The 130,032-nt window shown below is 47.0% G+C and overlaps 6 protein-coding genes across 14 annotated transcripts in view; 4 read left to right on the plus strand and 2 right to left on the minus strand.

The window, feature by feature from the left end:
• AKAP1 (A-kinase anchoring protein 1) overlaps positions 1 to 9,073 on the minus strand; it is an 18,157-nt gene extending 9,084 nt beyond the window's left edge. Inside the window, exons 1-2 of one of the 3 annotated variants that reach the window (XM_021533026.2) lie at positions 5,785 to 6,018; positions 2,910 to 3,299 (exon numbers count right to left, since the gene is read on the minus strand). The gene's annotated coding sequence lies outside the window, so the exon portion shown is untranslated. Of the gene's footprint in view, positions 1 to 2,909; positions 3,300 to 5,784; positions 6,019 to 8,476; positions 8,584 to 8,963 lie in introns of those variants that run through there. The other 2 variants (XM_021533025.2, XM_021533028.3) reach the window with 2 other exon arrangements.
• Positions 9,074 to 13,053: 3,980 nt separating this feature from the next.
• Positions 13,054 to 87,101, minus strand: NF1 (neurofibromin 1). Of its 7 annotated transcripts, XM_021533029.3 has the most exons (59): positions 86,991 to 87,101; positions 79,302 to 79,445; positions 77,729 to 77,812; positions 75,938 to 76,128; positions 73,127 to 73,233; positions 72,800 to 72,867; positions 72,491 to 72,566; positions 71,820 to 71,977; positions 71,155 to 71,328; positions 70,863 to 70,985; positions 70,493 to 70,567; positions 69,990 to 70,121; positions 67,774 to 67,908; positions 67,123 to 67,236; positions 66,726 to 66,805; positions 66,044 to 66,167; positions 65,280 to 65,423; positions 64,644 to 64,890; positions 64,267 to 64,340; positions 64,077 to 64,160; positions 63,519 to 63,959; positions 62,990 to 63,129; positions 62,433 to 62,555; positions 62,069 to 62,152; positions 61,604 to 61,720; positions 60,511 to 60,692; positions 60,222 to 60,433; positions 59,476 to 59,637; positions 58,713 to 58,816; positions 57,981 to 58,116; positions 54,944 to 55,006; positions 52,979 to 53,137; positions 52,131 to 52,228; positions 51,847 to 51,993; positions 51,238 to 51,384; positions 50,811 to 50,921; positions 33,669 to 34,101; positions 33,091 to 33,431; positions 32,156 to 32,358; positions 31,682 to 31,875; positions 31,196 to 31,336; positions 30,687 to 30,966; positions 29,363 to 29,577; positions 29,143 to 29,204; positions 28,901 to 29,015; positions 27,978 to 28,079; positions 26,957 to 27,097; positions 26,491 to 26,617; positions 25,817 to 25,948; positions 25,145 to 25,280; positions 24,238 to 24,395; positions 23,276 to 23,398; positions 22,469 to 22,596; positions 21,901 to 22,001; positions 21,294 to 21,436; positions 21,141 to 21,187; positions 20,304 to 20,520; positions 19,217 to 19,267; positions 13,054 to 17,677 (listed from the first exon to the last, which is right to left on the minus strand). In XM_021533029.3, the coding sequence occupies exons 1-59, from the start codon at positions 87,048 to 87,050 to the stop codon at positions 17,535 to 17,537; spliced, it is 8,553 nt and encodes a 2,850-aa protein (XP_021388704.1). In that variant the 5' UTR covers positions 87,051 to 87,101; the 3' UTR covers positions 13,054 to 17,534. The 7 variants fall into 7 exon arrangements, with proteins under 7 accessions (XP_021388704.1, XP_077643726.1, XP_077643723.1 ...); XM_077787600.1 differs by lacking the exon at positions 65,280 to 65,423; XM_077787597.1 differs by lacking the exon at positions 54,944 to 55,006.
• Positions 35,262 to 38,131, plus strand: EVI2A (ecotropic viral integration site 2A). The gene is made up of 2 exons (XM_021533039.2): positions 35,262 to 35,408; positions 37,357 to 38,131. The coding sequence occupies exons 1-2, from the start codon at positions 35,305 to 35,307 to the stop codon at positions 38,129 to 38,131; spliced, it is 879 nt and encodes a 292-aa protein (XP_021388714.2). The 5' UTR covers positions 35,262 to 35,304.
• On the plus strand, positions 40,313 to 42,798 carry EVI2B (ecotropic viral integration site 2B). The gene is made up of 2 exons (XM_077787628.1): positions 40,313 to 40,408; positions 41,392 to 42,798. The coding sequence occupies exon 2, from the start codon at positions 41,423 to 41,425 to the stop codon at positions 42,239 to 42,241; it is 819 nt and encodes a 272-aa protein (XP_077643754.1). The 5' UTR covers positions 40,313 to 40,408; positions 41,392 to 41,422; the 3' UTR covers positions 42,242 to 42,798.
• Positions 43,682 to 47,632, plus strand: OMG (oligodendrocyte myelin glycoprotein). Its single transcript, XM_021533038.3, has 2 exons — positions 43,682 to 43,984; positions 44,712 to 47,632. The coding sequence occupies exon 2, from the start codon at positions 44,718 to 44,720 to the stop codon at positions 46,002 to 46,004; it is 1,287 nt and encodes a 428-aa protein (XP_021388713.1). The 5' UTR covers positions 43,682 to 43,984; positions 44,712 to 44,717; the 3' UTR covers positions 46,005 to 47,632.
• An 11,460-nt stretch (positions 87,102 to 98,561) lies between the features above and the next one.
• Positions 98,562 to 106,992, plus strand: WSB1 (WD repeat and SOCS box containing 1). The gene is made up of 9 exons (XM_021533040.3): positions 98,562 to 98,675; positions 99,650 to 99,818; positions 100,714 to 100,982; positions 101,845 to 101,976; positions 102,328 to 102,428; positions 104,533 to 104,705; positions 104,984 to 105,097; positions 105,276 to 105,383; positions 105,871 to 106,992. The coding sequence occupies exons 1-9, from the start codon at positions 98,636 to 98,638 to the stop codon at positions 106,028 to 106,030; spliced, it is 1,266 nt and encodes a 421-aa protein (XP_021388715.1). The 5' UTR covers positions 98,562 to 98,635; the 3' UTR covers positions 106,031 to 106,992.
• Positions 106,993 to 130,032: the final 23,040 nt, after the last annotated feature.

A 130,032-nucleotide genomic window follows, 5' to 3' on the forward strand; every position in this document is an offset into this window, starting at 1 on the left:
ATCATTATACTCAATTATTCCACCCTTCCTCACCTCTGCACTTAATTTCCCCTTGCTTCCTCTGCCTCACACCCTTGCAGGTCAGTCCTGCCCCCAGAAGAGCCTCCAGCACGGGCTGGGCTCACAGCCCAGCTGGACCACAGCATTCCATGGCACAGGCTTGGCACACGGCAGGGCTCCCCAGCTCTCCCTGAGAAAGGCAGCACCCCATTCCCAAAGGCTCCGGACTCTGACAACACACACTTCTATAAAGCCTTAGGAATGCAGCTCCAAAGTTTATTCTACATCCAAATTCACTACACTGACAGCTGCCACTCCCCTGACTTAAAAGCTGACAGCTCTCCCTCTTCCTCTGCAAGGCCTCTGACCTCTTTCCCACCTAGACACCCAAGTGTGCTTCTTCACTAGCAAGCCTCAGCTGAGTCACACAAGGTGGGGCTGCCATGCCTTCCCTTTTCCTTAAGGAATGTCTGCAACTGGAATGCAAAGCTTAACTGTTACCACATCCCAAACAGCCTTGCTGCAGAGCACTTACAGTTTATATTTTCATTGCACAGGAATTAAAGCAAAACACCACGTGTTTGAGGGTGCTTACACAGACAGGCTTTAATCCAAACAGCCCTCAAGACTCTTGCCAGTAAGGAACAAAAATAAAGATTGTTTTCAGGAGATAGCAAAGTCTTAGCAATGGGAGCCACCCACTGGAAAAGAACATTATCTGGTTCCTCTTTAGAAGCATAATATTTCTATGACAAGAGAGGACAACCAAGGCAGTTTGCCCCAGTGTGTCTCAACCAAAAAAATCCCTTCTGTTATCAGGACTAACATCCTAACTACAGCTCCCAGTGCAATACTCCTTCAGGCCACAATCTCCACAAGGAGCTGATGACATTCTAGACAAAACCATCCCTCCCTCGGGCTCAAATTTATTGTCAGAGCCTCAGATAATTTCATATTCACCCCAGATTTCTCACCTCCTCCAGCCACACGCTCCATTCCACAGGAGCATCCACACAACTTCACCCACACTAGCTCAGACTCTGCCTTGCTTCCTGCAGGGCCCAGACACTGAGGCACACAAAAGAATGAAAGAATGGTAAAGGCAGAAACTAGAAAATTCCTTGTTCATCCCAAATTAAAGGTCAGCTGCAGACACGATTTAAATTCACCAATATTCCCAGTACACCACAAATGAGGCATTCATGTCGTTCTACACGGAGACTTGTGTGTTCATCGGACATTTGTATCTGATTAAATAAACTAAGTAACTAAGAAGTAACTAAGTCCCAGTTACCCCCAGCCGGCTGTGCGCAGTCAGGGAGCAGGGCTCACTGTTGAGGGTCAATTCTCTCTTAATGGCAACATCTGGGATCTTAGAATTAAAAAACCAACAAACCTATGCAATACTGTAGCAGTTCTGTGTTTGAAGCTGGCAAATGGAAAGGGAGAAGCCTGTACATTCCCAAGACAAAAGGTTCCCCTTAATGCTGCCCAGAACAATGGCACATTGTGAGCTGTGAGTGCTCATCTGCTGCGTGCCCAAGTTGTTGTAATTAATGCAGAACTACCCTACAACTGTCTCTCAGGCATACTACAAACCCAAATTAAAGTAGCTCACATAAGTCCATTCCCAGCAAGCATTCCCAATTAAACAGACAGCCCTATTATTATCTGACTCCCTACTAAGTTGCACCAACTGTCCAAACCATAGTCCCACACAGCTCTGCAGCACAGGGAGACAGTCACAGGACGCCTCAGAGGGACAAGCCTGTCCTAAAATCTGGCAGACAAAACAGTTCTGTGAGTCATTCTGAACATTATCATCACTTAGGATATAGATCTTCACTCCTCTATGGTACCTGGATGAGTGGGGACTGCTAGAGTAGCTGACAGCTCCTTGCAATGCTCATTTGATTTCATGTTTTTGATTTATTATTTAAACCAGAGCTGTATTACTACCAGGATCACGTTAAATGGGAATTCTGCATCCTCCCATCAGTTAGGGCAGGCTGAAAGGCAGTGGCTCTGCACAACATGCCAGCAGACATCCCGGAGTGCTGGGTTGGCCGGGGAACAGCTCAACAACAACAAACATCCCCTCGCGCTGACCTGGCAGGAAGGCTCTGGCACATCTTGCCACGCTGCTCACAGCCTGGCTGCGTGTGATGCCTGAGGACAGCAGATCAAACCTGCCCATCCCAAGGGCTGTCCTCCAGGAGAGCTCCCACAGCCACTTCCCAAGCTGTCCCAGAGCAACCAAGCCATCTCCCTGCCGCCGATCTGACAGTCAGCTCAGGACTGCAGTGGCAACGGGATCATTTTAACACACTGGGGGAAGAAAGCCTGGGATTTTCCTGCCAGCAGCAGGACAGAAAATGGCAACTTGTCAAATCACATGCCCTCAAGCACTGCCAAGCAGGAGGGAGCCCAGCCCAGCAGGGCCTGCACTATCCCTCTCCAGGCAGGAGGAGCCAGCTGGGAAATGCAGCAGCTTTCCAGAGGCTTTGGACAGGAGATGAGGAGCTTGCAGGAGCCACAGCCCCCAGAAAACGCTGGATCTACAGCACCATTCCCAAGAGGCAGGGCCCCAACAGTCCTGCACCATAAATAGTGCAGAGCTCATGCACTGTATGTGCTCACCCCAGCACCAGCCACTTCCACTTCCCTCTGGCACGTCGGGAATCCGGTCTAAATGTCACACCTATCATGGGGTTGGAGAACTGCAGCTAGGGCATGAGACTTCTCTAACCTGCTAAATAATTCCCACAACACGTCAGGATGGGATCACGGCTCCAAGGGGAGAGTAGGGGTCAGTCAGCTCTCCAAGTCTGTGGCCTGACTTGATTTATGGAAAACTGCTGGTAAAGAGCAAGGAGATGAAGACAAGAAAGAATGCACACATTACCTACCTGAGAAAAAAGCCAAGGACATTTACTCTACTCGTTTACATTAGGGTCCCAGAGCAGTTCTAAGCCACCTTGTTTCCTGGCCAGGACACAGGGCCCTCAGCACTCACAGCCTTATAAGGTCAGAAATGTTTGCAGCACGAGGTTCCCGGGAGTGCCAGACAATTCATTCTCCAGGTCCAAGAGGAGTTCAGCAAGCACTTGCTCAGAATTTCAGGGTTTTCTACACACAAGGAGGTCTGTTCTGAAGGCCAGCTGCTTCAAGTCTCCACCAAGAGAGAGGCCAGGATGACTCCCAAGTGACTGAGCCCCCATGTTCTGCAGGGACGTACCCTCAGCCGGTCCGGGCTCCTCCTCTGCCCCTGCACGTGAGAGGTTTCCAAACCCTGAAAGCTGTGGAAATCAAGGCTGGAATTAAAGCCCGTCCTAAAGGATCACAGAGCAAATTGGAAATGCAGCTTCAACAGCAAGGCCAGGATGCCTCCTGACAAACCCTGTAGTTAGTGAAGCAGCACTTGGGAAATAAATACTATCTGGGTGAAAGAGAACTGGACAGGCTGGCATGGCTCAAACTAAATGGGGCCACGTGGGCTCTTAAATTTTTCCATGCTAAAAATAACTGGTAGCACATGCTCTGCCTTATAGGAGGCATAAGAACAGGAGTTAACAAAAACCTAAGGAACTGGGGGCCCCACTGTTAAGATTAAAATAAGAAAAATTGCGGCACTGAAAGAGACGTAAGGACTTACATAACCCACCCTTGGCATGAGGCATATTTTCATCGAAAGCTGAACTGGCACGTGGCACTGCATTATCTAACTGCAGCTTCTTTGTGCTTCATACAAGATGAAGGAGGCAGAACATCCACAACGGAGGGACCTCCTGCCACGTCCTGCTGCAGCACGTGCTCCCAGCTGTTCTAGCTGCAGAGCACAGGGGGTTTTCTCCCATGCACGTCAGCAACAGCCCTGGACCTGAGCTTACAGGAGGGAGCTGTGAAGCCACAGCAGGCTGCCAGCCCTTGCATCACACACTCTAGATCACCAGGGTGTCACTTGGCCACCAGATTCCACCACCAGCCTGGAGTGCCCCCACCAAACCCAACACCACCCAGAGCAGGAGCTTAGGCAGCTCAGGTGACTCAGGAGCTACAAACACCCAGAGACAGGTAGGAGCCAGGCCAGCAAGATCTCAAACTGGGTGGCACTTCTTTTAAAAGAAGCCAACAGGGAAGTCTCTCTGTACTTAACTAATTAAAGGCAAGTGCTCTGCAGCAATTTCTGCTTCAAACAGTAGCACTGAAACTAGAACAGCAAGAGATACCCCTTAAGCAACACCACCTTTTCATAGCCCAGTAAACATGGGCTACGAGCCCAAGAAACAGGCTCCTCTCTGAATGAAAACCACCAGTGAAGCCACTCCACAACCTTAGAATATTTAAGAACCAGCAGTCTCCTATTTGCAAAAGGATAAATTGTGACTTCAGTAAAAGGCTGAAAAAGCTGGTTGATGTAGAATTAAACTAGTGCTCTGGAACAAGAAACACCATTAACACCAGGCTGTCTTTTATCTCCGAGATAAAAACTGCTTTCAGTGTAATCAGCATCAGTGCTGCTCCTACAAGAGCTCAGTCCCCCCTCACAGCTGGAGCTGCCACACTGATTGTTGGTTCTGTGTGTTTTCTCCCACTCAGCAGCCCAACCCTGACCCAGCACTGCTCCCACAGCAGCCTTTGGACCAACGCAGGACTCAGAACAGTTCCTGTTTATTTTCATACAACAAAAGCATCAGCTTGGCCAGCCTGTAGGGTTTTTTAATAGATGTTTTGGAAATTACGAAAAAGTTCACAGGGACACAGACATCGACCCCCAGCAACCCTCAGCACTGATCTCATTGACTCAGGCACGGCCTTGAGTGCTCCTACTCTGCAGGAATGAACCGTTTGTCATTAACATTAACCCTATCAGGTTATCAAGCTCTGTACTGCTCTTGATATCTTGTTACCTCCCTGCTCCAGTTGTTTCATTATTTATAGTTTTCTCACCCAAGTTAGTGTCTCCCTGTGAATCCTCTACTGCAGAGGGAGACAAGAGAGCTTTTTCTTCACTTTCTCAGAAAAGTCTTTCAGACAGTTCAGCAAGCTTCAAAAACTGCTTCTGCACCACTTTACCTGTACCCCCACAGGTTATAAAGATAACAGCTGCTTTACTGCACTATCAACACATTACAAAAGTCTGGATTTGGGAAAAGCTTTATCTTTCATTCTCTCTCTGCATTTTCACTCATGTTAGAGAACAGAACAAGTTATTTTTCAGAGTTTTGAATAAACACATCCAATAATCAGCCTTTTGTGTTTGCTTCTACATAAGGAAGCCAATGCAGCCCTTGCTATGGGTAACACAGTGTAGTGGCCGCTACATGTACAGTTTATAAGTGAAAATTTAAAAGCAGCCACCTGAGTCAGACGCCTGGCATCTCTATCAATTTCCAAAAAACAGAGACTAAACTAACGAAGGGCTTCCAATATACTCTGCACAGGAGACAAAAAACAAGCTTGAATTTTCAAGGAGACAGAATGGGGAGGTTTACAGCAAACACACTGATAGGGCTGCAGGAGCCAAGAGCAGCAAAGACCAAACAGGTCCCCAGGTATCTGGGGAGCAGCAGCAGCTCCGCTCACAGGATGTTTGCTGGGCACAGCCACGAGACCTTGACAAACAGCTTCCCAAAACAAGAGCTGGACTAGGCTTAGGAAAAGCAAAAAGCACTGGAGTCTGGTTGGAAGCCTCGTGGCCAAGGCTCAGTTTGAGGAGAAATGGCAGAAGCGCTCAGAGAGGGAGGACAGCAAACATCAGTGAGGAGGATGGCCTGTACTCACCTGTGCTGGGAGGGAACAGCAAAGGCTTCACTGGGAGCCACTCATGTGAATGAGCATGAGGACACTTGTGTGCGCCAACAAGGGCTGTGAGGAGTGGAACACACACTCCAACCTGACCAGAGAGAGTTCCCAATTCCCAGATTCATCCCCAGGCAAAGCTAAGGCCTCTGATACCAGAGGCACATGAAAATCATGAACTTTTGCCAGGAACCACTGCTATTTATACCCAGAGTCAAAAACCAGCCACAGCACATGGCAAGTTTCTCATCCTCAGTGCCAGGTGGCAGCAGAGGTCAAAAGCAACCCCGACCAGGACTGATCTGCAGCAGTGATTTGTTTGCTTAAGTATGATTTTAAATGGTCTTTTATGAAATACTCATCTCTGCTAGTAGCAATTACAGGGCCCAAAAATCCAGTTAGCTTCCAGATGACAAAATGCAGGACCAGAATCCACATAGTGGACAATAAAAAAAATGTACAGGGAACCACCTGAAGACAACATTTGAAAAAGCAGTTTGGGACATGCAAATATCTCCCCTTCTAGCAATCCCCATGAGAAACAAATGCAACAGCTTCAATTTCCAGGAAATATTAAACACCTGATGAATAAAATAGCTTTTTCTGAATATCTGAGCATGGCTGCCTGAAGTTGATCATCACTTCATGAAGTCTAACCAGCCATTTGCATTAAGAGCTCCACAGAAGCACTGCAGTTAGAAATCAGTATTCTAAAAAGGCTAATCATTAGATCTGAAACATGAAACAATTTTAAGTAATTAATGCTGCAATTAATGTTTTTTATTAGCTCTAGATGTTGCTAGGGGAAACTGGGATACCAGCCCCAATCCTATTACAGGCTCCCTGGACGCTAGAAATACCTTAAATCATTTTTTCACATGAGTTAAGTGCACATGAACAAGGAGAGGCACAGATAAGTGGGCTATGTTGCTTTAAAAGCATTATGCTCTTCAGATAACTGCTCCTGCAGAAGTGCACTTGCTCTCCATCCCCCTGCAGCCAGCCTGCAATGTTTTCAAAGTGAAGAGAGAGTCTCAGCCATCACAAATCAAACTGCTGCTGGCTCTGAGAGCTTTGGCTGCACTCCTGCAGCAAACTCCCTTCACTTTTAACTCCACAGGCAATCTGCACCTCTGGGAACAGACAAAATGTGGTGGATCTGAGCTGCAGGTCCTGTCACCTCATGTCCTGGGCAGTGAGGAAATTCCTCTTCCCTCATTTCAGGCGTTGTGAAGTGTCTAGGTTAAAGCCAAGGCTTCCTAGGCAGTCCATAATTTCCAGTATTAGTATCTCAAAGCATCTCCAGCATTCAAGACAGAATCTGGTTCCTAGGATGGGTTTCTAAACCAAGGCTGAATAAGGAGAGCACTCCCAAGTACAGAACAGCTACTAACACACAACAACTGAGATCCTGCAGCGCCATCCACACAGACCCTGCAGCCCCAACATATCTTTAGCTTCATGTCTGAGAGCAAACAGCCTGTTGGAGAAAACACTGCTACAACTGTGCTGAAAAACTCTCCTGTGTACACCCCCATAAGAGCTTTTAAAAGTCCTTCAAGAGCTCAATGAGACACTTAAGCAGGAGCTGAAGGACTGTCAGGTGAGCAAGACCAGGACTGGAATCAATGCATGAATGGATTCCAGTGGATTCCATCCTACTTCAAGCACTGCTCAAGCTCCACAGGCTTCTCCCTCCTCACACTTGAGAGCTGTCATTTCCTCCAGTGCATTTGCACTGTGCAGCACATACAGGCACACCAGGGAATGGAGAATGAGATACACACAACGAGGCTGTGCTGCCCTTTTCCAGAATCTCAGGTCCATGGGCATCACTAGACAGGTACAGCAGGTCAGCAGGTGCCTGCAGTCCTTCACCCCTTACACAAGCAGCCCATTAACGAATGAGGAGGTTAAATGACCAGAACTGGGTCACGGTGATCGCAGCAGAGGAGCCAGCTCAGTTCAGTGCTCCCGGAGAGCTCCGGTGCACTCCCGGAGAGCTCCGGTGCCCGGGAGCCGCGCTGCGCTCCCGGAGAGCTCCGGTGCACTCCCACACCGCACGTGTGGGAGCTCCGCTCGCTCCGGGGCTGTGCTCGGTAGATCATTCACAGCCACCAGCAAAGCTACCCCAGCGCTACACCTTCGGCAGCAACCAGCACTTCCCTGCACCTGAGACAAAGTCCACAGGGCCCGATAACGCTCGGCAGGTGCAGCACAACCCTGAAACACAGGAAGGCCCGATTTCTGCCATCCCACAGCCCCTGACTTTTCCCAACAGATGGGCTGTAGCCAAAGGCAGCTTTTGGTGCCATTTCCTGCTATTATGGATAACATCCATGAAGAGGATGCCTTTGCTGAGATGCCTGTCCATTCTGTGGTCATTGCCTCATGGAATTACTGGACTGCAGTAAAGAACTCGGCCAGGCACAGATCAAGTTGCCCATTTCTGAAGTAGGAGTAACTTAGATCTGCCTTGCTTCAATCAGGAGGAAAAGAAAGAGAGAGCAAACAACAATATTCTCCCAGGAAAGCAAGACCACGACATCACTTCCTCAGCAGCAATATAATTTAATTCCATTGCTCCCACCTGTACTCCCTGCTGGCTTAGGAACAAAAGGAGTCACTACAGCACATCAGAAGTTTTGCAAATAACACTTTTTACGGCCATTACCATAACACAGGCAGGCTCGCCAGACCAGACAGCCCAAGGTGCTTTAATCTTCACCGCGGCTCCGCGCCGCCCGGGCCATCTCCGGCCTCGCTCCAGCAGCCGCGGCCGCAGCGCTCTCGTCAGAACGGGCGAACCGACCCGGCCCGGCCGCTGCCGCCCGGGACACCGCGGGCGGAGCACCGGGCGGAGCACCGGGCGGAGCACCGAGCGGAGCACCGAGCCGAGCACCGAGCCGCGAGCAGGGCCCGGGGCAGCCCCGCGCCCCGACACAGGCGGCCGGCCCCAGCCCACGGCCCCGGGTCCCGGCGGGGAAGAGCGCTGACCTTGGGCGGCGCGGGAGCGCTCCCGCCACGGCCCGCGCGGCGGGACCGGGACCGGGCCCGGCACGGCCGGCAGCGCCCTCCGCGCGCCCCGCGGCGCCGCCGCTGACAGCCGCGGGCCGCGCCGCTCCGCCAGCGCGCGGGCGGCGGCCCAGGGCGGTACTTACGGGAGTCCCGGCGCGGCGGCGCAGCCCGGAGCGGTGCCGGGCCCGGTCCGGAGCGGTGCCGGTGCCGCCACACGTGCCCCGGCCGGGCCGCCCGGCTCGGACATGCAGCGACAGCGCCCCGCCCCGCCCGGCCCCTCTCGCGAGAGCGCGCGGCCCCGCGAGACTGCGCGCGCGCGGCCCCGCCCCGCGCCTGAGGGAGCCGCGGCGGCGCCGGGAGCGCGCCGGGCGGGATCCATCGTTCTGGGGCCGGGATCGATCGTTCTAGGGCCGGGAGCGCTCCGGGGCCGGGATCCATCGTTCTGGGGCCGGGATCCATCATTCTGGGGCCGGGATCCATCGTTCTGGGGCCGGGATCCATCGTTCTAGGGCCGGGATCCATCGTTCTGGGGCCGCGATCCATCGTTCTGGGGCCGGGAGCGCTCCGGGGCCGGGATCCATCGTTCTGGGGCCGGGAGCGCTCCGGGCCGGGATTCATCGTTCTGGGGCCGGGATCCATCATTCTGGGGCCGGGATCCATCGTTCTGGGGCCGGGAGCGCGCCGGGCCGGGATCCATCGTTCTGGGGCCGGGATGGATCGTTCTAGGGCCGGGATGGATCGTTCTAGGGCCGGGATCCATCGTTCTGGGGCCGGGAGCGCTCCGGGGCCGGTGCGGGGCGGGCCCGGCCCGGCCCGGATCGTTCCCGCGGCCGAGGCCCGGGCAGGGTCCGCCCTTGCCGCCTTCCTGCCCTGCTCCCCCTCCGGACGGGTGCGCACAGGCCCTGTGTGCTGCCGTGTCCTCATCCCAGGCTCGCCCGGCCGCTGCCCCGATGGTTGTTCCCGCGGTCCCCGGAGCCCCGCTCCCTGCCTGGCCCCGGGGGTCCTGCCGGGTGCCCCGGTCGGGCCTTGGCACCTCCACAAGTGGCTGGGAATGGCTCCTGTCGCTGCTGCTGGAGGCCGCTGCAGCGCCTCCGCCTGCCCGGCTCTGTTCGGCCGGGGCCTTCGGGCTCGGCCCCGATCCACCGCGCCTCATTGCCTGCTAACAGCCAGACACGCAAGCAGGTGAATCTGAGCTTTAGACAGTTTTATGCAAAGGTTTGGCTGGTGGTGACACATTAGTGAGCAAATATTAGCTAGAAGCTACAGCAATGTATTGGAACTGCAATGAGAAATGCAAATCTGTGTTCAGGCGGAGTTATTGCTCAGCTGCAGCAGCACCAAGTAGGAATTAATAGAGACTTTTCATGTTATTGTGTAAGACTTGTGACATTTCCCCCCAGGGCTTTTGGCATCTTTGCACAGGATCCAGTGTGTAACTGATTTCTCTGTCCCAAGGAAGCTCTGAGGTTTTTGCGGGATGCACAGTAGAGAAGCATGGCTGGTCAGTGCTAGCACTGCCACGCTCAGTGGGCTGTGTGACAGCTGATTCCAGGACAGCTCTGGGCAAGGCACTTGGAGGAGACTGGGAAATCATCGATGCTCTTCTAAGGTGGTTGGGAGTTTCCAGAGGAGGGTGGTGAGAGAGGGAAAGGTCTCAGGGCAGGAGCAACGCAAGTAGCAGCCAGGTCTTGGGAAGAGTCTGTGCTGACCTTTGTGGGGCATCACTGGAAATTCTGTGTTCCTGTGACACCCGGAGGGGTTTGGCATCCACCCTGGGTCTACGTGGGAAGAGTTGTTTGGGAATGATGTGTCCTCTCCAAATAATCCAGCAGGGTTGTGTGGGAGCACACGGAGTGGCAGCAGCCAGGTGTGGGTGCTGCTCCTTCCCGTGCAGCCAGGTGGGTCAGAAGGCACAGGATACTGTGCTGCTTCAGGGCTTCTGAGGAGACTGCTGCGTTTGTCACTGGTCCTGTTTGTGTGGGGACAAGTGGCTCAGGATTTCCCAGTGGAACAACTTCAGCTGCTTTTTCATCTTTTAGAACTTCAGCAGCAAAGTCAGAGGGAAGCAGTAGGCCAGGGAGCGGTGGTTCATGCTTTGGGGCAGGAACAGGGAGCAGCCAAGCTAGAGTGAGTTTTAAACCAGAGCAGTTCCTGGGGGTAGCCAGCGGTAGCTGCAGCAGTGCAGGAAAGCACTTCAAGCCTCCCAGCTTGAAAGCCTGAGCTTCCCGTTCATCTGGCAGCCACCCCCAGTCAGCCTCCTCCCTTTGCAGCACCCTGGGCTCATCCTGCAGAGCCGCTGCTGTTCCCAGAGCTCACCTGGCTTCGAGCAGCACGCTGTGCACCAGCCAAGGCTGCACAAACCTGCAGGCACGGGGGAGTTCAATGCTGTGCTGACCAGGCTGGCTGAAGTCAAACCTGCCCGTTGCTGCAGACACGTGCCTGCAGCAGGCGGTTGGTTTGTGAGAGTGTAAATGAGTAACTTGGAGAAACCACAGTCATGAGCAGGATTGTCCTTCCTAAATCACTGATTTCTGTAAGTATTTTTCTGTGAAAAGTTCCTGATTTGCCTCTACCTTTTTGTTCAGAGCAGTCAGAAATTAATACTAAATACCCACTTAAAAACTACAAATTGTGTCACACATGAAGTGGAAAAATCCATTGGTGTTGAGACTTTGCCCTTTTGATGTTCCTAATCTGAGGATCTCAGAAGTTTGTCCGTTAAGAATTCCCAACCGACGGCCACCCTTGGCTGTTAGCATTGGGCAATTCCAGCGTTTACAGTGCCTGGTGGTCAAATGTTCAGGGATTTGTCAAGGTCACAATCAGAGCTGGTATCAGACACACATGGGGACCACATGCTGAAACCTCTTGTGGTTTCGTTCCCCGTGTCCTCACAGCCTGAGGAGGAGGAGGAGGAGGAGGGCTGCATGAGCAGCTCTTCAGCATTTGCACTGTCTTGCTGCACAGCCAGCTCTCCTGGGCAGACCTTGCTCTCCCAGTAACTAACTGGGGGTGGAAGCAGCAGAACAGATATTTCCAGTTTGTCTGAAGGACAATATGCTGTGAGGAAAAAAAAAAAAAACCACTATTTAATACTTCAAGGGGGATATTCTTGAGCATATAGTTACTCCCGGCTATTTATAGCAATGTTATTTAAACATCCCAAAAGATCCCATTGTCAGAGGTTTTTTTCATGATTGCTTTGAAGAATAAACCCATACTTATTTGAACAAGTCACATCATGAGAGTTGTTTTTGTACCCTTTCCACCCACACAATCCTGGGAGTGATTTTCATTTGAGAGCTTGTTAACCAGAGGAGCAGCCAGCTGAAGAGCCCCTGTTGCAAGGCACAAAGGATTCACACCTGAACATCCTAACTCGGGTAGTGGGACAGGCACTCCTGCTCTGAGGGGACCCAGCGCTGCACAGCTGCAGGAGGTTGGCTTTGGCAGTTCTGTGACACAGGTGGCTCATCCTCACCTTAGAGCTGAGTTCAGGTGTTCTGTCTCCTGTCCTTAGAGGGCTTAAGGAGAGGACAGACACGTAAAACACATTTGGTAATGGCATAAGTGACCAAGTGCTATGAGAGGACCTAAGGGAACGGGTATCTCACCTGGGACAGTGCTTGGGGCACCTTCACCAACAGCTCTGAGCCATCCTGGGCTCAGCCATGAAGTATTTTCTTTTCCACCTTGTGCAGTTTTTAGCTCCAGAACAGAATTAATTCCCCAAGTTAAAGTAAGTTCTGCATTTTTACTTCATTTTCCTTTGTAAAATATTTCAGCATCAGCTGGGCAGGAATTTTGAAGCTATTTCCTTAGACAGAATTGCCTGCTTCAACAGTGCAATTTTCCCCCTAAACACAGTTTTTCCAACTGCATCCGTAACTAAAATAAAACTCTCATTCCTTCCCTGTGGCTGCAGTGTATTTGTGATCTCAAGTAGCAGGGAGGCTCCACTGTTCAAAAGAGGAACTTCAGGAATGTTTTTGACAGCAGTGATTGAGCAGGTGCTGCTCAGGAGCTGGCTCCTGCCTGGATCCCACTCCAGCTCCAACTCAGAACTAAGGAACATTTCCTCTGAAGTAAAGAAAATGAAGTTTAACAGTTCACACACTGCTGCTCTTCCACTCGTGCAGCCCCAGCTGGCACCAAGAGCACAACAGGAATCACCTGTCCAGGTGTCTGCAGGTCTGTTCAGCATGCAGGAACAATAAGATGTCTCAGAAGTCGTCAATGCAGTCACACTTTAATGTGTCTTTACATCCTTTTACGATTCACAGAGTCAGAATATAAGTACTTATACACTTTTAATGGGGAAGTAATGTATCCCCCTAAAAGAAAAATAGATGTGATTAATCATTTGTCAGAGAAGTTGCCTGACAGCTGAAACCTCAAGCTTCTAGGCAAAAAAAGCTCAAATAGACAATTTATACTGAATTGTTCTTTAAAGACCAAGCAGCTGTTTTATTACAATATTAAATTTACATTTTAAAAAGAAATATTCTGATTTATTATTCAGTTATGATAATCCTATTGAAGTGACATGAAATTCATGACAATGGGCTTTCTTCTTCCTCACTCACCGCAGGCAATCTCAGCTCTATGCAGGATCCCACACCCAGAGCAGCACCAGTCTGGGAAGATAAACCCCAGACACTGGATTTTAACTGGAATCTTAATTTTCCCCAGAAAAAGTGGGGTGTTGGGCTCTGTAACTCGGCTGGATCCCTTGGTTCAGCCCCAAAGAACCCACCCAAACTTGTTCCAACAGAGAGAAGACATCAGCATCCACCACCTTCACCCTGCAGCCCCCGGAATGACCTTCGAACAACAGGGAGCAGGTTCAATTTACATTTTACTTCAAAAAAAAGGGGGAAGTACATACATGAGGGGAGAATGGGGTGAACAATAATCTGAAACCAGGTTTCCACCACTCTGACCCACAGCTCCCACCGGCCTGTGGCTGGGGCCAGCGGGCTCTCCAGGCTCACACCCTGTGTTTGACAGCACGACCAGGACCGGGATCACAGAAACCCTGGGAAAGCCAAGGCCGGATGGAAGCAGTGAGATCACACACAGGGTGAGTGTGTCGGACACAGCTTCTGCTTTAAATGATGGAATGCACCAGCAGGAGGGAGGAGTAGTTAACAGTTACTAACACTAGAATAATCAAATTTGTATGTTATACATATACAGCAACTAACTGCTTTACAAAAAAAGCAAAATAATACAATATATTGTCACATGTATTTACAGTGTAGTAAATATACTTTTCTGTCAAATTTTACACAAAAACTATTTACAGGTGAATATACTGCATAAAAAAAAAAAGGTGGGACCAACACTCTTGAGTGACTGTCTGTGGTTTGTTGCATAACAATAGGACGTGCTTTGTGACTTCGGAAAAAATTAACCTTAGAATGAAACAGAAAAAGCCCTAAAACCTACAACCCAGGCCAGAGCCAGCCCCGCACGTACCGGGGGCTCAGCCCACGAGACTCAGTGAAATGTTCCCTGTCCTGGGAAACCTCATGCACGGTAAAGCAGAAACATTGGCATCATTACAGGTAGGTTATGCACTATTCAAATACTACTGAGTTAACTTCAAGTCAGGGAAAGTACAAACACAAACAGAATGTTAATTGTCTTTACAGTACTGAGCTGTGGTCAGTGTGGGGCAGGGAACGGGCTCTGAGCCAGGGGGTCACACACGCTCCCTGGGAGGGTGTTACATGGTCCACGTGTTCCAATGGGATTTTTCTGAATTTTAAGTTTTCATGTCAGAGCACAGGGACTCTGGGGCTACAGCTCCAGCCCTGCAGCAGAGCCTGGAGCAGCAGCCATGCCAGTGGCCCGCGGGCTGCCCGGAGCGCAGTGGCACCGGGGACCCTGGGATGGGGCTCCTGCAGGTCAGGTCAGGGCTCACACCCACACTGTCACCAGCAACAACCTGCTGGTCACCAGAGCGCAGAGCAGCAGGTGGAGAAAGGATGGAGCAGCCCGGGATGGGAGCAGAGCTCCCAGGGCTGGAATGGGATGGAGAGTGCTCAAACAAGGAAAGAACAAAGGAACGAGGATGTGAGAAAGAAAAAGAGGCAAATCCCAGCAGCGGCTGCTGGAGGGAGCAGGAGAGCGATGTAGTGACAGTAAGGCACTCAACAACTAATTACTGATGGGAGTTTAATCATTACAACAAAGGCCATGGTTCCCTGGGAGCCAAGCACAAGCTTTCCAAGCACCAGTACTAGGAAACAACATTCCTGTCTATCAGGGCACACATGATCCCAAATTAAACCTTGTCCATCAGCAGTCCTTACACCTCAATTCACCCATTACCTGACACAGGTGTCTGATACCTCTGCCCTGCCAGAGTCCAGGCCCTCTCACCAAACCTCTCATACAGGGAAAACTCCAACCAATTCCTTCCAGGAAAGAGGAAATTCAGTTTTGTTCACTGACTTTATGAAGAGACCATTCTTTTTCAGCTGGGACTGAAAGCCTGGAGTAGTTGTCACAGGGAAGGTGACGTTCATCCCTGTCCCCTCTGCTCCCACATCTCTGTGCTGCAGGAACACAGCAGTTCTGATGGAGGGTCACTTCTGACATGGACAAGGCAGAACAGTGAAGGGCTTGCTCTCTGCCCAAACAAAATCAGTCGGGTAGTTCCTCTGGAATGACTGTTCCTGTTTGCAGGAGACCTGCTCATATGAGAAACAACTGAAAACAGCACACCACCTTTACAAGAGATTGTTTTCCTCCTACATACAAATCCTCAGGCTTCTACAATTCCTCATCCACAGCAAAACGGGAAGGGCTGGAACCAGCTTGACTGGGCACATCCCAGTGCAAACCCGTGACAACAGGGGTGGCTCCTCCTCACAATTTGAGTTGTGAGATGACAATGGTTTCTTCTACCCTGGGGACCCCAAACCCAAGGCTTGAGCCCCTGCCCTGTCCCTGAGCCCAGCTCAGCCTCATGGCCCTGCTTAGACCCCAACTCTGTCACCAGTGACCACGTTCCTGCCCTGGCGCCTGCACCACCTGAGTGAGGTGTTAATTGCACCAGTTCATCTTTCTAGCTTGTTTATTCCATGACTGCTAATTCTAAGTTTTTCTCTTGTTTTGGCAAACTATTTGCATATGAAGTTTGTGTTCATAGTTTTTCCAGGTCTGTAAACAAATTAAAGAAATTGTTATTTTATGAATCAATACAATAAAGGTATTTTTATTTACATAAATGTTACAACATTACTGTGTGAATACATGGGAATTATGTGCTATAGCAATAAATTGGAACCCTTAATTGTACCATTCTCTAATAATTTAGCTGTGGAATTTGATATACTGAAAGCCACTAACAATTGCACTGGAGGACTGGCTTTTACCTAATGGATATACTTTTTTTTTCCTTTAAAGCCACTGAAGGATTGTTAATTCCTACTAGAGCAGAGGGATCTGAAACTGGGAAGCGGATCTGATTCGGATCAGGATCTGTGTGAGCCCCAGGGACGCAGCCCCTGCCAGCTCCAGCTCGCCCCAACTCAGGCACCCCGCACGTGCCCGCGGGGCACTGGCGCCCGCAGCGGGGCCAGCAGCGGGACCAGCAGCGGCTCCTCCCTCGCCAGCCAGCGGCACGTGCCCGTCCCCAGCCACAGCCCCAAGAGCAGCAGCAGCCTCAGGTTTGTGAGCCCCGCAGGAGCCCGAACCCACCCCCGGGAGGGGACTGCACCGCCACCAGACGTCCCTGGGATTGGGCACAGTGTCAGTTAATTTAAACTCAGGTACCTTGAGCAGACGTGGCTCTTTCTGTCTGTGCTTGGGCAGCACAGGGGCAGCTTTGCCACACACTACCCCCAGAGCCAGGAAGGAATCCATCCCATTTTCCCTCCATTCCCCACTGGATATTCTGCCAGGAGCTCTTGAAGGTGTGCATTGTTGGGAAAGGCAGAACTAAAGCAGGTGCTACAATGACAGCTCGAAGCTCAGTTCCAGGGATTTTCCCCTGTACAACTTCCTCAGGGAAGATAAAGTACAGCCCCCCCCCCAAAAAAAAAAAAACCTTAGGGAAAAAAAGCCAGTTTGTCCAGTCTGGTCCATGTACAGTCCAACTGTGTGAAGCTTGGTCTGGGGAATGAGGGACTCCTGCAGCCTCCTTTTCCTCTCCCCTTTATTGCTAATTACCTGAAATTTAACCTAATCCACCACTTCTGTTAAGCTCCTTGTACTGCAGCTATCATGAACTTCTTCTCAGTGTGGTAAAAAAAAAGCACACAGCTAAAATCTTATAGGTTTGGATTAAAACCAGGGTTAGAGAAACTTCCCCGGCTCAGGAAGCCACTACTACCTTGAGGCGTGCAAACAGGGTTAAGGATCAACACTTCCCTTAGCAGGAACACCTGAGGCCAGAGCAGACACGGCAGGGCTGGGGAATGGCTTTGGATTCGAACAGGACACGGCTCTGCAGCGCTACAGAACTCCAACCTCCCCCGGGGCACACGCGTGGTTCTGAACACCGGCTGGAACCGAGCACGGGGAATGAAGGCGTTAACTCAGGCAGTGGGTCAGGAGTTGATCATCTGGCAACGCGGCTGACTGACGGGATGGGAACTGTACAGGTCAAGTGCAGCATCACACCCTGTGGAGGGCCCTTCGCGAGGGGCCGCGCGTGTCAGTCAGGTCCAAACATAAAAAATAAAATTAAAAAGCAACAATCACACGATCTTTTTGATGCTGTGACGCTTGAAGCTGCCGGCGCTTCGCTGCTTCTGCACTTGGCTGGCGGAGCCGTGGCGCATCCTCCCGCTGTTGGCGTGGCCGGCGGTGGGCGAGAGCTCCACGTTCTCCTTGTCGATCCCTGCGGAGACACAAGCGCTGCTGAGCGCCGCTGCCCCGGGCTCAGCCGCGGGGATCCCGGAGGGGCGGGACCCCGTGAAGGCCTGACCCTGCCCACCACCCCAGGAAGAGTTTAGAAAGAATCAAATACAATTTGTGGCAGGTAAGGGCTGCAGAGCTGCTCGCTCCTGCTCTCCAGCCTGTGGGGCCAGTAGAGGGCAAAGGGAGAGTAAAACCAAGAAAACTTGGCTGTCCTGCTGGAAACAAGTCTGCTTAAGTGAAGGAAGAAAACGCCAAACAAACCACCAAACTGACTCTTAATGAGTGAAGAAACAGTTTCCTAAGGAGTGTCTTGACAGGACACAGGCACAGAGAAACTGAGGCCAGGACTCCTTATGAGAACTGTGCTGAGTTCAGCCCCAGCAGTGGCCAGAAGAGGCTTGTGGGGGTCAGGATGAGAATGGCACCAGACAGGTTTGTGCCCACAAACTTAGACCCTTCTGAGAAGCAAAACTCTGTTATGCTTTGCTAAAAGTCTCCCATCAAACAAACCTCAAAACTGAAGTGCTTTAGTGAAGAACCCCAGGCCTGCACAACACCACCACCCAATGCCTGGTGTTGGAGCCCTCAGCAGTGGTTTCAGGCACTGTCACTGCAGACCCAACAGCCCAGAGCTGGGCTTAGTGCAGACTGCTCCTGAGCAATTGTTGCTCTTTATGCTGACACTGCTGTGAGCTAACCCCTGCAGCAGCCTCTCCATGCAGCTGCCACACTGAGTCTGTCTGGTGAGTGCTCACCAACACCTCACACCCATGGGACAGGTGCACCACCAGCAATGAAGAGCAGGACAGGTGGTTTTATGCAAGAGGATACAACTACAATCAGCAGCAAAAAATAGGATGTCTGACAGCAAATAGAAAAGTTAGAACAAAGTTCTGTTATAGTAAGTGACATATCCACAATTATGTGCAAGAAATTAATTGGTGTTGGCATTAGTGATAACAAAGAACACCCTACACACTCAGCACAGGAACAATGAGGGCTCCAGCCAGAGGCTGCACCTTCCTCTCCTTGTGTGAGTGGCAGCACAAAACTCTCAAACTATGCTGAGGACAGGCATGAGCAAAAAACTCTCTTCTGCAGCTTTCTCTTACTTCTTCACACAAAGCAGAAATGCAGAAGTATGCAGCTCCTGATTTACTGCCCCACTGTCTCCTGCAGTTTCTCTTTGCAGTTTTGTGTCTCTTTGCCTGTGTGTCCCTGCAGTCAGGGCTGAGTCCCGGTGAATCTAAAGAGCTCACACCAAACAGTTCATTTTAGCTTCACGCGTGCAGCGGAGTATTTCCATATTAAGCATTCATCTTGTTACCAGATTTATTCTCAAGGCTGTGGGTGACTTTGTCTGCTCTACCACCAGATATTATTGGCATCCCCCAAGAAATGCACCAGCTTAGCACTTGTTGAAGCCATTCCCATGTCAGAAACTGCTCCTCATGCCACAGCCCGGCCCTAACACAGCTCAAGCAGCATTTCGTGCAAATATGATGAAAGAAGAGAGTACCTGGATGAGGCAGCTGCATGAAAACTGCAGACTTAGAGCAAGGCAGAGAAGCTTCACAGACACAGAATGAAAGAAATAAACGTAAGTGAATAATGTCCATGAGACAGGGAAGGGGAGAGAAAGGAACAGAGATGGTGACAGACAAACTGTTTATAAACAATGATCCTGCATAGTTGTTTCCAGATGCAAGAAATGAATTTTTCATGTATCTGTAACTTAGTATTTATAGCCATAATTAAAAAAACTCACTTGGCTGAAAATGTTTCATTTAACTGAGTGCTGCTGAACACGTGGCCTTCACACTGGTGTTCTACATTCAATTTCCAAGCAAACAGTGCTCAGAGTGCCAGCAGTGTGTTGTTTCAGACTCACTATTAACCTGAACAAGTTCCCTAGTTCCCAGCTCTGTTTGTGGAGACTCTTAACCAGCCTTTGACAAAAGCCATCTGTTTGCACAGCACTTGGAAGGAATGTTTGACAAGTTGGATTAATTCCTTCCTCTCAGCTTGTAAAGGAAGAGGGAATGGAAAGTGGGGCAGAAGGAAGGAGGACATTTACAGAGCAAAATGCTTCTTTCCCTTGCAGAGAGCCCAATCCTGCACCATCACCTCATCCTTGGAAACGAACTGCTGGAGCTGCCACCGATGCTGTGTTCCAAACGGAAAGATGCTGCCCAGAATGTCCTTCCACACTGACAGCAAGGTATGTTCCCAAAGAAACCCCTGTTCTCAAACCATTCCAACAGCCCTGCCTTACTCCTGCTGCTCCTCTGCACCCTGAACAAACCATCCAATGCCTGTGAGCCAGGGATCCCCTGTAGGGCACATGTTCCACATATAGGTGCTGCTGTTCTGATGCCCTTAATTCTCTTCCCTTCACATGGAGTGACCTGGGAGACAATTTTTGTGCTGGATAAAATCCAGGATCTGAATCAACAGGGTAACAGCTCAGGAACAATTTAATATTCGTTTGAGTCCACAGTGCACCAATGTTTGACACACAAACACATCCAAAGAGCCAATGAGGCTCCTAAACCAGGAAATTCCCCCATTTCCCCCACCCAGATGGTACCAGAACAGGCACTGACCTGGGGAGTGCTGGGAAGTGGCAAGTGAGGTCATGGAGTTGGAGAGGTTGAGGTTTGCAGTGATGCTGAGCTGGCTCTGCACCGCTGGAGGATACGGAGAGGTGGGGGTCAGGAGAGATTCTTCACTGGTTTCCTCATCAATTCCAGGCAAATATGTGTCAATCAAGGCATCAAGGAACTTCACTATGAGCTCAGCATAGTCTGGGATTTGGGTTTGCTGTGGGAGATGGGGGAAAAGAGATTGTTTCCTTTGTACCTTCCTGTCAGTTTGAGTTTTTTTCCAGGGTTCATTCTCAAGTCCCACTGTTTTGCCTGCAAATTTTCAAGAGCATTTGATGTATCTGTAAAAACTGATTTGTGGCCTTGTCCAGACCAATCTAAATGTACACACTACAGATCAGATGTCAGTGTGATCTCAGTGGGTGGGAACCCACGGGCAGGAAAAGGGGCTGCACAGCCCCTGCCCCAGCCCCACACCTGGGCCACCTCCCTTGGGATGGCTGGACACACGGGCAGTGCTCCGCTGGCTCTGCTCCAATACAAAATTTAGCCTCATGGAATCATCACTCTTATCAAATTAACCCCCTACCCTGTTTCATACATGTAATGAACTGACCCTGGGAGCAGGAAAAGCTGCACTCACACCTGGCTGCTTTTACTCCACTTTGGTAACTTATCTATCACAGCACCTGCCGCAGGCCCAGGGCTGTTCTAGCCCTGGTGGTGCCCCTGATGCTCTCTGCTCACTCATAAAAGAAAGATGCTCCTTATGAGCACCTTTGCTGCAGTACCAGCTCCCAGAAAGGCCAAACAGCCCAGACCCCACAGAGCTCTTACCTTGGAGAAGGGGCCAGCAAACCTCCACAGCCCATTAAATCCAAAACCTGCAACAACAAATGGAACAGCACCGTGAAAGCCCAGCTCTCACCTGACAGAGAACACAGTGTTCCCAGCACAGCACATTTTTCAAAAAAAAGGAAAAATATTTACTCTGTAGATAGGACGTTTGGTATTGGGGTGGAGACTCCTCATGGTAGACAACACTCTGCACAATCCCATGAATTGGATTCAACAAGTTTGGATCCTGGCACAGCGATAAAAGGGTATTTATCTTGGAATCCAATAAATTATGCCTGAAGAAAGGAAAAGTGGCTTAGTTTTTGGTCATTAAATAAAATAAACCTGCAGTTCCCAACTGACTTTAGCAACAAGTAGTTCAGGTGGGATTTTCCCTCCCCCTGCAGTGATTCCAGAACACAATTCCCAGCTCTGTTCCACAAGTACTCTAATGATGTGCTCAGATCAGTTTGTGAACACCTGCTCACCTTAATTTCTGACAGCTGGGCTTCCTTTACACATATTCACTCCAGCAAAACTACAGAAGGTGTCTAAAGAAACACCCAAAGAGCACCTGGACTAGGCTTTAAATTGGGTCACAAATTAAAAAATTAAATTAAATTAAAATCACCCAGCATGGACAGACTGCAGCCTATAACCTCCACACAACCAAGTGCCTTGCAGATGCTTGTCCTGAACCAGAGACCTCCAAAGAAAAGCCAGGTATAGAGTTATTGAAACCAGAACTTCAGGTACTCACACAACAGGAAAGACCTTTGGGAAGACAACGCTGGCTTCTGCTAAATACTCATAGAGGATGCGCTGGTCGAACTCGTCTGTGGTGTATTTCACCAGCGTGGCCTGGCAGGGAAGGAGCCATTAGTGCACCTGGGTGGTTACAGCCTTTGCTTAAAGGGTTCTAGATTTCTGACTACCAGAAAGCAGTGTTAGAGAATATTGATTCATGTCTCTGTTGAGAAACAACAGAACCAGTTGGCAACAATTTGTATTTTGCCAATAAATGTATCTCATCAGTTTTTTACACAACTGAGTCTTTCTGAATTGTAGCTGGAGTGGGAACAGCTGGGGTACAGCTGAAGAAAGTGCTATCAGACTGCACCTCTATGACTAGTCAATGACTTTTAAACGGAATTATCCTAGGATTCCAATAATGCTAATTTCTTTTAAACTATAATATATTAATAACCTTTTATTATACAAAATAGTTTGTTATAAACTCAGCCAGGAAAAACTCCAAGGAAAGTTTGTTTTTCTGGGAGATAAAAGGACATCAGAAAATAGCAGACAACACACAGAAGAAAGCTTACAAGAACTGTAAGCAGCAGTGCTTGAATTTTTGGGTCAGTCAGAACTTCTTCATCCAGGAGAACGTTTGACTCGGAAACGGAAACTTTCCGGAGGTGCGGGTGTTGCTGTGGTGATATCCTCTGGGTTTCTGCCAGATAAAAAAGAGCAACTCATCCAGAGCAAAACACACCCAGAACAAGTCAGAATTGGGTTCTGCACACCGGAGTCAGTCATGTGCAAACCCCAGAGCTCACCGGCCCCGTCATGAAGGTCAAAGCAACGACTGCGCTGTGGTGCGGCAGCACTGGACCACCACATGGGATGTGTTATCAGATGGCAAACAAAAACCCCAATTTCCTCTTCAGTGAAATACAGGCCCAGGGGTGTAAGTACCAAATTTAGGGTCAGGCAGATACAAGAGAAGAACCCTGGTCTTGCATTGCAATTGGGGGTGAGGGCACAGGAAGCAGATGGGGGAGAAGATGAAGAGAGGCATTCCAGGCATCAGCTCACGTTCCATCTCCTGCAGGAATTTGCAGCTGGGGCTTATTAACTTATAGAAGGCCAAATGATATTTATTTCATTGCATTCCTCTATGCAGTCCTTTAGAGCTGCCCTGATTCTGCACCTGTAAACTGAGCAGCTCCAGTGCAGCTGCCAGAGATATGAAGGCTGCACTCTGCAGAAGCCATTGCTAAGAAAGGTGCTTCTCCCTTACCTTGGAATAACCTTGGTAAGTACACACTGAATTTAGAAATAGTCCTTTGTATAGATATACAAAGCATTTATAATTAGTATTATTCTTAAAATGTTATCCTGTGTCTCACCCATTTCATAATCATTTTCGGCTACTCTCCTCATTTTGGGAGGCGTTGTGATTCCAGATTCCATGTCTTGCCTTTTAGGAGCCTTTGTGTCCGATATCAAATGGTCAAAACTTTTCCTTGTACCTAAAAACAATTTATCAAGCAATTAAAAACATTAAACCTATATCCATATTCTAACTTTTTCTGATTTTCTGGCCAAGCTACTCCCCTATCTACCATGTGTTGACAGGAATCTGTGGACCTTTTCACCATTTTCAGGGATGGGACAGAAAATATGATCACACCATGCCGCTCTCCATCACAGCTTCCAGAGTGCTTCACAATACACAGGAGGGAGCATGCAATTAGTCAGGGGGGCATGCCATGGACTCCTGGCCCCCACACAGAATACACATGCCAGGACGTGGTTACTGAAAAGGAAGCAGGAAAGGGCTGGAATGAAGGAAATGCCCCTGTTCTTCCACCTGTGTAATGCCAAAGGGCTTCCACAAGTTCTGCAAAGCAACTCGGCTTGTTTCTCTGATACACGAGTTTGTTGTAAACATGATGCATTGAGAAGCCATGAGTACAAATCAGATTGTTTACATACATCTACCATGTTCTGGGACCATCTCCTCCAGCCTCAACCAGAGCACTCAGTGGAGAAGCTAAAAATCCACTTCCTGGGTTTGCTGGAAAGGGCTGGGAGCACAAAACTGGCACTAGGCACCTTCAGGATCTGGAATATCTTTTTTTCTCCACTTCAGCATGCATATTTTGAGCATTGCTCTCACTCCCCCCCTTCGTTAGAGTCCTCTTTAACTGTCCAGTGCCCTGAAATTTGCATTTTGCAGAAACTGCATTTATTCCTCTTCATCAGGAATAAGCCCTTAAAGCCAGAACTAATACAAAACCAATTTTTCTCCAGTAATGCTTCCCAGAGTATTCTGTAGACAGATCAATAAATTAGTTATGTTAATAACCTAGAAGCTTTTTAGTGTTGGCTTGTGAAGGCTGCCCCATGTCCAAGCTCATGGATTTCCGGGTGCGAGGGCTGATCTGTCCCACTGTTGGGTAACTGGCAGCCAGGTGTCTGTCTGACCCCTTGGGGGATGACCAGGGCTGGTGTTCCTTTAGTGTCCTGAAAGTGCAGAGAAATTAAATTAAGAAAATCTTAAAACTGTGCTATTTAGGCAGAGGATTTTCAAGCAGCTGAACTATCCATTCTTAAACCCATCTTTCCTACCTGGTTAATTTCCCCAAAACACATAATAACAAATAGGAATTACTTTGGTTGCAAAGATGTCTCAGCTAGTGAAAACAAACAATCTGATGTGAATGTCATGCTGAAGGGATAAAAAATAACCCAATTAAAAGAACACAACCAGCCCATGGGGCAAGATGAAATATATTTAGTAATCAGCTACTCCAATCTCAATGCTAAAAAGGGAGATCATGAATAAAGTGCTCCCTGTTGAGGGCACAGGCTCTCCTTGGCACTTCCAGCTGATTTCCTGGCTGATCTCTCTGGCTACCCACAGGCTGTAACAAGGTGTCAAGGTTTCCCAGTAGCACAGACAGCTCCATGCACTGGAGCTCTTAAAAGGACAAATGAAATGTTCTTCTAAAATATAAATGAGATTAAATCAGGTCTTGTAGAAAGAGTTTAGCAAAAGGTTTAACAGCCTCCAGAGCAGTTAAGCTCTGGAAATTAAATGTGTATGAATTGCACATCCAAATTTCTCTGTGACTCCTGATCCCAGTGTAAGGAGCAAATTGCTCCGGAGCCAGTGCAGCCCATGGACTCAGTTCTCAGCACAGCACAGCTCGCTTACTACAGGAACCAGGCTTTGCAATGTGGGGAACTGATCTAAAAGTGAGACAACCAACCTGTAGCTAGTGTCACTGTGATGGATGGGGTAGGTATCCATGGGAACGTTTTCCATTGAGACGTCTGTCAGCAAGAGAGACTTTCTGTGCTTGAGGCTGCAGCGGCTCCGCACCTCCTCCGACACCGTCAGCAGGGCTGCAAAGACAGCACAGGCAGGGCAAGGGAAGCTTTCCACCAGCAACACAGTGAACAGTGAAACAATACTCCATCCATCTGCATTTCTTACATGCACCAATGTACATGTACATCAACACCCCTGAGCTGCACTTACACCTTAGGAAATGTACAGATTAAAAGCAGGTCATTTAAGAAGAATTCTGCTTCCCATCCAGTTACAATGACGAGATTTACAAATTTGCCCTCACATGGTCACAATTTCTATGTACAGACCATTGGAAATTTGAAGGCTGTCAGGCATACTGGAGTATTTACACCAAGAAACCTCCAGCCTCCCTGAAGAAGTCCCAAAGCTGCAGAGGACGTGCTCTGCTGGCAAAGCCCTCAGTCTCCACAAAGCCTTCCCAATGTGCCCACCCTGATCGCATTCCTCTCCACCAGTTACAAGTTTTCTTTGTGCTGGTACAATTTTAACAACCTGAACCTGAAGGATTTCCACAATACTCCCGTCCTTTTCAGTCAGCTCAGACTAGAAAGGAGGTTTGGTTCATTACCTGCCAGGTAAGCCACGCTCTGGGTGTTCACCTCAAACTTGTCACAGTTCCTGTGTTTGTTAACCAGAGCAAGGAGTGTGTGCAAAATCCTCACTGTTCTTGCTACAGTGGTAGGGGAAGGATGCCTGTACCCTAAGAAACAAAAAATTACATTTAACTTCTGAATCCATATTTATGAAGCACTAATACTTTGAAAGCATTTTTAAGTATTTTCCAGCATGTTCTCAGACATTCCATCTCAAGGGTAAGAGAGCACAGTGCTACCAGAAATGGCACATTTAAGACTAATTCTTTCTATCCCTCCCCTCAAAACTGCCTAATTTCAAATGTCTGTGCATACATTATATCTGTTATCTCACAAATCAGTCTTCTAAAAAACCCAGTGAACCTGAGCACAGGCAAACAGGGAGAGACATTCTTGGAGAAAGAAGTAAAAGACTACACTCTGCAACCTGTGACAGTTCAGAACTTTCAGCAGCAGCACTACAAACCTTCACAGGAGATATATAAAGGAAATCTGGTGATATCCTTTAATCCAAGAGTGTTTAATTCTGTAACTACTCTATAATCCAAGTTATTCAAAATCCACCACCCATGTGGCCACTTTATCCCTTGACTTGTTTTTATTCCTGAAGTAAGAGTCATCTCAAACAAAGAGCATTACGCACTCTTACCTTTCAGGAGATGTCCCACTAGTGCAAAGTTAAAGTTGGAATTGAAATTCAGCCCAACAAAATGATCCATCTGCTTGCAGTGCCATTCGAGTGGTCTCCTGATCTCCATGAACACTTCTTCTGGGCTCTGACCCACAAAAAATATAAGAGCACCTCAGTTGAAGTTACTCAGGACATGTCAAGTTTGTTGGGTTTTTTGTTTAAGTGACAGAACAGTTCTTTCAGAGGCTACAGGAAAACATCAAACACTTTCTCAAAGATCACATTCGTACATTTCTGTTCCAGTTTCCAACAGAGTAAGGACAAGTTCTCTCCACATCTTTATCTGTGGATACCACCCAAGTGAAACAATTTCTAATGCAAATTCAGGTTTAGTTGCTTAACAAGTGTTCACAAGGACAAAGCTGGGTTTTTCCCCTTTTCTGTCAGCCCTGACTGCTGCCACGAGTGCAGGCTGCGGGCTCACCTTGTCGTTGAACACGCGCAGACTGTCCAGGGTGTGCAGGTTCTGCTCCAGCAGGGCTGTCCCTGCCGAGTACAGGTTCACCTCATCCAGCTGCAGCACAGCCATGGCCACCCAGAACAGAGCCTTGTGCATAGGGGAGTCCTGCAGGGAGAGAAAGAGCCAGCACTGCCCTTTAGAGTCAGTTCCTGCGGGTGAAAGAACAACCAGGATGGAGGGGAGGGTTTGTCCCCCTTGTAGCAGGTTTTGTCCTCAGCCAAATTCCAAAGGACACATGCTCACATGGACCTGTTAATGCATTTCACAGGTGAACAGTAGAAAGAAAATTAATTTCAAGCCCTGTTTGCACCTCCCAAGCCATTCCTCCTCACCTCCATCCCTTCCTTGCTCCGTGTCAGAGCCACACTGCCCTGTACCAGCCTGACCAGAAATGGGTCTGTGGTTCTCCATCTGAACGTGGAGTGCAGCTCTGCACACAGAACTGGGCATGCCCTTCCTCATCAGAATCAGAACCACACGCAGGAGGAACTGGCATTCAGCACATCCTGGGTCCCTTGGGCAGAGCTGTTTCTAGAAGAGTTTTATTCACCACCAGGAGCTGCACGAGGCTCTTGGTTCCTCTGTGGCCCCGGTGTGCTCTGAGGCAGGAGCCTGGCAGTGGCCCTGGCTGGCTGAAGGAGCAGCACCCCAGACCTGGCCATTCCCCCAGCCCTGGCGTGCAGGGCAGCAGCACACACAGCTGCAGGCAGCACTGGAGCCTTGGGGAAGGAACGGGCACAGCCTGGGCACAGCCTTTGCCCAGCTGCCAGCCCCGCTCCGGGAAGCAGAACAGAATATTCCCCAGCATTTCTCAAGCCTTTGCACTGGTCCCACAATCTGCCACACTTCCCTTACGTGCTCCTTCCCAGCATGAATCAGTGTGAACTTCAGAAACCCCAACATTTAACTTGTATTTCTGAGATTACAACCATAATCATAATTTACAAAATACATTCTCTGTTTATTCAAAAAGCCAGTGATTTACCTTGTTAAGAAGAGGCTGCAGCTTGGTTAGGGCTATAACTGTGGCTTCTATTAGAACTTGGCTATTATAATTATCAGGGCCTTTTAAACAGCTCTCAAGTCCCTTTTGAAAAAAGAGAGTAATTAAAAATACAACCATAATTACATTTTGCTGTGTAAAAAGATCAAAGCTCTGTGCAATAAATGTTTTTCTCAATTACTTACAAAGCCTGAGCTCATTTTAAACCAACTCTCAAGAACTTTTCCAAGCAGAGTTTTAGACAGCAGAAATAAATGTATGACTGCACAATGTGTACCCTAACAGGCTGCAGGGGTTGTAAGAGCTGTAGAAAAGCTCTTTTATCATTTAGACACTATTCAATTAAAGTTTATGTCTATAAAACTCTAATGAAATGCTTAAAGGACACATATTTAGTACATTGTTCACCTGCTGTGGAACACAACCTGCTTTAGAATAATGGAACATCATTGTCAGAGCAGGCACCTGCTTCAAAGTTTTCTGATATAAATCAGCACTTTACTATATTTACCTACAACACATGAGGTCATTCACTTCCTTTAAGAAAAAGGAAGCTATGCATCATGTGCATGCTGGTAAATGCCTTAACAGAAAATTTCTCATTTATTCAAATACTGACTGCTGGATCCACCATGTCAGGAGTGTTAAACACAATACTGAGACCTATTGATACTCTAGAAGTCACAGCAGTGGTGGAACTCATTCAATTTAAATTCAGAAGCCACCAAATCCATTAAAATTCAGAAGCCTGGCCTACAGAATGTGTATTTCCAATCAGTTCTATACAAAATATGCTAGAAAAAACATTTATCCTAAAATTATGCCAAGTTCTATATCTGATGGGAAGATAAAGCTAAAAATAGCTACTTAATGAGTCATAAAGGAAAAGAGACAGACTCATATACCTTGCTGAGAATTCGGATTATTTGTTTTATTTGTCCATGAGACACTCGTTTACTTATACAGCCAAAGACAACCAGTGCTCTGGGCTGCAGGGAGGGGTTGTACTGGAATGCAAACCTGTGAAGAAACAGAGCACATTGCATTAAACAACATACATACAACCAAATAAATGTATAACAAAAAGATGAGAACTCTGGGTGTACTGCACAGGCAGGGAGGGCTCAGGGTGAAGTCCATGACTCACTTTTGAGCTAGTTCAGTCCACTGGTCCAGCCACTTGCACGTTGGAATATCCCTCATACAAGCCTAAAGAGAAACAGATTGTTTGAATAGATGTAACATGGAGAAAATGGCAATGTGCAGAAGTTTGGCTCTCAGAAATCAGCTGTTAACTGTCAGCAGGGAGGAGGCACATCCCCAGCCCTGCTGCCTGTCCCCCTGGTCTCAGCCCTGTCCCCACGCACCTCCATGATCTCCAGCAGGGCCTCGGTGACCGTCTCCAGCGAGGTGAGGGCGAAGGTCTCGCGCTCGTAGGAGCCGGGCGAGAAGGACCTGTCGCGGTAGCTGGAGCGGAACGCGATCACCGCCGCCGACTTCACTTTGCTGATCCCAAACAGCAAATAAAACTTGGGCAGAGAGAACTCAGTCAAGCTCAGCCTTAAAACTTGCTTGGTCTCCTCTGTTGAATAAAGTTGCACGTATTAGATTTACACCAGGGAAATTCAAATTCGTATTTTCCTCTCCCAGGGACACCAACAGCCAAGGTCCCTGTGCCCATTCCAACAGCGCTCCCTTTGCTGCTGCCCCGAGTTGGGCACAGCAGCTCTGCTCGCCTGCCCTGACTGCTGAAACCAGCACGAGGAGTGGATTCCAGAGACTGCTACAGAGGAACTTGTTTAAAGATGTGGCTCTCTGTGTTCTCCTCACAGTGATTCAGAAAATGGAAACCCAGAGTGCTCCTGCTCTGAAATACCAGCAGAACTGGAAGTTCAAACTGCAGCAGACTCTGCTTTTGGCTCTGGCACTCACATGAAGAAAGACACTTAAAGCAGAAGAAGATGATGGATGGCTCTACTCAGGCACTGACTATCTTTACAGTTCTGACATTTCAGTTGATTTCAGTGCACTTCAAACCCACTGTGAGCAGGATGCTCAGCAGCCCTGTGCATCAGAGCACAGACACACAGCCACCTCTGTGTGCACACCCACTCTCCCTGCTGATATGTACAGACATAAAATGAGATTTCAGACACTTAAAAAAATATAAGATCATATAAATTTTGAATTTTTCTTCTGCACAAAATTCAGTCTGGTTTTACACTGTGCTTCTGGGCTAAGAAGTGCCAAATTGCTAATAACAATTATTTTAGGACTGCTAAAATACAGCAGTAGATAAAATACCTGTTTTAACACTAACTTCACCATTCCCTTATGTAATTGGCATTTTTGTTACCATGTTATGCAACCCTTCACAAGATGTACATGAACCAATTTTATCAGAGATGTATTTTCTCCTTTGCCTTACCAGAAAAATCACTGGTACTTTCTTCTCTTTTTCTAAAACCCATTATACAAACAATTTACATTATGCACCTGCTCTAAGTAAGATATTTTTTAATTACATACTCATTTCTTGTTGATCATATCCTCATTCTGATTTCTATTCATGCTGAACTACAACCCACTATTTTCTAACTCTCAGAATAGTTTGCAGAGAAAGACAACTCAAATATTTGTTAAACAAATTAAGGATGCAATCAGCTTCATTGAAAATCCAAAAAAGCTCACCACTGAAGTGAAGCTGTGAACAAGTGCAGAGAGAGTGAATGATGTTGATGACGAGCCCATGAGTGGAAGCTCTGAGGGAAAGGGGCCCCGTGGCCACCAGCAGAGTCACCACGTGGAAGAGGTAGGGGAGATGTGCAGCCACGTCCAGGGAGTTGTTGAAGGAGAGCATGAGCATGTACCGAGCCAGAATGGCAATGTCATCCCACATCAGGTGCTGCTCCAGCGTGGGCGTGGGGGACAGACAGGTCTTGTCAATGATTTTACACATCCTCCCAATCACCTGAAAAGAGGGCAACCATTTTGTTCTACTCAAACAGGGAGCACAGCTCAGAATTTCAGTAAAAACCATCAACAATTAACACTGAAATTACTCTACTGCTTGGAACCTATTTTATCATGGGTTTTGCATTGTTGCCTGTCTTGAGTTACCAGAAAGCATCTCAATGTCACATTAGTAAATAAGTTGAAATTATTCTACAAAAGGAAATGAAGGCAAAGAGAGAACTCACTTTGCTTGACACCAGTTTGACATTGCCAGAAGCCAGTGCTACAGCTGTGTCTGCCATCACCTCAGCTTTGATGGAGCCCAAGCCTCCCGTGGCACTGGTTTTGATGAAACTGTCCAGCACTACATCCAGGAGATCTGTTATCTGACAGAGAAAAAGAGTCAGATTAACTTCACTTTTCCACCGTGAACCACCAGCATTCATTTCTTTAGCTGAAGATGCACAACTATCACAAACTGAAGCATCCATTTTAGCGACTTGTTATCCTTTTGGCAAAAAGCCATATGTAAATTTTAGAAGCATAAAGCTGAATTCCATTAGGCTTTAGTACCAGCAATTCTGAAGTAGAAACTATAATTTAGCACTATTTCTATTTCATTTTCCACTTTAAAGTACAACTCTTTAAAAAATGCTGACCCCAGTAAGAAGAAACCTGATTTGAAGTGCAGGAAAACACAAGTCTGTTTACAAACGATGCAGAAGCGGTACCTGTCCCAGGCTGCCCCATATCTTGGCCTGAATGGAAGGGTACATCTGCTTCTCGTTGATGGTCATGGTGATGAGCTTGTCCAGGATGGCAGTGACGCGCTGGCGCTTGGCGTCGTCGTTGTGCTTGCAGAAGCGCACCAGGTTGGACAGCCAGGGGGTCATGTACTCCAGGCACAGGTGCTTCAGCTCAATGCCTGCAACAACACCACTCGTCACACACGGCCAGCACTGGCCTCCCTTCATAAAGAACTCTTCCTCAGCACTTTTCAGTTGTTTTAGTGGCTAAAATAATCACTGTACCAGCTGAGCAAAGAACGCTGGGCCAACAGAGAAGCTTCAAAAAGGCATGGCAAAAGGAGAGAGCAACAGAGCCAGTGAGGAAGCTCTGTTGGCTAAGCTAGATCTAAAATCTTTTTAGAGATTAGAATCTTTTCAAATTCATGGTTGGCACTAACCAGCACTGCAGTTACTTACTGGATTTGCTAAATCCTGAAATACACTCCTCCAAGAACTCCAAGGTGAGGTGTGGCTCATTTGCTGCAAGAGTCTTACTGATAGATACAATAAATAGTGTGTTGTTGGCAGGAATACACAGACCTGAAGTTTCCAGTAACTGGCCCTCAATCTTTAAATTAAAGGTACAGGTTAAGGCACATAGAAGATTATAGGCAGCAGACCTGTAACAAAGCAAACAGCGTGATTTGTAAGAGCTTTCTCGTACTTTTGAACATACACATATTATACACCACAATACTGACATTTCAAAAATCAATTCAATGCTGCTGTAGTAGAAATTACATCTAAATTCCCCAACATTTTCCCCTGGACTGGTTACAATTCGGAGCAAAAAATAATTTCCTTGGAGAAATAGGAGAGATTATTCCTCTACTTGCTCTGAATAATTTCTGATAAGGTTACAGAGTATGTTTGAAGAGCTTTTTCTATTGGGCTTCTCAGAAAAGCTTGGAGTTCTAGGAAATTCTAAATCCCTTCAGGTGTACCTGAGCTGCTGGGAGAGAGCCTGCCCAAAGCCCAGGGGTGGCCCTGGTTAGCACCCAGCCTGGGGGAGCCTGTTCTGACCCCAGTCACAAGCTGCTCTAGGGGGTACAGCTCCCATGTTCTTAAACACGAAGCTCAACACCAGGGAAATCATATGTACCCAATAAACACAGAGTGCAAAGCAAAGCTACTGCTCTTCATACAGAGAAATTAAGTTTCCTTCATGCCTTCACTTCCTCTCTGACAGCATGTGCCCTTCTTCACTCACAGAAACTCAATCTTTAAAAAGATGCAATTTATTAAGAATTGCATTTTATGGAGCTGTGGTGAAAGAAAAATGGTTTTGCTCAGGAGAGGGTTTCTAGCAGTGCAGCAGCCCTGGGAAGCCCCTGAGGAGCAGAGCTGAGTACCGCAGGCTGGGGTCCGAGCTGCCCAGGTTGAGCAGGGCGATGTTGAGCAGCGTCCCGGGCACGTCCTTGGGGCGGATCTTGGTGTGCTGGGGGATGGAGTCGGGCTGGGACAGCTCCCAGCGCGTGCGGATGTGGATGATGGACCTGACGATGGCTTCACACTCCTGGTGCATGAAGGTCAGCGGGGTGCCCTGGTTGGCAATGGTCAGGGTGAACTGGTTCTCATCCACCAGGCAGATCTCCTCGATCTCAGAGGCGTAGTAGATGTCATTGAGGAACACGGTCTGGCCCAGCACCCGCGTGCGCTCTGCCGAAGTCACCTGCACCGCTGTCGAGCCAACCTTGGGGACAGAGGAGAAACCTGCTGCAGCACCTCTCGGGAATCACTCAGAGAAAACCCTCACACTTCTACTTCTAGGAAAGATAAATGTACGAAATTTTGTACTTCCTAATGGAGCGTATTAGAAAGCTGTGATTTCTCCTCAAGACAAGGGAGGAGAATTAAGAGATAGTAAAATATATTCCAATCCTCTAAACAAAAACAACAGATCACTAGGAACAGCATTAAAAGCACTTACTTTAATAGAAACTTTGGTGTCTTTATGAGCCAGTTTGAGAGCATTGTGAAACACTTTCAAGTCCTCCTCCAAAGCCAAGGTAGCTGCTGGGAGTTTCTGCTGGTCGTGTTCGATGTGCTCTGCCAGCTTCCCTGGAGAGTCTATGAAAACAAGCCTTTTGCTCCCTTTCAAACCTGTCAAGAGCCTTTCATGGTATTTGGTGTATTCTCTGACCCAAGAGTTACAGTTATAAATAAAAACTGCTGCGACATTTTCATAAGCAAAGCCTGGAAAAACTACAAACCATTTAGAAAGAAAGTCTGTTTTAAAGCGATTACTGGGGCCAGCGTGTGTGAGGTCCACCACGATTTCATATGGCTTTGCATAGTATGGCTTCAGGGTCAGCAGCACGTGGTAGATCAGCAAATCCCCATTGATCTGACCGGTCTTGAACCTGTAAGACAGGACAGACATGTCTGAGGCCCACAGCACAAACCCCTGAGTGGCCAGGCACACCAAGAGAACCCCCAGTCCTGTCCATGAGCCAGACTGAGCCTTGTGGCAGTCCTGAAAACACCCCCAGGTCACTGCAGGGCACTTGTGACAGTCCTGCCAACACCCCCAGGCCACAGCAGGGCTCTTGTGGCAGTCCTGCCAACACCCCCAGGCCACAGCAGGGCTCTTGTGGCAGTCCTGCAAACAGCCCCAGGCCACTGCAGGGCTCTTGTGGCAGTCCTGCCAACACCCTTGGGCCACTGGCCTCGGGCACTGCCTCACGCTCTGGCCACTGGTTTAGTGCCCAGGATGAGGGGGCTTGGATTTAACTCAGCTTCATCCTGAAGTGCCCCACAACCTCTAAGTGCCTCTAACTTTGTAACACCCTTAGAGGTTCAAATTAGATCTATATTTGTATGTGGAAAAATATATTTATCTCAGGAGTCTTAATAATCAAACATCCACACCCCAACTTTTTCAGAGGGTCCAGTGCCACTCCAGTTACTCTGTCCTGCAGTACTCCAATGCTTGGGGGTGTTTCTAAGAATGGTCAGTCCTCTGAGGAGTACAGAGGACTTGCCTACAAAAATACCTCTTCAAAAACATTCACATAATTGAGAATATTTTTTCTCCCTTAAAGGTTCTCTGAATTTTGAGACTGGACAATGCATTTGCCTAAACGACATTTCCAGGGTTCACACAGCAGACTGAATTCTAGTAGGAAGAATTAATTAAAAATAGATTCATCAGCAGCTTGTGAAATTTTAAGGTATTTTTAAATACCTATCACTGTTCTGAGCTATCATTAACTCAACTCTTCCAAGGCAAACAACAGCTACAGAAGAGCTGATAAATTCTCAAAGCACAGGTGTAGCTTTAAGGATTTTGGGACACTTCTCTTGATAGCACCTGAGTGCAGGACAACTCAGGAGATAGAACACAGAACATTCATCTGCACAAGAGATTTTTTCCCCCTGTTACCTCCTGTGGTTTGGAGAGCTAAGTTGGTGTTTTTTCCCCCAGTGTGTCATGGTATAGCTGCTACCCAAAGGAAGTGTGTCATAGCTGTGGTTTTAGTTCCCCACTTAGAGCCACATGTCATTGCAGTTACAAGTTTGCCTAAAAAACACCAGCACTGCCCAAATCTCCCTGCTGTACACTGATGGTTGTTTGCATCCGAGGAGCAAATATATGCACAAAGAAACCTTATTGTCAAAGGACTAAATATCTGAAATATCCATGTTCTGTTGACTACGTCTTGGCAAGGTAAGTACACATTTTCCTTGTCTTATTTTAAGCTGTACTTCAAAGTTTCTTACATTTTGTAGAAAATAATATGAAAAAGTATTTTTACAGAAATTTGAGCAATTAAAAATAGTAACAAACTGCAGAAATAGTATCCCCAACTGAATCAGGGAAGCTGATATACTGTATTTTTCATAATTTTAAATGTTATTCATAGTCAGACTGAGGAATTAACAGTGACAGTCACTACTTGGCTCTGTTGTCCTTGCAGTGCAGATCTCGCTGGGTACTGAGACCCTGTCAATACCCAGACATGAAGGGCTGAACTAAAAAGAAAACCAGCTCTTTAAAGATGAGCTCCTTTGCTCTCGTAGTTTCAGAAGCCCTTCACGACGAGCCTGCTGATGTTTAAGAAAAGCACATCTGCTCTGGAAGCCCACAATGAGCACTGGGCTCAGTGTGCCTGGGGCAGAACTGGAGCTGCACCCTGGCCAGGGACGGGAACGCTGCAGGGTAGCTCTGCTGGCTCTGCCTGTCCTGCTCAAAACAGCTGAAATGTTGAAAAACCCCAAGCTTTGCTGGGTTTGCTTTCCTATTCCTTTTAAAGTATGCTACAAGGAATCATCCAGGTGACTTCCAGCACACACAAACAAAAATCCGACCTGAGCTGAAATTTATGGCTGAAACGGTTTCCAGTTCAAACTGAACAAAGAGGATTAAGCTCAGGATGGAGAATAATTTTATGTTATGGGTGAACTGCAAAGTTACAGACACAGATCTTTTGTTGCTTCCTTGTTGTGTAAGGAGAGATCCCCTTACACACCAGGTGTATCCCTGCCTTCCCTTCATGGGGTCACACACCAGGAACATGCTTCTCTGATTTTTTCATATTTAGACACAAACAAACACACTTTGTTACCTTTACAGGCAACAAACACATTTGTTCAAGAACAAATATAAAATTAACAGTGCTACTTTTTGTCACGCCCTGTAGCATTTCAATGTGCACCAAGCAGAGTGTGTGACACCCAAAGGAAACGCTGTGATCTGTTACCACAGACAGCAGAAAGACTCTGTGGGACACAGCCTTGCCCTGGGAAGGTCAGGAGCAGCCTGGCCCAAGCTCAGCACTGCCTGGGTCACTGCTTGGCTGATTTGTCACTGATAATTTGAGGTTATTATCTTCGTATCTGACCAACCCCACTCTCACATTCCTACCCAGAATTCCAGAAAAATTCAACAGGTACAGATTTGAATGCCACACAAATGTGAAACAGAGCATATGAATGGTTACTCTCATTTCCATAATTATTGGTGGCGTTTCAAAGAAAATGTCACAATCTGTAGAATGTTCGGGAGAAAAATACAAGAAGTACACTTGTGATAAAGAGCTTTTTGCACAAAAAAGCAGAAAAATAAGAGAACAAATATTTTCCTGGGCATTTTAAAGTACTCCAGACAGCTGTGCTAGGAACTACATACAATTCACGTTAAGTTATTGCTGTCACTTACAGGAACATTTTGGGTTCAAGTTTTTGCCTTGCCCATCTGTTTCCCGCAGGGTTCCCCTGCCTGCCCCAGGGGAATTCAGGGAGGTGAGAAGCAGCCAGTGATGTGTAACCTCCACAGGGTCTTTGTGCAAAGCAGAAGTGATGACCGGGTGTAACACAGGCAGCTTCAGAGAGAAGGAACTCCCAGAGTCTGCCCTGACATCACAAAGCCCTCAGGAGGAAACACTTCTCTTTGCTCCATGTTCTTTTTTGGTCTTTGTATGTTTTATAACCTCAAACTGTGAGAAGTTTGAGACAATCTATTCTTTCATAATCTGGCACCTGAACTTATGCTCCTACATCCCCCCAAAAATGAGGCCATGTATTTTTCATCAAGCCTGCTACTCCCTGAGAAGTCCAATCCAAACCTCTAAGAACCAGCATCTGCTAAACTAGCACCACAATTTGTATTTTTGCAGGGGACTCAACAGGAAGATGCAGACAAAGAGATGCAGTAACCCACACCTGGCCTTCCCTGTCATGATAATCTTCTCCCTGTGGCTGCAAACAGGTGCAAACCACACAGGTTACCCTCACCTCAGAGAAGAAACCTGGAGTCCCATCAGCCAAAACCTCAGTGGGAGTCAGAACAGGACAGAAGCAAGCACAAATTCCCCTCTGAGCCTCAATTTCAGCAGCCAAACTATTACTTTTGAAATACAAAGTACCCTGCCATCCTTCTCCTCCACAATGACTCAAAATTTGACTTCCCCTGCCCCAAGTGCAGTTTCCACCACAAGAGGATTAGAGAAAAGCAGCAAACCCAAGAGCCCAGTGACCAAAGAAACCTGTGAAGACAACAAGTCTCTCATACTGATTTGCTTCATTATCATTGCAGTTCTTGTGCTCATCTGCATCTCCCTGTTTCTGTCCACAGTCATAGCAGCCAACAAAATCTCCTATCTCAAACGAGCCCAGCAGGGCAAACGCAGGCCCAGGAGCAATGGTGACCTCCTGGCCACCAACAGCTTATGGCCCACAGCAGCAGGAACATGGCAGAGGATGCCCAAGGAGACAAGTGGAACCGAGCTGATAATGCAGGAGCTGATATCAGGGAGGGATGCTGTGAACCAAAGGAAAACTGAAGATGAAACTACTGAGAAACTCACCAAAGCAGTAAATAATGAACAAGAAAGCAAAGAACCATCCCAGTCACACAAAACCATTTTAACCAATTTTGTAGTTGAGATTTAATTCACACTCGGGTAAAAATTAATCTTTTGCATTTGTTACACCATTAATGTAAGGCAAAAACTTGTATTTCAAGTAACAGCAAGAATTTCCCCCAGGAAAGCTAAATCCAGATTTTAGAGTTTCTCCATTTATGCCAGTGGGAATTGCTGCAGCCACATGTGGATCCAGAAGGTAGTAAAGCTGTGTTAAATAGTTTTCTCTAAGTAGTGTCAAGACTGGTTTTTGTCCTTTGACCAGAAATCAGGGTGACAGGAGCTGAACAGGATAAACCAAAATGACAGAATCTGCCCATGCTCAAAGACCATAGAGGGGGAAAAGGAACAGACTGTCAGTCTGAGCACTACTCTGAACACTAAGATGCTGCACAGGCATAACCAAGTTGCTTTTCAAAGGAAATAATACATTAGTCACAACTGATTCAACCACTAATCCATGATCTAGTCCCTCTCCAGATGTCCTTTTGGATTTTCCATCGACAACTTCTTAAACCAGCTTAATTACTTTTGAAGCAGACTGATTGGAACCATATTTATTGTGTTTCAACATTGACTATGAATAGATGAAGTTTGTAGTATTTGCTAGAACATGAGAACTTGTTCAGCTTGTTACCTTCAATAAACTTGCAATATCAGTTTTTAAATTACGTATGTGATTCTATTTCTTTAAGTCAAAATGTTAGAAAAAAATATGACCAGGCATTTTGGAATGTTTTATTTCTGTAACATTGGCTGGGCTCAGTAAAGGTCTCTGATGACTTGCTGTGATTTCCTGCATCATGGAAACACACTCCACTTTCTTCTGACATCAAACAGAACATGCCAGGAATTCCTTTCAACCACAACAACTTTTAGGTTCTTTATTCTTAGAGACCTGACCTTCCCATAATTCCAGGGAGGTGCCTGTGGCTGCTCTCCCTGCAGCAGAGCTTTGCTCTTTAAGGAAACGTGAGAAGCTCTCCACAGGCTGCTCCTTGGGCTGAAGAAGCTCTGTTGCACTGTGGTTACAAGTGCTGAGACTGCACAGTGCCAAAGCTCCAAACATCCTGTGCAGCTGTAACCAACAGCTGTGACACATAAGATGGTTGTTTGAGTTTGAGAGGACCGGGATGACTGAATCCCCCACCCCAATTCCACTAGATCACCCATTAGCTTGGCTGGCAGGGAAGATACAGCAGCAGCAGAGGCAGGACCACAGCACTGTGACAGGACAGAGACAGAGCTCAAAAAATGCAACTGCCAGGCTCAAAGGTGAGCTGTGTAGTGAGGAAAATAAAGCTGGAAGGAGTCTGCATGCTTAGCCTAGAACTGGGAATCAATTACAGGGGTTGAAGAGAATGGGGAGGAGACAAAGAAATCAGAGGAGGAACACCGAGTTAGTGTGAGATGGGGTCAGGATGTGTGTTTGCTGCAGGAGCAGGCAGAGTGTCAGAGAGAGAAGCAGCGCAGTCAGAGAGCCACAACAGGAAGGGCTGCAGAAGAATCTGTCTGTAGCTACTGGCAGAACACAATTGCAAAGTGCCAGGAGGACATATTTGGTGTGGGTTTCCTTCCACCACGCAGCCTTTCCAGGCAAAAATGCTCACAGAGACCAAAGAGAGCAGCTTGAGTTACACTCCATGGGATGGACAGGGACAGACAGGGGGAAGCAGCTGCTCAGAGCACAGCTCTCCACCAGTGATGGCAGCAGGTCGCAGCACTGTCCACACAGAAAAACAACCAAGCAAGCAGGGACAGGCTGAGGATGAAATCAGATTTTGCCCTCTGCCCCTCGATGCAGCTACACAAGAGAGGATGTGTAAGCAGCCAGCATCCCATGACTCACCAAGGAATCCAGGGTGCTTTCCCACTAATGGCCTGAGAGCACAGCAAACCCACCACTGAATTACATCAGCAACTCAAATCCAGCCCAAACGTGCAGAGTTTTTGATTCACACAGAAGAAGCCATAACTATTTTCTACAAAGACAGGCAAACAGGTATTAGAGAATTTCCACAAAAACACATGTAGGTGCCTGATGTGGCAAGAGCCTTTCTGCAGAAGCCAAAGCGCCTTTTGCCCAGCACGGTGGGCAGAGCAGCAGCTTGCCCGTGGGTCTGTGAGGTAAGAGCCCCGCGAGCTGCTCGGCACGGACGCTTCCTGCGTGGGCAACTTCCTCCCTCCCTGACAAACTTGTGCACGAAAAGAGCCATTTTAGCCCGTCTGACTGAGCACACACAGCCCTCCCGCGCCTCAAACAGCAAAGGCAGACGGCGCCTGCTTCCGAGAAGGTAAATTACAGGTAAGGATCAAATTCAAGTATTGAGCCTACTTTGAGAAAAGGGGAGAAGGATAAAAACTGAATAGAATCATTTTAACCCATTACAAACCTGTCAGAGTTTAGATCACGATGTTCTCTAGTCATTAACTTCCTACTCATGTGTGTTTACACTGCTGCATTTAAAATTTAATTTTGCGTATTTGTAAACCCATAAAGACTCATGCATATTAATTTCCCAGAAATAGCTTCACAGGACTAGCACTATAGTAACTAATGAATTAGCTCAAATTGCATGAAAGTGACTTCAGAAGGAAAAGAGCTGTGTAGGGGATGAATTTTATATAATTTATTTCATATGGAGACATTTGGAGAGCTGAACTCTAATCAGTACAGGAAAAAAAAGTCTGTTTCATTCCAACAACTCAACATTTGCACAATCTGCATGCAAGAATTTATTTATAAAACATTTTACCACTAGAATGCAGTGTTATTATAGCGTAAGTACTTGGAAAACTTCTAAATATTTGCTATGCTGAACAAATATAGGAACGGGAAATAAAAGTTTAGGAGAATTGTAAAGAGCCTTTTACTTCTGTCTCAGCTTATATCACAACAAGCGATTTCTTCATTTCTGACAACCCTGTCTGTCAATGCTGCAGAGTTTGTTCCAGGTCCATAACCAGTTACATGGTTGATAAATGTTATTTTGAAACCTTGTGAGGACTGCTCTGCCAATGCCTTTTTCTGATAAGGTGAAAAAAGATGATAATAAGCCATTACCTTCAAACAAGCCACTTCATTAACATGATCCATAATGCTGAAAATCTGCTGTTATTTGTAAAGTAGTGCCAAATCTGATCATGCAGATGGGAACCGGCTTGAAATGTGAAATATTGGGGAGACCGTTATTTTCAGTCTGATGGTATTAACACAGAACTGTCTGGTGGCAATAAAATGCAGAAACAGTTTACAAGTTACCGTGTTCTACTTCTTCCTTGCAATAGCAGAGGACCCTTGTAAAGAGGCTGCAGGGAAATGGCCAGCAACCAGGTCATGCTGGTTCTGTTCTGTGGGGAAATCTGGAGCTCCCTTTCTGCAGCAGCACCCCAGCACGCTGCCAGGACTGAAAGCCACATGGGCACCACTGCCACGAGCCCAGGAGCAGACAAAGTCCCCCTCCACCAACTGCAAGCAACTGTGCCCAGCTTGTACCAGTCTGACGGAGCCCTGGCTACTACAGAGCCCCAGGCCCTCCCAGGGGAGGAGGAAGCTGGGGATGGCAGCTGGGTGGCAGCGCTGATATTGGGCAGCATTTTGATTGGGATGATGCTGGCAATTATGGTCATTCTCCTGTGGAAATGCTGCCTGAGGCCTCCTCTGGCCGAGTCCCACTGGGCAGGCCAGTCCCCCTTCGTGGATGGGGACACGTCAGATCTCTTCATGGACGCTGAACCCGGCACCAAGCGCTCCTCGGTCTTATTCATGCTGCCTTGGAGACCGAAACAAGGCACCAGCCTGCAGGAGGACCCGGCTGTCCCAGAGACCCCTCCCCAGCACACCACCAGTGCTGAGAGCGGGCAGCCACCTCCTCCGGCCGCGGGCTGCCCCGGAGCCAGCCCGGCCCCAGAGCCAGCCAGCTCTGCAGCCCAGCCCTGTCCTCCCCCAGACTGCCCAGCCGAGTGCTCCGACCTGCCCCCACCCCCTGCCTGGCTCAGGGAACCCGCAGAGGACGCCAGCTCAGACCCCAGCCAGCACTCGGCACTTCACGTGGAAGCAGAGGAGCCACAGCCACCACCTGAGCTACTGACCCAGGAGGTCCATGAAACACCGCCCCAGCCAGAACACCCTTTGTAGACTGCCAAATTCATTTCCAGAATACTCGACATCTTTCTTAAATCAAGTAATTTTCAAGAAAGTGAAAAAAGAAGAAGTTGACACAGGCAAGAAGGGTGAGGCCCCAGCATTTCCTTGACATTTCCCTGGTGTTTCCCAACTTTGGCTTTCACAAGAGAGAACAACCTGCTTCTGCCTGAAGCAAATTTCTGACTACAAAACAAATTGTGCCCAGTCATCACCTGTAACTAGAGATTCCAGAAGGCAGAGCACACAGCTGTGTGTGCCAGCACAACCAGACACACACGTGGAGATGTCACAGACTGCCCAGCGTCAGAGGGACTCGGCTTTGCACTGGGGTTTGCCTCACTGGGCTGTGCAAGTGAATGCAATCACTTCCAGGACATTTTAATAAAGCTTTCTCAAAGATGTTTTGGTCACCTGAGGCCCACCTGAATATTTGCTGAGATACAGCATGCACACAGTTACTAATACAAACTCACTGAATGGCTCATGGATGCTGGATTCCTTTGAGCTCCCGGTGCCCAAGTGCTTTCCATGCTCCTCTCTGGGCCCTGAGCTCCAGCACAGCTCATCTCCCCCACACCAGCCTTGGCTGGCCAGTAGCAGGCTGCTATCAGAAGTAGATTTTTTTTTTTTTTTTACCAGTATTGAACATTTATATAAAGAAGCTGCTAGATGCTGAAGCCAGCTTTCCATGAGAGCTCTGCAAAAATTTCAGTTCTCCTGGGGAGGGAATAGTTTTGTGGATGGAGCACAGAACAAAGATTTGCACACAATAAACTTCAGAATTTTTAAACTATCACTAATAAAGAGTAGTACATTATCCAAATGCAATTCCAGGCTGCTGTGCATACAATGGCCATAGGAAAATACATTTTCAATTTTCTTTACTGTTTACATAAGCTGTATGATTTGGTATGCCTCAAGAAGAATATTACAATTATACAGACTTTTGTAAGGCTCTTTCACATGACACCCTGTTAAAATTAACGGCACTATGAATGAAACATTATAAACACTCTCACTCTCATATTGCTTTGAGAAAATCAAATCAAGATTTCCTGTAGAAATCTGTAAAATCCTACGAGCTGAGCTGACAACACAGTGATAACCTGATCCAAGGAGCAGAAAAGAGTATTTTAAAATTAGGAAAATATATCCTGGCAGCGTAGTTTAAAAAAGCTTAAGCTAGAAAGCCTAAATTCCCATTAGCCTCTGTTACAGGAGGAGAGGTTAACAGAGGTGACAGATCCCGGCAGGTCCCTGGCAGATCCTGGCAGGTCCCTGGCAGGTCCCGGCAGGTCCCTGGCAGATCCCGGCAGGTCCTGGCAGGTCCCTGGCAGGTCCCTGGCAGATCCTGGCAGATCCTGGCAGGTCCTGGCAGGTCCTGGCAGGTCCTGGCAGATCCCGGCAGGTCCTGGCAGGTCCCTGGCAGGTCCCTGGCAGATCCCGGCAGATCCTGGCAGGTCCTGGCAGATCCCGGCAGGTCCTGGCAGGTCCCTGGCAGATCCCTGGCAGGTCCCTGGCAGATCCCGGCAGGTCCTGGCAGGTCCCTGGCAGGGCTCGGGCCGGCTCTGCAGTGCCCACAGGATCAGGTGGTTGCGGAGCCGGGCGCAGCCGTACGATGCAGCTGAGACAAGCACAGCCCCCGGCAGCCGCTGGAGCTGCTCTCCAGAACAAGGCGACCTCTAAGCTCCAATCCATCACAGAAACGATGTGCTGATACTGCAGGACACCACGGTAAGTTTGAGCTTTTTGATTTTACTCACAAAATCCTACTACCAAATCGGAGCTGGAAACGGGAGTGGAATTAGGAGCTGATGACAGATGCTTGCACCAGAAATTTGCTGCAGTGTCAGAGATTTCTTACTAACGGTAACTCGGGTTCTAAAATGCGTTTCCAGCTTTGAGATCGTAATTAACATTGCAAGGAGGAAAAAACGCTACGGTGCATGTAAGCATGAACAATGGAATTTGGGTTTCAAGCTAAATTCCTACAATGTATTTTAACCAATTTACTTAAGCAAACAGCATGCCTGGATGGGGGGGACTGCTACATTACTGCAGAGATTTGTGAAGATCCAGTTGACAGCCATTTTTTCATCCTCTATAAATGAACACATTATTCCAAACATAATATAGGCTTGAAATCACTAAAAACAAGAAGCAGACATTGTATAATGTTTGGAAGAGACTTGCGTTTTCGGAAGAAAGCCCTCATTTGAGCTGGAGGGGGAAAGGGAGATGAAAAAAACAAGTCTCATTCTGCCAGACAACACGACAGGCTGAAGGGATGCTTTGTGAAGTCTCTCTTGAACAATTCTAAAAAGGACCGTGCCACAAAGGGGGTTATTGATATTTTTACTTAATTTCTCCTGCAAGTGGCCATTGCCAAGACAACCCTTATACAGAAATGTAATGTATTACATGGATTTAAAGGGTGTCATTTTGGTATATTTATTTCCAGGCAACAATGGAATACCAGATATTGAATACATCTACCTGTCTGCTGGTCCTACTGGTTTTCATACCCACTGGTTTGGGTATCTGTCCTTCTAGCTGTAAGTGCTCAGGAAACGACAGGAATGTGGACTGTTCAGGCAGAAACTTAACTATACTGCCCCAGGGACTTCAAGACAACCTTACATATTTAAATCTGTCCTTTAACCAGTTTGTAGATCTCGATCATCAGCTAACGAGGTTCACCAATCTGAGGACCCTTGATATTTCACATAATTGGCTCAAGAATGTTCCTGCTCATCTGCCCAAGTCCTTATGGGAATTGTATGCCACAAACAACAACATTAAAGTTCTTCAGAAACTTGATACAGCTTACCAGTGGAATCTTAGAGTGCTCGATGTTTCCAGGAATATGGTGGAAAGAGCTGTCCTGATCAACAACACACTAAGCAGTCTCAAGTTTCTCAATCTCAGCAGCAACAAACTTTGGACAGTTCCAACCAATATGCCCTACAACATAGAGACAGTGGATCTATCCAATAACTTCTTGTCCCAGATACTCCCAGGAACACTGGTGAGACTGCAACACCTCACAAGCCTCTACCTGCACAACAACAAGTTCTCATACATTCCTGACAAAGCTTTTGACCAGCTCTCCCAGCTGCAGGAAATAACTCTGTACAACAACCCCTGGTCCTGCAGCGATAACCAAAACATCCCCTATGTGCTGCAGTGGGTGCAGGGCACAGCTGCCCGCGTTGTGGGGGCTCCCTGCGCCGACCTGCCCTGGCCCTGGGCGAGCGCCGCGCCGCCGGCCCAGCCCACGGCGCTGGACTCCAGCCCCATCATCAAGGGCACCAAGGCAGCGGGCAGGGAGGCCTCTGCCGCGGCGCCCGAGCCCACCAAAGTGACCAAAACGCACAAACAGTTCAAAGCCAAGGAAGCCTCTCCCCTGGCGACCCAAAGCCCCCCGGCTCTGTTCCCCGGCACGGACCGGCCCCTGCCCCGCGCCCCCGACGGCCCCCAGGAGGCCGCGGCCACTCGCACAATCCTCGTCCAGGACTCCACCGCGGGCAACGCCAGCCTGGCCCCTGCCACGGGACCCTCCACCACTCCCATGACTTTAAGCATCACCAGTGGAATGCCAACAAACTACTCCAAGATGCCTCAAAGCACAACCACTACCTTCAGGAAGGAGGAGGCCACGCCGAGCGCGCGCGTGCCCTCCCGCGCCAGCCGCTGGCAGACGGGGCTGCTCTGTCTGGCACTGCTGCACGCCGCGGCCGTGGCCATGGACTAAGGGCTCGCACCCCCCCGAAATTACTGAGCTGATTCCTGTGATAACAGCTGGAGTTAACACAGCCAGCTGAAAAAATGAACGAAAGAAATTCAAACTCCTGACTCTGATCTAAAGTAACGGTTCTTAAAGACGCGCACACTAATGTCTTGATACTAAGCTGCTACTTATTTTCATATGTCTTAATTGAGTACGACTAATCTATTATTTTGTTTTTAAAAATGTGCTTATTTTGTATTTAAATTTTTCATTTTACTTGCACAGAATAAACACATCGGAATTTTAAGTACTGATTTTACGTATGATTATGTCATTGAACAACTGGAAAAAAACAGAAGGCCTGTATCATATCTGCATTGTCTTGCTTGACTTGCCAGTGAGCAATTCCTGTAATATAGCAGCACAGATTCTTTGTAAGTTATGATGACATGCAAAAGAAAGGGAAAAAATAAAGGAACTAAACTGAACTGTTTCACTAATCAGAAGTTATTCCTGAGCAAAATTGCTAGCATGTATATCTATGTTTGCTTCATATGTATTAGAGTATTTTAAATATGAAGAACAACAGTTTTGAATTTAGGAATTAAATATGATAATGCCATGATGTCTGCTAAGAGGGTGTAAACTGAGATGGCAACATGGTCCAGCTTCAGCATGGGACAGTGGTAGGGGCCAGTATCCTTCTGCTCTGGCTTGACTTAGAGACTGCAGGCAAGTTATTGCTCTCTCCATAATAAAAAAAAAAGAAAAAAAAAAAAAGAAGAAAAAAAAAAGATAAAAGTAGAGAAAAATGCCAGATGTTCAATGCCATGACACTGTCAAATACAAAGGAGTTATCTACCCAAATTAATGACCTGGAACTCCTTGACTTTATGTCAAGTGACATGCTGAAATGTTAATATGGTGTGCTTAAAAGAATACCACAAATCAGCCAGAGCATAGCAAACCACTATCAGTAAAATGAAATATCAGCTGATTTCAAACACAAGTCATGTCACAAATCAATTAAGCAGTTAGCTGGTGAGTTGTCATTGAAGCATTCCTGACTCTTGTGACTCCAAAGAGAATGAACCCAGTCCATGGCACTGAACATGCCCAAATCCCTGCTTTCTAAGGGCGAGCATGGATGCTCTTCTCCTCGACATCTGCACCGTCAGCCAGTAGAAATAGCTGCACGCATGGTTCTGTCCACTCTAGGAAAATTATCTAAATTATGGCAAAGGTACTTGATATATTACAGATGAAGTTTTGCAAACAGCATGAAATGAAAACTGAAGAACAAGTTAATTGAAAAAGTATTATCCACTTAATATTACAGATCTTATACAATGTTTTCCATTCATTCCAGGCCATTTAATTTCCAGTTATTGTAGCATGAAGGTGCTGCAAAACCCAGAAAACCTCACAACCAAGACCGGAGTCCTCTACCTGTTTCTCCCAAGGTGTCAATGGGGGCTGTAGATCATTCACAACTACTGGTATCAGAGTAATGACAACTTTCCAATTGTGAACAGTATTTCTCTAACCGGAAATGTATTTTAATTTCTAACAGTAAATGTTACACAATGGATTTGTACAGTTATTTCATTGGCATTTAAGTAAAAATAAAGTTATGTTTGTATTGAACTGAACTAGTGACTGTGATTCTTTTCTAATAAGCAGAGTAAAACAAATAAATAGATAGCATTGTATTGTACAAACCTGTTTAAAGCAGACATTTGGCTCCATTGTCATGCCTTATGGGGGGAAATTATGGTTATATTAAATTCATTATTTAGATACTGATATATCTCTAATATTGTTTAGCAATAAGCTGATGATATGATCACAACACTGGGACTATCCTTCCCCTTCCTACTCTTTAGAACTTTAGAAAACCTGAAGAAGTCCCTGCTGCTGCTCTCCTTGGACACTCCCTGGGTTTGCTAAGTGCTGACTGTAGCACAGCACCAAACTATTTCCCATGCTCAGAACTCAGCAATTCCCAGAACTGCATCATTCTCGTGGCCTCATCCCACACAGTGGGAGCAGCTGGGCTTTCAAGGCAGGACTCATCAGAAAATGAGGTGCTGTGGCCAAACTGCTTGATTTGAGGAAATTACAGGAAATACTGCCTGCGTCTTTGCTGCAGAATCAGTACAGGATGCCAAATTCTATTGCATTAAAAAAACCTACAGGGAATTGACTTGTAAGGCTCTGAGAACGTTTCACCCATAATGAGACAATCTGATGACCAGCAACAGGAAAACACTGCTTTCCAGAGGTTATCTGGGGCAAATTGCAAGCCCCCACGTCGAAGGACTTGCTATCCAGCCTAAACTCCTCAGCGTGCTAAGAAAAGCCTGCAGTGGAAATGGGGCTCTGGGGTGCACGGGCAGGACGGGGGAGCTGGATCCCAGACCTGCAGCTGGGTATGAAGTGAGCTGGCACCCCAACACGCCAGGGCTGTGCTCCCTCCCAAACCCTGCCTGAGCTGCTGCAGCACCAGGCTGCCTGCTCGGACTGCTTTCAGAACAGCAGACTGGAATTTAGGCTTCCTGCTATTTTTCTGGAATACGAATGAGTCGATAAGGCAGCAGGGAGGAGGCAGAAGCGTGGGAGTCCAGCACTCGTTGCTGGGCAACTGCACAGCCACTCTGAGCTGAGCCCGGGGGCCTGCGTTTGTAAACATGCCGCGCACTCAGACCTCCAGAAATACAAAATAATCTATTCTCTGAGAAATTGGTATCCAAAACAACTATTTAGCATTTCAGGGCAATATTCAAAATACCCAGAAAAGCTCTGGCACACCTCTAATAGCTGCATACTCGCTCTGGAAAGGGTGAAAATGCTGTGGGGATCGCTGCGGTCTGCAGCAATAACTCAGAGGTTTTATTCCTATTAATTAGTTTGGGATCAGCTTAAAACCTAATGGCAGTAGTTCAGGATCAATATTAATTGATTTATGGATCATTTTTGTAACTGGGTTGAGATTAAAAACACAAGAATAATGGCTCCAGAAGCTGGGTTGTTGCCCAGGAAACAAAATGTGAAGATAGATGACAGAAGGAATTAAATTTCACAGCACAAGAAGGACATAAACTGATCCAGATATATCAGTAAAATGACTCAACAATGCCTTAGCAACCAGATCTTCAACTACAAAAAAACAAAAACCCAAAAAAAAAAAAAAAAAAAAAAAAAAAGGGAAAAAAACCAACCCCAAAAACCCAGCCTGCTACAAGTCCTCAAACAGCCTGGCAGCTCCAATCTAAACAATTTTTCCACATTTCACACCTTGAAAACGCAACACCTGGCTCAGAACCAAAGACAAACACCCCAAATAAGCTCCACTTAGCCACATCCCTATGAGAAGGGATAATGCCAGAGCATCATCCCAGAGAGAAGCCCTTCCTGCTGGCTTGAAAGGCAGCCCTGCCAGGATTCCTCAATTGTGCAGCTGCTGAAGATAAAGGTAATAATTCACCTAGCAGCAAGGCTCATGCTGCAGTACAACAATATTTTCATTAATATCTCATACCTGGATAAAATGTTCAAAAATCTGCTCCTTCCCACCCTCTCTGAAGGCAGGAATGCTTGGCTGACTGGAGACCATGACAGTTTTGCCCAGTCAGGCATCTTTGGATAAATTAATTTTTCTGCTTTTAAAGAAGAGGGAAGTGAGCTAGACCTAGCAAACGTGGTGCAAACTTTTGTCTTGATTTACTTCCAGAAATTCTTTCTCTGCAGATGAAATAACCATTCCTTGCTCTGCAAACAAGGAAACACTGTGTGTCAGGTCTGCACAGAATACATAAGGATGGCTCGGATCATTGCCAGGCACAGTCACTTTTTAAGATGGGTTATCACTACTCTCTGCATTTGTATGCCTAATTTCTTGTCTGAACAGGGCAGGATAACAATGCAGGCATTTTGTTTGACTTGACATGAAATAAGACTGTGTCTAATGGAACAAAATGGAGAAGAAAAATGTGGCAAGCAAACAGAGTTTTTTAAAGAGAATTCAAAAGACTGCCTTTGCTTCTAACTCTGTGCATGTAAGGGGATTAAAACATTAGGGATCTTGCTAAAAAAAAAAAAATTAAAGGGGGGAAAAAAGGCATCCAGGCTGCCCTCAAGCCAACCCCTTCTATCAGCACACCTGCAGGTTTCATGGACTGTTGTGTGGCTTTTGAAGACAGAAAATCAGCACAGATAAGTGATGCTCCTCATCCTGTGCTCTTTCACTGCATCCAAAGAGTCACTGCTGATGACATCCTCCCATGGGTACACTGGAAGTGGCCCCCAGTGCCACTGCCACCATGGGCAGCACAGGCAGCAGGGAGCACTCCCAGCAGGGCTCTGCTCCCAGAGGCACCAGCAATGACCAGACCATGAATACCCCAGGGCTGTGCCAGCACCCCAAAGTGCCTGGTGGCGCCAGGACTGGAGAAATCCCAGCCCTGGCAGCATTCCCCAAGCCAAACCAGCCTCCCCAGTGCTGCCAGCACACCCCCACCAGCAGCACCTCAGCACAGAGAGCAGCTTCAGCAGCTCATCCAATCCTCAGAGCTGCCTCTGACCACACCTGGGGGCGAGCACAGGGATCTCCCCTTCCTTAACACCTCTAGGAATGACTCCTGTCAGGAGTGTAATTACTTGGAAATTATAGTTTTGGTTTAGGAAACAAGTCAAAAATACTGTCAGCAAATATTAACAAATAAGCTATTTTCAAGCTCTGGTTTGTTGCCAAGCTGGTGTCTCTTACATACACTTGATACCTTTAATTGACAGGTTCATTTCAGATTGGGAAGGTGAAAGGTTTCTTACCGCCGAGCGATGTAGTAGAAAACAGGATTGCCAACTTTGGATGTCCCAGCTTGGTAGAAAATATTTAATGTTTTCAGTGCTTTGAACTCCTCTTTTTCATGTACCTGATGTCTAAAAAGCAATACATTGACATCAACTTTCACAACTGCCTTTCAAACAAATTTTAAAAATCCCAAACCCTCTTTACTTCCATCTCTGAACAAAAGTATTAAGTTTACACAATCTTGAGCCTTCCTTGAATCACATGTTACCATAATTTCTCATTCTCAGTTTAGTTTTTTAAATTAAAATCTACTCAGTAACCTAAAAGGTTTGTGTACACTCAGCTTTTTGATAGCAGAGTCTTATAAACTACTGGCATCTCCTCACATGATCAAGTCTAGAAATTAGAAATGCACAATGTGTGTCCCCACCACAGTAATCTTACCTTGTCATAAACTCTTCAAACTTGGAACTAGTGAGATTTAAGCTGGACCAATGTGTATCTGCCACAGGTTTGTGCTCAGGAGGCCCCAGGTAGGCAAGAAGTGTTGCCATCTTGTCAAAAGGTCGTCGTCCAACAGCCTTGTGGTCCCTACAAACAACATGTTCTCTGTCAGGAAACTCCTTCTTTACTCAACAACTCTCACTACCCTTCCTCAACTGGGACAAGCTGGATTTTCTTTTTTAGAGTAATTATGAGACATCTTCAATGATGACTGATATTCTTCTCAGTACTAACAGAAGCAACAGAAGGGAGTATTTCCAAATATTAACAGCTTTTAGCTGAAGGAGGGGAGATTTAGTTTGTATATTAGGAAGAAATCCTTTCCTGTGAGGGTGCTGAGACCCTGGCACAGGTTCCCAGAGAAGCTGTGGCTGTCCCACCCCTGGAAGTGTCCAAGGCCCGGCTGGACAGGGCTTGGATCACCCTGGGACAGTGGAAGATGTCCCTGCCCATGGCAGGGGCTGAGATGGGATGAGCTTTATGGTTCATTCCAAGACTCTGCCAGCTTTCCCCTCAGCACACGCCCTCCTGCCAGGGCTGCAGCCCCACCTGTTGCTGGACAGGTACTGGCCAATTTTCTCCTGGTTGTTCCAGAGCAGGCGGTGCAGCGCCAGCACGTTGCCGTCGCTGATGAAGGACAGGCTGTGGTTGACGGTGTCGCTGGCCGGGCAGTCGGACGCGATGTCGAGGAAAAACCTGCAATTCAGAGCCAGGCACAAACATCAGCGTGGGAGGGCCTGGGCAGGGCTGTCCTGCAGGGCACCGCAGCTCTCCCCACCCACCGCAGCTCTCCCCTGCACACAGCACTCCCACGTGCCGTCCCCAGGCCTTACCTTCGCGCCGCGTCGAAGTTGCTCTTCACGAAGTCATTGAACGGCCGCATGTGCTCCTCTTTCGTAAACAGCACGTGGTTGGCAATACTCTGAAGGATCTAAAGGAAGAAATGTGCAGAGACACGCAGAGGTTTAAAGTATTAGCTGTTACAGTAATTGACACAAATACTTCTGCCGGTGAAATTAAACTGGCAGAAACAGTTCATTTTCACTTGTTGTCTTGAGGTTTTGCAACAAAAAGCCAGTAAGTAATTTAAAATACATTCATTTCCAAAGTCTTTTCTTTCTCATACTTTTAAATACTAAAAACAGTTCACTTTTTTATGATCTTTAAACTAGGAAAATAAATCATCTTTCAAACCACCAGTAAGTTATTAAGTATTTCATCCTGGAATTTAAGAAAAGTAAGTAAAAGCAGTAACACACCCCTAGTTAAAGAAAAATATAATTTCCCAACATTTACAGTAGATAATATACACAGGCCATAGAACTTGTATGCCCTCATTCTTTAGCAGTGGACTGAACTGATAAATGCTGGCTGCTGCAACCCTCACTGCGCCCACAGAACATCAGTCTCTTTGTTAGCTTCCAAATGAGAAGTTCAAGGGAAGGGCTGGAATTCCACTCTCCTATCCATCCTTTTGGCAAAGTGTTCATCCCCATCCTTACACTGCTGAGAGCTCAAACAATGCAACGATGCATAACCATGGCACAGACACTGCACTTTCTAGAAATGTGACTGCTACAAAGGCCTCCACGTTTCCCCCATTTTCTCCTAGTGCTCTAGGAGCAGTACTGCAGCAGGCAGAACACACACCAGGGGCAGGCACAGACGTGTCTGGATTCACCTTTGACATGAGCTTGAGCCCGCGCTCGATGCGGGGCGGGGGTTTCTTGTCCAGGATGCCCGCCTCGTACGGGGACACGATGGCAGGGTTGATGAAGCGCAGGAACATGGCGCTGCCCACGGCCCCGATGCTGTTCTGGGGGAAGCGCTGGCTCACCACCTGTGCACGGACAATTACACACAACAGTCCTGCATTAAGGAACGGGCAGGGGCTCCCAAAAGCCTCGCACGGCAAGCCAAGCCAAAGCATTCTTTCCACACCCATCATGCTCAGCACACTGGAGTGGGACTCTCTTGCATCCCAGAGAACCAGAACAAGAAGGAAAGGAGTGGGGCTCTCGGACAGCAGCTGGCTCTCCTCAGCTGCTGCCCAGCTCCCTTGGCAGGGACACAGCTCCCAGAGCTCCTGGCCACATCTCAGAGCTGACCCCACGCAGGTGCCACAGCCCCAGACTCAGGTGTGCACTGCCCTCTCCCAGCACAGGGAGCACCTTCCACCTACTGGGTCTTGGATCTGTGTTTGTAACTGCACAACTGAGTCACGAGCCTCTCCAGCAATAACTCTGCTCTACAGCTTCAGGAGTAATTTTCCATTTGTGAGGACGAGCTCTTTGCAGAAATACCCTTCAAAACCATCACCTGTCCACAACAGGACAGAAGGAGCCAGAGCTGAGTGGCCAGTGCACTCCTCTGCCTACACATACGCTGTATAAAACCCCTGAGCAGATTTAAAATATTGTCCTTTGCCATCCAGGAAAAAGTAACTGAAGAAATCTCCTCTCTTTTAGGAAATCAACTGTGAGTTACTAAGAGGAGAGTTGTTCTTTGGATGTCTTTGATTTAACTTTGAAAAGTTAAAGACAAAGCTTCCTAACAAAAATAAAGTTCTTAGATATTCAACATGTGGTTCTATAAAACATCAATATCCATATGTGTATATTGTAATGAGTAACAATGGTTATTCAAAAGGAATCAGATTGCTCCTTTCCACAGAACAAAATTGCTATTATCTGTATTATCCTGTATAGTTTAAGATTTAAAAAAAAACGCCTCCAAACAAATCCCAGTTTAATAAAATACTTCAAAACATAACTAATGCAATCTCAAATCATGCTGCTTAAACCAGACAAAGACATTAGTACAAAACACACCAAGAATCACCTTGGTTCAGTAGCAACTCCAGTCAGTTACCTTGTGATGCAATTACTGACATTTTCTTGTAAAATACTGGTTTGTCCACAGCTTTTGCATTTTAAACATGATTACTATTCTGCTCAGTTATAGCAAAAATAAGAAAGTATTAATAAAAGTCTAGATTTCCATTCTGGTTGATTCATACTTTGTATTCTGAGGTCACTGCCAAAGAAAAGAGTAAGTCTGAACTTTTAAAGACAATGCTCTAAAGCAACCCACAGATCTAAACCCTAACACAGCAAGTTACTGAAAATGGAAAATCTGCCTTTTCCAAGGAAATAATACAAGTGCTAAAGTTGGGGTTTTCTCAATCACAAAGGAAAAAAAAGAAAATGTGTCAGAAACAAGTCCCACAAGCCTCTTTCCAGTACCCCACAAATATTAATGGTTCTTTGCCCAGGATGCAAGCTCAGGTTATCTGCCAGAGTGTTAAAGCAGCTCAACAGACCCAGATTTTTCTCAAAACCAAAGAAAACATTTTTCTTCCAGTTTTTTATTTTGAAGATGGTGGCAAGGCTAGAAGAGTCAGAATATTAAATACTAAGCAGTAATGTTAAAAATGTCTCATTTACTCAAATAGGCACACAGAGAATATTTTAAATCTACACTTAATTCCAGTGTTAATTGAAATGAAAGCTATTTTGTGCCAGAATTAGTAGAATGATTTTACAGTGAGGTCAAATAGACTGAAGTGAAGATATTTTGAACAAACAGCAAAAGACTTCTGTTGTGCTTTGAAAGAAATGGCTAATAAAAAGGTCTCCAAACTTACTGATTTTTTGTTTTCCTTTTTTTCTTTTACGGTAGCTTTATTCAGTAGAGAGTGGCAAGTTGCCTACAGAACAGAGATGAGCACAAACAAGTCACAGCACCAACTACATATAGCAACAAAAAACCAATGTTGACTTGTACATAAATTACACAGTAAAATGTAACAAACATAACCAACAGAAAATGAAATATATAAACTAAAGACTGATGACGGAGTTTTTATTCCACAGTTTTATTACATCTTGTTTACAAAGCACTAAATACAAAACAAGCAAATGTTGAATTTCAATCATTTCTACTATTTCTGGCTAGATTAGAAGTCAAACCACATCAGTGTGCTCATGATACACAATCTTGGGCCTTAAATGGTGTATTCAGCTTTTGAATGTATTTTACCATCCCCAAATAATTTTAACAATACAAATAGTAGTGTTATACCATTGAAATACATATTGCTTTTTAAATTAAATTTAGAGTTTTGAATCTTCCAATGTTTCTCTGTGTGTCCTTCAATTTGGTTAGACCTGTGAACCATCAGAGTTACTACCACTGTGAGAGGTAACTCTGCCATAAAACACTCTCTGGACAAAGGAAGAAAGAAGCTACAGTCTTTGTTAATTTATTAGAGATTTCCAAGTCAAGAGATCTGACTTGATGGTGCTTATTTCTGCATTTCACTGGGATGCAAAGGGACCTACCAAGAAGACTCCAATTCTGCCCTACCTCCAGCAGCATCTGAGCAAAGCCCCAGGCCCTCGTGCCCTGCTGCCCAGCCAGAGGTGCAGCAGCACTCCCGGGAGCTGGGACAGGGCTGGGCATTCCTGGGAAGCTCCAGCAGCACCCAGGGCTGGGTCCCAGCCAGCTGCAGCACTCAGCCCCCTGCAGAAGGTCACACTGGCACTGGCAGAAGCTTCCACACGTCCAGGATGGGACAGCACGAACAGCAACCACCCCAACCCAAACCAGCCAGCAAAGCCCTCTGCTAAGCAAGCTGAACTGAAACCTGAGCAGGACCTATTAATATTTAACCAGTGGCACCTCTGCCAACTTTCCCTGTGTACTTCCATGAGTGACTTCTGAAGCACTTGTACACACACTCTACTCTCTGGGGTACTGCAGCTAGAGGAAAATTTCCACCTTGCTTTCACAAGGCAAGCCATGTATGTTTGTGGGGATTTTATGGAAGAGCCAGCACAGATCCTCTGTAGGAGTTACTATGAGCATGCTTGCTCTCACAACACACTCCTGAGCATACATTACCTGTAAGGAGCCAGGTGAATCTGTCCCAGTAGCCAGTTATTGATGTTTCCAAAGGAAAACACTCATTGGGCTCTGTTCCCAAACAGAAACACCAGCCAGCACTGATGCCAGTATCCAGCTAAAGACACCATTTCTGTGAGGTTGCTACAGAGATTAAAACTATCTACTAATCATTTACAGAACACATCTGGTGAGCATTCTTTGCACACAGCTACTTTAAAACTCTAAGCATGAAAAAACCACCACAAAATTCAGTATAATTTACTCTCATTAGTGCTTGGGATAGAACACATTCACCTTTTTAAAAGGGAAGTTATCTTATAAAAATCACCTGTTTGGTTCTTATGATAAAAATGGATTAATGCCCCCAAATCAGATCTTAGTTTTACTTTCTTTCAGATAAAGGCCAGACTCTTCAAAACTCTGAAATCTTAAGTACAGAATGTTTATCACAAATACTGTTAGTCAAATACTTGTACAGAAATCTAGTTGTTACTAGTAACAGTAAAAGTAGTAAATATTGAAGCTAAATATCAGTTAATACCACTTTTATATCTGCCAGTAAATCATCTCTTCCGGGAACAAATTACCCTTAATACCACACACAGTAAAGGCAAGAATAAAGCCAACACACTTGGAAAGGCTTCCATAGAATAATCTCTGGGAATGTCTGCTGGTGAGCATATTTTAAAAATTCCATTTCACAAAGGAATCACCAATGGTTTGCACATAAATAATTGTTACCAATGGACCACTGAAATGGCAATAATCTGACACATCCTGGAAACAGCATATAAACCCAGTTCTGGGATGAGGTGTGGGAGAATGCAACATCCAATAACAGAAGGAACAACCAAAGCTGTGTGTGATATTTTCGGTAACACTCAAATATTTTTCTAGTTGATGTATGTGACACTGTGGCCATGAAGGAGACCAATGTGCCCACTTCATTTCCTGCTTACAAAACCCAAACACATCAAAAAACCCCAAAGTCACTCTGCCACCAACCCAAACACAGCCACTGTCAGGAAGAGAAACCAAAAGCCTTCAGAGGCTCTTACAGAGCTGTCAGTCAGGGACAAGGCTCGGTATCTGCTTCAACGCAAGGGCTCACAGAACAACCCCAGACCACAACAGTGCCAACACACATTCCCTGTTCTCATTCCCCAGCTCTGGGCATTGCAGCAGTTGCCCCAGTGACCCCAGCATCCCCTGTGCAAATGTGACAGGATTTTTACTCATCACTAGTTCACACAGGTCAGAAAATCCATCTGCTTGGCTTTGCTTTAGACCTGAATACAGACTATGGCTGAAAGGGCAGAGTAGCTCTTGCAGAGCACCTCACTGAGACCACAGCTCCAATATTCCACCAGGCACAGTATTTCTGTGACAGCCTCCAACTGGACTGGAAACTGCATTCCCAGTGAGCTCCGAGGGAACTCCTACTCGGATTTTTAGCAGAGCTGAATCCATCAGAAACACACAAGGGGATCCAGCAGGACACTGGGCTCAGCAGCCACGGGACAGAGCAGAGGAGCTGGGGATGGAGGTCAGGGAACCCAAGTACCTTCAGTCACCTCCTGATTGCCAACACAACCCTTAAAACACCACTTAGCCCCAGCGTTCAGACTGGTGTTACTTATCAAAGTAGCACTACTCATCAAATGTCTGAGAAAAGCCTTTAGAGATGTCCCCTGTGTCTAGCACCAAACTCCAAACTGCTGGAATTGCACAAACCAACCCCAAAGCTTAGGGGCAGGCAACCACTGCAGGCATACCTGGTATAAACAATGGCACACACTGCGCAGCTGGGGTGGGAACTCCGAGGAGGAATTAATGATTGCCTGAAAAAACTTGTCTGTCATTTGCAAGAGACTCCGCTGGTTCTCTTCAAGGCTTTCTGTGGGCTCCAGCCTGAAACAGACCCACACATGTATGACCAGCAATCAAACACAATACAAACTGTACTTGCATCCTTGGCAAGAACCTCATTTCCCCTTTTTCTTATGGAAATACTTGTGATCTTTTACACAAAAGTTTCCATCACTGTTTTAAACTACGTAAGGAAACTATGTAAGGTACAAATAAAAGGTCATGTAAAATTCAGTAATGGACAGACAGCTGTAGGTGAGATTCTCTCAGACCACTTCATACAAACACATGCATAACAATTCCAACTGATAACTGCATTATCAGTTCAGGATTTTTTATCTGCAAGGAATTTTGAGGTAGACACAGTTGATGGTTAAAGTATTAATTAGAAGGTCTATCTTTGCATAAGCTACTTAAGGGATGAATACTTTTAACTTTTCTAAGAGTCAGAAATAATTTAAAGCAACAGAGCAAGAGGGCTGCAGAGACAATTAATGTGCCTGGAAAAGTGAGAGGTACAACAGTATGGAAGCGTGAGAAAAATATCTGCCACAAGGAAAAAGGAATCCTATTACAGACAATGAGCGGGAATCACGTTTACAGATAAATACATCTGCTGCTCGCCCTGAATCTCAAACCTTGTTGGATCCACCTCAAAGCTGACGTGCTGCCACTCAGGGGATGTGATCACAGTCCGCAGCAAGGGTTCCAGCAGCTTCTGCAAATATGTAGCACCATAGACCTGTGTGCAGAGGAAACAAGGCCAGATTGACACAGGAATGCTGCAAAACTCTGGAAGCTTTCAACGGCCTGAAAACACTTGATCTGTTTTGGCATAAGCCAAATTCCTGTAAAACTTGGGTTTGTATATTGTAATCTCACCTCTGGAACACAACCAAGTATTTTAATTAATTCCCAATTAGAGAAAAATAACAACCCAGATAACCAGCAGACATTCTTTCTTAGGGGACTGACTCCACACTTCACCTCTGTACACAACTTTTTGAACTGAAATGGGAGCACAAACAAGACCTCAGAATTTACCAGGAACAGTCCCCCAGCTGGCACTGACCCAGAATCACTCATATAACTGAACTAGTAAAAAAAGCAAAAGTTTAGTGCCAGGGACAGACCTACTTTTTAAGGGCCTGAACATAAGCATTCTACAAGATTCACTTCATGAAATGTTAAAACACAAAAAGAAACCTTTGTAAATTTAACAGATGTGAGAGCTGAGACTAACTCAAACTAAGACCCAAAGGCAACTCAGTATGGCTTTTATCTAATCCCATTACTGAAGTGCTTAATGCCACAGACTGGCAGCTTTGTATTTTCATATTAAAAAACTTTTCCTGCTATTCAAGAGATCTGTAGCAGAGAAAAAAAAAAGAGATGATGTACCTTAAAACAGAAAGTCATTATTTTACTGGCTAAACTGTTTCCTCGGAAGAGTGTCTGCATGGAGTCTGCCAACTCGACCTCCTTTGAGAACATATTCCAGAGGAGCTGGTAGAGCAGGTGCCGGGAATCAAAGAGTGTGACCAGGACACGAGCCAGCTCATCCTTAAAGGGTGGAACAAGAGTTAATCTGACTCGAAGGGAGCCAAGGCAAGCATGAAATCCAGTACTATGACAAAATCACCAAGCACTTTGCAATAAAGTTTTATGTCTGCTATGAGCTCTGACAGGTAAATACCAAATTACACAAAAACAATCTCTCTGCAAACGCTTCCTATGCTACTGCATGTCTAAAAATCTGCCTCAGGCTATCTAGTCTTACAAGCTCATAATGGTTATCCAGATAGACAAGCAGCTACTCCACTGTATAACAAAGCCCAACTTATCTTGATAAAATTTAGAAGAGCAAACACAATTCCGTGTGTGTGTGCAACACAGCACACACCACCTGTAATAAATAACCAGCCCAGATGCATTTATTATAATAACTGCATATAAAATCGTTCCTAGATATTAACTAAAATGTAGTTTATCACCAAGATCTGAACTTAGATTCAGGACATTTTTATGAACATACAAAGAAAGGCTAGTTCAGTGGCAGTTCCATTCTCTCTGTACCAGGCTGCCGTTGCACTTTTTATTTCAAGTCTCATTATCTTAACCAAATGTAGGAAATAAAATCAACTTACCCACTGAGAACAAGGCACCACATTGGCTAAAGCCATAGCAATAGGAAGCTCTCCCTGATCACCCATCATTGTAACCAACTCCACCAATCTCTCAAACCGATCTGCCAGCACCGTTTCTGCCAAGGTATCAAATTCTGTCCCCTGCTGCAAGATTTTGGTGAGGACTTCCATAAAGGTGGCTCTGGTCTGGAGGTCTTTATGATAGCCCAAGCCTGAAGGAGAGAAGGCAGCAGCATAAGGAGGATGTAAAAGCAGGGGCAGGCGCTGTGCCGGGCAGGCAGGGCGTTACCTATGGAGTGCATGAGGCCGCTGTCCACGTTGGCGTTGAGCAGGTTGGACATGGCCAGCACGGTGCAGTGCCGCAGCGACGCCAGCCTGCGCGACATGCCGCGCTTGCGCCCGCCCGCCGCCGCGCCGTCCTCCTCCGCCTCGCTGCAGTCGTTCAGCAGGTTCATGAACAGCGTGAAGTACCTGGGGACAGGCCCTCACGGTCACACGCGCCCTGCCAGGCAGCCAAGCTCAACAAACCTCCCGAAACCTCACCCATGGGAGCAATCACACAATAAACCTCCCCAAAACCTCACCCATGGGGGCCAATGCTCAACAAACCTCCCGAAACCTCACCCATGGGAGCCAACACACAACAAACCTCCCAAAACCTCACCCATGGGGGCCAACGCTCTACAAACCTCCTGAAACCTCACCCATGGGGGCCAACGCACAACAAACCTCCTGAAACCTCACCCATGGGAGCCAACACACAACAAACCTCCCAAAACCTCACCCATGGGGGCCAACGCTCTACAAACCTCCCGAAACCTCACCCATGGGGGCCAACGCACAACAAACCTCCCAAAACCTCACCCCCAGCAGCAATCACACAACAAACCTCCCCAAAACCTCACCCCCAGAAGCAATCACACAACAAACCTCCCCAAAACCTCACCCTCACCCCAAGGAGCCTCCTTGCAGCACAGCCCAAACCTTAGCTGCGCTCCAACAACCTCCCTTTGTCCCAAACCTGTGTGCCCATTCCCCCTAACACTGGTGTGCCTCTACTAACAGATGTCTTTAAAGAGAGTTTAAGTTTCATGGATAAAAATAAATAAAATACAGTATCAAATTGAGATAATTCCTGCCGTGACTGAAAAACACATCGGCATTAAACAGAAAAAAAGCCAAATTTTCTAATTATTTTTTAAATGGAAATGTTTTCATAAACCTACAAAGTAGAGATTTTCAAATGGGCCAGAAAAGAGGTAATTCCTGTTGGGATAATAAAATTATTTCTGATGGAAGAAAAGCAGAGTTTGTAATAAAGGTCATATAGGGCTTCTACTCAGAGTGATTGTATAGAGAAACAGTTAAAAGTCACTATTTACTTGAGAAATAATTGAGATTTTGCTTCCATCAACTCAACACCATCTCCTTCTTCAGGCTGGAGTGGAAGCCCAGCAAGAAGAGAGACCACTGCTTCCATACTCGCCTGGTCCAAATCTCTGAAAAATAAAGTTTAACAAATATAAGTCACTTTTGCTTATAGCTCTACCTGCAGATGAAAAATAACATTTTTAATAATAAAAAGTATTATACTAAGGTTCTGTCCATCATGAAAACAGCTCTTATATTTTGTGTTACAGGTTCTAAATTAGAGAAAGCATTAAAAGCAGCCAAGTAATTTAAGACTAAACATTAAATATAATTCTCCTGTTGCTCACCAAAGCTTCCATTTCAATTTTTGTCTTTTCCTTAACATTATTACTGTTATAGCAAGCCCAACATGCCAGCTCATCCATGGATATCAAATGACACCTGGAATGCTGTTACAGGTGAAGAGTGCCTCTTACCTTGTCAAGCATTTCACATCCTCATCTGTTGCTTGATTAGAAGTTCCCATTACCCAGTCTGTCAAATATTCCACCATTTTGTTCCTGTTACACATAAATAGATTGTTTTAGCTTTGTTGGTTTTTTTCCACCTGTGTGTATCACACATTAAATTGTTTCAAGTGTCCAGTATCACCACAAACTAAATAATACTTAAATGCAGCACCAGGCTCATAATTATTCTGAAGAGAAAGACAAAGGAACTCTCCCTGTACCAGGAATATTGGTGTGACAGGGCTTTGGTTTCTTTTTTAACCACCTAACCAAAGAAAACCACACATGCCCACAGTACTCTACCCTGTAAGTTAGGTAATGCCATTCTTACCTAAATTTCATTTCTTGACAAAATGAAAGGTCATCTCTCCTTTCCATCATTACTTCTACTAACTGACAGAGCTTTGTTTTTATTTGAATGGCATGTACTAGATTTCCAAGCACACGCACATACCTGAAATAAAAAGCAAAAAGATTAATTAAATACTTCATGCTACTTCACTTCCTCTGCCCCAAGAAAGCCCTTGCATCAGAACCAAATTTCTTCTGGCCAAAATTTTCTATCAGTGTAATAGTGAACAGAAATCTCCCCTTCAGCTGGTTTTTAACCACTAACATCAATGTACAGAAAAATAACCAGGATCGCCTATGGGAATAGGGCAAAGCTATGGAATGGTCAGCTCTTTCAAAAACAACAGTCACCATTCAGCAATGCACTTTATGCTACACAATTTCCACAATTACTGAAGTTGTCAGTACCATAAGGAGGATCAGAAAGTCAGCTGCTGCTTCTCCACGAACACAAGCAGAGAAGATATAAACTAGAAGACTCCAAGTCACTTCTTAAACATAATGCCTGTGTATAGGAAGGTCAAGAGTGCTCCTTACCTAACCAGATTCAGCATCATTGTCTCAATGCTCGCTTGCCCGAGGTGTTCTGAGCTCCCTTCTGTGTGATTGTCAAGCAAATTCTTCATTATAGCAATGGTTTGCTCTACAAATTGTGTGTTGGTGTCAGTTAACAAGACCTACAGGATGAAAATTTCTGGTTAATTTTTTACATGTAAAACCAGAGAAAGGGTATTTGCCAAATATATGGCAACATTTCAAAAATCTCATGGACAAGCATTTTTCTAGCTACCACCAAGAATTCCAATACATGTCACAATTCAATATGTGAACACTGCCAGCCATAAGGATTCCACATTCTCACAGACTCTGCACTCAAGAGTTCACTACTCAAGGAATGTTAAATAACAGCCCAGAATCACAACCACAATAATCATTAACATGTGCTGTGACAATCACTCTGCTCACAGGGGGTGTGCACAGAACACAAACAGGGATCCATTTCAGTCACCCAGGGGAAAAGCAGGACTGACACAAATGTGAATAGTATCACACAACTGTGACTCACCTGTCCTTGAGAATCAAAGAACTTGCTGATGGTATTCTTCAGTTTGTTGAAGAGCATGGGATAAAGCGCTGGACTGAGCTCCAGCCCCACCAGGTCTTTGATGTTGGTGCGTATCTGCAGCCCCACCTTCTCGTGGTTGCAGACCATCAGGGTGAGCAGGCGGTCGATGAATTTGCTGACCGGGGTCTCCACGCCGCCCTCGGTGGAGACCATGGAGATCATGGAGCCCTTGCGCTCGTTGAGGGGGCCCATGGGCGGGCTGTAGGTGGCCAGCCCCGCGCTGCTGCGGTGCTGCAGGCACACCCCGCCCAGGGCGCACAGGAATCCCGTCATGTTGATCCACTCCTGCAGCGACTCCGTGTCCGACAGGTCGATGGAGCCGCCGCCGCTGACGTGCGACATCCGCCGCTTCACGATCGTCTTGTGCAGGCTCTCGGTCACCTGGGAGACAACACCTGGTCTTTCGCTATGTGAAAACTCAAACGCCTTAAAATAAATAAGCTTAAAGACTTGGTTTGAATTTCTAAATGCTGAACCAATGAAAAAATTCATAGTCACCTGCCCATCTTCCATTTTGGTCTTTGGATAGTTAAGGATTAGTTTTGTAGCTTGTTCCCATTTTGCATGTGTATCTTCCCAGGCCTGAAAGAAGATAAAATATATCAAGATTTAGCTTCAAAACTATGTGCAGCAACAATTTCTTTTTTTAATATGCACACAGAGCATATGAAGTGAGAAGTCAGCTCACCTCTGTGTTGCCTGCAGTGGGGTGCTCAATGCGCCTCAATAACGCCATCACTCTCTTCTGAAGAGCTGCTCTCCCTGCAAAGGGCACAGAACATTTAGCCAAGGTTTTGAAAATCCACCTACATAAAATTTGTGATCTTTGAAAGTAATTATTGAATTAAGAGAACAAGTCTTTAGAAAGATAGCTTCTTGTTACACAATTGTAAAATCCTCCTGAGCTCAGTCACTCAAATTCCTTACAATTTCTAGCAATTCTAATAACTAAGACATTCCAAGCAAAGCCAGAGCAGCATGAAATCAAGAACGTCAGCTCATTTAAAGAACTCAAACCACAGTCTTTTGTCCAGGTACAAAGTTACTTTGATTCATGACTTTTACCTGTTGACATCATGTTGCTCACAGATGCAAACTCCATGAAAGTGTTGTAGTTTGGTAAAAAATTATGCACAGAGACCTCATCTACTCCACATCTGATTTCAGCCTCCTCACAGAGGTGACGGAAGCAGGACATGGCCACCAGGACTGCCTCGATATCTGGGCTCCACAGGAACATGTATAAGGCCACTTCCAGCTTGGTCTGGGCTTGGCGGCAGATCGGGGTTCCACTGCACCCTGCAGTGCTCTCCTGGGAAACATACAATTCCCAGTTGGGCAACATCAACATCGCTTGTGAAAATTCAGCCCTGGCCAAACTGTGCTTGAAACTTAGTTTATTCTTGTAGGAATAAGCCATCCTAAAAAGGATCAGACCTCATATATGCTGTCATGATGCTGTTTGCAATCCTAATCAAAAAATCGCCAACATTTTAACTGAAAAAATTTAACTTTGTAAAAGTCTGAAACATCATTGTCAACCAGCACATTAAATACATACATTATTTAGAATACATGTCTTTTCCTCCTCAGAAAGAATTTATTTTATTTTCAAAAATTACTCTAAAAGTAATTTAATTTCTACTTGCCCACAGGGTTTTTACCAAGTGTTAAAATTAACTATCAACATGTATTACTTACTATGGAAGAATTCCCTTTCGCTTTCCTCAGGGTAGCCCCTGGTGTACATCGCATCATATCCTCATGGTCAAGAGAAATTTGACTAGTTCCACTTCCAGAGACATCATAAAGGAAAAGGAAGTGGCAGGAACTCCTATCTGATTGCTACAGAGGGGAGGAAAAGAATATAGCAACTGATACTTTAAAAGTGTAAAAGGCATAGATCTGAGGAAGGTAAAAAGCTCTTGGACATTCACACAGTACTTTTTCCACTGCTGCTCTCAGGCTGTTATCAAGATCCTCATGTTAATGGTATCCTAGACTGATATTTCCCCATAATAAATACACCATTTGATACTTTAAGAATATCAGGAAGAAGAAAGTCAGAATTCTGTGACTTAGAAGAACCTGAGATCCAAAAGGAAACTTTCTTCGTCCATAAGCATGTGAATTTCACCATTAACCACCTTCCCTTTCTCTCATCTTGGGGACTATTTCCCTGTATTAGGCAAAGAGGCACAAGGCACAGGTTTCTGTGAAACATTCCTTTTCCAGGAAAGTACAGCAACCTGTGCAGCTAAAGGGAAAAAAAAAATCCCAAACCTAACTTTGGTTACCAATTCTAACCAAGGTGCCTCACAAAGCAGAGAAGAAATCAGAGAACAGAACGTGTAGGAGTAAGCTATTAAATCTCTTCCAATCAAAAATAACCTGATAAATGAAGGAAGTGACACAATAGAGAACATGTTAATGATCCTAACAGGGAGATGGCAATGTTCACTTACTTTGTTTTTTAGCAGAAATTTATTCCTACAGATGAGAATCTCTCGCAGCCACTTGAGGATTTCTGTACTGCTGAGCATCTGATGACTTGTAAGCTTCTTGCAGATATAAAAAAGCATCTGTGAACTGCAGCAAAATGAAATTCAGCATCAGCCTTCTGACGGAACGCCAACACTTCTGAAGGTATTACACTACATTTCACATAGAAATAGGCACTCAGCATGAACACCCTGTGCAAACACTACCCTGGGCTTCGAGCAGTACAAGAGAGGTGAGAGTGTGCATGGACAGGCCAAGCTCCCCTGGGACCCTTCCCAGCGCCCGCGGCCTGGAGCAGCTGAAGCCCCGCGGGCAGCCCGGCCTGGAGCTCCAGCTCTGCCCGAGACAGAGACAGCACAGACAGGGCAGCACGAGTTACCTACACTGCTCTGACAACGTGTCAACTCTGCTCTGGAAGGAACACATCTAGGGATGTTCCTTCTTCATATCCCGTCAGGCCTCACACTCTCTGTTAAAACTGCCAAAGGGTCCAAATTAGTGTCAAGGGTGACGGGTTTTTCCCCCGCCCGAAGAGACCATGAACTCCCTGTTGCTGCAAAGCTTTCCCAAAATACTCACAGCTATTTCAAAAGAGAAGACAAACCAAAACAGCTATTTCTCTCATTTATATGTTAATTTACATACCTGATCTCCCAGAATGTTTCTATAGGAGCATCAGGATTCCACAAGTCAATGCTGTCCAACTGGTGCAGAACAAGCAAGGCCTAAAGCCAAAGAGAGTTTCACTTAAAGACAGAACCTTACAGAGTACCTGAGCATAGGCAGAGAAACAGGTGCAGTCACATATTCATTAACTGCTTTAAGGACAACAAAAGATATAAAAAGCATCTTCCATAGAAGAGTAAGAGTTCATTGCTAGTCAGCGTCAACAGCATTTGTTTTTAGTCTTTACTTCATGCACATACTGCAGCCCCAGAGGCTTTCCCTGGTATTTCTGTCCAAAGCCATGCTGCACACACACACAGCCAGACAGACTGCTGTTGAAGGAGAGGCTGTGGCAGCAGCCCCGGGTGCCCCTCACCTCCATGGCCTCCTGGGCGATGTCGGGCATGCTGGACTGCGGCACCAGCTGCACCAGCCCCGTGATCAGCTCGGCCGTGCTGCCCTGCGAGTCGGGGCCCTGCTTCCTGGGGTTCTGCAGGAAACACACAGCACAGGCTCAGCTGCAAAACCTTCCCCTGCTTGACCACACCACTGACAGCTCCTGCAGCACTCCTGCTGCTGAACTAGGGGGATTTGGGGATCTTTCAGAGAATCTGTTCTTTTATTTTTAATCCATAACACGCCTTGCATATCATGTCTCTGACAGAACTGGAGTATTTTTATATTAAACCATCACAGGCCTGAGAAAATGGAAGATCTAAGACAGTACTCATTGAAATGATGACTAATTTCCAACCCCCCTCGTTTTAATTTTCTTCTATTCCCCTCTCCTTCCCCCACCTTCCTCTTCAGAGTCACAGAACTTCATACTCCCTCTCATTGTGTTGCTGATTCTATAAAGTCTCTTACAGTTTCTTTTTCCTTTAAAACCACAGGAGCACCATAACCAGTGAAAAAGATGAGTAGGAAGTGTCCTAGATGACTAGGTGACCATTAATTTTTATTAATTTAGTAGCTTCAAAAATAAATTCCACTATGACTGAACAGTATGACAGTAGGATTTACTTACACACAGCAAAAGCTTTGGATCTGCATGGATCAGTTTCACCAAGGACAACAGCAAGAACTTGTAGCTTCTGGTTTCCAAATCTGTAGGTTTTTCTTTAAATTTAAGGCTTGTCATTTTCTCCTTAAATGTAAGGCTCTGATAGAAGGAAAAAAATCACAGTCTTTGTCAGGAAGGTAGCCAACATAACTGTTATAATTAAACATGTTATGAAATGTATTGTTTTTATCTTTTATTCAAGAGAAAGTTTAAGACTATACAAAACTCAAGTATAGTCACAGCCTTCTAGTTCAAAATCCCCTCCCTCACAGGCAATCGCTATTATACCTTTAAAGTTCCCTTAACAATTGTTTCAATAAGCTGCATATGGACATAAGGAAATTTTTTGCAGAAGCTACAAACTGTGGCAAAAGCAAAGTGGAAGAAGGACCAAAAAGAATTGCTGGTTATTTCTCTAGTCTGAGACAGAAATAAAAATAAATGTTTTCAACTTGTTCTGAGTACATGAGAGAGAACTTTTTCCAAAGGCAAAGTAATGTCTTTTTTTTCTGCTACAGCCCCAGGCCAGATGTTTGCATGTTCACCTCAACAACCTCTGGAAAATTAACCTTTCAGTTCTGCAAGGCACACAGGGCATTGCTTTAATATAAAAATAATCTGCCTCCAGCTGAAAAACCAGTGAACTACTTGTAAGTTTTGAACAAAAGGAGAAAGTCTAGGTTGAAATCACCTTCAAGGTGACTGATGAACTATGACATTGTATGATTAAATTCTACAAGAAATTAGGTCTTCATAAGTAGTTATTGTGCAAATATATGGAATAAAACCTCCTGCATAAAGCATCTGATCAAGAAATTGATAGCACAGTGGTAGAGGCAGCTAAGTCTGTGCTAAGCCTTACTTTGCCACAGCTCAGGGATTTCTAGGAGAGGCACGTGGGGAAAGGAGATGTGTTTCTGTGAAGTCATTTATTGCCTCCACACAATCCAAAACAAAGTGTCAGTGAGAAAGCCAGGCCAAGCTCCATGCAATGCACCGAGGGACCAACAGGGAGGGACACTGACAGACAGCACCGGACGAGGACAGACAGGGGGGAGTTCAGCACCAGGGAGCTCAGGCTGGAAATCAGGAACCAGCTCTAAAGCAGAGCGGGGGCACGGGGGAAGAGCATCGTGCAGGGCACAGAACCAGCAGGGCCTTCCTGGGGAAGGAGCTCCACTGGCGCTGCCGGGGGCTGGCGGGCTCTGCGGGTAACTATGCACAGAAAAGTCAGCACAAGGAAGGGCTTTTCTGCGGTAGTTACGGGTCATACTTACAGCAGCAGAGGCCCAGGGCCATGCAAAGCAGGGGCTGGCGGGCGTCTGAGCACGTGGGCAACAGCAGCCAGGCACAGGGAAAGTTAGAAGCAGAAGACAAAGCACCACCAGTCAGAGCAGGGGTATTGTCAGGGCAACTATTCTCCAACAGATGAATACACACAGGTGAAAAGCAAGTTAAACATGGAGTAGCTTTCAACCAAAAGCATTGTGCTCATTTGCTCTCCTTTGAGAAGCCCAACAGGAATACTTTTATGTCTCATTTTAGGCTCTCTAAACCCACCTACCAAGACCACTTGCCACAGCAGAAGTCCTCAAGGAATCTTCAGAGGAGAATGAAGCAACACAGCTGTGTGTGGACTTACTGGAAGAATCTGGATGAACTACAAATTTGAATTTACTCAAGACTTTCTCTAAGACAGCCAAGAATATTGACTTTATTTCATAATGATTGAAAAATCTTTTACTTTGTTGCTGTCACCAAGACCAAACGGTCAACTTGCTTAACATAAAGCAAGACAAATGAACATGCCAATCATGGTAAAAGTATCACAGTTTTCAGTGATTATCTTCACATACAGAATGCTTTGGTTTTTCACATTAAGCAAGGAGGGACATGTTAGCTGGCTATTCACAGAGCCAGAAAGCTTAAAATGGACAGTTAGCCACAGAGGACAGTTAGAGGACAAATACTTGTACGTTGCCAGTTTAAAAGCAGCAGGAAAACGGAGACACACTGAACTAGGAACAGCCAATCCCCCAACGCTGCAGGGCTGCAGAGCAGGTGTGGCTCCCTGCTGCTCTGCGCATCACCACGTTCTCCCCGCTCTGGCGTCCGGCGCAAAGGTGATGAAGAGGAGGGCAGGGCGGGCACGGGGACGGCGGGAGGTGCCCCGGGCTTACCGGGGTCATGCGGATGGCGGCGTGCGCCCCGCAGCCCTGCATGGCGCGGTGCAGCGTGTCGCTGAACATGCTGCGCAGCTCCACGGCATGGCAGTACACGGCGTCGATCCGTGGCCACCAGTCCAGCGCCGACTGCAAGGCAAGGGCAGCGCTGACCCCGAGCCAGGGCTCTGGGGCCACCGAGGCTGAGCGTGACCAGCCCTCACCCCAGTGCTCTGCACACCGTTACCAGTATCATCATCATTCCGTGTGTAACCTTTCAATAGCCTTGTAACTGAAGCAACGATTGTAACGATCAAACTAGTAACCTTTAAATAGGCTGCAACTGAAGCGATTCCAACCTAGCTGCTCACTATATCACTCTGCCTCCTGAACAGGCACCAACCCCGAGACGTTCTGCGCTCACAGGATTTGGTTTGCTATCCAAATGGTATTTACTAAGTAGATATTGATCTGAACAGAAGCCCCAGACACCAAGCTGATGAAATACTGCCAGAACTTACGTTTGTGATGATTCGGTGGAGTGAATTTACCAGCACATAATGAAATGTTGATGGGGAATTCTGTGCCAAGCAGATCTACAATAAAATACATAAAAGCCACTTAGGAATATCTTTGTCTTTGCCATCTTTCTTATCATCCTAAAAAACATTCTGGAGCCTTTTTATTAAATTGACAAAGCTGTCAAATCTGAACAAGAGAAGCCTAATCAGCTGTGAAAAGATTTATCAAAACATGCAGGGATTCATTACTAAGGGATATTTATACAGTTGAACTAATTTATGAGTTTCAAGCTGCTGTTAGCACAGCTTTTATAACTGACAGGTCGTCAATAGTGTGTAGAGAATGACTTACCATAAGCAGTGCTCCTACCTTGAAGTGTTGGTTATTGTGAGGATTTATGCGGAAGCAGGAAACCAAGCAGTCAATCATCAGGTCTACATCTGCATTCTGATTGCCTCTTGAAAAAGGTTTGCTTGGGTTAAACAGCAAATTCTATATAATTCAAAAAAATATAAATATATAAATCAGATACCATGATTATTCCTGGCTACTTTTAATACAAAATTTTCCACTGAAAACCACTGGTATTCAATTAAGAAATTCAAAGTTAACTTCATTATTTCAAATTTCTTCACTGCAATTAGGAAACAGACATTCTTACCTTAAGATCTACTACCATGGACTGCACTAGCAGGAAAATGACAGAATTATCTTCCCAATTTATGTACGTAGATGCTTTGCACAGTTTAACACAAGCAATAGCAGCACTTTCAGTCAGCTGCCTACTCCCACTGTGTCCTGCCAGGGCCTTCCTGAGATTGTCCAGGAACAGCTTCTGCAGAATTCAAACCAGGGATAGTTATAACCAGACTGGATGCAGTGGAGAAATCCTGTCATTATTAAAGACATTCCATTTGACAGACCTGAGGCAATCAGACTTACACAATAGGTGGTTGCTCACTCTCAGCCCTAAGCAGGTTCTGCAGGTGCTGTAGCTGCGGGGCTCACAGCCCCCTGCAGAACCCAGAACCTCAGCACAGCCATTTGCTGTGGGTGGAGGCAGAGGAAATCACAGCACAGAGATCCAAATCTCCAAGGAAATGGAAAAGTTTTGAAATAACAGTGTTTGGGACATACTATCTGTATGAATTACTGACAGTAAAAGAACATATGTAAGGTGAGAATTTAAAAGTGCATAAATTTACATATGGAATTGCAACGTGCTCTTTAAGGAGAAAAGACAAAATTGAACATCCCTGAAATACAGAATCAGCAAAACGAAGCAGACTCTAGAAAACAGAGCCAGAATTCCGTTATTTCTCTTACCTTGTTCATTTTAGTTTCCTCTACCACATCCTTTGCTATATCTTGGATTATCTCTGGACACAGGACCAGGAGGATGATCTGCAGTGGCCACACTGCTGCTTTACGTTTCGTGCTTTCAGCAAAGCCATCCACTAAATCAAACAACTTCTCAGCACAATCTGCATAAAACATAAGCCCAAGTCCAACACCACTTTTAACTATGAAGAGGTAAAGAACAGATATAAAAGAAGAGAGGGATAGTTCCACCTACACAAAAGGAAAGTTGTGGTCTGCACATTACTGACATGCTACTGGGGATCAAAAGGTCTCAACCCAGTTAAAGACATGGTTTACCTGAAAATATAAATTCTCCTCTCTTTTTCACTAGAGACAAGTAAAGGTGATGTTCTCTAAGTTTTTACCCTGTATCAAGATGAAAAATATAAATTTAAAGAGTCTCCATCTTTTGGGGTTTATTTCTTTGTGTTGTGAAGCACAAAGTTAATCTCTTTTAAGAGGAAAGTCAGGAAAGAAAACAGACAGGAACACACTCTTGCCTGCCCTGACAAAGGCTGACAGAAATTTATTTATTTGCAGGCTGCACGAGGAGCAAAGAGGGCACAAAATGCAAGTGAATGCATTGGGGATGTCTGAGAAACCAGCCTTGAACACTGTCACGTGTTATGCCTTACCAGCCATGTCAGTCTGGGGAGTTTGGTACAGCTTTGTAAATTCATCAGGATAGTTTTCCACCCAGTTCCAAAATGCCTGCAGATAATGGGAAACACCTTCACATTCCAGCACTTCAACAATTTTACTAAATTACACATTTAAACAAAGAGGCATTATATTCTTAATTCTAATCACTTAAAATTTCTTGCAAAACATATCTGCATCAAAAGGAGGCAGCAATTTTTATTACATAGTAAATTACTAAACTGCAACTATTCCTAAACTAGAAGAAAGTCTGTGAATAAGCAATAAAAGTGCTGAACACTTACCTTCTCAAGACTGTTGATAACAGCTAACTGAGCTACTTTCTTAAGAGCTTTAAACTTGAATACAGTCTCTGTAAAGATAAAACATACCTGCATTTAGAACAGAAAATTCTTCTAAAAACAACACAGGTTATACAAGATATTTGAAGTGCAAAGCAATTTTCAAATCAATGTTTTAATAGTACTTAACTACTTTTAAATACTTCAGTAAATACATGACTGCTTGGAGTAAAACAGAGCAATAAAACCCAGATGTATCAATTGCACTGTGTCATCTCTGACTAAACAGATTAAAATAGAAATATTTCAAAACACAGGCTCAGATCATACCTTGCAAGAGTCGCTTGAGTTTTGAACAGTCCACACTAATGTACTGTAAAAGTTCAATATCATGAACATCAGCATTATCTTCTGAACAAACAGTCAGTTCCTGCAATCTAAAAATACGCAAAGTAAATAAACTTTTCCATCAGATCCTGTCAGACAGGTATGAACACACCTGTGAGATTATACATTTCAAGAGCAGGGGAACATTCCATTATCTCAGATAAACATTTCCAGATTTGGAAATAAAAGATCTTGCACAATTAAGACTTAATATTACATTCTTGTGCCATCCTCATAGTGAAAATGGAGCTAGAAAACCCGTGATGAATCTTACAAGATGTCAGTACCTTCTTTGGATTGACTGTACCCAAGATTTGCCTAAATCCTCCTGTTATCCACCCTCCTGTGGCAGTAACCTTGTCACCTTTTCAACCAAACACTGGAGCATGGGCTCCTGACACCTTTAGGCCACTGCTCCTTCACAGCAGGTCCTGCCCCAGGTAAGATCTCGGAGCACACCAGGGACTGATGGTACTGGATACCACTGCAGTGAGCTACAACCATTCTTGCTCCACATTTCTCTGGCCTAAGCACACAGGATGAAGTTTAATCACACCAGCTTAAACACAACAGCATCTTTTCACACTGCTGTCTGAGAGAATGTACTCAGCATCTCCCAGACACCAAGCCACTGATCACTGCAGCATCTGCTCCCACAAACTCGGGACTGCCATGGCTCCTTCCAAGGATACAGATGTGTTTCAGACAAGGAATGTGATTTCTAGTACTGCACACAAAAGCAGTTCTTCATGTCTTCAGCGCCAGGGAAACTTAACAGCCCTCGCTGGGAATGGGAAGGTCCCCACTGCTATGCTTTTCATGCCAAAAATCCCCCAGCTGCTGTGCAAGGCCCAGAAATATGCCTCAACAGGAAACCCAGGTCAGGGATCAGCAGTGCTGACTGGCAGCAGGCTGACCCCTGTGGAGACCAGCAACAACTGGTCAAACATTTAACTGTTGCTGTACAAGCCATCTGCAAGGGAAAACAGGTTAGGGGAAAAGCACTCTGCTCCAGCTCAAAGGGATGCTGAGGGGGCTTTGGAGCAGGGGAGCAAACCATGCCACAGGCATACAAATACACACAGATCCAGCCACTAGATTCAAAGATTCTCAAAAAATTTCAACCAAAAAATGCTTCCAATGAAAGGAGTAAAAGAAATTGTTTCCCTTTCTATAAGCAACAAAACACTATCAATCTATAGAGTAAAACCACATCCCCCATGCTAGCTGCCAAGTCTATGTTCTTGAAGTAGAAGTTATTAAAGGTTCTGTAACAACTTTGAAAATACTTTAAATTTCAATTTACTCAATCATTTTAGACTGATTTCTAAAACATAAACATTTTCCAAAGAAATATATAAATATATGAGGAAAATATAAATCTTTGTTTCAATTAAATTGGTTCATTCATTGCCATGTGACCATGTAAGGCTGCCCAAGCTCCACTTCTAATAAATCAAGAATTATGTCAACTGTAACACTGCATGACAAAAGCTAAGCTACTTCAAGCACCTTTCAAAAATCATCAAAGTATTTCAGTAATAAAAAGCTTAGCACACCACTCTAGTGGACTGACAAATGCTGAAGCAACAGGATCTGGAACAGAGCAAAAAGAGCAAATAGATGGAAATTTTGGGCCTGTCTCCCTTCTTACTTAGAAAAGCAGAAAATCCAGTTATTTTTACAGTAAATGTGCTGTGAAACTCAAGTCAGACAGAAGAAAAATAGGTCTTTTCCAACGACTAAAAAACAGCCCAGCTGTTAGTCAGGCATAAGACAGATTTAACATAAAAGCTTCCTAGCAAGAAAACAACCATGGGGCTCCAGCAGAGCTGTGGACAATCACCAATTTTCATTCTAAATTTGTAAGAAAATGGATACAAGCATTAGCTTCAGCATTCTTTTTTCCAAGACACCTTGCACCCACAAGAACTTATTCAACTTCTTCCTCTGCATTATCTTCATTCACTATTTGCACTGGTACTTTTGGAAGCAGATTAAAAAAGCAATAAATGAAGCCAGCAGTAACCCAGGATGGGGTTGAAACAGGTTCATTTTATAACCTGAAACCCAAGTAAAACTGTGAAAGGTTGAGAACTTGAAAGGTTCTCCACTTGAGAACTACCTCATTAAAGAGCATTTAAAGCATTGGCTCCTCTGAACAGCCTGCAGCTGGCGGCAGACAGAGGCTGCAGGCAGCAGTGCAGATGCCGTCCCTCCCCAGGCCTGCAGCAGTGCAGGTGCCGTCCCTCCCGAGGCCTGCAGCAGTGCAGATGCTGTCCTTCCCCAGGGGGCTGCAGCAGTGCAGATGCTGTCCCTCCCCAGGCCTGCAGCACTGCAGATGCTGTCCCCTCCCCAGGGGGCTGCAGCAGTGCAGATGCTGTCCCTCCCCAGGCCTGCAGCACTGCAGATGCTGTCCCTCCCCAGGCCTGCAGCACTGCAGATGCTGTCCCTCCCCAGGGGGCTGCAGGCAGCAGTGCAGGTGCTGTCCCTCCCCAGGCCTGCAGCAGTGCAGATGCTGTCCCTCCCCAGGCCTGCAGCACTGCAGATGCTGTCCCTCTCCAGGCCTGAGGCAGCAGTGCAGATGCTGTCCCTCCCCAGGCCTGCAGCAGTGCAGATGCTGTCCCTCCCCAGGCCTGCAGCAGTGCAGATGCTGTCCCTCCCCAGGCCTGCAGCAGTGCAGATGCTGTCCCTCCCCAGGCCTGCAGCAGTGCAGATTCTGCCTCTCCCCAGGGCTGCAGCAGCGGTCAGTACCTGGTGGAGATGCGGCTGAAGACGGCGTTGAAGTTGTTGCAGCTGAGCGAGAAGAGCACGCCCGAGGCGGAGCTGCGCAGCTCGGCCGCGTGCTGGTTGCCCTCGCGGTAGGTGTGGATGAAGTGGCAGATCTCGGGCAGCAGCTGCTTCACCAGCATGGTCTCGTCCAGGCGCATGGTGTCCTTCGGTTGCTGCAGACAGACGTTCCCTGAGCCCTGCTCGGGAGGCAGCGCCCGTCCTGCCCACCGGCCCGGCGCGGCTCCTTCCCCGGCGCAGCAAACCGCCCGCGGGCTGATGGAGCTCCGCGGGCAAAGCAGCACAGCAGCTGCTGGAGCAGCACAGCTGTGCTCCAGGAACGTGTGCCCTGCTGCTGTGTCAGGGAGCAGGACAGCACTGCCTACCCCGGCTTCCACTGAGGGCTCGAGGGCAAAGCCACCTTGCTTCCCTTTGCCTAGGGGCTTGGTGGCCACATTTTGACAGCGAGTGTTTTATATTAAAAATGAACCAAAAGGAGGTGTTTCTCCCTCGCTCTTGCCGGGAATTGCTCTATACGAGTCAAAAATGGTTTAATTTCCCCGCAAAAGAAAAATCTAATTTTTGCCAGTTTGCACGGTGTGAGACATAAGGAAACTATTTACAGAGGAATTCAAAGTGAAACTTTGCTCTACTAAGAGCAAGTTTTAACAGAAGGGTCAGCACTAAAGCTTTCTAAAATTCTACCAATGAGTTCTCCATAGGGAATTGGGAAGTTTCAGAGACTCCCACTTAGTTGACCTGAGTCTTGTTGCCATGAGAACTTGATGAAACATTGAGCAAGAAATCCATCTGAAGATACCACAGAACACAACACGCTTTGTACAGAGCTTTGGCTCACTCTGATTTAACATATTCTGCCTCAAAATGCTCTCATTTCAAGTGACAGAGCAAGAACCATTCAGCACAATTTTAGGCTATTTAAATATGATGACCTATCAGGAAAACCACTGTTTCAAACATTATGCATAGAAGAAGTATTTAAAAATAACTAAATTCTGAAGTTAAAATTCTGTTTTTTTGACTCAAACTGTTCTTTTGACTCGATGTATCAAAGACAGAAAGTGCCAAAAAGAGGTGTTTTCCTCAGCTGTAAAAGCTAGAAATGGAATACAGCTTAAAAATAAAATCCCATTCTTGTTAATAGAACAAACCACTGTAAATCTCGCTCTCAGTGAAGTCTGGCTTTGCAATTCCAGCTCAGCACAGTAGGCTGTACAAGCAGCACCACTCTCCTCCCAAAGGGACCAGCAAACTGCCTTGCAGCAGCTCTGCCTGGAAACCTCAGGCCTGCACTCCCAGTGGAGATTTGGACATGGTTAACTAATGTAATCTAGGAAACACCTGCAGAAATCATCTCTAGAGTAGTGGCAGCAAAGTTTCTGCTGTATATAAAAGCACGTGGAAAATTACTTTGACAAATGAAAGTTTTAAGACATTTAAAGAAATCTCAGCACTGTATACAGAGAACTAAGTAGCACAAAATGAAAAACTTGTACTGAATCCTCTGCTACTTTTAACAGGAAAAAAGACCACTAATTTTAGGCAATAAAAAGCACCCTCCAAATTGTTAATGCATCAATTACATCAACTACTTGCATTTATAAAAAGTTTTAGTATTTTTAAATGGCATTAATCCTATTTTGCTCTAAATCTGATTAGTTTTTAGCACCAGTAACAGCAGATACACAAGCATTTGACCTGTATTCTCCAACCCATTGGATTCCAAGTTAGAATTACTTATGCAAGCCTACTCACCCCTGCCAGACATTTTTCCAGTGTATCCAAGATAATCAGCTGAGATAGATACAAATTCTTTTCAGCAGTTTCTCCAAATATTCTCTAGAAGTAGAATGGATTCATCTGAGATACAGATCTTTGACTTGTCATGTAATGAAAGGGAAGCAGCAAAGTGGCACAGTAAATTATGGCTCCATTACTGATCTGGCTTGGAGTTTAGACATAAAGCCAGCAAAAGTCAGATTAAAATAGGAATTAAAACCTTATCACTAAATAATTATCTTTGTCCAGTCTCAATGCCAAATGCAATAAGGAACCAGCAGCCCCTGCAAAGTAAGACTGGAGGTGCCCAGCAGCCCTCACCTCCACCAGGCCCACTGGCTGCCCAGAAATGTGGGTTCCACCTTTCAGAACCTGTTTTGGTACCAATTAGTGCTGACTCTTTTGCAGTTCTGTACAGGATGCCCCACTGCAGACACGGGCAGGATTCCCTCGGGTGCTCCAGCCAGCACCCAGTCCTGTGCCAACAACAGCCACTGCCTCCAGCAATATTAAAACAGCAAAATAAAGCAGGAAAGACTCAGCCAAAATCATATTGGTTCAACTGCCCACAGAGCACCTGTCAGAGTCAGCCAGAGAAGTTTATTTTACCCCACGCAGGGGTGGCTCACCTCAGCCCAGGTTTCAGCTGAGACTCTTGCTGAAACCAAGTCTTTTATGACAGTGTCTCTTGGGTTGGTGTGTTCCAGCTACAGAAACCCTTCCCAATTACTGCTGCTTCCCACAGAAGCTCAGACCATCACATGGGACAAACATTCACGCTTGCTCCTCAGAGCAAATGTTGACTTTTGAATTGACACTTTCAGCTAGGTCTTTCCTCTCAAAATCTGTGTATTACATACAGAAACTTCTTTTAACTGTACAGTTTTCTCCTTTATCAGCCAACCGCCTTGCACATCAACACGTTCCCTCATGCCTGTAGAGCTTAATTAAAACAAATTCTCTCTCCAAAGGGATTACAGGTATCTTTAAGCAGCCTAAAATCCCCAGCAGCAGGGCAACCTATTTTCTCATTTTATCTGTCCTCTGCAGTTCCAGCAGATGCACATCCCTGTACAACTGACAGCCAAGGGCTCACTCCAATGAATGTCTCTAAAACCATAAAAAAGTACTGCCAGAGCCTGGCCAGTTCTGTTACCTGTTTGGGGAGATTCCAAATGATCCCTAATTACATGGATCCAAAACTCAATGAACTAAACTTTTGTCATGGCAAAGGTTCTGACTGAAACTCATCTGGCTGTTAAAAAATAATCTATTTTATATACAGAGACACACAGTAAAACACTCATGCAGCCTGGAAAATTCAAATAGCTCAAGTTTTAAATCCCTTCCCTGCCCCAAAGTCCCAATGCCTTTCTGTGGAACATGGCTCTGATGGATGCTGCTGGTGAACTTCAGAACAGAAAATAAGTAAGTGTAAAAGGCAAGCAACAATTTGACTAAATTTCAAGTAATTCTCTGCAGATTTTACAATAGAAATAAATAACTATTTTTAAAAAATCACCAAACAATGCAAAATTAGAAAACTTACCATGTTATTAACATTTTTTAAGATATTGGTGAGACCACTGATGACCAGGGAAAACTTGTACTTGGAAATGTTGATGAGACATTCCTTGTTGTGCTCCGTACTGACTTTGGTGTGGGTATTCTGCTGGCAAGCCTTTATTGGAAGCTATAAGAGAGAACTGTTATAAGCTTTTTCACATTGAAATTTACAGCTTTAAAGACAGGTTAAAAACTTGTGACACACCAGAAACCACCTTGAGAAACTTTCTACAAGAGACAACAGTGAACACATTCTTTCACCTTCTCTACATTTATCTTTCCATTAGCTACCTATAAAACAAAATGCTTAAGCTCACTTGTTCCTTTTTCTGAACTGAAACTAAACCTCTCTTTTGTGATGAATTTTCTACAACCTGGATGCCAAAGCAATCAAAAGGAGCAGAAAAATGTAAGGCAATTGTAAGAAAAGAGTCTTTATTTTAAAAATGGGCTTATTAAAGCCCAAAAGTCTTCCAAGGCCAATACCTGCAAGAAAAAAATACATCTTGGGACCTGAGGGGAGGAAGACCCCAGCAGGTCCCAGAACAGGTGAGCTGGAAGGCAGCAGGTGCTCCATGTGTGTCCCCTGCTCTGTCACAGGCAGGACTGGCCAAGGAGGAACCAGTGCTGGCCCTGCCTGCAGCCCCCACAGACATGGGCATCTTTGGGGTCCCCCCACAAACACCCCCAGTGATGAATCTCAGCCTCAAACACACTTGGAGCACCTGTGAGCCACGTTACCTGCCCCTGCCTGTTGTATTGTGTTGTTTGGTTTGTCCCTGTTTTTCCTCATTTACGGTTTCATCCCAAGTTGTCTCCCCTTCCCTACATGTCAAATCTCCCAAATCCCTAGGAATTTCCTTGTCAATCCCCATATGCCCTCCCTGGCACCTTGTCTGTCACTCAACTCCCCAGCCCCTCTCTCTAGAAGCTTCTACAAAGGGTGTGGAGTGCTTGGCCAAGGCAGGGGTCCCCCTCCTCATCTCCCCAGTATGTTGTCCTGTTGTCAATTACTCCATGTCCCACTCCTCTGTCCCCCCATGGTGGATAGCCAAACCCCTCCCTTGTTCCCACCCCTAAGAAAAGGGGCTGCTCCATCTCCTCGGGGGCTTTCCAGCATTGTACCCCTGAGGGCAGGAGCTCCCCAGCGCTCCCAATAAACCTCGGATGGATACAGCCTGCATTGTCTCCCCTGGGCTCCCTCACCATCGCTGGCAGAGCCTTCCCAGGAAAGACTCAACCCCGAGCTGCCCTTCCACACGCCTGGGCACGGAAGGGTGCCCTGAGCCGCTGTGGCGCAGCTGGCAGGAAGCACCAAGAACGCTCTTGGTGGGCACTGCGGCACCTGCCCAACAGCCAGGAGTAAAAACTAGACCCAAAATCCATCCTCTCCCAGCAAGAGAAGATTCAGAGTGACCGCACAGCACCGAGATGTTCCTGCTGCCTGTGAACACTGGGTACTTTGTCTCCTGCTGTACCCAAATTCTTCAGGGGTCACAAACAAGTCACTTCCCAGGCATACACCCACTCCCCCTGCCCGCTCCCAGCCACCACTCTTCAGAAACAATAATTTCACTCAGGATTTTTATTTTTTAAAAGCAAACTAATATAGGAATATTTATGTCATTTGTATTTAAAAGTGTGACCTTGCAATTCCCTATCCGTAGGAGCTTGAATTGCTACAAAAAATTTTAACCAATTTTGACCAGAATTGTGAATAAAGGTGTATTCTGAAAGACAGCAATAGCTCAGTGGAAATGCCATGGTGTAATATTTGTGCATTAGAAAAGATTATCAGAGAGAGAGAGAATTTAAGAGAAGGTAAAAGAAGGATTCCAAGGAATTACAATCAGCTTTACAGCTGCAAAGTGCCTTAGGAGGCACCTCCAGGCTGGTGGCCCTGGAAGGACACCCTCCCCATGCCCCCTGCAGCCACCTGACACCACCTTCTGCTGGGGCAAGTCCAAATGCCCAGATTTAAAATGCAAGGTGAACGGTACTGAAGAACCCCAACGTGGAGCACTTTTGTCCACCAGTTCTGAATGCAGTGTGCCTGGCCCAGCCTGATCCCTAGGAGGGAAAAGGGCACTGACCGCCTGTCCTGCTCTGATGCCATGGGCTGACTCCTCCTCTGTATGAGCTGAGCTTTGCTGTGGGTTCAAGCTCAATTCTTTTGGTACCATGGACACCGGCTGAGTCTTTCCTCAGAGAATGGCTGACTCTTAGGGAAGGAATAGATGGTCCTGGCACTCCAGATCAGACCAAAGACCCCGGAACAGCAGCAGGTCCCAGGGGAGCAGCAGACCCAGACGGGCTCCGGGAGCTGCGGCACCTCCAGGACAAGGGCTGAGACTCTGCCTGCACGGACACCCACAGCAGCAACTCCCGAGGGCAATCCAGCCCATTCCCACTCGACTTTGTGACTCCCTGGCAGTTTGGGCTGCAGGGCTTCACAACAGCGAGAGGCACTCCAATGTGCTCGCTTTTCCCCTGGAAAAGCAGAATAAACACCATTTATGACTCAATCTTTGTTTTCACTGTCAGATGTTATTTTTACAATGCGTTTCTGGAAGTCATTGGAGGATGATAGATACATTTAATTTAAAATTTCACTATTGCTAGTACTTTGTATTTGAATTTTCAAGTCTCTGTGCTGACAGCGGCAGCAAAGCTCAATACCACTGAGTGCTAAAACACTTGAGAAGAGCCTCTCAAAGAAATTGTGTCATAGATCTAGTTCTGTGTGCTCCCATGCCAGAGAAACATCACATTACACACTTCTGGAGCTTCCTGCCACAACAGCCACTACAACAAGGTCACCTAGAAGTAAAATTGCTTTTTATACTATCATTTAAAATAAGAAACTATACAAAAAGGAAATATTAGCACTGTTATTTTGGGGGCTTTTATTTCTCAGCTCTTTGTGCACTCTGACACGTTGGAACATTTTATTTCCCCTCATAGAATGCAGTGCCAGTGCTGGGTGACTAAAGCGAATCTACTTTACTTCTCTACAAATATCCATTAACCTAAACACTAAGGGGCAGGGGAAGCTGAAATTTTACTTTCATTGACTTTTATTTGATTTAAAAAAAAAGAAATACTAACAAATGGGTTCCTGTAGAGCTATTTGAATTAGAAACAGAAATCAGAGCACAAAGCTGAACTATAACTGGGGCTTCAAACTCCGAACACATGCTTTGCTCTGAGCAGCAAAGGGACAGTCACTGCCCCAGCTCAGCTCTGCCACCACTGACACAGAAGCAGCAGACAGCGAGGCTGCAGCTGCACTGGGCACGTTCTGCCCACACCCCGTGGGCTCCACACACCCTCCCTTGCCCTAGTGCAGCCTGATGGCTCCTTCGGGGGTCAAACAAGCCACAGAGGACAGGGAACAATGGCACTTGGGTCTAAATTTTGCCTTATTTCATGCAGTGGACAAAGGCAAAATAGGTAGACAAAATCTGGAACGTTTACAGCTACCAAATTGTAAATCTTTGAGACAATGAAAGAAAAAAGAGATTTACTGTGTTTGGTTTTTTTTTATTTTTAGCCAAAAACATTCCGTTTAAGGAATCCTGCCCTGGTCATAGATACTAATTATTTCAAAAAAAAAGGGTGTTTTTCATGCGTGTGAAGTGATTAGCAATACCTGTTTCAGGTATTCTCTAGTCTGATGCAAGAAGGTCCAATCTTTTGTTATATGAACATGGACACTGGTTTGCAACTACCACCACTGACAGGCCTGAGTGTCTGTAAGTTGTGCACTCAAGCTGTTGAGAAAAGCTACAGCGAGCCAGGGATTTTGCTTTATCACTTGTAATGAATTAACACAAAGTTAAATCAACTGTACTTAGTTGGTACTTAATACTCTGGAGAAACACACAACATCTAGGAAAAAATCCCTAATGCTATCCTTAACAGACCCAAAATCCACCTCAGTTCATCCTTCCAAACAATTTCTTGGAACTTTTCAGCAGACTGTAAGACACACACGTACTGGTGGCAGAAAATCCCCACAGCACCACCTCTCCTCAGCATCAGCACTGTCAGAACCAGACACAAATCCCTCTAAATCAACAGGCACCTTCCTCCCCTCTATGAACAGACACCTGCTAAAGAGGCACTATCCCTGAAAAGAACCTCACAGTTCAGCATTCCCAAGAACACACAACTTTTAAAAGTTTTTATATAGGTTGCTCTAAAAATAAAGTACTGTCAGAAGGTGAACTGGAAGCTGGTGCTGTGACCAATGGTGTATTTACCATCCTGCCAACACAAGCAGTGTGCTAGGTGAGGAAGGGCCACGGGCCACCTGGACCCTTTCAGCAGCTCCTCACTGCAGCCAGGTAACACCTGTGGCACTGGGCATTTCCTTCCCTGTCCCGGGGAAGGAAATGCTCTGCCCTGTGCAGAGCAGCACCTCAGCTGCAAATCCTCTGCCCGCACTCAGAGCCGTCACACCGATGTCACTGCAGGTTCTGCTCTGGTGGAGATGGAGCAGCACGCCTTGTGCTCCAGCCTGGCTCAGCCCCAGCTCCTGGGGCAATCTGCCCCACACACAGCAGCTGTGGACAGGAGCTGCACCTTCTGCCCAGCCCAGCCCAGCCTCACCTCCCAGCACAGGTACAGCCCTGGGGGGCAAGTCAGCACAGCACAGGAAACCTCACACTACATCCCAGTACTACCAGTGATTTCCTAACAAGCCATGAGGGAACCCAGAGCTGGTACCTGCAACCACTGCTTCTGCAGGTCTCTGGTTCTGCACAGATTTCAAACACTGTGGACAAAAGTCAACAGCAGGAGGAATATTTGCTTCAGTTCAATACCTTTTAATTAAAGGGAGAATGGAACATTACTACTGATTTCCAGTTTTTATGCAGTTTTTAACTGAGAGCCATCACACCTCATGAACTACAAATAGGAAGCCTAAACCAAAATCCACACAACAAAAAGGCTTCTTTCTTTAAAGTGTATCAATCACAGAACCACAGGATCATTAACGTTGGAAGAGACCTCCGAGATCTTTGAGTCCTGTGACTGATCCCCACCTTGTCACAGCACTGAGTGCCACATCCACTCATTCCTTGAACACTTCCAGGGATGGGCACTCAACCACAATAACCACTTACATGGCCACAAGTTTATAAAGGATTAACAGTTTTTATTATATCTGATAGTTTTAAACCAATCTAGATAGAAATGGTTTTGGGCAGTCAGACTCCTCCAACTATGTTCACAGCTCCTCCAGTGCTGTGCTTCCTGTGATTTCACATTGTAACACACTTAAAGCACTATGAAAACACAAAACATAAAACTGGAAGTGAGTATTTCCATGGGAAAAACAGAGAGAATTTTATTTTCCAAAGCTCTGACTATGTCTGAAATCACAGGGAATTCCACAAATTTCCAGGCTCTTAGTGCTGCTGCAGTCTAATTTTATCCTGTTCACCCCAAGTTTTGAAAAATACAATATCTAGTACTAAGTGCAGGCTCTGCTGAGAGGTGTGCCCATGCTCTCTGTCAGTGTGGTCTGGTCTCACAGGTCCCAGCAGCAGGTGAAGCCTGGGGGCAGCCCCAGGCCAGCCCAGCAGCAGGTGAGGGCTCACTGGAGCACAGGGCAGGACTGGCAGGAGCTCCAGGATTTATTCTTTGAGCCAGGCACTAGTTAATTCACAAAACTCTGCCTGCCAGGACTCCAGGCCCACAGAACTGTACACACAAAAGCAGATTTTGGTTAAAGCAGCATTTGTAACAATAAACAAGAGCAGACCAGAGCAGTCTGGTTTGCCCTGATTTCCCTTGTTTTCAGTAGCAATTAGCATCCCCTCAGCTTGCTGTTTCATCTTTCCTAAAATGAATTCAAGCACTCAGAAAATGAATGAAAAGCCTGTCTACATCTGTAAATTGGGAGGAAAGATGGTTACACTTTCCTTCTTTGCAAAGGAGGGAAGAAACCCTGGAAAAGTTTGCCCTCCCCTGCACAGAACAACCAAAACACAACGGACCCGAGCTGCCCTTGTCCCCCTCCTCACTCCAACCCACCCCGACATGCCAACAGTGCTCCTGGCGCTGAATCCACAGGTCCTGCCTTCAGGCAGACACAGGATGCAAACCCCACAGCTGCCAGAACACCACTGAAATTATCTGCATATATTCCATATATTTTGATAAGACACCACAACTGTGACCGACAATGATATACTTGATGCATATTATCATTGTAACTCCACTATTTCAGTATCTCAATAATCAGAATAGCTTTCTTCCTATCCAGAGAGGACTCCTCCCCTACACCTATCCATAACCATGCCATAAAAAGTACAGAAAAGTAATTCTAAGTTTGTAACTCCTAACAGAGGCTGACAAGCCCAATTCCACAATATGCACAAAGAAGAGAAGAAAGCACAGGGCCTTTAACACCAGTACATCAATAAATATTTTCTTGCATTATTGGGAGCATAAGCAATCCTATGCTTCCTAAGCTTTTGGAAAAAATGATCTATGACTCAAGGGTGAGAATAAGGTAACTCTGCAAATGTCTATAATGTATTGCAAAAATGTGCCTCGTTATAATGTCAAAAGACAAAGTTTGATATTTTCCTCTTCAAAATAAACTACATATAAATGCAAAAAGAAACAGCTGGGGTTTTTTGCACCAGGCCACATCTTTCTGCAGGGTGTTGAAGCCCAGCAGCACTGAGGGACAGACACAGCACAGAACAAGGCTCAGGCTGGAGGAGCAGCTCCACATTTTTGATGGATTTACACCAAGCAGGGTCTCACAGAGCTGGGCCTCCTGTGACACAAGGGCTGCACTCACAGTGTGGCAAAATGAGACAACGCAGCAACTGACCACTGAGCCTGAAGGAGCTACCTGACATCAGGAAAGCACCTTGGGAGTAGGGAAGGAGTTTAAGCACTGAGCTTAGCCCCACTGAGAGTCACCCACTTAATCCCAGTAAGCAGCTCCTGCTGGTGGATCAGAGAAATATAAAGCCTAAGGCCAACAAATCCCTCTTCCTCCCATTCAGAAAATCCTTCTCCAAACTACCGGCGCCGACTTTTGCAAGATGCGAATACCCATCACTGCAGCAGGAACCACCCGGCCCTGCCGCCCCAGGGCCGCGCCGGGGCTGGGGCTGCACACCGACATCGCCCGGGCGCCGGGGGCACCGCCAGCCCGCCGCAGCCCCGCTCTCCAGGCTCGCCCTCCCCTCCGGAGAGCCAGGCGGTGGAAGGCGAGGCCGGGAGTTCCACAGCGATGTGCACGGACGGCAGGGACACCTCGGGAGCGGCGGGGGCAGCGGCGGGGGCAGCCCGGCCCCTCCTCACCGCCGCTGCCGGCACAAGGACGGATGCGCCGCACCTGGAGCGGCCGGCCGGCAGCGCCGGGACCCCCGTGCGGCTGCCGGGGGCTACCGAGCGCTCCTGAGGGGCTACCGGGGGCTGCCGAGGGGCTACCGAGGGGCAGCGCGGCCCCGCCCCGGGCCCGCCCGGCACAAAGGGCGCCGGGGCCCGGGGCCTCGGCCCCGGCACGGGCGGGGGGCGGCAGGAGCGGCGCTGCCAGGGCCGGCTCCGCCCGGGCAGCGGGGCCGCTCCCCCGCCGCGCGCCCCCGGCCCTCCCCGCGGCCCGGCGAGGGGGACGCGCCGCCGCCGCCGCCCCCGCTACCTGCTCGTCGAAGCGGTTCACCACGGCCTGCACCCACTCCACGGGCTTGTGCGCCGCCATGTCCCGGCGCCGCCGCCGCCCGCCCGGGGAGCGGCGGGAGCGCGCGGGCGGTGCCGGCGTCGCGGGCCCTCAGCGCGCGGGGCCCGCCATGACACCTCACCGGAAGCGGGAGCGCGCGCCGCCCCCGCCGCCGCGCCCGGGGCACACCGAGCCCCGCACTGCGCCTGCGCGCCGCCCCCGCCCGCGCCCGCGCGCTCCTGCGCCTGCGCCGGGGCGGGGCCGGGCGGGAGCGGGGCGGGGCCGGTGGGGCGGGGCCTGGAAGGGCGGGGCCTGGGAGGGCGGGGCCGGGCCCGGAGCGCCCCGGCCGTGGCGGGGCCCCGAGGGCCGGGAGGGACACAGCGCTCCGTGCTCCTCCTTGTCCGGACACAGCGCTCCGGGCGGTGTCCCTGCCCGGACACAGTGCTCCGTGCGGTGTCCATGCCCGGACACAGCGCTCCGTGCGGTGTCCCTGCCCGGACACAGCGCTCCGTGCTCCTCCCTGCTCGGACACAGCGCTCCGTGCGGTGTCCATGCCCGGACACAGCGCTCCGTGCTCCTCCCTGCTCGGACACAGCGCTCCGTGCGGTGTCCATGCCCGGACACAGCGCTCCGTGCGGTGTCCCTGCCCGGACACAGCGCTCCGTGCTCCTCCCTGCTCGGACACAGCGCTCCGTGCTGCCCCCCGCCCAGACACCGCCCTCCGTGCTCCCTGCCATGGCTCTATTCCCTCTCAGCAGAGGTTTGGAGCTGAAAAGCCAAGCCCTAAAGTGAGTTGGAAATTTATCTACGTGGGAAGAGTCCCCCTTGTGAAATTTCCATCCATGGATGTTTTCAATCCAGCCAAAAATGCCCCTTGAATCACTTCCTTGGTGGAATTCTGGCACTTCTGCTTTTTGCCTGAGCTAGAGGATGAGGAGGCAGATGAGAAGGTCGAGGCATACATAGAAAATTACCTGGCCAGGCCTGCAGGAAAACCTCAGGGAACTCTCAGCTCACACTTTGTCCTTGCTCTGGAGTGAAGGTGCTGATCCTGTGTCACAGATACCATCAGTTAACAGCCCCACCTCCAATAAAGTCCCCTTCAAAGGCAGAAGTTCTGCAGCATTTCCTTCCTTCCTGGTGCATTTACCCTTTCAGATTCAGTTAATTTCTTGAACATCACCTACACTCTACCCAGGAGATCTGGGCCTCTCTGGCGTTACACCTGAACTGGCTCTTGGAGGTGACATTTGGCTTCTTGCTAGAGAATATGTTGTGGTTTTTTTTCCTCCTCTTACATCTTTGTCTTCTGCTTTCCTCTATTTTATGTTTTCAACTCAAATTATTTATTTACTAACCTTGTCTCCTTCTGACTCACTGAAGCCCCTGTTTCATCCTTTGATTTTTTTTCTCTCCATTCCTCCCATTCCAGTTTTGCATTTTCACCAGCATTTGTCAAACATGCTGAGTGACACTTTTCAATTTCTATTTATCTATTTTGGTCCAGAATGCTCACATCCCTTCTGGAAGCATTCCTCTGTAAGGCATAGGTTTGACCCCAATTCCTGATGGACGCGGTGTCATTGTGGAGGAACTGTGCCAAATCTGCCGTCGGAGTCAAAAATATTTCTGTCCTGTTCTTAAGAGAAGCCAAACAAACAAGCCGAAGTAAAGGAGGAAGGAAGGAAAGGACCTGCCAGGTTTCAGTGAGAGGTGCCCGAGCCCCTTAAAGGCGCGGGTTTCAGGCGGAGCTGCCGAGCAGAGCCCGGCGGGGCTGCAGCCGCTCCTCCGCCAGCCGGCCGGAGCTGCCCGTGCCGCGGGCTCCGAGCGCGCCGCTGCCGTGCTTTTGTCCATCAGAGGGCATTAGAGGCCGCTAAACGGCCTCGGCTTCCAGCCGCCCGCCGGGGTTCGTGTTCCTCCCGAGAGGTGTTTGACCGACCCGCTGCAGACAGCAGCCAGCCGGGGTTCGTGGGTTCGTGTTCCTCCCGAGAGGTGTTTGACCGACCCGCCGCAGAGAGCAGCCAGCCGGGGTTCGTGTTCCTCCCGAGAGGTGTTTGACCGACCCGCTACAGAGAGCAGCCAGCCGGGGTTCGTGTTCCTCTCGAGAGGTGTTTGACCGACCCGCTGCAGACAGCAGCCAGCCGGGGTTCGTGTTCCTCTCGAGAGGTGTTTGACCGACCCGCTGCAGAGAGCAGCCAGCCGGGGTTCGTGGGTTCGTGTTCCTCTCGAGAGGTGTTTGACCGACCCGCTGCAGAGAGCAGCCAGCCGGGGTTCGTGAGTTCGTGTTCCTCCCGAGAGGTGTTTGACCGACCCGCCGCAGACAGCAGCCAGCCGGGGTTCGTGTTCCTCCCGAGTGGTGTTTGACCGACCCGCCGCAGAGAGCAGCCAGCCGGGGTTCGTGGGTTCGTGTTCCTCCCGAGAGGTGTTTTACCCACTCACCCCGCACGCCCGGAGGTACAGCAAAACGGGAAGAAACCTTTTCTTAAGAGCAAACCACGGGTTTTCCTTGGTGTTCTCTGCTTCCCGGTTCCTCCCGGGCAGCAACAGGAGCCAGCAAATGATCTGACTATTAAGGATTCTGTACAAAATACTCACATGGGAACTTCTATCCCAGAAAGTCCAGTCATCAAGGGATCATTCAAATTGTACATGATGTTTCACACAATCAATTCTAAACGCTAGTATTTCTGTTCCAGTAGAAATCTCATTCGGATGCAAAACACCGGGAGTTTAATCCCTGCTACTTGATCTGATAAAAGAAACAGTCTATTATCAGGGCCTCCTAAGAGCTCAGATATTCTAATTGCACTTAATGGAACAGTATATTTTCTGAAATAGAGGCTGCTGCCTGCACGGGAAAGGGACACAGCTCTGTTAGTGTCTGCCCATTTGCCTTGGAGCTATAAACAAGCTCTTTGTGAGTCCCAGCTGAAGTTTGTTTGATCACAATCATTCCCAGTGTAAGTGTTCATGTTCTAAAGACTTCAGCAGAATGAGATCATTTTGTGTATTTACTTTTCCCCTCCCTAGTGAGTAATGCCATCCCCACGTATGACAGTCATTGCAGAGGTTAAGTTACTTAAATATTATAAAGCAGTATTTTAATTGTTCTAGACTAATCATTTCGGCCTAGATTAGAACATTGCCCCAAGGGATAATTCGAGGTTATCACTTCCTCTCCCTGACATTTTGTTTCCTTTCTTGTTTATCGCACCACAGGGTCATCAAGAAGAACTTTCAGTTTGTTCTTAGTCCCTATCTCCTCTGCATCCTGCAGTGGTACCACTGCAAGCAACACAGAATTCTCCTAGAATCACATCAAAGTCTGAGTGCTTGTCTCCAGAAAGCCTTCCAGTGCCTCGTGAGCAGCTCCCAAAGGCTGCTCACACCCAAGGAGCCCCAGGGAGTGCCCATCACCCGGGGCACCCGCGGAACTAAAACCAGTCTCAGTTTGCCCCGTACGGGACGGGGCCTGACACTTTCCGCCCTGACACTGTGCAAAAACCTGTGCGAGTCCCATTCAGTTCAGTGGCATGATTTCTCAGTTAGATCAGCTGATTTTAGACCATAATCACATAGTCTGGGAGCCAGGATTTGGGTTCAGTACCATCAGCACATCCACCGAGCGTGGCCTTTGTGGCAGCACCCAGGGTCTGAGCCCTGCTAGCACCACAGCCCTGCTCCTGCCAGTTCAGCTCCGACCCAAGGGCTGGGGGCAGAAAAGGGATTTACTGGCACGGGTGGAGTCAGTGGTTAGCAAAGGCCTGCAGGTTCACACATGGGACATCTGGACTTCATTTTAACTTACTTTAAATATGGATGCAGTGCACTGGGGAGAAGAGCCACCAGAGCAGCCTGGCCATCAGAGATTGCATTTCCTCCCTGCTCTGTCTTCTGAAGTACTCAGATTAGGGGAGGGACTGACAAGGGAAAGGAATTGTCTGATGGAAAGGTAAGTCTTTAAGAATTGGGAGAATGTCAAGACTAGAAGTGAATTTTCTGCTTCTTAAACAACCTCTGTGTAAGCCTGGTGTCAGCCCTTATGAATTGATGAATATAAAGACTTTCTGTTACTGAAGAGTTTTCCCCAAGTGCTGCTCAGTTTCCTCCCCATGACTCATGCCATTAGCTGATGCTGCCCTATTTAATTGCAACTTCTGCTTAAGCCCACACAAGCTTGTCTAAAATAAAACCTTAAAAAAGCTTACTTGCAGTAGACATCCAGTGGTTTGGATGGAAGTTACATGGCAACATCCTTTAGATAAAACATGTGCTGCTTTGCTGGGCTTCCAAATAATGCTGTGCAGCACAGAGGCCGTGGTCATGGTGTCTTTGAGTTGTGCTAAATGGAGCAGGAAATTGGGGATAAAGCTTACCCCAGGGCCATGCTCCTCTTGTGAACACCATGGTTACATTTGTACTTGCCTGGTGAGCTCCTAGCTGGTATCCACACACAGGTCCAGTCTTTGTATTTATATTTTTAATTCCCTGGCCACATGGGCAATGACAATGTTGAAGAATCACACTGCTGGCCCTTAACAACTGTCCTTGCCCTAAACCTGAACCCGGCCCTTTAAGGACTCATTAACCTGCTTTGCATTTTTGGACTCGTTGTTCATTGTGGGTGTGACTTTGCAGTGCTGCAGGTCCACGGATTCTCCAAATATCATGTGACTTAAAAGCAGCAGCGAAACAAAGGCACCACCTCTGCCTTACTTGCAGTCATAACCGGCATTAAGAAACAGCAAGGAAGCATTCCAGAGCTGCAGAGGGCAAGGAAAAATGCCAAGTTCTTTCAGAGTATGCAGTATGACAGGAAAAGTCAGCTCCAACAGAAAGAAGGCAAGAGGGCAATGCTTCCAGGCTCAGTAAGGAAGGAAAGGAAAAGGTTACACCTGTGTAGCACACAAACTTCCTCCAGCTAAATTGTGTAGTGGAATTGCATTAAAAATATTTTCTTGTGTTAGACTGGTGGGATTCAAGTGGCCAGTTCATCTTTTACTTCCATATATGGATCTCAAAATAAAAAAATAAAATTTCGCCATATTTTTTACAAAGTCATGGCCAAACAGCTTTCAAATGCAGCCCAAAAAAGGGCCTGGATTGAGCCACGTGGGAGCTGGAAGGCTTTGACTCAAGAGCATGGAAGGGATTCCAACTGCAGTTTAAAGATTAAAATCTACACTTCGATTGAGTGTAAATCTGCCTGATCTCCACGTGGTGGCTTTATCACCTTCCACCGAGTTGTGTAACTCAGCCTTTACTACAGACATGCTGTTTGTACTGCAAGGACACGTCAGGGCTCCCGCTGCATCCCAGACCCCTTGAATTAGTGCTGCACATGCACCACCGAGCAAGCAATCCCATCCCTGCAAGGTGAAAAGATGGAACAGGCAACATTCTGGAGGGCGAGCAGCATCCTGCCCCCTCCTGGCCTGCCCCTTCCCCAGAGCTGGCAGCTCTGACCTGTCTGCAGCAGGATGCAGCTCTGACCTGTCTGCAGCAGGATGCAGCTCTGACCTGTCTGCAGCAGGATGCAGCAGCTGACCTGTCTGCAGCAGGATGCTCTGCAGCAGGATGCAGCTCTGACCTGTCTGCAGCAGGATGCAGCAGCTGACCTGTCTGCAGCAGGATGCTCTGCAGCAGGATGCAGCTCTGACCTGTCTGCAGCAGGATGCAGCTCTGACCTGTCTGCAGCAGGATGCTCTGCAGCAGGATGCAGCCTCAGAGCGTGCCTGCAGATTGCCTTACAAGCCAAGTCTGGCAGGAATTTTCTCTCTGTCCCATGTCTTTCATTCCCAGCAGCCTTTTCCCAGTGACCAGAGCATTCCCAGAGCCATTCCCAGTGTTCAACTGCCTTGACACCCCGTGTTCAGCCAGCCATGAGTTCCACAGCTGATCCCTGTGTCCCTAGGTCCAGCTCGTCCCCCATTTATGACACCTGGCAGAAAGGTAAATTATGCTCCTCCAAATCCTGCTTTGCTTTAGTGGGGAACCTATAAATCTTACTCGTTACACATTTTGTGTGCAATCTGTGCCTTCAGGAGAGCTATAAAGAGAGTATAACCAGAAATCTCGTCAGCCTTTTTTGGGAAACATTTACAAGCAGACCAGAGCAGGACCCAGTGAACCTGGGTCCTACCTGTGTAGGCACTGCTTGCACACTGCTTGCACAAGGGAATTACTAGCTGCCAGCTGCTGTATTCTCAGTGATAGTGGCAACACTGAGCTTTTACTTTCCATGCTACAGAGGCTGCTGGGATAATGGAGCCCATAATTACTTCCAGCCACTCGTTAGAGCTCAAATTACAAAACCGGATTTGTGTGCCAGACCTTCAGGAAGTAAGCCATGGAAGGAATCTCACAAATAACCTGCAATTACGTTAATGCAGAGGGCAGGGCCTTCCCTGAAGAGCTCTCAGACTCACTGGAGTGACCCTGGCTGGCTGATCAGAGCCAGACGTGCAGTGGAGAGAAAGGTGAGGGAGGAGGTGAATGACACAGGCACAGCCCTGGTGCCTCTGTACCCAGGGCAGTTTAGGAACAGCCATAAAGAAACAAAGCCTGTGCTGTGGTGTGGGGCAGCCAGCCAGAGGGGTCGGTGGTGCTGTGGCTTATTCCTTTACCCTGTGGAGTGGGCTGTGCTCTCACAAGGCACATGCACACCATCACAGCCCCATTTGCAGCAAGAGTTTCACTGTGTCTCTTCCCGGAGCATTCTGCCAGCCCCAGAAAGCTGTGAGCAGGCACTCACACCTGCACAGGAGTGTAACAGAGGGCTGGGGTCAGCCAGACCTGGAGAGGCCATCACTGAGAGCTACAGCATGGCCAGCTCTGCTGACTGCTCCCTTGTGTGCCTGTGCATGGGGTGTCACCACAAGGGTGACACCAGCCTTACCCTGCACACACTGTGCAAGCACAGAAACTTCCTCAGGGTACCACAGAAGGGAAGGGTCTGTATTCTCTCCCCTTACTCCTATTTACGGCATTTTTACAACTCACAAGTGGGGACTAGGAGGAATTTGCTTCCCAGCCTCCACTTTCAAAGAATGTCCATTTCTCTCAGATTCTGCACCTCCTCCCTAGTCCTCTGCATGCGTTCCCTGTAGTAACAGGGCTGGACACAAGCCACCCAAATATTTTCAAGCTCAGTTCAACACCAGCTCAGGCCCACCTCGAGCTGTTTGATCTGTGAGCAAACACTCTTTATCTATAAGCAACCTGCTCTTTCCCAACTCCCCGCAGCAGGAATGCAGCCTCGGCTGTTTCCAGGCAGAAGCTGTCACACACAGCCCTGCAATTCCCAACAAGCTGACTTCTTCTGTCCTGATTATCTTATTGATCTGCTCTACAGAATGTAGGGAGTCTATCCCATTTGTTTTTCCTATTAAACACAACTTGTTTTTCTATAAATTGAATGTATAGATGATTTATTTACACCCTCCATGCCATTGATTTTCCCTCTGTTTGCACAATCCTGACAGTTCGATGCCAAAACAGTTAAAAAAAACCCAAAAACCAAAACAAAACAAACCCACAGCCAAAAATATTCTTTCCATTCCATTGTTCAGCAGTTTATTACTTCTTGCACCCCAGGTTAGCAGCAACGACTGTAAAGTTCTGCCTTGAGTCAGATATTTTAAAAAATAGGTAAATATTTCATATTAACACAAAAGCATTCAGGTTTGGAACAATTCAGAACATTCTCTGCTGCCTTGTGATCTGTACACTCAGAGCTGGCCAGGACACAGCCCTTTTTCTGACTTGTTATGTGACTGCTTTGAATTCCTCTGGTCTTACAGCAGCTTCCCAGTCCCAGCCTGCTCTGGCCACTGCCTGATGGGACCAGGAGAATCGAGCACCCAGCTCCTCAGCACTTGCAGAGCTTCCTTTGCCCTGCCCTTGTTTAGGACAGCTCAAAACTCTCAGTGTCACTTCAGCCATCTGGGAGAAGACCTCTTGTACCCTCAGAGGGTAAATTTAGCACAGATATTTCTGCAAGCAGCTCCCTTACAAGGCAGCCATGGCTGGCTTACACAGAAGGGATGGCTTGAACCTAAAAGGAATAACCCCAAACTTCTGTCTCCATTATTTCAGTGCAGCTACTCGTCATGGAAGCGCTAAATTCCCCACATACACTGAGCCATCTGCTCTATTTATTATACCCAAAGATGTGCTCCAAAAATTATAAAATCCCAACGAGACCAAAAAAAACAGAGAAAAAATTCCCATGGTCTGATATTCCATCTGTGCAACTTTTCCACCGTACGCTCTTTTAGCAGACCTTTACAAACTGACCCCTTAAGTACCAGATGTACATCACTTTAGAATCACCTAAAATTCTTCACAAGAAGCAATGATAAATAGGTCACAGAGCAATGGACAGAAGGGGAGAAGAAATGACAGCCCAGAATTCCAGGAAGGGAGGCAGCCTTATCTGGTGCCTGTGGGAAAATCACACAGTTATGCTCCTGACTGCTCCATGATGACCCTGAGAAAGCAGCCTCATCCCCCTGTTCCTCCTCCCAACTGCTGTTTGCCTTGTCTGTTTGGACTGCAAACTCTCCAGGGCCACAATGGTGCCAATATTGCTCACAGCCACCAGGCACACGACAACACGCGCAGGAAACGAAGCAGCAGCTTGGTGCCAGGCCCAGCAGCACCTCATGGCACACCTGCAGCAAGGGGGGCAGGAGACACGCAGGGCCAAAGACTGCTGAGAGTTTTGAAAATGTATTGGTCTGTGTGTACAGACCAAGAGCTGGCAAAGCCTCCTGTGCAGGTCCCATGCACTCTAATAGCTCCTTGCAGAGCTGGGCTGTTGCTTTACTTGCATGGTGAGTTTTTAACCCTTCAGCTTGGGGGAAGCTGTCACTTGGACCTCTCTATGATCACACAATCCCAGAATGTCCTGAATTGGAAGGAACCCACAAAGATCATTGAAGTCCAACTCCTGGCAGCACTTTCCAGTCTCATTACTCTGCTGTTCACTATTCACCTCATTGCAAGCCCTTTTCCTCCTCAACCTTCTTTACCACCTCCTTCTTTCTTCCATTTTGTGTTTTCCTTTCACCTTCTCTTCTGCCTCCATGGCCTGAGGCTGAACTTTCTCCATCCCCAAGAGGTTCTCAAACAGGAGCTTGTGAATAATTAACAGTGCAGACTAAAAATAGCATAATTTTTAATGGCAAGCACTATTGCACAGATGAGCTACCTTGGATTTAAGTGTGACTGGCCGTAACTGTTACTAATTTGCCAGGAATGCTTTATAGAATGACAGCTGTGAGGAGGAGGAACATCACTTATGGGTCTGAAAAAGAGAAGACAAAGCAAAGAAAATTGGTAGAACTGAATTCACCATGTCAGAATACAGGAATGTACAGCAGATCCTGGTGCTCCAGCAGCCTGGGGAAAAGCTCCATAGCCTGGAACCCTGAAGGTGTTTCCAGGACAGGCAAAAAGAACAAAAGCTCTTTCACTTGTGGAAGCTTATTGCCGTAAGCAAAGACTTGATGGAGAAAGACAGCACCAAGTTTGTGAGCTTCCCAACTGAGCAGCTCTGTGCAGGCTTGGCAGCTGCATCCCTAAAGGAAGATAATGGAAAACCCATAAATCAGCCTGAGCCACCCGCTGCAGGCCCTGGCAGTATGTGAGAGCCTGGAGTGTGACCCTGGATCCCACAGCCACGCCTCACCCAGGAAGAACTGAAAAATCATTTGTAAAATCACCCTGCATACACCACTTGCAAGGAAAATAAACACAGCAAGAGTCCCCAGGAAGTCAAGTATCGTTTCTTTATCTCCTCAAGTTTAGACTGAACTTCTGAGAGATACATTTTACTGAGCAGAGAGGATGAGTTGGCAGCTTGCAGAGAGAACACAGCTTTTCACCCCTCCCTCTCTGGCTTCAGACACAAGGACAAGCCCTTCCAGCCCCGTCCAAATGGAGAAGGTGCTACCAACGTCCCCAGGACAGCCTGTGACACCAGACAATTTCTAACAAGCTTGCAGACCCCTGGGGTTTTACACATCCCTTTCTGCCTTTGTGTCCGTAACTCACAAAATGTGGACTGGAGAAAAAGAAGTGAGAAAGGCAGCAGTGTGGTAACACCCCAGCGAAGCTGAGTAAGCCAAAGCTGCAGTTTGCTGGCTGTAAGAACCCCCAGGGCCAGCAGTGTGTGCTGACTCTGAGTGCAGCTCAGACCCTCCAAAGAATCCTTACATGAGTCAGCTCAGCTCTGGGCTGGCCTGGCTCAAACATTCACAACCCATGAGCAATTCCAAGCAGCATTTCACAATATTCACTGGCTACAAGTCTGCCTTGTTCCAAGGAGTTGTCCAGGGATTAGCTGCGAGAGCTGCTCCGGACTCTTCCCTCAGCTGGCAGGGGGAGATGGACAGAGCAGGAACAGCCTGGTGCTGTTTCAAATAAGTGCTACGATGTGCTAGGGGAATTTATACAAACCAGCACTAATCCATGTTAGTGTTCACATCGCCAAGAACATGCCGAACTTCTCCCTGCTCCTTTCTTTGACATTGTATCACCGCTGGCCTTGCTCACACTGGGGTAATTCCTGGCTTTTGCTGCAGCTGAATGGCTAATCCCATGGCTATTGCAATGCGCCTGCCAGTGAGGCCACTGCTTTGGAATGAAATCACAGTTATTATCTGCAGTTAATTATCCTGCTGGGTGCTTCTCTGAAGTCCAGGGACAAAGCAAGAAAGAGTCACTTCGACTAGAAGAGGGTAAGAATTTAGATATGCAAAAGGAAAAAAGTGGTAATGGAAGGAGTGAGGGATGTATAAAGATGTGAATACAAAATCACAGAGAATGAGGGACTGTCAGGGTCTCTTTCTCCAAGCTCCTTGCGAACAACTTCATTGACATAAACTTAAAAAATTTACTATAAACCAGTTGCTGCTGGATTTGAATGCTGAACTACACTCGTATATCCAGTAACACTACAGAGCAGGAGACTCCTCCAGCCCCTGAACCAGGGAGGCGCGCGGCGGGAGGACGGGGTCGGGCCGCGAGAGCAGCACGGCCGGGCACGGGCAGCGCACCGGGGCCGGAGCGGCAACGGCGGCGGGCGGGCCGGGCCGGGCCGGGCAGGGCGGGCAGGGCGGGCAGCCCCGGGAAGCCGAGCAGCCCCGGGAAGCCGAGCAGCCCCGGGAAGCCGAGCAGCTCCAGGCCGAGCGGGGCAGGGCGGGCAGCCCCGGGAAGCCGAGCAGCCCCGGGAAGCCGAGCAGCTCCAGGCCGAGCGGGGCAGGGCGGGCAGCCCCGGGAAGCCGAGCAGCCCCGGGAAGCCGAGCAGCTCCAGGCCGAGCGGGGCAGGGCGGGCAGCCCCGGGAAGCCGAGCAGCCCCGGGAAGCCGAGCAGCCCCGGGAAGCCGAGCAGCTCGCAGGCCGAGCGGGGCAGGGCGGGCAGCCCCGGGAAGCCGAGCAGCCCCGGGAAGCCGAGCAGCTCCAGGCCGAGCGGGGCAGGGCGGGCAGAGCCGCTCCCCCGAGCCCGGCCCGGCCCCGCGAGCGCTCCCGCCCCGCCCCGCCGCCCGCCGCCGCCATCTTGCCCAGCCCGCGCCCGCTCGTCCCGCTCCGTGGCAGCCCCGCCGCTCCTCAGGCCGCCCGTCCATGGCCAGCTTTCCCCCGAGTGTCAACGAGAAGCTCATCGGTGAGCGGGCGGGGGGGACGGGTGGGCTCGGCGGGGGCAGCGCGGCCGGGCCCGGGCCCGGGCCCGGGCGGGGGCGGGCGGGCGCTCAGCCCATCCCGCAGCGGAGCGCGCTCGGGGCTGCCCGCGGGTGCCGGGCGGGATCCCGGCGCACGGAGCCGGTCCGGGCGCACGAAGCCGGTCCCGGCGCACGGAGCCGGTCCGGGCGCACGGAGCCGGTCCCGGCGCACGGAGCCGTTCCGGGCGCACGGAGCCGGTCCCGTCGCACGGAACCCGTCCCGGCGCACGGAGCCGGTCCGGGCGCACGGAGCCGGTCCCGGCGCACGGAGCCGGTCCCGGCGCACGGAGCCGGTCCCGGCGCACGGAGCCGGTCCGGGCGCACGGAGCCCGTCCCGGCGCACGGAGCCGGTCCCGGCGCACGGAGCCGGTCCCGGCGCACGGAGCCGGTCCGGGCGCACGCACGGAGCCGGTCCGGGCGCACGGAGCCGGTCCGGGCGCACGGAGCCCGGTCCGGGCGCACGGAGCCGGTCCGGGCGCACGGAGCCCGTCCCGGCGCACGGAGCCCGTCCCGGGCGCACGGAGCCCGTCCCGGGCGCACGGAGCCGGTCCCGGCGCACGGAGCCGGTCCCGGCGCACGGAGCCGGTCCGGGCGCACGGAGCCCGTCCCGGCGCACGGAGCCGGTCCCGGCGCACGGAGCCCGTCCCGGCCGTGGGCAGGCGCAGGCCTGGCGGCATCGCCCGTACCGTACCGGCTGCGGCATCGCCCCCAGAGCGAGCAGTTCGTTCAGCACCGCGTGTTGCCCTGTAGGGCTCATCCCTCCTGGGTTATGCGATCACACCGGGCCCCCTCCCGATCGCGTTAATTGCCGTGAAACAAAGCGGGGTGACGCGTGGGTGCCCGTGCAGCCGGTGTAAGGCGCTGCACGGATCTCCCTCGCACGGATCTCCCTCTCACGGATCTCCTCTGTCCCCCCCAGCTCGGTCGCGGACGGTTGGAGAGCTCCTGGCCCCCACGTCTCCCTTCGACAAGAAGTGCGGCCGGGAGAACTGGACGGTCGCGTTCGCTCCCGATGGCTCATACCTGGCGTGGTCACAGGGACATCGCATAGTGAAGCTGGTCCCCTGGGCACAGTGCCTCAACAACTTGTAAGACAAACCGCTATGGCTTTCAGCACACCTGAAAAACAGATTGCTTCAAATCTATAAAAACGCATGTGTATCGGTCTCCTAAGTTTTGACACCTTGGGGAAAAATGAATTCCTTAAAATAACAGCTGTTCTGTCTCTTCCTGTGTGGCCAGCAAGAGGAACAGCTATTGCAACCTCGCAAAGCCTATGGAGAAGTGACTTGTTAATCAATTCAGACACTAAAGTAAAAGGAAGTTAGCATGAAAAGGCAATTTAGAGACGTGGGCAGATCTAGCCCTTTACACTTCCTATCACAATGCTGTTTGGCTTTACCTTTTAGGAATTTACTTAAAGGCAGACCTTTTTCCTTATCATCCTTGTTCGAATGCAAGTGGAGTTCCAAAACACACATTTTATTGGCACTTGCAGGTTGCATATTAGTGAAGTTGGTAGCTGGCCACTGCAGTTTTGTAGCCGGTTGCTTTTCTCTTGCCGATTTTTCCCCTCTTTTGGGGGTGGTTAATTGTTTTCCATATGCTGGACACTCAGTATCTCTTTTCAAGGTTTAACATGTGTTAATTGCAAGAAACTTCTCACTCAATTTTGCAGAAAATCCTAGAAATGTTTGTGGCTCGTTCTTCTGTAAATGCTTCAAAACTGTTGGAATTTGCAGTAGGTTAAGTTAGTATCTTGCTCTCTATAGAGACAAAACTGTATACAGAGTATTAGTATTATTTTGTATTGGAAGGTTTCCAGGTGCTGGTAATTTTTCTCAGTTGTAAGAAAAAGCCACTTTTATAATCTGAAAGTAAAAGCGCACCCTTTAGCGCCTCAAGAGATGGACATGGTGACGATCCCAGATTTCATTACACCTTGAAGAAATGTTTGTACTGTACTTTGTGTTGTCTTGGCAGCCTGCTGCACGGCACAAAGAATGGCACCAACGCCGCCAGCACGCGGCTGCCGCGGCAGAGCAGCGAGGGCGGCCAGAAGAACAAGCCCTGCGAGCACGTCATCGACTGCGGGGACATCGTGTGGAGCCTGGCCTTCGGCTCCTCGGTGCCCGAGAAGCAGAGCCGCTGCGTCAACATCGAGTGGCACCGCTTCAAGTTCGGGCAGGACCAGCTGCTCCTCGCCACCGGCCTCAACAACGGCCGCATCAAGATCTGGGATGCCTACACAGGTGAGAGCAGCTGAGGGCACAGCGGGACATCCTGAGCTGCAGGGACACACGGCGAGCATCCAGTCCAGCTCCTGGGCTGCCCCAGCACTGCCACCGTGTCCCTGGGAGCGTTGTCCAAATGTTCCTTGTCACGCTCAGGTGCCAGCTCACACTTCCTGCAGTAATAATATTGTTAGTATGCACCAGGGATCGGTTCTAGAATTGTAACTGGGAACTGAACTTTCAATACAGATTAAAAAATATTAAAAAAGCATGAGCTTCTGCAACCAGAAGTATCCAAAAGCTGCAAAAGGAACAAGAGAGGGACATCATGCTTTGACATGTGAGAGATGGAAGACACAAAATAATTAAATGTGTGCATACATACACATTGGTTGTTTACTCAATAGTCTTCGTAGTTTCACCATACTTCAAAAGCATGAAATTGCTGGTTTATGTTGATAAGGACCTTTTTTTTTTTAAAAAAGAAAACTAATTACTCAAAAAGACTGAATCTGAACTTAAGGACTTTCAGTTTTGCTGGCAAGCACAGCTGCTAGGTTGGAGAGAACTCAGTAAAGAAAAATAAGGACTGTTGAGTAATTTGTCCTTGTAAATTGAAGCTTAGAACAGGTGTGTCTATCAAAAGACAAGTCTCGCCTTATTTCTGAGGTTCTACTATATAGATTATGTAGCTTTTCCGGGAGTTACCCTTGATACAGGAGAGTGAAAGGATCTATGTGCTTCTTCTTTTAGGGAGCGTTTCTACAAAGAAAATTGTCTTTACATGCTGTAATTTTATATTCAATATTTGTATCCATAAAGCATTTGATCTAAGTACAGTAGTCCTTGATGTTAAATTGTAATGTTCCCATGTTAACAGGAAAGCTCCTCCTTAACCTGATGGACCACACAGAAGTTGTCAGAGATTTAACCTTTGCCCCTGATGGCAGCCTGATTCTTGTGTCTGCATCCAGAGACAAAACCCTGCGAGTGTGGGACCTGAAAGATGATGGTAATGTCTGGACTTTATCTGCTCTAATGCCTGAGAGACACATCCATGTACTCACCTCTTTTATTGCTCTGGACTCAGTTTGGTCAAGATTGCTTAAAAACTGAGCGTTAGGTTACTCACTCACTCTGAACTTGGAATTCTTTAGTCACTCACTCTGCAGCCCCTTGGAATGCCTTATCTCTCTGAGCCCTGGAGGCAGAAGCAGGTATTGGGCTAAGAGTGCATGAAGTGACCTTTCTGAATAGGGACATGGAAGTAGAGGCTGCATCTCAGGGGTTTTATTTGGAAAAGCTTTTCCATCTGAATTTTGTAATATTTAACCAATTCTAACAGCAACGCCTTTCTGTTTAGGAAACATGATGAAGGTGCTGAGAGGCCATCCGAACTGGGTGTATGGCTGTGCATTCTCTCCAGACTCCTCCATCCTCTGTTCTGTTGGAGCTAGTAAATCAGTATGTGTCAGAGTTTCTTGTTCCTTAATTCTCCTGAATTGTGTGCATAATCATTTTAAATCTAAGTAACATTAAGCTTGTGCTCGGTGTCATGAACTCTAATGTTTGATGATGATGTGAAAGTGCATGAAATTAAACTGGCAAATGGTGCATTGAGACCCTGATTTGTGAATGGAACTTGCACTGCTTTTAGTTGAAGAGGCTGTAAGTGTGGAGAAATAGGTCTGCACAGGGTCATGGCATAAAACAAAGACCACTAAAGCTGCCAGTGTTAAAAGATACTTAGATTAATGCATAAAACTGTTTTGGTTTTGATTTTGTCCTTCCTATTTCATGTTCAATGAGAAAGACTTCACAGAGCCTCAGCCAGTCAGGGCATTTCCTGCTGAACAAAAACATTCTCCCTGTTTTCCCCTACCGATGGCAGTGGTACCTAAGAGTAGGAGGGAAGAGGAGCACACTGGTTTTGCTTCCATCCTCATGCCCTGCTAGAGAACTGAAAGCAGTGCAGGTAATGCATGTATGCCATAAGCTGCTCCTGGCACTGAAGAGTTAGGGCAAACCAGAAAGGGAGTTCAGCCTGGTTCCAGGGGCTCTGTAGGCAGTGTAGTGGAGTGTCCAAAGCCCAGTTCAGGCACTGGCCATCACTCCTGTGGGAGTGCTCAGAGGCATTGTCCAGCACGGTGAGCACGGCCGATCTCTGGGGTTTGGCTCTGTAGTGGAGCAGAGGGGGATGTGTACATTGCTGTCTGGAGGCTGTGTGTTTTCCATAAGCTTCTTGCTTTCCCTGTCACAGGTGGTGGCAGCAATATTGGTGTGATTGAGTTAAGCTGGCACCACTCTGAGGAGCACAGTGGTGTTGGCGGGCAGAGAGTGGCAGCTCTGGCCGCCAGCCCGGCGAGCTGTACCGTCTGTACCGTAGGACGAAGTAACCTTGCCCTCGGCTGCAAGGGGTCCTGTACGTACGCAGGTGCTGCTCCATGTCCACTGTCTGCTTGCTTGCTTGCTTTTTTTTTTGTTGTTATTTTTTTTTCAATAATTTTCACAGCAGTGAAACACACTGACTCCTCAAACTTAGTTTCCAGTTTTATAGAATGTTGGGGTCTCCTTGGAAAAATTAGTGAACGTGTTTATAACTGATTGTAAAATGGTTCAGAGTTAGGCGGTATGGGAGGCACTAAGGCTGAGTTTGTTTTGGTCAAACATAAATTTATCCAAGATGTCAGAATTTAACCTGTGCAGTAAAACTGTCAAGGGAAAAATCAAGGTCACTAGTGAGCTCTTTGAGGGACATAACAGCTTTTGCTAAAGACTTCTATTCCTGTAAAACTATGCTGCAGTACATGGATAGCTCCTATTAATTAATTCTGCACAGTCCTTATTTTATAATATATAATGTACAAGTGCATGTAAAATACTGTAATATTCCATGAATTCTTACAATACACTGTGCAGTTAGTTGGGTAAATTGTAATATTAATGTTGTTTGTTACTATTGACTTGATTTTAAATGACTAAATTCTTTCTAATAATGTGGTTAGACTTCCCTGTTGTTTTGCCAAAGACATAACTTTTGGCTGTGAAAATTCTTTTTGCTTGCAGTATCTGTTTCTCTTCCTAGGCTGACGTTGGTGATCCAAGCAATTGTAAACAAGTGATCTTAAAGGGATGCCACTGGAGTAACAATATGTTAACCTTACATTTTCTGTCTGTATATTTCTTAAAATTTCGGTAGTTACTGAAAAGAGGGGACTGTAGAGTTTAACCCTATTTATTTCTGAATATTTTAATAAAATAGTTTCGTAATACATGAATTTCAGTAACCTACATGGTTAAATTGTGTTGCCTTTATCTTATATTTTGGCTTATTTTGTTAATAACATTTAACAAATTTGAGTTAGAACTTGCATGTCTGCTTTAATTATTTTTTAAAAAAACCTTGATTTTAATCTGAGTATGACACTGAGCATATTTCTTAATTGTAGTAATTCATAATACCTGATTTTAATATAATCCTAAATAAGACTAGATATACTTTAAAAACAAATTAAATGCTTCATTGCCTCTCTGAGCAGAGCTATAACATCAGCTCATTTGATTCCAGGTTTTCCTCTGGGATATGGATAAATACTCCATGTTACGGAAACTTGAAGGCCATCACAATGATGTTGTAGCTTGTGAGTTCTCTCCTGATGGAGCATTACTGGCTACTGCATCTTACGATACTCGAGTCTATGTCTGGGATCCACATATCGGAGTGATTCTTAGGGAATTTGGGTAAGTAAAGCACTCAAGTCTGGAAACTGTCTCCCAGAGTAGACTTGGAAGTGAGCAGTGGCTGATGAAGTCCTGAAGTGGCAGAGGCTGGAGGTTGTTCTTGCGCCTGAGAGCGAGTTTACAGCACTGGTGTTTAACGTGTACTAAGTTGTTCAACACGGCAGAAGAGCAGGTGGTGGTTCAGTCCCCACTCCCGAAGGCATGGGGGACTGTCAGACACGGTTTGTTTGTGGGTGCCCGAGCTGCTGCCCTGGCTGAGGCTGTGTCTCTGTCCGCAGGCACCTGTTCCCCCCGCCCACGCCCATCTTCGCGGGCGGCGCCAACGACCGCTGGGTGCGCTCCGTGAGCTTCAGCCACGGCGGGCTGCTCGTGGCCAGCCTGGCCGACGACAAGTGAGTGTGGGCCTGGGCTGCTGCCCCTCCTGCTGCTGCCGTCCTGCCCTGCCAGGGAGCTCTCAGCTGCTAGCTTGGGCTCCTGGCACCTGAGCTATGCTCCAGACTAGCTGCTTGTGCAGCATACAGAAAGCACCAAGCACAGATAAAAACTTCCTGTGTTGTGTTTTCCCCTCAGAATGGTGCGGTTCTGGAGAATTGATGAAGAATACCCTGTACAAGTTGCACCTCTGAACAATGGACTCTGCTGTACTTTCTCTACTGATGGCAGTGTTCTGGCTGCAGGGCAAGTACAGACTTATTTTCCTTTCTAAAATACGACGGTAACACAAGAGATTGAAAACAGTGGCTCAGTGTTCTGAAAATCTTCAGTTGTGACTTGCAGCCTGATGCTTCTGACTGGTACTGTTTGTTTAAACGTGCCTGGAATAGCAGCAAAATCAATCAGCTGATAAACTCATTTCTTATCTTTAAAAATAAATATGTGAGAGACCCAAAACATGAGGGTTGAAAGAAGCCCATCAGATAGCCGAGGGCAGTTGTTGTACGTTAGGTGGCACAGCAAGTAGCTGCTGGGAGATCTGCTCCTGTTGCACAGACAAGTTGCTTATTGTGCTGCTATAGCTTAAAATAGGAGCTGGAGTAAATCAGGATCGGGAGCAGCTGGAACTGAGCACCAGCAAGTCCCCTACCTAGTCATGTGTGTGTGAGTTGGTAGCAGGCTGAGCTGGTTCACGTGGAATAACCTGCAGGGTTTTGTGGGTTTTGTGCAGGACCCAGGATGGAAGCCTGTACTTCTGGGCAACCCCGAGCCAGGTGTCCAGCCTGCAGCACCTGTGTCGCATGGCCATCCGCAGGGTGATGCCCACCAGCCAAGTCAAGAACTTGCCTATCCCGGGCAAAGTGGTGGAGTTCCTTTGTTACCAGATCTGAGTTATTTGAGAAGAAAACAAACAAAACCAACAACTGGGAGGTGGCCCAGCTGCTGAACCGGCTACAAACACTTTACAGAATCCTCAAACTGTACAGCCTTTAAGCTTCAAACTCTACAGGTTTTTAAAGAGCTATTTAAAGTGATAACCTAAATACTATTTTATCAAAATGCCTGACAGGTAATTTTTTTTTTACTATTTATAGAAAACACAGTAGAAGTATTCCTGGTGTTCTCAATTTTCTAAAATGTAACTGTGAAAACATGTACATATATAGACATAAGCTGCTACATGTTATCAGTGTACCTTTTAAAATTGCTTGTATGATTTTTCATGTGTCTCATGTATATATTGCTTTGTTAGAGCCATGATGCATCTGAGCTGTAAGTGGAAGGACAGCTGTTCTGGCACACTGAGGTAGGAAAACTATTGACTTACAGAGCAGTTGAGCTTCCTTCTGTACATTGGTTGGGGTGCAGAAAGCTGCCCCCAGGTCAGACTTTGTGCTAGTTTATTTGTGAGGAGGTACAGTGTGGCTTTGTAGAGGGCAATGTGTGGGGAAGGGCAGGAGGGTAAAAGGGGTGCAGTGTATCTAATGTAACCCAGGACCATGCCTGAGTCAGCTGAAGGCCTTATGCTCCATAGCAGCAAACCAGGTGAAATTTCAGTATTGGGCAGTGTTAGAGAACTATTTCCTTACATTTCTGAAAATCTGACTACTGTATTATTGCCTGATACTGTGTCTGTAATGAGAGACATTTGCAGACTCAGTTTATTATCCTTTAACCCTATAATATCTGTTTGGGGGTGATTATTGGTTAATGGCCAAAGATAAGCAAAATACTTGGTTTTGCCTTCTGTTATTTATCTGTACCTGCAGATATAAAGAATGTATGCATTGCATAAAATGCCTGATTATATATATTTTTGTTGAATTTTGTATTAAAAACTTGTATAAAAGTTTTCTGGTATCTCATCTGATGATTGATTTATCAACACTGGCTGCAGCATTTCAGGCTGAGCTGGTGAGGCCTGGTTTGTGCTCCCAGACAGAGGCATACAGAGCTCTCTGAAGCCATGACAGTGTTATAAGCATGGTTGAGCTGCAAATCTGCTTATTTAAGCACCTTCATGAGCTGAGCTAAAAGCTGGGCTTGCCATGAGCCTGTTTGTGCAAGATCACAGTTCCAGCCTTGGGTCAGCAAGTAGGACTTCAGTGTGGGGTCTTGCAGGAGAGGCTTACTAAAGGGTTCCCTCAGGTTGTGTTCACCAGAAGCTCTGATTTATGGAAGTGGAAGAAGAAAGCAACATCCCAGCTTCCCCTTTCACCACCTCTTCTGAAAGCTGCTTCTCCCAGCTCTGCCTGCAAGAGTTCCTCTGTTTGCTCTAACCTTTCTCCCAGGACACAAATGATAGTGTTAAACCAAGTACACAAGCTTTCCTCATTAGGGAGGTTATTTATAATAATGTACCACGTTTACAAGCCTCTTCCTGCCATGGTGGGACACCACAAGGTGAGGCCTGATCCCCAGCTGTGATCTCAGCACAAAGCTGGGCCCTTCAGCAGGGCGAGGCACATGGCTGCTCCCAGCTGGTGTTCAGTACCTGCTGTCAGGGGGAAGGGAACAAGCAAAGGACACCACCACGGAGCTACAAAAGAGCTGCATCCCCCACGAGGCCATCCAGGCTGGTCCTCCGGTGAGGGGCAGGGGAAAGGAGGGCTCAGGATGCAAGGACAGGGGACAGAGTGGCCTGTGCCTGAGGCACTGCCTGCCGTGGCTGTCTGAAACAGTGATGGGGAGAAGCAAAGTCCAAGAGAAAACTGGAGCTTCAGCCATGAGGAAGTTTCTCTGGAATGCTCTGAAAACTTTATTTTCTGCATTCATATATGGCATTTTAGTTGACTCAAGACTGAGTAACACGGCTAAGTATTGTGTGGGGTTTGTTGTTTCAGTGCTAGATGAGGACTTCCATTGGAGCACTTTAGAAATAGGGTGGATGAATCCCAGGACCTTTAACTTATATATTACAATAATCTCATAAAAGACAGAGGTTCTGTAAGATCCCATGGGAAATCTGAGGTGTCAAGCAGAAACTGTTTATCAAGTAATTATTTCAGATTAGAACCACCTGAGTAAGGCAAGCAGCGTTTCTGTGGGATGCTGGCTTCTGCACAAGGACAAGTTTGTTTTATAAATACTGCTCTACACCCAAATCTCACTGCAATGAGCTGGATCAGAACAGCTCTAATTATTGATGTACTAGAAAGCCAGAGTAAACTTCAGATAAGTCATGATAACACTGTTAGTTATCAGCAAGGTTATACTTTGTGTAACCAGCTAATTCCAGACAGAAGTTCTGGGGCAGATACGATTTGTTTCTAACATGAGATTAGAAGTTTCTGAATGCTCACTTTTATTACAGCTGGCTGAGAGCTTTGTTGCATCAAGGAGAAAAACATTTATTTACGGGCTCTAATAACTGGGGTTCCATGGCAGAAATCATAATCCCCTCTCCCTCTTTGAGTTCACTTCTCAGCCTACACAAACTCCCCCTGCACACTAAGGGGAGGAACTTCTCCCATTTAATTGGAGAGATCTGCCCACCTCCTCAGGTGCCTGACACACAGCTCCATCTTACAGCTGTGCAGCTAAGGACCACTGCCCCTCCTGATGAACCCAGGTAGCTCATGGAGAGCATTTAACCATGCCACTAGGGTTTCACTGATGCTCCTCTCCTCTCCTGCTTCAAAAGGCAAGCACTTAATTTGGGAAGACTATCTCAATCTGCTTCCTGATATAACAGCAATTGTAATTAAACTTGTACCAGAATAAATGCCAGGATGGAAAATTTAAACTGAAATTAGATGGGGAAAAATCTGTCAGTGTATGTTATTAACAGTGTAAAGTCACACCTTCTGGGACAGCTGCCCAGGAGCAATTGGGGTTTTTGATGATATGTATTAATTATGACCAGCTCCTTGTGGTCACTGCAGAAGGAACAAGTCCAGAAGAAAGATTTAAAATATTGCTTCATCTTAATTGCATCAGAGAAAAAAAAAATTCCAAGGTCCACTGCAGATAACAGCAGTGAGAAGAGTTTGGGCAGAACTTTGGTCCCAGTGTGGCATGTCACAAGACTGAGATATGTGTTTGCTGCTGCCCAGAGAGCTGTGCTGGTTTGTGTGAGGTCACTGGCACGTAAGGAAAAGGAGCAGCTGAGAAAGTCCCCTCCCTGCCTTCCAACAGGTCTGTGACACCGCCCCAAGGCCACCTGGCCTCTAAGGGAGATTTGAACTTGCCACATGGTTTCCTTCACACTGATTCCAAAAGAGCACTGACCTCAGTGCTCTCATAGATGAATTTGATCTGCTGCCTAGCGAATCCCTTCCTGACTTTACTCCAGCACAACATTACAAATAAAAATCTAATTAAACAGAGTCCATCATGGCAATAATCTGAGCAACAACTGACCGGGCTCTAATGAAGCATATTCATAGCAAAGGCTTGCAATAAAGCAAGGGAACTTTGAGATCCACACATGTATATCTCTGTGGGTTGATGTGGGGGTGAGTGCCTCCCTCCATGTGTGTGTGTGTAACTCACATGCAGTGGTGCCCAACTCCCTGCCAGGGGTTATTCTGGAGCCTGGGAAAAGCCCAGTGCTTGCACAGTGACAATACTGCACTAGGAAGGCAGCAACTGGGAGGGCATTTACCTCCTAGGGGAAGGTGCAAAGACCCCTTGGCATCCCCAGGATTATTGACTGTATCCACTGGATATGAGACATTAGAGAAGCTAAAAGTGGACTGACCTGCTCACAGGTTTGTGTTTGGTGAAGAGCTGCCAGGATGGCATTTGGCCAACACAAGTGTTGCAGCTTCTGCTGGAACCCCTGAACACCAGCACAGCCCCAGGCCTGGCCAGTCACACACACACACTGCAGGGCCAGACCCTGCCCAGCACAGCCCTGGCACTGCCCAGCAGCCCCAGAGCGGGGTCAGACCCTGCCCAGCCTCACCCATGTGAGGAATGGGCTCCGTGCAGCTCAGCTGCACCATCAGACACAAGAGGGCTCGATTCAAACAGAACTGCCACTGTCCACAGCATTGTACCCGGGCCAGATCATGAGCTTTTTTGGCAGTAGACTGCAACAGAAATGAATTCAAGATGTCCATCTGTGTAGATGGAGAACTTCTGAAATTACTCTTTTCCTATGGAGCTCTTTGCCCAAGGAAACTAAACCAGCAGCAGCCCCCAGACTCCCCTGAACGGGGATCCTCAAACATTGTCTGGAAAGACATTCTGCGCACTGTGGTGTAGTGAGAAGGGTTTCCTCTTTTTAGTATAATTTCCGCCTAGTAATTCATAAGTAATATGGTGTTGAGGTTTTTTTTTTCTAGTTTATTTTTTTCCTTGAATCTATAATAGTTCTTGGCTTCAACAGCAGATATTATTAGCTACTTATTATTCAGAAACAAATCAGTATTCTGACTAACCAATTATCTTAAATCACACTTTAAACAAAACATAACTCAGTAGCCTTTATGGAGAAATTTAAAGATAATAACATTTGGAATATTTATGGGAACCTGGAAATGTTTGAATTATCTTCATTTGTGCACTACAGTAGCATCCAAGCCTTTATTAAAGAAGTCACTCTAATCCAAACAACTCCTAAATTAAACAGACAAGAGTCAAAGATGTGAACAGAAAACATAATCCCTCACTTAGAGGTAAATAAATGAGGCACAGAAAGGGATTCTAAAAACTGTGGCCAACCTCAGAATCTGGTTTTCCTCCCTGATGTCGTTAGAAAGTCCCTTTGGCACAGGCCCATCACACTTTCCAAACAAATGTCAAACATAAATGCAGTTCCTTATGGTCAGTCTGCAAGACCTGTTCCAAGAGGCTTTCCTTTATTCAGCACAGATGCAGTTCTGCTGCTGCTTTGATTTTCTCTGCTCTTTTAAACTCTGGTCTTGTGGTTTCACACCAAGGACCAATGCTCTTAAATGTTCAATTTCCAGAGCAAAGTGATCTGAGCTGGATCCCTTCTCAAAGCAAGAGGAGCAAAATTCTGTTGTATTTCTAGAGAAACATTTGAGAACGAGATCTCTAATTAGTTCTGTACCACAATCCAGAGGTACCGAGGCACCACATTATTTTGAAGGCCTCATGCCTTGACAGGCTCAGCATCCTCTAGCGCCCGGAGAGTGAGGTGGCAGCCCCGCACCAGCCCTGATCCTGCGGGCGTCCTGACGAGTTTTCACTGTGCCAAATGACCTGAGCAACTCCTCCTGGAAAGCCGCAATTGGTTTGGCTTGTTGCTGTACCCTCGTGCCTGAAGAGAAAGGCCTTGGAGGGCAGGAAGGGGAGGAAACCCAAACTCCTTCCCCAAACCCCAAATCCTTCACCAACCCCAAATCCCCGGCGCGTGCGGGCACCTGCCGGGTGTGCGGCGCCCTCTGCCGGGCACGCGCGGCTCTGCACACCTGGGCACGCGCGGCTCTGCACACCTGGGCACGCGCGCCTCTGCACACCTGGCCACGCGCGGCTCTGCACACCTGGGCACGCGCGGTTCTGCACACCTGGGCACGCGCGGCTCTGCACACCGGGCACGCGCGGCTCTGCACACCTGGGCACGCGCGGCTCTGCACACCGGGCACGCACGGCTCTGCACACCTGGGCACGCGCGGCTCTGTACAACGGGCACGCGCGGCTCTGCACACCTGGGCACGCGCGGTTCTGCACACCTGGGCACGCGCGGCTCTGCACACCTGGGCACGCGCGGCTCTGCACAACGGGCACGCGCGGCTCTGCACACCTGGGCACGCGCGGCTCTGCACACCTGGGCACGCGCGGCTCTGCACACCGGGCACGCGCGGCTCTGTACAACGGGCACGCGCGGCTCTGCACACCTGGGCACGCGCGGCTCTGCACACCTGGGCACGCGCGGCTCTGTACAACGGGCACGCGCGGCTCTGCACACCGGGGCACGCGCGGCTCTGTACAACGGGCACGCGCGGCTCTGCACACCGGGGCACGCGCGGCTCTGCACACCTGGGCACGCGCAGCTCTGCACACCTGGGCACGCGCGGCTCTGCACACCTGGGCACGCGCGGCTCTGCACACCGGGCACGCGCGGCTCTGCACACCTGGGCACGTGCCCCGCCCCGCCCCGATCCCGATGGCTCCTCACTCCTGGCAGGCAGCCCTGGCACTCACCTGGCTCTCCGTGTTCTGCAGGAAGGCAGACCCGGAGGCCAGAGAGGAGCAAAGCGGCTCCTCCAGCCTGCAATAACCCCCACGGGAGTGTTTGCAGGGGGATCCACAGTTTAGCCCGGATTTGGAGGGGAGATTCCTGCAGCACCTCCACTCTGCATCACACCAGTCCCTGGCTTCCTGCTGCAGGTCGAATTTGTCAGCATTAGAGAAAGAAAATGAGCTGGGCGGGAATTTCTTTCTCATCGGGGTGCTGTGCTCTCATCAGCAGGAGCTGCTTGTGTACACTGCAAACAGCAGCACTGAGCATGAAAGAGTTCTGCCAAGGCTGGGAGACAAACCTCGGACTTCTTTTGTTTCTCCTGCTTTAATTAGGAAAGAGCCAATGCATGAAACACGAGGAGTGCCAGAAAAGCAAATAAATGTAAGCCTTTGATGCTTTCTTTTCTTGAACACACACCTCTGCCAGCTCTTTCACCTCCGTCAGTCTCTCATCCTTCAGAGGCTAAAGGTCAGAGGGGCCCCCTGTGAACCGCTGTCCTGGGAGAGGAAGAGGAAGGAAATGACAAATTAGCTCAGCTTTCCAGGCCTGTCTTGATACACTTGTGTGAGTCACCAGAGCGTGAAGACTTGCATCTATCAACACTTGGTTTCCTCTTCCGAAGCTCCTCACGTGACATCTGCAGCCGTGTTTCCCTGGGCCTGTGAACAATCCTGCGGCTCTTTGGTGGGGCTGCACTGCGGAGTCCTTTTACTGGGAAGAGTCAGCAGAGTTCCCGCTAAACCTGCTTATTTTCATCACTTCTGGGAAGACCAGACTGATTCCTGGCTTAATGAAGACTGGAAAAACTGCTCTTTGAGCAAGTAATGAAGAATGGCTTTCTGAAATTGTCCCAAACACAATGAAGCCACCAGTCACCACTTCACAGGCTTCCAGCTTCATAGCAACTTTGTCACACAGAGATGACATTTTGTTAAAGAATTGAGGTTTTGTTGCAATTTCAACATCTCGAGGTTTTGTTTTGCTCCCCATCCTGAACCCGAGCCTTGCAAACAACATCTCTCACTGCTCCAAAGCTAACAGCTCCTTTTCCAGCACAGCAGATGTGGGAAAACTGGATTTAAGACACAGGTAACTTGATTCCAGTTCCATCTCTGCAGTCAGCTTCTTGTTTCAAATAGCCTTAACCTCGTGGTGCCTCAATTCCCACTGTCTTATGTATGACCTGTTAAATACCTGCATGCTTTTTTTTTTTTTTTTTGCCTTTTTTTTTTTTTTTTTTTTCCAGGAGTCCTGAAGAATTTCCTTGCTTTTTGTTATTAAAGTGAAATCTGAGGATTACATGAACCCATGTAAGTCCTGGCAATGGGGCTTTTAAATGAAAACACTGCAGCAGTGACTGCAGATGTGGAGCTCAGAACTGTATCTCCCATTCTAACACCACCCCTCCCTGGACCACTGAGGAAACTGTCCAGTAGCTGCTGCAGGAGCAATGGGTTTGTTGCTTTTCAAGGGATACCATCACTTAGATTCTGGAATCAAACACTTCCCAGGGATGGAAAGTTACAGCTCTGGTAAGAAAGGAGGAGTAGGAAATGCTGGCAGTATGAGGAGGCAGTAGTAGAACTGCCAGGGTAGGAATGCAGGGTCTCTTGGAACACTGTAGTGACAATGTTGTGTTTCACCCTGTGGTCATCACACCCACAACTGGGACAAGGGCCTCTTCCTCGCTGACAAAGTGACCTCGGGCTCACAACATCACACCCAGCATTCCTCTTTCAGCAGGCTACTTAAGGGAGTGTATTTGGGAGGGGCTGCCCCGGAGCGTGCTCGTGGTCAGGAAGGCAGCTCCAGGAATAGCAGGTAGGAAATGGTGTCGCGAGCACACACACAACCCAAGGGCTATTCTTAGGAGGAAGCCTAGAGCGGAACTTTAACGGGGAGTGTTTTCTGACTTCTGTTACAGAGATGAGGACAGTTAAGTGAGCAGTGCCTGAGTTTACAGTCCAGGCTTTTTTGGTGCAAGACAGGAAAATGCATGAGAGAGGGAGGGGATCTTGGGTGACCTACATGGCATGCACTGAGAGTCAGGGCAAACGGTGCCTGAGCACCTGTGCCTTGGACATTCTCACCTTCCATTTACTCCTGCATGTCATGACCCTCATGGCCTCATTCATAACACATCTAAGCATCACCTGCTTTGACACCAGAACACCTTTGGGAGGTGGAGAAGTTCTGGAATAAATTTGAAACACAGAGGAGCTGGGTACTTTACACAGAGTCGCACGTGGAGTGTCACGCCAGAGATGTAAGCACAGCTTTGCTTGGTTAAAACTGCATTATGGAGGTCTGCATTTTCTTTAAACCTAAAAGAAATGAGGCTGCCTGCTGGAAAGAGAAGGCAACATTTTAATGATGCTCTGTTTCTAAGCAAATGTGCTGAGTATTTGGTGACCCTTAACTTACTAATTCAGAAAAAGAATGAACAAGACTAGCTAAACTACTAGCTAAACTACTACTAGCTAATCTACTAATAAAATGTTAAGACCTTTGGAAGACACTGCTCTTCTGCACTCCTTGGCCTTTTTATTGAGGCACAATAGTGGTCTCCACCATTTTTTTTTATCTCTTAGAACCCTTCTTTCTGTTCTTATGCTCAGGACTTGCTTGCTGGGCCAGAGAGACCTGCTGTGTCTACTGGAGGTCAGTTTCTTTAAATAAAAAAGTAATCCAGATCAATGTGGGATTACAGGGCACGAAATCTCCTCATGGCTAAGCAGGGTCAGTCTTCTTGGATGCCAAAACTGCCCTGAAGTTTCAGTTTGCAATAAAATACCTGGCTCCTTGCTGGCTGCTGCGCTCCTCTCCCAGCAATGAGCTGTCCCCAGCACTGTTTGGGGTTGAACTCACCACAGACCATGGTCCAGCCAAAGGGGTGTGCTCCACATCCCCCAGGGTCCAGCAGGCACGGCTGAGGGCCTGCTCAGACTGAGCTTGGGAGGAGATGCAGCCCTGGGTACTGAGCCCTACAGAAAATCTAGGGTTTTCTTGGGTGCCAAAAGGTCAGCTGAGCATGCAGGAAAATTCAACCCCGTCCCTCGGCACCAGCACTGTCCTCACTGCTGTTTGGAGTCAACAGGGTTTCTGGCCACAGGAACCAACTTTTGCTGTTGTGGCCAAACACCAAAAGGTTAGATCTTGTCTGTGTTCACAGAAACTGTGAGGGAATTCTCACTTTGTATTCAAGGCCAAATCCAGCATTTAGCTGAGCCAGTGACTTCCAAGAAAGGCAAATCTTGTTCTGAAATTGCCCCATTTTTAAGGTCTCTGTTAGGATGCTTTCTCATCATAAAGCACTTTTCCTGTGTCTTATTTATTTTTCCCTATTTATTTTTACCTGCCATGAAATTATCATTACTGAGAGGAGCTATTTTAATGGTCTGAGAGAAGCAAGAGCATTTTGCTCAGACTAAGGCTCAGCAGAGGCTCTTTTCAAGCAGTATTCAGAACACACATCAGGAAGAATCTTCCAGTCAGGATTCCGCAGCACTGACACAGAGGGGATTTAACTGCAGGATTCCCCAGGGTGCCACAAAACTCTGGCTCCATAGGAAAGAAGTGATGCCAGGAGTGCCTGGGGGCACAGGACATCCATTGGGGCTGCTGAATGACACATCTGCCTGCTACAGATTCCTGCAGAGCCCTGCACGGCTGACAGCTGGCCGCCAGCCTGAAGTGACTTCAAAGAGCTGAGCTGGGCCCAAGAGATCCAACATCCTCTTCCTCTGAGCTTGCACAACACCTGGGCTTAAGCAGCAGCCACTCCTACGAGCTCCTTTTCCAGAACAGAGATGCTCTGACCTACACAGGAGCTCCAGACAAAGCTGTGCCAAGAATATCAAAGTCAATTCCTACTGGCAACTGAACCTTTGAGGAAAGTAGGATACTGCAATGCAGGACATTAGCAATGATTTTTGAATAGCTGAGTTTAAAATAAAAATAATGACTTCAACAACAGGAAAACAAGGAAGGGGAAGACCTGAAACCAAAGTTCTCCAACAGAGACTATGTAACTGCACAGGACTCCAGTGATAAGACCCAATTCCATAAAACAGCCACCTGAAACAGTGTCTCATTAGCATTGTTACTGTGTAGTTGAGATGGTCTGAGGTCACTCCCCATATTTACCATATTTACCATATTTACCTCCCCATTTCAGCTCTGGACTGGGTAGGTCCCTTCAGGTTGCTCTCAATCACTAGGAATGTATTTAATTTCATCATGCCCACATCCAGAAACCATACACTCTCACAAACTGTGAGAGAAAGTAGATTTACGACAAAGATTTATGCAGTGAGTCTGTTAAGAAATTATACACACCTCTGCTATTTTATAACACATACAAGCATAGGTTTTAAATGTTTTGGGACAAGCATCATTTTCTTATTCTGGATCTATCCGTAACTATATTCCTTAGTAATTCAAACAATGGGGAGACAGACCACAACTCAGGCTCCCAGGGCAAAGCCATGAATAAATGCATAGCATAATGAAGAGCAGAATATTTAGGTTCATAGATGATAGGTCCACAGGAGATGCAAGAGGCTTGTGTAAGCAGAACTCGATGTTGCGGGAAGCAGCTTGTGTTTGCCCCCACTGTAAATGTTCCTTGTGCATGAAACAGCCCTTGGACACAAGGGGCAAGAGGACAGGGAGCACAAGGGGGCTGGCTCTCAGCGTGGTTATGCTGCTGTTATTCTCCAGGACTGCTCTTGATTTATGTGCATCAAAAGCATGCCGGTCCCTCATCTGTGCTGCCCGCGGCTCAGCTACAGAGCAGAAGGATCTGTCTCCAGGTTGTTTTACAGAAGTCACATCCGTGGCCGCACGACTCCCTCTCTCGCAGGCGGCGGCTCGGGCCGGGGGAGCACCAGCGTGTGAAGTTAATCTAACGAAAACAGCTGTCGCCGTCAGGATTAGCGATTTTCACTGCAGTCCCCGCAGGAGCCCCGGCCCCGCTCCCCGGGCCGGCCCGGTGGCTGCAGAGGGCACCAGAGCGCCGGGCAGGTGCCGCTGCAGCCCGGGCTGCGAGGGGACAAGGGACAGCCCAGCGCCGGCCGCAGCGTCCAGAGAGCGCCGGGCAGCCTCCGGGGAGCCCCCCAGTCTGTCACGGGGTACCCCGAGCCTGCCGCCGGGAGCCCCCCGTCTGTTACGAAACGGAGCTCCAGCCTCAGGACCATCTGGCATCGCTGCTGCTGCGGAACCAGAGCCGGTGCCGCTGTGCCAGGAGGAGAGCAGGGATTTACAGCCCCGGGGGACCGGCTTCATCTGGGTACTGGCTGCACGCCAAAACAAGCAGCAATAAACACATTGGCCCAACCGGCTCCGTTTCTTACTTAAGTAATTTCCCGGACTGGGAGAAAATGCAGAATTGCACAATATTTCTGGGCAGCTGTTTTCTCCCTCTTGTGTCACTTCAAGGCACAGGGGATATCACGAAAAGTGACATAAAATGCTGACTTTCAGGTGTGACCATATCTTTTAGCTTCTGATAAATTCAGTGAGTCTGTGTCCCTCCCTGGCTCACGGGAGGATGCTCTGCATGAAACTGGGGGAGAACGGCATAAAAGTCATGCCTTGGTTTGGACAAAAACAGCATTGGTTTGGACACAGTCAGCTGGGAGCTTTTGCAAGACTTTGAGGCATTGGATGAAGTCCACAGGGAACAGGAAATAAGCACTACTCTAACATCAGTGCTCCTTGTTTGCAAGGAGCACTGCGAGCTGCGAGCTGGCATGTGTTCTGAAACTACTATTACAGCACAGAAGTGCTCACACTCCTTTATCCCAGCATCTTTAAACAGCCCCATTCTGTGCGAATATTGGTGACCATTTTACTGTGATTTCCAAGTGGTGAGATCTCAGCCTTGCACAACCCAAACATGTCAATATTTCAAATTTTCACCTGACTTCAGAAGACAGATCCGTCATTCCCAGTGGCAGAAAAGCACTGCAATTTTCCTATGACCTCATCATTGCTCTCTTCCTGACATCACTGCAGAATAATTATCTGAGTAACTCAATAGGCCCTCCTAGGGCTGGGTTGTTGAGGTTTATTTTTTCCACTTTTAAATCGGTAAGAACTCCATTGTTGATACAGATAAGCAGCCATTTCAGGTTATTTGAGTGCAAACTGCAGATAAGAGAGTGTCTCCTGAAGGCTTTTGTTGTCTCTTTTTGCCAGCGGCTTTTTGTTTCTCCTATCTTCATGTATAAGCTGTTCCATGTGTGAGGGAAAGTACAGTGATCACAACTGCTTCCACAAGCAGTTGGGGAATCTGTACTGCCCTTGGGACTCCCAGCCTCGATTTACAAGTCTCACTTCCATGCGTGAGCTGGCACAACCCTCCCACGGCAGTAACTCAGCCTTTCCCAGAACTCCTGCAGAGTAGGCTGAAGGCTGGGCAAGTTCTTTACTGGCTAAAGCTTTTCTGCTACAGATGTCTAAGAACCAGGATCCTTCCATGAGGAAAATGGGTCCAATTCTAAGAGCCTTGGAAAACACCAACTCTATGAGCTTAGAGCAAGATTCATGGGAAGAGATCCCTTTACCTTCTGTGTGCTGAAGTAAATGGATATGGAGTCTGGGATTTGGCAAAGATAAAAGGGATTCAATTTCAGTTATAAGAGTGAAATAGTACTGCAAGCTGGAGAGAAAGTTTTAGCCAGCCAGGATCCAGTGGGTTCTGATTCCCAGGATTCAGCCTTGTAGCAGTCATCGCGCTCATGAGCGCCAAAGGCCATGAGAACTTACCAAATTAAACACATCTTCTACAGCCCAGGTCAGGAGGATTTAATGTGTATAATCCCTTCATTTTTTCCTCTTTTCCAAATAATTTTAATCACAAAACTGGTATGAAGAGCTGACCTATGAGCATTGTTTCTGTGTGCAGATAAGCTTCTGCTGGAGTTGCAGCATGATACTCTGCCTTTCATCTCAGTTTTTGCAGCTCTCAAGAGTAGCAGGGAGGTGCTGTGACCATCCAGCACACATCTGGAGAGCCCAGGTCAGAGCCTTCTGTGACACCCTGACTGCATTCCTGTTCTTTGCTAACACAGCCCTAGGTAATAATCAGAAGGGAGTGCCCAGTCACATGAGGGATGAGCCAGTCCAGCCTGTTTCCTGATTTTCAGGGTCAACAATTTCTTGTATCATTCCACACTCACAGAGCATTTCCCAGATGGAACAGCTGCAGTCCACTTTTCAGCTCTGCCAACAGCCCACAGCTTCAGGAAGATGCTTTCCTCCCTGCCTTTCCCAGGTCCTGCAAGACGTTGAACAGCACTCATGTCTAAAGGCAAGTTTAGAGCTTGCCTACTAGGGATTCCTCCAAAAAGTACTCTACATAGGAGTCATCATGATAAATTGCTCCTAATAAAATAACCAACCTTCTCCAAAACCTTGTGAAAGAGACAGTTAGGTAAGTTCTATCAGCTCCAGTTTACAAGGAGATCAAAAGATCACCTGTGAGATGTGCCCAGAGCTACATGTAGCACACAAGGAGGAGGCAGCCAGTTCTGCCTTCCTCTCCTCTGCTGTCCTCTCCAGAGCATGCTGCCTCCAAACCCAGCCTTTATCAGCACAGCCTCTCCTCAGAGCCCTCTTTTCTTCACCTTTCTACATGGTAGATTTTGCTTCTTTAACATGCAGGAAGAGGAACCTGAGCTGCACCGGTCTCTGAGGAGCCCACCCTTGTTCCAGGCTACTGCACCACTTACTAACCCTGCCTTGCATCTTGATGGGCCTGTCTAGGATGACCACTTCATTCTAGAAAATAGATACCCTGGGGAAAAAAATCCAAACCTAGCAGGTGTTTACTATTTATGTATCTCTGGTAGGCTATTTCTTCTTGTCGTATAGTTTCAATTTCTATGCATGCAACTTCCTACCTTAGAAGCACCTGTTAAAAAGAAAGGGTTAAATACAAACACTGTGTGCAGCAGATGTGCATTGGGATGACTTTGCTCAGTATCACCCCTCTCCATTATTCACAAGCTCCTACCAGTCTGCTCTCAGCAGGGATACCATATGTGGGATTAAAGGAAGAAAGGAAACAAGAACCAAAGTCAGGTTTCCCTGGCAGCACAGTTTATGCGGCTTTCTAATGTGCTGCTTTATCTGTCTAACAGAATAGCAGTAGCTGCTGCAGAAGAGAAAATAAATTATGCCTTAATTAGGCACTTCTTGGTTGCTTTTCTAGTGTCTCCAGGGAAGCAAGGCTGTGTCGTTCTAACGATATCCATTTAGGAAAAAAACCCATGTACACTTGGGACCCTTGGGAATATTCTGGAAGGCATGAAATTCCCTGGCACACCCAGCACACTGCAAGCCATGTGGGGATTTCTCACTTGCCCAAATGCAACCCTCTGTGTTCTTTTCTCAGCTCAGCTGCTAATGCATAACTTTACTTTTCCTTCCCCTCTGCAATTCCCAATTGTTTCTCTAGGAGCAAAGCTACTGTGTTCGGGAATGCCAGATTGTGCTGACTGCAAGAGCCTGGATAACCTGACTGAGGTAACAAGCTCCAAACAAAGCATTTCTAATGAGAAAGACGTTCCTGAGAACCTTTTGTTGGTGTCTAATCAGCCAATGAGTTCATGCCACAGCTTGGCACTTCCATTGTAAGATTATTTTCCCCAATCAGGCAGGGACTTAATTATCACTAACACCTTTACCCTTCTATGACATCTATTTGAAAAAAATAAATACTTTATTAGGGAGCCACACAAGGTGCCTTGCTGTACCCAGTGCTTTCCTACAGGCAGACTGCACAGCTTGTGGAGCAGAACTCTGTGTGCCTCAGCTCCATGCTGAGAGCACAGCCCACTCCTACCTGCATGCCTCACTCCCCAGGACAGTTACTGGTTTGGACTGGGAGCTGTCTGTGGAATGACAGAATGACTAATGCAATCAGAAGCCAATCTCGATTAGTCCCTCTGCACATCACTGTGTGGAAAAAGAAGTGCATTAAGCCCGGCCTGCTAAAAGCTGGGTCAAAATGCTTTGACCACATCACAGTAACAACACTTAACAAGGCAAAATGTCTCCTGTCAGAGGCTATTCCCAGCACTCGCTCAGTGCTGCAGCAAGCGGCAATGCTAGGTTTGTTTTCCTAGCACAAACTGACCTTCCGTGCAGCCAATACCCGAAGCACATTGTCTGAGGAGAGGGAGCTGACAGCACTGACTGATGCAATCCTGTGAGCGCCCCCGAGTTAGCACAGCCGACTGCACCGCCCTGCTGAGCTGGGAGCCTCGGGGCACTGCACCCGCGCCTTTGGGCTGGAGATCCTTTGCAGATGGCCCTGTCTGCTCGGCAGAGGCAAACGCCACCTGGTACTCCCAACAGCTCTGCCCTATGGCAGAGGGGAGATGTGAGCACAAAGGCACCTGCAGCCCTGGGCTGCTGTTTGCCAGATGGGCCAAGGCTGATGAGCCGAGCTGGGCAAATTCCTGTAACAACTGGTGATGGGGGAACTTTCCCAGTTTGAAGGATACCAGAGGGGTCAGCATGTGGAGGGAGTGCAGGGAGCATTGGCTGTGCTAAAGTTCCCAGCCTCACAGCACAGGTGAACAGCATATTATTTTGAAGACATCTAGGGCAACCAACAACTGCTAAAATTCTACAGATGTCTCTTTTTTATTTGCAGAAATGCAGAATGGAAAAGGACCACATGGGTTCTTTCATAGCTTGAACATCTACATAAAATTATTAGCAAGTCTTAACATCCTGATTATATTCATGAAAATACTTGGATGCCTGTGATTTTGATATTTCTGATTTCCTATTTTAAATGTGAATTGTTTGGGGTAAATGACAGCATTTATGGTTTGAGGAGAGATGTTTTGTTTCATGTTTTGGTAAAAGACAGGCAATACAATTGAACAAGGCTCTTGAATTTGGAGGAGTTTGCAAAGGGGGTTCATGGATGGATGGGAGCTGGAAGCATTCTATCAAAGAGCTCTGACCACAGCCTCATCAAAGGAGAACCACATGAAGCATTTAAGTCCAGTATTCTAAGTTCTAACTTCACTAAGCTCAGTGAATATGAGGAGTAACTCCACTAAACCCATGGATTCATGTTTTATTATGCCCATTGTAATGGGCAAAAACTGACCTTTAGAAAAGGGTTCTGGGAAGCACAGATGTGGATGGATCACTTCGACCCCTTTCATCTTCTAAGTTTAATTCCTCAGTGCTCTCCATGGTTTAAACAGACATGTCAGACAGAGGAAACATTCTCATCTCTGGTTCATGGGGGAGGCAGACAGATGAGATGGTTTGCCCATGGCTATACTTTCTAAAAAAGCCAGGAACTGAACCAGACTGGTTCAGTCTCAATGTCTCCAGCACAGGGTCATCATTCCCTGCCTTGAAATGGTTTCTGAAATCATGCACTAAAGTATGGATATGGATTTCAAATTAACTCTGTGCTTATGCAACATTCTGAATATAACCATTTTCCTGCACCGAGCCCTCTGTCCTTATTATGATCAAGCATTGTGGTCTTGTCAAGCCACATTCCCCCTCAGAACCAATGGGACCTGGACCCTCTACATGGCAGAAGCAGCAGCCAGGGGTAAAACATACAAGCTGCTGGATCAGAAAAAACTAAACTCAAGTATGAGGGAAAGTGGTAAGGGTTTATTTTGTCCTTTCCCGTCCATTTGTCCACCATGAATGCAGAAGGTTTTCTATTTGGTACTGTGGGGTAAGAGCCAGAATTTTCAAAACTTTGGCTCAGTTCCTGCCAGCATTCTTGTTCTCTTATCTGGCTTCCGGTAAAAACTATTTCCAGAGATGGTGCTATTGAGAAAGTCGATGACTGTGATGGAAACAGAGGAAGAAGAGTGAGGAGAAAATCAGGAGACTGAATTCAAATGCTGACAAGAACCATCCAAGACCATTCTCTCCTCAGACACTCTCAGCAAGGTCAGAGTGTGGACTTGTGCGGAACTGGGGCAGCTGAAGCCCAGCATGCTGGCAGTTACTGACAATTTCTCATTTCAAAATGAGAAACTCAAGACAACAGTTAACGTAAAACTTATGCCCATTTGATTTTGTAAAGACTTCTACTGTGTTTGAGCAGACTGCAAATACATGGCTCACTATTTTCTCTGGCATCATGAGAAAAAGGTTTATCTGCTTGTGCATTTGTTCTTGGTGGGTAGTTTGGACAGAATCTATCTCATCTGTGAGAAGTTAAGCATACGCACAAAGCCCTGAGCCCCCATTTAAAGGAAGATTTGCACAGTAAGTTTGGGCTACCATACTCCTCACACTCATGCTATGCATGCTATTAGCTGGTTAATTAATGGGTGCACTAAATAGCTTATGTATTGTATGAGTGCCATAATCCACAGCCTGAACTGTACACAGAGGTCAAGCAGGGACTAGGACAGTACATGCCCTTAAAGGTGAGGTGACTTTCAAGAGTCAAAAAAATAAACCAGAAATATTTCTTTGCTGAGAACCAAGGTGTACAGAAACAGCCTAAAGGTATTTTAAGGATATCTCTTTTTATGTCTCTTTCACCTGACAAGCTCCAGCTGGACCAAAATCATATACTATTTATAAATATAGCATCAAGTGAAGACTCCTGGTACAAATGTCTAGTGACTGTCCACGCCCTAACGGGATAGAAGCATCATTCTGTGAATACGAACAAAACCTTGCTGGCATCTCTTCACGCCACATCAAGGCAACAAAAATTTGCAACTCTCAAGGGCTCACAAATCAAGACACAAACCTTCTTTACATCATGAATTTGGCCTACAAATTGTCACAGAATAATAGGGGATAAGTTTTTTCCTTTAACTTCAGAGTTAAGACTGCAGATTCTTCCTGCTGCTTTTGTTTTCTTTGTAGCCTGACTTGCTCTGTCCCTCCAGGCTTTGTTTTAAAAACCTGCAATTGTCCAGTGGATGCTCAGTCACAGTTTCTCTGTGCCCTTCAGTATTTTCCTCCTAAACTTGAATTTCAAGCCATTGGCTACCTTGAGACCTGACCCAGTTTTACACTGCATGGCACACAGAACCCTTGTTCCCCAGGACTGACACTGACTTGAACAGAACTCTGTGCACAGCTTGTCTTGCAGCTGTGGTCTCTGGAATACAAAATGAAAGGAAATGGTTAAGATTTTTAGCTAGTTCTGAAAAATAGGGTGCCACTGTGAGACAGAATTAAAATGATAATGAATCCAGACTGCAGTTCTTTAGGATACACAGTTTTCTATACATTTCATTTTGCATCTTCCCTTCAAAATCCCACTCTGTCTTGAACATATATTACAAATAGTACACTGTTTTATAGAATTCTCATTAAGCATAATTAAGTAGATCCGAAATCAAGATTTTCTCTTTAAATATGTTTCTCTCCTTAACAAGTTAGCACTACTGTAATCATTGTGAACAAAGAAAAACTGCCAGACCCTAATCAGCACACAGCAGGGATGGGTCATGGACACATTTATCTTCCTTCTTACAAGCCTCCCCTGGATAAAGGAAATGCCCTAATACTCAAGGCATCTTGGACACCAGATGGCTGATTATTAGACATTTTGTGAAGAGGAAGGAAGTAAAGAGAAACAGCCTGAATTTTCATGGTACTGTAGGCATAGGGGAAAGGAGGGTGGAACACGGACTTAATCCAAAACTTACTAGATGGGAAGACACTGATTTCAAAGGACTTTGAATTGGAAGGAACAAAAGATCTGTGTTTGCTTTTCCTTCTGCAGATTAATTCTTGACTAATCAAGAGTGAGAATGATTGATAGCTGCATAAAATGTCCTTTCTATTATCATACTCTAAGGACTTCCTGCTTGGCTTTTCTTTTTTCCTGCAGCGGACAGGTTTAAGTTTCTGAATATTCTTCAGAATGTTGCAAGCTTTCTTTAGACTATCTATAGGCTTTTCACAGACCTGGTTTCCAAGAGCCTGACTCAGTAGAGCAGGAGCAGGCTGTGAGGCCAGGAGGAATAGCAGAACACACAGGCAGTTGCATGCAGAATTTCATCTCCAATGAAGGAATGCCACTGGCAATGCCCCTCAGATGCATCAGGGCAGTCCCCCCACTCATATCATTTGGCCCAGACTCTTTTTGCAGTGTTTCAATGTTTAGAAACCTGTAGAAGTCAGCTCCTTCCATTTTATCCATGGCAGATTTCTTGCAGCTCTTCTGAAACAGAGCTGTCAGTGCATGCAGACGCTCCCTGGGGACCACTACATAACTGACAGCTACAAGACATGCACCAGAATGCTTCAGAAAAAGATATTTCCTGGATATTTCACAGGTGGAAGATGGCAATAGATCTTCCCAGGTCCCACTATGCACAGCAGAGGGATACAGCTACATGTGCAGGTGGATCTTGGGAAGAATGCAGATATTGAATCTATTGGTCTTTGTGGTGCTGCTCCTCCCATGGAAAGGGATGTGGATTATCCAGCAGACCCTGAAAATCCCAGGACAGCATTCCTGCTAGGTATGTAATGAGAGTCATAATGTACTGCTTGAGAAATGGTTGTGGTCACCCCACTTGTGAGGCACTCCACACAGCTGCGGAGGAAGGGTTGCAGAACTGGAAAGGAGGCCTCCCACAGAGCAGGACAAGAGCTGGTGGTAAAATCTCCACACAGAAGTGGCTGCATCAGGAAAAGTTTGGATTGTTTTTTTTTCCTTTTATGAGAAAAACTGGCATTTATTCAGAGCAGCCAACATACATAGGGCTCAGGGGTGGGAGGAGTTTGTTCTCATTTTGCTAATCATCGTAACTCAGCCAGCAAAAAGCCCGAGCGCAGGACAAGCCTCAGTGGGGCGTGCAGAGCAGACTCTGGGCCCGGGGCCTTCCCAGAGGGTTGTCACATCAAACGGATCCGAGGCACGGGAATAATGGGAGCAGATGATTAACCCACCCAGCTCCTCTCCTTTATTTAAACACCAAGAAAGGACACTGGGGAATGAAGCTAATAGCCGTGTGGAGTCCCAGCTCCAGAATCATAATGATGGACCTGGAGCCTTTTCTCACCCAGATGAAAGAGGGGCTGTTGTGCTGCAGTTCACAGCCTGCTAATGACAAACAACTAAAACCTTCAGTCTGTTTCAGACTCTGGCCTGTAATCTCCTTATGCAATACACTTGACAAAGCTCTCTTGTGGAATATGAGCCTACTTTTTCTACCACAGTATATACCCCCTCCCTCACCAGACTGTGTGCTACTGGACTTGACTAATTTAATTATTTATTAATTATTTTTACTCTGAGAGCATTTAACAAAATAAACAGGTCATTTTGCTGCAAATAAAACAAAATCAGGAAGCTCTGCTTGCAGGGATATGTCTGTCTGAGGGGAAGAGCAGCAGCTCACCTGCTGCATTGTTTTGAGAGGTAAAGCTGCCTAATTATTTTTTATTATCCCTGTGTTGTTTAGTTAACCAAATATTTGTCTTTTTGCCTCACACACATATCTAATGCCAATATACAAATTGCACAAGAGGATTATGCCAGCATGAGTCAATCCAGGGTGTGTTTATCCTTGGAGAGACATAAGCCTCTGTTTCTAAAGGCGGGTGTTTCTTATCCTTGTTAGACCTATGAATATCTTTCGCCAACAAAATTTGTCACTTTTCACTGTTGGCACGTCTGCTGCTAGAACAAACCCCACGGGCTGGCAGGGCTCCAAGTGGGGTGGGGGCTAAAGCCTCTGGGCCTGTAATTATTGAGTATTTATATTACAGCAGCACTCAGAGGCTTCTCACCGAGATACAGGCGTTGCTGTGCGAGCAGAGAGTAAAAGACTCTTCCTGCCCCAAACAGTTTATTTTACTGGTGATAAATAACAGACAAAAAGGCAGCACTATTGCAACACAGCTAATGCTAAAGAAAGACTGCAAAACCCATGAGATTACTCTAAAAATAAATGTTGGGGGTTTTATTTGTTTTATAGACAACTAAAATTCTTATGTTCTTAAAGCTAGAAAGTTTTGGGTTGCTGTAACAGCTGCAATGCTTGTTTACTCACATGACTCCAGAATGTAAGGTGAACACATCAGTCCAGGCCTCCTCCTCGCAGTCCCATCTCAAAGTTTCTTTCTGTTGAAGGGGAAGTGAGCAGGGGGTTGGTGGTGCTTAGTTGCCAGCTGGGGTTAAACCATGACACCTGTACACAGAAAACACTGAGTGAAGCTACATAGCAGTTTCTTGTGCCTTCCACTTGTGGGGCAGAAATTCCCTCAAGATTGCCCAAACTCAAATGTTTTCCCCACCCACGAAAATTATTTTTAAGAAAAGGAGCAGTGTTTAATTTTCACATATTTTCCTCCATTGTTGTCAGCACACAGTTCAGTTTCCTTTATCTATCCCTAACTCACTGGGATCCACCACTGCCAAATCTGTGGATTTGCTGGTCCATCCCTTGCATTTAGTCAAACGCCATTTGACACAGACAGCTGAGCAGGAAAAAATCCATGGAAGAAGTGGACTTAGACAAAAATATTTTTTAAAGGTGAAGGTCATGTCTTATACTTGTGTGAACTGGTCTGGCTCAGTTGCAAGCAGTGGAGATATCTAAACTAGGGAATGGTGAGGATTTGTTCCGGGAACACCATCTCACCATCCTCACTTTCTCTGTATATCCTAACAAGAATATCCAGCAGCATGTCTAAAAATAGGACTTAAGTTTCTCAGCTTCCCAGCAGAGAAGCATGCCAGAGCTACTGTGTATTCCTGTGCTGTGCCGGGGAGAGGAATACTCCTATGGCTGTGTAGGAGGAAGCCTTTGAGGGGAAAATCATCAACGATAAAGGCCTCTTTCATCTGAAATACCTAACATTTCAGCTCTTCAAATCCCAACACTACATTTTCTTAAAACAGGTCTCTATTATGTGTTAAACACATCAAATAGAGCAATTCAGTCTCATCATCTAAATTCAGTGTTGTGATAGCTGAATGAAATTGGGGCAAGCTAGCTAAAAAGGTAATAGAGGCTTTTCATACAGGCAGCATGTGAAATGCATCAGTGCTTTTCTTTCTCCAAGAACATAAAAAAAGGTATTTTTCCTCAGTGAGCTTATTTTACTGAGTCCGAGACCATTGCTGTGGTCCAGGACTTCCAGGGGTGCTTAGCAAGGTTTGGGCTTTATTCATGTAGCTAGAACCTGATCTGTGTAGGCAAGAGAGATGGGGGCAGTGGGGAAGAGAAATCCTCTCCATCCTTAGGTCAGTGGCTTAACCAAGGACACAGCAGTTTTCTCTGATCCAGTTCAGGCATTCCACATTTTATTGTTTTCAGAACGATTGGTTTTTGACACAGTGGCAAAAAAAGGCCACTATACAATGAAGTTGACAATGTGGGTACGGTTCACTCAATTAAAAAAAAAAACAAACAAACAATTGTTTTACTCTAGAGAATGCAGTTCTTATGTCCACCCTACATAAACTGTACATTAAAAGAAAAATCCTAACAGGTGCATCAATTAATGTATAAAGTACAACATATGTCACTTCCTGAAATCTCTGGGAAAAGAGGTCATTCAGTGTGCTCACATGGTCCTTCTAGCATGGCCCAGCCATGGTATTTCTCTTTTCAAACTCTGATAAGCAGTGTTTTTACCCCAACTCCTTATAGACAGAATGCTGTGGTTTCAGACAACTTAAACTTCCAGGACTGCAGACAAAGCTTGTGGTGGAAGAGCAGCCTGAGCTCTGGGAAGGCGCCAGCCCCACAGCCTTGGAGGCAGCAGCAGGGATGATGAGCAGGGATGGACGCCCAGGCAGTGTTTAGTCAGCACATTTTTCCCGCAGGCCCAAGGGCAGCCCTGTGTGCTGGGGCTGGAATGCTGCCCACGGACGGCAGCCGGGTAATGAGGGCGGCACTCCCAGCGCACAAACACTGCAGGGAATGCCAAGTATCCTGTGATGCAGGCCCACAGGTTTCCTATGCTTTCTCATTCCCATTGCTTTCTCATGCAACGCGCTCGGCCTCTTGTCTATAAGCAAATGGATATTCTCAGGTGGGTACATGGAGAATGTCTACAAGAACAATGTCCTGTTAATAATGTTCCCTAGTTCCACAGTCACCTGTACTTGAGGATTTAAATCCCTCAGAGTCCTAGAAACTAAAATTTCCAGTGCTAAACTTCCAGTGCTCCTGAGCGCAGACAGGGTAGATAAAGGCTTTTTCACAAGGTCAGAAATATGGAGGTAATAAGCAAAGTTACTTTCCCAAAACCACAGGACTCATCAGATGGCAAACTAATTAAACCCTAATCCAGCAAAGCCCTTATTGCGTATGAAATTTACAGCATGTGAATAATGACAATAAAATCAAATACTTAACCTGACCCACATTCTTAAGAAAATTACTAAACAGCATATGCCACACTACTTGATGCAAATCTATACAAACTGATGTGGATACCAGTATTTATCTAACTATGAAAAAAACAGTTTAGCTGCTTTGGCCTGCTCCACTGCTTCATGTCCTAAATTCATAGTTTCTTCTTTTTTTTCCCCCCCAAGAATCTCCCTTCTGTATTGCCACATGTGGCTCAGATGTCATTTAAGCTTTTAAAACCTGGTATCAATTTAGTGCAAATTAAGGAGACTGTCTTCTTCTGTTAGTAAGGTACAACCTAACTGCCTCTCTGGATCCCTCATGTCAGATGAACAGTCCCAATTCTAATAATCGGGAGATGAGTGGTTCCTGCACTGACAGCTCAGCT

The sequence above is a fragment of the Lonchura striata genome, chromosome 20 (genome assembly GCF_046129695.1).
Source record: "Lonchura striata isolate bLonStr1 chromosome 20, bLonStr1.mat, whole genome shotgun sequence".
Classification (NCBI taxonomy): Eukaryota; Metazoa; Chordata; class Aves; order Passeriformes; family Estrildidae; genus Lonchura; species Lonchura striata.

What these genes read in the sequence shown, in the direction of transcription:
- EVI2A (XM_021533039.2), top strand. Translation starts at nt 35,305, where the DNA reads ATGGTTGTTTGCATCCGAGGAGCAAATATATGCACAAAGAAACCTTAT. An exon ending in GTTGACTACGTCTTGGCAAG is followed by an intron (nt 35,409 to 37,356) that starts GTAAGTACACAT and finishes GTATTTTTGCAG; the next exon opens with GGGACTCAACAGGAAGATGC.
- EVI2B (XM_077787628.1), top strand. Translation starts at nt 41,423, where the DNA reads ATGGCCAGCAACCAGGTCATGCTGGTTCTGTTCTGTGGGGAAATCTGG.
- OMG (XM_021533038.3), top strand. Translation starts at nt 44,718, where the DNA reads ATGGAATACCAGATATTGAATACATCTACCTGTCTGCTGGTCCTACTG.
- NF1 (XM_021533029.3), bottom strand. Translation starts at nt 87,050, where the DNA reads ATGGCGGCGCACAAGCCCGTGGAGTGGGTGCAGGCCGTGGTGAACCGC. An exon ending in TTCAGCCGCATCTCCACCAG is followed by an intron (nt 73,234 to 75,937) that starts GTACTGACCGCT and finishes GCGTATTTTTAG; the next exon opens with ATTGCAGGAACTGACTGTTT. An exon ending in CGAAAATGATTATGAAATGG is followed by an intron (nt 22,597 to 23,275) that starts GTGAGACACAGG and finishes TTTATCTGGCAG; the next exon opens with AAACCCAGAGGATATCACCA.
- WSB1 (XM_021533040.3), top strand. Translation starts at nt 98,636, where the DNA reads ATGGCCAGCTTTCCCCCGAGTGTCAACGAGAAGCTCATCG. An exon ending in GCACAGTGCCTCAACAACTT is followed by an intron (nt 99,819 to 100,713) that starts GTAAGACAAACC and finishes TTGTCTTGGCAG; the next exon opens with CCTGCTGCACGGCACAAAGA. An exon ending in GCCAGCCTGGCCGACGACAA is followed by an intron (nt 105,098 to 105,275) that starts GTGAGTGTGGGC and finishes TTTTCCCCTCAG; the next exon opens with AATGGTGCGGTTCTGGAGAA.